This window comes from Vulpes lagopus, chromosome 5, assembly GCF_018345385.1.
Source record: "Vulpes lagopus strain Blue_001 chromosome 5, ASM1834538v1, whole genome shotgun sequence".
In the NCBI taxonomy this organism is placed as follows: Eukaryota; Metazoa; Chordata; class Mammalia; order Carnivora; family Canidae; genus Vulpes; species Vulpes lagopus.
The window spans coordinates 26,111,239-26,228,554 of record NC_054828.1 but is presented as its reverse complement, the minus strand read 5'-3'; the positions used below and the strand labels follow the sequence as shown (position 1 = coordinate 26,228,554).

The 117,316-nt window shown below is 41.7% G+C and overlaps 3 protein-coding genes across 15 annotated transcripts; 1 reads left to right on the top strand and 2 right to left on the bottom strand.

Moving 5' to 3' along the window:
- Positions 1-26,023: 26,023 nt before the first annotated feature.
- CHST10 (carbohydrate sulfotransferase 10) lies at positions 26,024-56,109 on the bottom strand. 6 transcript variants are annotated; one of them, XM_041756730.1, is made up of 9 exons: positions 55,901-56,109; positions 55,568-55,609; positions 53,848-53,933; positions 45,168-45,262; positions 44,489-44,620; positions 37,585-37,676; positions 31,894-32,113; positions 29,352-29,457; positions 26,024-27,874 (listed from the first exon to the last, which is right to left on the bottom strand). In XM_041756730.1, exons 4-9 carry the CDS (start codon positions 45,208-45,210, stop codon positions 27,337-27,339), a joined length of 1,131 nt encoding a protein of 376 aa, XP_041612664.1. In that variant the 5' UTR covers positions 45,211-45,262; positions 53,848-53,933; positions 55,568-55,609; positions 55,901-56,109; the 3' UTR covers positions 26,024-27,336. The 6 variants fall into 6 exon arrangements, with proteins under 6 accessions (XP_041612664.1, XP_041612661.1, XP_041612665.1 ...); XM_041756727.1 differs by having other exon boundaries at positions 55,568-55,606; XM_041756731.1 differs by lacking the exon at positions 53,848-53,933.
- Positions 56,110-56,308: 199 nt separating this feature from the next.
- On the top strand, positions 56,309-108,396 carry NMS (neuromedin S). 8 transcript variants are annotated; one of them, XM_041754237.1, is made up of 12 exons: positions 56,326-56,446; positions 56,611-56,739; positions 94,503-94,849; positions 97,474-97,529; positions 97,832-97,870; positions 101,294-101,317; positions 101,410-101,463; positions 103,555-103,632; positions 105,583-105,618; positions 106,225-106,266; positions 107,322-107,371; positions 108,288-108,396. In XM_041754237.1, exons 3-11 carry the CDS (start codon positions 94,774-94,776, stop codon positions 107,358-107,360), a joined length of 444 nt encoding a protein of 147 aa, XP_041610171.1. In that variant the 5' UTR covers positions 56,326-56,446; positions 56,611-56,739; positions 94,503-94,773; the 3' UTR covers positions 107,361-107,371; positions 108,288-108,396. The 8 variants fall into 8 exon arrangements, with proteins under 8 accessions (XP_041610175.1, XP_041610172.1, XP_041610171.1 ...); XM_041754238.1 differs by lacking the exon at positions 56,611-56,739 and having other exon boundaries at positions 56,323-56,446; XM_041754240.1 differs by lacking the exon at positions 97,832-97,870.
- Positions 70,448-71,035, bottom strand: LOC121490505 (ADP-ribosylation factor 1-like). The gene has a single exon (XM_041754236.1). The coding sequence runs from the start codon at positions 70,991-70,993 to the stop codon at positions 70,448-70,450; it is 546 nt and encodes a 181-aa protein (XP_041610170.1). The 5' UTR covers positions 70,994-71,035.
- Positions 108,397-117,316: the final 8,920 nt, after the last annotated feature.

Genomic DNA, 117,316 nt, shown 5'->3' with positions numbered 1-117,316 from the left:
GATTTGCTCAGCACTTTTACTCTCCATTACTCTGTCTTCCAGGTCATTAATTCTCTGCTTCATCTAGCCTTCAATCAAGTGTATTTTTAATTTCATTTATTATGTTCTTTATATTTGATGAGTTCTTTGTTATCTCATCGTAAAGGGTCTCACTGATGTCCTCCACTCTTTTCTCAAGTCCAGTGAGTATCTTTATGATCATTACTTTAAAATCTCTATCAGGTGTAGCACCTGGGTGGCTCAATTGATTAAGCATCTGCCTTCAGCCCAGGTCATGATCCCAGGTCTTGGGATTGAGCCCTGCATCAGGCTCCCTGCTCAGAGGGGAGTCTGCTTCTACATCTCTCTCTGCCTGCCACTCCCCCTCCTTGTGTGCTCTCTCTCTGCAAATAAACAAATAAATAAAATCTTTTTAAAAAATAAAATCTATTAGTCATATTACTTATATTCTTTTTACTTTGGTCTATTGCTGTGGTTTGGTTCTAGTCTTTCACTGGGGAGATACTCCTCAGTCTCCCAATTTTGTCTAACTCTGTGTCTGTGTATATTAGAAAAGTCAGCTACATATTTTGCTCTTGAAAGTAATGACCTTGGGAAGAAAAGGTCCTGTAATGCCCTGCAGTGTGGTGTCCCCTGTTCCCTAGGACCTGGTGCTTCACAGAGTGACTCCTATGTGTGTTGCCTATGCCCTGCTATTTAGTCCTGGCCACTTTTTCCTTTGAGTCCAGTTGTCTGCAGAGGCTGTCTTTGCCTGTGGTGAGCAAGCAGTGCTTGGTCTCTGGCCAAGTGGAGTACATTTTAACAAGGTCTGTGCTGGTCTGCTTGCAAAATGAGATCTGCCACCACTGCCACTGGAAACTTGGCCATGTAAAAAGTTGCATGTGGGAAAACAGAGTGCTGGCAAGTTTTTGCTGTTCTTCTTGGGGTAGGGGCCCTGCGGCACCAGGACTGAGGCAAGCATGACTAGGGAGGGGGGATCTGCTGAAACATTGTGGGGAGCTTTGGTGTAAGCAAGTTAGGTAGGGAGTGCTGGTGCCACACTGGTTCCCACAGGTGGTACTGTGTTTATGCTGGTCAGAGGAAGGAGATGGTACCTGCCAGTTCTTTTTTTCCTGGGGTTCTCCTCATGATTCTTGCCTCTCTGGGCCATGCTCTGAGATGAGTAAACACTCTCCCTCTCTTCTGCCCATGACAGTTTCAAACTGCTTCTTCCCTGCTATATCTCTGTTGTTTACCATGCTGTCTCCTGAAGGGTGGGGTCTCAGCTTCTTAATGTCCTTCAGGCTCTCCCAGAGCCAAGCCCTCCAATTTTTAAAATTCCAGGCTTTAAATCCTGCTGGTTCTAAGAACTCATGAGATTGGCCTCACTCAGTTTTCAAAACCAAATGTTATAGGGATTCATTTTCCCAGTACAGAAAATGAATCCCTAGTGTTGATAGTCTGTTTTTTGCCCTTCTCCATGCCACCTGCCCCCGTCCCACCATGGACAGCCATGTTCCATTTCAGTCCCAAACCATGTCTTCACTCTTCCTACCTTTCTTTTATGTGGCCTTCTCTATTTTTGTTGTGGAGTTCTTGGTCTGCCAGGCTTCAGATAATTTGGGAGGTTATTTTTGCTGATGTGAATGTTATCTAGTTGTGCCTGTGGGACAAGGTGAGTTTAGGGTCCTCCTATTCTACCATCTTTCCAGCCTCTCCCCTCCCCCCACCCAATAGTCTCAGAGATTGTTTTTAATCTCAATAAAGTCCATGTGGGATAAAGAAGCTGTGGTCTATGTATACAATGGAATATTACTCAGCCATTAGAAATGACAAATACCCACCAGGAACTGGAGGGTATCATGCTGAGTGAACTAAGTCAATCGGAGAAGGACAAACATTATATGGTCTCATTCATTTGGGGAATATAAAAAATAGTGAAAGGGAATAAAGGGGAAGGGAGAGAAAATGAGTGGGAAATATCAGAGAGGGTGATGGAACATGAGAGACTCCTAACTCTGGGAAACAAACAAGGGGTAGTGGAAGGGGAGATGGACGGGGGGTGGGGGTGACTGGGTGAAGGGCACTGAGGGGGGCACTTGATGGGATGAGCACTGGGTGTTATATTATATGTTGGAAATCAAACTCCAATAAAAAAACATACAAAAAAAAGTGTGTGTGTGTGTGTGTGTGTGAATGTTATACCAGAGGTTACCCAAACCTACATGCAGAAGAACAGATTTCTGGAAATAATTATGTAAAATGGCATTTTAATACATAGCTTAGTTTAAAAATATACTACATAAATAAATAAATTTGTGACAATAACAGAAAAAAAGAAAGTCCATTTAGTTCTTTATATGTTTTTCATTTCTATCTTTACTATATTAATATTTTCTTTTAAACAACATAAACAGAATTATAGTAGCCATTTTAATGTACTTCTCTGTCAATTCCATCATTTCTATCATTTCTGGATCTGTTTCTATTGTCTAATTTTTCTCTTAGTTATGGGTCACATTTTTCTGTTTCCTGGCTTCTCTGGTAATTCTTAATTGGATGCTGGAAATTATAATTTTTTTTTGGTAAGTATCTGGACTTAAAAAAATTTTTTTTAAGATTTATTTATTCATGAGAGACACAGAGAGAGGCAGACAGAGACACAGGCAGGGGGAGAAGCAGGCTCACTGAGGGGAGCCTGATGCAGGACTCAATCCCAGAACCTGGGATTACAACCTGAGCCAAAGGCAGATGCTCAACCACTGAGCCACCCAGGCATCCCTGGATTTTTGTTTGTTCTCAAATGTGTAGGGCATTTTTCTGGTAGGTTATTTTCAGCTTCTTTTGATGTTTCTTTTAAGCTTTGTTATGATTCATCTGGAGTTGCCTATATTTTAGGGATAGGGCAGCCCACTTCTAAGGTGTGGCTCTATTTGAAGTTTCTAATGAATTCCTTGAATAACAAAGGAGGACTCTTCGGCTAATGGTGAACTTGTATAATTTCTAGGATTGTGTGAATTCTGGGAACCATTCAGCTCATTACTCTCTGACCTTTGCCCTATCTCATGTAGTTTCATCCTGTACACACTATCTTATAATTCAGGAAAGATACAAGGAGACACTCATGCAAATTTCTGTGGCTCTTTGTATCTTTTATTTTGTTACCCCTTTCTCTCTTGTACTCTGCCCCACAACTTCCAGTGGCCTGTACTCCTATCTGTCTCCTAAAGTCCATGAGCATTCTGTTCTGTTTGGGATTCCCTTCCCTGCTCCATGATTCAAACTGTGCCTCCAAATAAAGAGTTGGAGTAGATTGTTAGAGTATCATGGGGATAAATATATATAATTTTTGCATGCATAGAATAATAGAGAATAAACCGTCCCATATCCACAATATTTACTACTGAAACAGAAATGATCCCTCTGCTCTTTAAGGATCTAAGTTTATCTCAGCTTAAACTTAATCTGATAAATAAATGAAGTAAGTTCATGGAAGGAAACTACTTAAACAAACAGCTTTTCTTCCCCCCGGCATCCCAGAAAAAGCCAAAAAAAAAGAAACTGATATTTTAAAGTTTTCTTCAGGATCTTCACTAAGATTAATTTAAAACTATTCTGGTGTACTCTATGAATGGTAAGAGAAATGACAATGCAGGCAACATGATGAAAAGATGACTAGCCTGGGAATAAAGAAACATGGATTCTAGTTTCAATTATAAACTGTTACTCTGTGATTTGGGGCTTCAATTCCCTTAACTATAAATGAGGTGATGACCAGTGCTCTGTTAAATCCCAAGTTGTTTTCAGGATCAAATAAGCTAGTATCATGGAAATGCTTATAAAGCATAAAGGGTCAAGATAGAAGGATTATCAAAATTAGAATGATCAAGATTATATCATTTCAGAGTAATTTATGGCATCTATAGTGATGTTCCCAATTGGGAGAAGCAAGTCAGATTACACATCATGAACATGGCAGTGGTCAGTAGACTTGACTCCCAGGATCTTAGATACATATAGAGTCTGGGAAGGGTAGTGGGTGAGTACCCCAAGGCCAGATTGCAGGATCCCCTATTTTGTCACGATGGGACCCCTCAGAAGCCAACTTTCAGATATCATTCTATTGAATGTTATCACCTCTGTGCTGTTTTAGGGTCTCCTTTTGTGGATTCACTATTGTTGCAAGCTCTATCCTTCCCAGTTAGTGCTCATGGTCAGTCCCAGTTCTCTCCTGTAACATCCTGGGCTATCTGGGCTTCAGGTTCTCTCAACTGTTGTTTTGTGCCATTCCTGAGCTGCCCACCCATCCAGTTGGCATTCTTTGGGACTGTGACAGTCAGAAATTCTAATTAACTGCTGCCTAATTATCAACCTGATTAAGGACACCTGCTAGGGAGATTGGCCCCTTTGATCCAGGTTTCTGCTGTAGCTGTCACAATTAATTTTTTCCTGGATAATCAAGAGCTGACTATGGCCTTGTTTTTACCATTATGTTTATCTGTAAATTGGCTTCCACTGGGTAATCTGGATAATTGGGAATAGCCTATGCTATAGGGTAGGGCAGGGTGCAGCTTCTCAAACTTTGCTGCTCAGAAGGGGGTCTTCCAACCAGCAGCACTGGCATCACCTGGAGCTATTTCATAATGAAAGATCTCAGGTCTTGCTTCAGATATATTGAATCAGAATGTACATTTTTACCAGAGCTGTAAGTGCTTTGAGTTTGAGCTCTTTTCTAGACCAAGGCATACCCCTCAGAGAACAGTGGGGAGTTGCCAGAGGAACCAGCAAGCATACAAGGACAGCAACTCCCACAGCAGGAAAGGGAGACCAAATGGACAATTATCACATTGGAGGAATTAAGGGAGAGATAGCTATCACCCACATGGAGGGGAAGGCATTGGATCACTCCCGATGCCAGAACCAGAGGATTCTGACTACCTGCAGGGAACGTTCCCTTCATCAGCAGTGGGTTAGTGGCAATTTGAGTGGGGCAGCCCACCTACCCAGGTAAGCCCTAAGACATATTCATATGAATAAACCCTGATTTCTGAATAATTCCAATTTCAAAACAGCAACATTCATCTAACATACTTAAATAAGATCAAAATTGAACAAGACTGTAAAGAATGAAGCAAGGATTTATACCAAAAAGCCAAAAAAAAAAAAAAAAAAAAAAAGAAAAGAAAAGAAAAAAAGCCAAAATCTGGGGACAAGAATACATTAGAGTTAAGTGGCAGTTATATACTCTATTGTTACGTGTTTGTCCTCTTGGTATCAGGGTTAACAGATAAGAAGATGCCATCATAGAAGAATGGTGGAAAGAGGCTGAGATAAGGAATTAGAAAAACCTGGATTTGAATTTTAGTTCCACCTTAATATTTAATAGTTATAAACCTTTAACTTTGCCAACAATCTTTGATAAAATAATAATAATGAGTCTCAGGGGGTGGGGAGTGTTGTGCCAATCAGCCAGGATGGCTGGAAAACACCAACCTCACCTGACACCTGTGTCAGTGCACAGTATGTTATTGATTCTCTCATTCCTTAACACAAAATGATGTTGCTCTTTGCAGGGCACGGGGTTGGTTGTACTCCTGGGCATGAGGAGGCTGCAGGACAAACTCCTCTCTTCTAAAATCAAACATTCTCTTGTAGAAAGGATCCGTTTTCAGGTTTTGGGTGGAGTCCTGGTCAATGCTATCAAGAGTAGGAACCCATCCCAGCCCTTGTACTGGCCAGAAAGATCCAAGACAAAATTGAGAATCATCTCTCCTAGCCAATTTTGAAAAACATGAAACTCCCTTAGTCTTCTTCAGGTACTAATATATTTTCTGCAATTTTGCTTAATATGGAGACTTTGTTTTTTTCATAGCCCAAAGAGAGCTAGGTACATTCCTCTCAATTCTATTTTACAGCTAACCTGATAATATAAAAGGGACTCAGGGTATCCTGATCATAGCAAGTCTCAGCAGAAAATCAGAAAAGAAAAGAAAAAATCTAGCATATGAGGCAGATAGAAAATTTTTATGTATTATTTTTAGTCTTGAGTGAAGTAGAGAGAAAAAAGAAAAAACTGGAAAAAAAAGAGGAATAAAATCACAGAGAGAAGTTCTAATTACAAAAGAAGACTTAAGTAGCAGATTTTATAAACCTAAGGCTGAGCCAAATAAATATTCATTCATGCAGCACATAATGCAACAGTAGTGAGAGCAAGGAAGGTACAGGCCATAAATGAATGAGGCATTAATAAAACATTAAAAGCCTCTTCTCACTGGATAGTCAGTACAAGATGTGCTGAAGCATAAAGACATGCAATTTAATAAATAGTATGGCTAAACACGTGGGTGGAAAAAATGCTCAAATCCATGTAAATCATGCTGAAGATATTGTTAAAAGATTTTATGAAATGCCTTGGGGAAAAATATGCTGATCTATTCACAGATGTTGGTGGGCAATTTTGTACACATTTAGGGTTTGAAATTAGTTTTCCTCGTCTAAATCTTTCACTTTGTTGTTTAAAAAAGGGCTGGGGGAAAAATGCTCAGAAAAAAAGAAAGGTCCACAAAAGAAGGAGGAGGAAGGGGAGGAAGAGGAACTGTGAAAAATACAATTAGGAATTTCCTTCTATTTGAGATAACAAAAGAAAAAGATCTAGAGATCATGGCGAACCTCACACACACAAAAATAAGGCAACATTGTGGTGTACTTAGATGAAAGGTAAGTGTAGTTGTTGCCATGGTTAATAACAGGAATACAGGGATGCCTGGGTGGCTTAGTGGTTAAGCATCTGCCTTTGGCTCAGGTCATGATCTCAGGGTCCTGGGATCGAGTCTCTACTCCCATTTGGGTGCAAGGGCAGAGGGGCCACAGGGATCTGCTGACTGGCAGTGGGAAGATGAGAGAGTGGTCCGCATCTTTAACAAACTCTCCCCTCCAGAAACAAAATGAAACAACTGCTAGTAGTAGATCAGATGAGCATAGTAAGAACTAGGGTTCCCATACTGAAAAATGAGAATCAGGGGAGCCAGATCTCAGGCCATTTGTTGTTACTTTCAACAAAGGAAGAAGACTTTGACCCAAGAATCTAAAAAACTACTCTGGTCCATCCCCACCCGTACACTAGAATCTGTCCCTAAAAGTGCAGGAAAACCTCCTTATTTAAACATTATCAATAACAAAAAGGAATTGTGATTTAATTTTGTATCAAGACATGAATAAAAACAGAGCCTAAAATAATATGAAAGAACTGAAATAAAAAACATGTTGTGTAGTTTAAAATATATGTTTAACTGAAATATTTGGCAATAGTAATAAAAAAGGAGAGAGGGTAGTAAATAAAACTAAAGTAGTATAACACTATTGCCTTGTAAGGGGAAGGATAAAAGTTGTAACTGAATATAGACAATCTCCTTGCAGTCCAAATTAGGTGGTGTAGACTGTTCTCACTCTGCTTCTACCCATTAGGCAACTGTAAACCCTGAAAGTAACACAAGAGATAATCAAAAGAGATATCTCAAATGTGGTAAGAAGACCCACAGGACTAGAGGAACAGCACTGTGGCAGAGTGCCTTACATCTCTGTAACCAATAGAATAAGGTGACCTGGACCTGGCATTTTTTGACTCCTGACCCAGCAGTATCAGGCAGTCCAGATGGGCTATTCTTTCCCCACATCTAATGGGAGTCTATCTAACAACATCAAGTGAGCCAAACACTACCAGCAAAGGGATGGATTTGGAGCCCAGCCAACAATAAACAACCATGGGAAATGTTCTACTTCTCTGCTGGGCTTGAGACTCCCTTCTCTGACCTGAGAGATAGCAGGAAGGCAGGCTGAAAGACCCCTTCTACCTTCTTAGACAGCTGCAGCACCAGATACTCAGGTAAAAATTACCAAGTTTCTGAAAATTCAAGAGTTTTCTGAAAATTAAATTGGCATTGAAACCACAGCCCACAAAAGTAGACCAGAACCTGTATTCTAATTAAACAGGGTGACTCCCTCAGAAATAATAGATTTAATAGGGCCCAGGATCTCCTAACATAACAGAGAAAATGCTGTGGATACAATAAAAGCCCCCCATAATAGAAAGAACAAAGAAAATCTTGGCTTGACTCTCAATCAACTGACACCAACTCTGACATGATTTATAAGGAGGAATTATATGACAAGGATTTTAAAGCAACCTTCATAAAAGTTTTTTAACAATCAATGACAAGTTCTTTTGAAACAAATGAAAAAAATGGAAAATCTCAGCCCTGGAATAGAAGTCTTTGAAAAGAACATTTTGGATATTATAGATCTGAAAAATACAATGGAAAATTCTCAAACTTCTTGTATAGTGTATACTCTAACAGTGTAGATGACAGAAGACAGAATTGATGAATGTGAGGACAGATTAATAGAACTCTCTCAAAACAACAAAGAGAACAGAGAGAACAAACAAAACAACAGAGAGAAAAGTGACTCAGAAGAATGGACAGAGCCCTACAGAATTATTATAAATAATAGAAGGTCTAGCATTGTTATCATTGGAGTCCCAAAAAGAGATAAGAAAGAAAGTGGAACTAAAAGAATACTCAAAGAAATATTCAGTGCACATTTTGTGAAAAATGCAAACTTGCAGATTTAAGAACCATAATGAACCTCAAACAAAATAAACTCAAAGATAATTAAATCAAGATATTTTATATTAGTTTTCTATAGCTGTCATAACAAATTACCACAAATTAAAAACATAACAAGTTTATTACCATATAGTTCTGTAAGTCAGAGATCCATTATAAATTTCATCAGACTAATGTCAAGTTGCCAGCAATACTACATTCCTTGCTGGAGGCTCTGGGGGATAATATGTTTCCATGCCTTTTCCAGATTCTTCCCATGTTTCTTGGCTCCATCTTCAAAACCAGCAATATCACATTTCTCTGTGCCTTCTTCAGTTGTCACATTGCTCTCTGATTATAGCTGGGAAAATTTGGTTTTACTCACCCAGATAATCTTCCCATTTCAGAGACCTTAACCTAATACATGTACAAAGTCCCTTTTACCATGTAGGGTAATATATTCATGGGTAATAGACCTTAGAGCCTGGATGTCTTTGGGACTATTATTCTGCCTACTGCATGCATCATAATTAAGCTTCTGAAAACAAAAGCAAGGAAAAAAATCTTGAAAGCAGTGACAAATGAAGCATTTCCTATGAAGGAACACCAATTAAAATGATAGTGGGTCTCATGTGCCACCATGGAGCCAGCAGAAAGTGGTACATATTTTTCAAGTGATGAAAGAAAAAAGTCAGTTGCAAATTCAATATCCAGTGAGACTATTCCTGAGAAATAAAGGGGAAATAAAGACCTCAGACAAAAGACAACTAAAGGAATTTGTGACTAGCAGATCTACTATCCAAGAACAGAAAATGGCAGAATGTATGAAAAAAAAAATCACTTCAAATTCAATGACATAAGGCACTAAAAGGATATAAAAATATATACTATGAAAACATCAATTAAAAAATAAAAATGTAATAATTAAGATTATTAAAAATATTTATAGTGATATCTACTATTTAATTCTTGATGTTTTGTTGAAATGATTAATATTTACTTATTTTAAATTTAGAATTTAAATTTTTAGACAATAGATTTTATTAATATGTGATAAAGTAGACTGGGAGCAAAGAAAATTTCTAGATACAAAGAGAGGCATTACATAATCATAAAAGAATCAATTCACCAAAAGATATAATTATCCTAAGTGTGTATTAACCGAACAACAGAGCCTTATTGAGCTAAAAAAATAAAAAGAAAAAAACTGACAAATCCACAGTTATAGTTGGGAACTTCAACATCCTCCTTCAGCGACTGACAGAACTACCAGACTCAAAACTTAGCTGAGATAAAGAAAATCTGAACAACACAATCAACCAATGAATCTAATTCATATATATTATGTACTCTACCCAATAACAGCAGAATATACATTTTACCCCCAGTAAAGCCCCAGAGCCTGGTCATAAAATAAATTTCAAAAAACTTAAAGTAAATTGAATCATAAATATATTTTCTGACCACAAGAGATTCAAGGTACAAATTAGTAACTTAAAGAATGGAAAAAGTTGTAAATATGAGGAAATTAAATAATACACTTAGAAAGAAAATTTAAAATGCATATCAAAATATGTGAAAATTTAAAATGCATATCAAAATATGGATGCATTGAAAACAGTTCTGAAAAAACATTTCATAGTACTAAATGGATACCCTAGAAAAGAGTAAAGGTCTCAAATCAGTTATTTGAGTTCTTATCTCAAAAAAAGAAAACAAAAAGACAAAAAAAGAAAGGAAAGAAAAATAACTCCAAGAAAATTATAAGGCAAAAATAAAGATCAGAATGGAAAGTGATGAAATTGAAAATAGAAAAACAGGAGCAAAATCAATGAGACAAAAATGTTTCTTTGAAAAAAGTCATTAACATTAATAAATCTCTTGCAAGACCAACAACAATAAAAAGGAAGACACATCAGAAATTAAATAGGGATTATCCCTACAGATCCTACAGCCATTAAACAGCTAATAAGAGGGTTACACGAAGGGAAATATTACAATAAGGACCTTCAAAAATTATATTCTCCATAAAAGCAAAGAAAAAGCTGGCAAAAATTTATAGAATCAACTTTTTTTTTTTTTTAGAACTTTGGTAAGGCTGCAGGGCAAGATGGCAGAGGAGTAGGGGTCCTCAACTCACCTGGCCCCACCAACTTACCTAGATAACTTTCAAATCATCCTGAACACCTATAAATTCGACCTAAGATTTAAAGAAAGAACAGCCAGAAAGCCATAGAGATAAGGGTTTTCGCTTCTAGCAAGACATATTTTCCACTTCCAGATGCCCTTCAATATATTCAACTTAATTTTGGGAGATATATGAGATATGCTTTTTTTTGTTTTGTTTTGTGTTTTTTTGTTTTCTCTGCCTTATTTTGTTCTACAATAGCAGAATACCTTCTAAAACATGACCAGCATGCACCCAAAACCAAGTGGTATACCATGCTGGTCCATTCTGTGAGTTTATATTATCTCTTCATTCCCATTCTTCCCCCCTCTTTTATCTTGTTTATGTTTTGAAGGTCAATGTTGGGGCTCTTTACAAGTATTTCTGGTTTATATAAATTTGGGACTGAGCATCTTCTAATATACAGAACTTAATATATTCAGAACCAAGAGGATCACCCTCTAGGACCTCTCAGGTAGACTACACTCTCTCTCTACTACAACTTCATCACCACCACCATTTCCCAGTCCCCTCCTTTTTTCTTTTTTTTTTCCCTCCTTACTTTTGCTTTTTCCTCTTCTTTTTTTCTCTTTTCTTTTTTTCCATTCTTCTTTGCAGTTCTTGGCCTTTTATTTTTTACTACTTTGTTTTAAAGTTTTTCACTTTAGTGGTGCTTTTGTTTTATTTTGTTCTGATCTTTGTCTTAATTTTCTGGTCATCAGACCATCAGAATCATCAGAATCATCTAGGGTGAAATTTACTTAGGTCATGGTTGACATTCTTGACTCAGCCCACTTATACAGCCTCTGCACTGAACAAAATGACTAGAAGGAAGAACTCACCATGAAAGAAAGAATCAGAAACAGTACTGTCTGCAACAGAGTTACAGAATTTGGATTACAATTCAATGTCAGAAAGCTAATTCAGAAGCACAATTATAAAGCTACTGGTGGCTCTGGAAAAAAGCACAAAGGATTCAAGAGATTTTTATGACTGCAGAATTTAGATCTAATCAGGCCAAAATTAAAAATCAATTAAATGAGATGCAATCCAAACTGGAGGTCCTAATGATGAGGGTTAATAGGTGGAAGAAAAAGTGAGCAACAAAGAAGACAAGTTGATGGCAAGGAAGGAAGCTGAGGAAGAAAGAGAAAAATAAAAGACCATAAGGAAAGGTTAAGGGAAATAAATGATAGCCTCAGAAGGAAGAATATAACATATAATTTGGGTTCCAGAGAGCACCAAGAGGGCCAGAGGTTCAGAGGGCCAGAAAGCATATTTAAACAAATCATAGCTGAGAACTTCCCTACTTTGGGGAGGGAAACAGATATTCAGATCCAGGAGATAGAGAGGTCCCCCCCAAATCAATACAAACCTTTCAACACCTCGACATTTAATAGTGAAACTTGCAAATTCCAAAGGTAAAAAGAAAATCCTTAAAGCAGTGAGAGACAAGATATTCCTAACTTATATGGGGAGAAATATTAAATTAACAGCAGACCTCTCCACAGAGACCTGGCAGGCCAGAAAGGGCTGTAAGGAATATATTTGGGGTCCTAAATGAGAAGAACATGCAGCCAAGAATACTTTATCCAGCAAGGCTCTCATTCAGAATAGAAGAAGAGATAAAGAGCTTCCAGGATAGGCAGAAACTGAAAGAATTTGTGACCACCAAACCAGCTCTGCAAGAAATATCAAGGAGGACCCTGTAAAAGAAAGAGGGAGCCCAAAGAAATAATCCACAAAACAGGGACTTAATAGGTATTATGATGACACTAAATTCATATCTTTCAAAAGTTACTCTGAACGTGAATGAGCTAAATGCTCCCATCAAAAGACGTAAGATTTCAGACTGGATAAGAAAGCAAGACCCATCTATTTGCTGTCTACAAGAGACTCATTTTAGACTTATGGACACCTCCATCCTGAAAATGAAAGGTTGGAGAACCATTTACCATTCAAATGGTCCTCAAAAGAAAGCTGCGGTAGCAATCCTCATATCAGATAAAGTTTATCTCAAAGGCTGTAGTAGAGATGAAGAGGGACATTATAGCATACTTAAAGGGTCTATCCAACAAGAAGACCCAAAAATCATGAATATTTATGCCCCGAATGTGGGAGCTGCCAAGTATATCAATCAATTAGTAACCAAAGTAAAGACATACTTAGATAATACACTAATAGTAGGAAACTTCAACATGGCACTTTCTGCAAATGACAGATATTATAAGCACATCACCAAAGAATCAAGGGCTTTAAATGATACACTGGGCCAGATGGATTTCACAGATATATACAGAACTTTCCATTTGAATGCAATTGCATACACATTCTTTTCAAGTACGTATGGAACTTTCTCCAGAATAGACCACATACTGGGTCACAAATTAGGTCTCAACCTATACCAAAAGATTGGGATTGTCCCCTATATATTTTCAGACCACAATGCTTTGAAACTAGAACTCAATTACAAGAAGAAATTTGGAAGAAATTCAAACACATGGAGGTTAAAGAGCATCCTACTAAAAGATACATGGGTCAGCCAGGAAATTAGAGAAGAATTAAACAGATTCATGGAAACTAATGAAAATGAAGATACAACTGTTCAAAATCTTTGGGATACAGCAAAAGCGGTCCTAAGAGGGAATACAAGCATCCCTAAAAAAATTGGAAAAAAAACATAAATACACAAACTAACCTCGTACCTAAAGGAACTGGAGAAAGAACAGCAAATAAAACCTACACAAAACAGAAGAAGAGAGATAATAAAGATTCGAGCAGAACTCTATGAAATAAAGACCATAAAAACTGTAGAACAGATCAACAAAACCAGGAATTGGTTCTTTGAAAGAATTAATGAGATAGATAAACGATTAGCCAGCTTTATTACAAAGAAAAGAGAAAAGACTCAAATTAATAAAATCATGAATGAAAGAGGAGAGGTCATAGCCAATACCAAGGAAATACAGAGGATTTTAAAAACATATTATGAGCAGCTATATGCCAGTAAATTAGGCAATCTAAAAGAAATGGATGCATTTCTGGAAAACCACAAACTACCAAAACTGGAACAGGAAGAAATACAAAACCTTAACAGGCCAATAACCAGGGAGGAAATTGCAGCAGTCATCAAAAACCTCTCAAGACATAAAAGTCCAGGGCCAGATGGCTTCCCAGGGGAATTCTATCAAACATTTAAAGAAGAAACAATACCTATTCTACTAAAGCTGTTGCGAAGGACAGAAAGGGATGGAATACTTTCAAACTCGTTTTATGAGGCCAGCATCACCTTAATTCCAAAACCAAAGACCACACCAAAAGGAGAATTATAGACCAATATCCCTGGTGAACACATAAAAAATTCTCAACAAGATACTAACCAATAGGATCCAACAGTACATTAAGAAGATTATTCACCATGACCAAGTGGGATTTATCCCCAGGATGCAAGGTTGGTTCAACACTTGTAAAACATTCAATGTGATAGATCACATCAACAAGAGAAAAAACAAGAACCATATGATCCTCTCAATAGATGCAGAGAAAGCATTTGACAAAATACAGCATCCATTCCTGATCAAAACTCTTCAGAGTGTAGGGATAGCGGAAACATTCCTCAGAATCTTAAAAGCCATCTATGAAAAGCCCACAGCAAATATCACTCTCAATGGGGAAACCCTGGGAGCCTTTCCCCTAAGATCAGGAACACGACAGGGATATCCACTCTCACCACTGCTATTCAACATAGTACTAGAAGCCCTAGCCTCAGCAATCAGACAACAAAAAGAAATAAAAGACTTTCAGATTGGCAAAGAAGAAGTCAAATTCTCCCTCTTTGCAGATGACATGATACTGTACATAGAAAACCCAAATGACTCCACCTCAAGATTGCTAGAGCTCATAGAGAAATTTGGCAGTGTGGCAGGATACAAAATCAATGCCCCCAAATCAGTGGCATTTCTATACACTAACAATGAGACTGAAGAAAGAGAAATTAAGGAGTCAATTCCATCTACAATTGCACCCAAAGCATAAGATACCTAGGAATAAACCTAGCCAAAGAGGTAAAGGATCTATACCATAAAAACTATAGAACACTTCTGAAAAAAATTGAGGAAGACACAAAGAGATGGAAAACTATTCCATGCTCATGGATTGGAAGAATTAATATTGTGAAAATGTCTATGTTACCCAGGGCAATTTCCACGTTTAATGCAATCCCTATCAAAATACCATGGACTTTCTTCAGAGTTGGAACAAATTATCTTAAGATTTGTGTGGAATCAGAAAAGACCCAGAATACCCAGGGGAATATTGAAAAAGAAAATCAGAGCCAGGGCATCACAATGTAGGATTTCAAGTTATACTACAAAGCTGTGATCATCAAGACAGTGTGGTATTGGCACAAAAACAGACACATAGATCAATGGAACAGAATAGAGCCAGAAATGGGCCCTCAACTTTATGGTCAACTAATATTTGACAAAGCAGGAAAGACTAAGGCAGTTGTAGAAAACATTTAGAATCAATTGTTCAACTTCACACCTGCCTGAGGAGGTGGGTGACATTTAGAGAAAACCACAGACTAACTATAAAGCCTAAAGGTAAAAGCTGGTGAATGAGATATCCATCCATAAGGCTTTTTAAAAGCCCATATATATTCCTGGGAATTGAAAAGGCTACACACACGCATAAGGCTGTGCATGTGCTGTGCACATACTCTATTTTGTTCTGTTCAGGCTGCTATAACAAAACCCACTGATGGGGTAGCATAAAATGACAGAAATTTATTGGTTCCATTTCTGGGGGCTAGAAAAGTCTAAGATCAAGGGGCCAATGTGGTTACCTTCTGGTGAGAGCCCTCTCCCTGGTGTATAAGTGGCATCTTCTAGCCACATCCTTATACAGGGGAAGGGCAAGGGATCTGTCTGGAACCTGAAAAGCACTACTTCCATCCTTGATGGTTTTACCTTCATGACTCAAGTAACTCCTAAAGACCCCACCTACTGATACCAGCACATTGGATATTGGAATCTCAACACATGAGTTTGGATTGGGAGCGTATACAAACATTTGGACTGTACCACTCAGAAAAGACCTGAGAAGGCCCTAAGTGTTCATGTTAACTGAACTTGGTGATTCTGTGAAAACAGGAAGGGCAAGCTAAGGCAGAGTTGTCAGGTGCCTATCTAAGTGCTGAAAGTGTGCCCCAACACACAAAGAGCATCTCAGAGAAGACTGGAAGACTCACTGGTTCTCACTGAAATTTCTGTCTAGTTAATCACTAAGCTAACTGAGCAGAGACTTCAGCAGCCACACGTAACAGAAAGTAGTCTTTAGAGAATTATTTCAGAAAAGTTACTGAAAAAACAAACGACAATAACAACAAAAATCCTGGGGAGAGAGGCGAATCTGGTTTCCAGAACTGCCACATTATGTTCTCTAAAATGTCCAATTGCCAACAAGAAATTGTAAGACATGCATAGAAATAAGAAAGTAAAGGCCACACCCGGGGGGAAATAAAGGAATCAATAGTAAATATCCTTGAGGAATCCCGGATGTTGGATTACTAGACAAAGGTTAGCTGTTTCAGAAAACTCAAGGAAACCATGTCTAAAGAACCAAAGGAAAGCATGAGAACAATGCTTCACCAAATAGAGGATATCAAGAGCTAGAAAGTAAACAAACAAAAACAAAACTAAAAACAGAAATTCTGGCATAGGAAAGTACAATAACTTACATGAAAAATTTACTAAGCTGTCCCAACAGTGTACTTGAGTAGACAGAAGAAAAGAATCAGCAAACTTGAAGATAGGTACCCAACTCATCCTACTCCTATTATTATTGTCCTGATACTAAAGCCAGACAAAGACATCACAAGAAAATAGTAGATAACTATCTTGTATGACTATGGATGTAGATATCTACTAAATGAATGTACTAAATACATTGAATATACTAAACACCACCAAATACTGGAAACTTTAAATGGGTTAATGTTATGGTATATGAAATACATCTTAATAAAGCTACTATAAAAAACAGTTCTTTTCACAAAAGCAAACACATGCTTTTCAAACATACGATGAATATTCACAAAAATTTGGCAATTTTCTGTCTACAGAGGAAACCTCAACAAAAATTTCAAAGGTGTTGTCCTACAGTCCAGATGCTGGACTGTGTGTGCGTATATGGACATACTGTGATGACATTGGGAGTCATTGAAAGTACTCAACAAGCAAACAAAATATGAAATTCTAGTAATTACATGTGGTTATATTAAAGGATAAATTAAAACTGTATCTATAATAATAAAAGACCTACAACTCAAAAACTGTGCTGAGAAAAAAAAAATTGGAACCTTAAAGGAAGATTGAACAATTAATAAATTTCACTCAAAACAGATAGGGAAAAACCCAAGAGGATAAGTTAAAGAAAGTAAACTGAAGTAATCATAAAAGGAAAGCAAAATATTGATATAACAGACAAAAAAATAAATGAGTGGAGTTGAACACAGTCAAAAGATTATTTGAGAAGACCAATATATTTGACAAATATTTACAACTATAACCAAGAAAAATAAAGATAGTAATGAAAAACAAAAGGAATTAAAGGAGGCCTGAATACAGATATAGAAAAGATTTTTAAATTGAAATTGATATTACTTCATTAAATTTAAAAATTGGATGAAATAGACATGATTATAGAAATTATCCAAGTTGGCTGAAAGTGGAAAATTTGTATAGGCTGATAACCATAGGAAAAAATGAATTAAAATTCAAAATGCTATTCTCCATACCAAGGGTTTAAGGTACATTTAAGGTACAGTTTAGGTGTAGTTTCTGAAATCTCTGGGGAGCAAATATCTTATACAAACTGTTCCAGAGAACAGATAATAATGGGGAAAATGGAGCTGGTCAACTCACTTATGAACCCAACATCACTCTATGCTCAGATGAAACAAAGAAAGGCAAGAAAATTATCTCTCTTGGTTTCAATCATTGGTTTAAAAATCTTAGCAATCAGGGGCACCTGGGTGGCTCAGTCTCTTACGTGCCCGATTCTTGAGTTTGGCTCAGGTCATGATCTTAGGGTAGTGAGGTCAAGCTGCATGTTGGCCTCTGTGCTGGGTGTGGAGCCTGCTTAAGATTCTCTCTTTCCCTCTCTCCTTCCACCTCTCCTCCCCATGTGCATGCTCTCTCTCTTAAAAAAAAATTAGATAGATAGATAGATAGATACACACACACATATACAGCAGTGATACTTCTTGTTATTGTCATATTCTGTTTGCTGACTTCATTGAGAAAACATGCTAATGCCCACATGAGTAGAACTCTCTACACATAAGAGCTGAATGATGGATGAGGAATTCCTATAGCATAGTGATGTGAAAGCTGGTCAACACGGTTAACATCACCCATCACTGCATTTATATACTGGCCCTTGGCAGATGGATTTTTTTTTTAAGTCAGGCATAGACCTTACAGGCTTCATAGAGTATAAAAATAAACTATGGAAAACATTGCAACCATCTGTGACACAGATGCACAGTGAGCAAGAGAGGGCGTGGATTTCTGTACGAAGTGACCATCCATCATTCTTTAGCTTGGAACTTGTTGCCAAAAGTGGAAACCAGCTCTTAGTGCTAATGGAGTTATTGGCTGAGCAGTAATGAGGCTATTGATTGGACAAAAGCTCTGTGGCCTTTTTCTTCTTTGGAAACTCCCTGAGCCTGAGCATGCACAGCATTACAACAGACATTTCTCTCCACAAATCCTTTCCACAGTGTCCTGGCAAATCTTCTTCACAAAGTAGTCCTTAAATATATAACTCAGTTTCATATACCACCTAGCAATTGGTTTCCGTTCTCCAGAGTCATCTGGTAAAAAAGCAAGCAAGTAGGCTAAGAAGAAATTAAAGACATAAAACAATCATACCTATTCTGCATTGTCTTCATTCATAGCTCTTTCTAAAAGGGCCATGTACCCACTTCTCAGACTCACTCACTACATACCTCTCTGATCTTTACTTATGGCATTAAAAGATTGTATCTACCAGGCCTCTCCAGGGGACTGCATTCACACATGGGTTCCCACCTACATTTTTAAAGCCACCTTCTGTTAATACTGGGAAGGCAAAATCAACAGGATGCTGTGGCTTCCTTGCCTGGGAGGTAATTACCTTAGGTGATATAGGTTGAAGGTCGTCAATGAACCTGCTGTACATGATAACAGGGGAAGCAACACACCAGTCAATGTATGGAACACACAGCTTTTAAAAAAGGAAAACCCGGGATCCCTGGGTGGCGCAGCGGTTTGGCGCCTGCCTTTGGCCCAGGGCGCGATCCTGGAGACCCAGGATCGAATCCCACGTCGGGCTCCCGGTGCATGGAGCCTGCTTCTCCCTCTGCCTGTGTCTCTGACTCTCTCTCTCTCTCTCTCTCTGTGCCTATCATAAATAAATAAATAGAAAAAAAATAAAAACTTTAAAAAAGGAAAACCCCAGTGAGCACATGAAAGTAAAGCATACATTTCATACCTGTTTGCCAAGCCTAGAAGCTGTAGGCTTACTGAAACTACACATAGCTATAAGACTAAAAGGCAATTTTTTTAATCATGAAGAGTATATCAGTATTAGTCTAGTTTATTCTTCACTTCTCGTTTTTTCCCACTGATGATTATTTTTTTTAGTGCAGGAGACAAAAATATTTGTTACCTTAATTTTGCATTTTATTTCTGTAACTCATTGAAGTTTCCTTTTTCTTTAAATAAGAAAACCAATATAATCTCATGTATGAGCTTAAAGAAGTAAATTTTTAGAAATTATGTATGGCATAATTCTAAAATAAGAATTTCTGTATATTTTCTCTTGTGCTTTATCATTATTGAAATATGTCAGATGTCCATTTGTTGCTTGTACTATGCTGAGAATGTACAAATAAAGTTGAACAGATACATGTTTCATCCTTTAGGAATTTTGCAGTTCAGTACAAATGCAGAGACAAATATAAAGATGAGGACAGACATCTACAGATATCACATACATAAATAAAATATTCTGTATCAACAACAACAACAAAAAAGATATGCGGATATGTGTATGTGCACAGATAGGCACATGCATATATATATACAAACACACACACAGAAAGCTTTTTACTGCATATCTTAATTTTATTGGTTGCTGGGCTCTTGTTAAGCAGGAAAGCAGCATTTCTGTAGAATAATAATTAATCTGCAAGTTTGAGCAGCTGTTAAATAGAAAAACTGCTCACAAATGCTACATGCCTAACCATTGTTTGGTTTTAGTTAGCTGGGTTTTGTAGATGTTAATGAGTGTGCAATTCTTGACAGGCATGGAAAAAGTTTTCTTTTTTTTGAAACTCACACCAAAGCCTTGAGGAGTGTCTGTTCAGGCAGAGGCAGGTTAAGCCCTCTTTGGTGGACTGTCAAGTTCTCCACTGCAGGTGAAGACCACCCTCCACAAACAGATCAGCTGCTCTGCGTCCACAGTAGGTCCCCATTCCTTTCAGAACAAGACAGAGAGTTAGCCTGATTGGCTCCAGCTATCACTGGGGCAAGCATGAGTAAAATCAGGGTGGAATTGTACGAAGACCAAAGCAAGGGGTTCCAGATTTAAAACTAACCACTACCAACACCCCCCCCCCCAACAACAAAAACTGCAAGCTTTAGAAGCTTTTACTAAGAATTACCTCCTGATGAGGAAGCTATCCACTGTTTTTTCTACAGCTTACCAATTAAAGAAATAGAAAAGATTTCTATTTCCGTGGCTCAGAGATTTTGAGGGATCCCTCTGTAGACTTGATCTCCTATTCTCTACCTGCTCTTTAGCAGAGAAAAATCTGTCCATGTACCCCCTGGGCCTAATTTCTGTACAGTAGTGTTTTGTACTGTCATCCCTGTAGTTACTGAAAATATCTTAGCTGACTTCCCTGCTTGCCTAAAGGGAACCTAGGGTTAGCAGGGGCTAGAATAGGAAACAGCACCCCCTGGAGGAAGATGGTGAAACTAAGTGGGCAGAGAAACTGCCGGTGAACAATGGTGTGGCCCCTAAAGCCTCGGTACCATTGCAGCTCCTGTTCTTTGATGTCTCCAACTGTGAAACAGGTATTCTCACATCAGTCTTCCTGTTCATCTTCTTATATTTGGTAGTGTATACAATACCATGCAGGTCAGAGGCCCTTGACATTTTCCTCCTAAAGAACCACTTTCGATTTATGCAACATTTTATGTGTTCCCATATTTGGCTATTTTTAAGATCAGTAAGAGATACCATCAATGGGAAAGCCAAAACTGCGAGACATCAGGAAATTCATTAATCATGAGGTTTTATACACACACACACACACACTGGAGGAGGAGGAAACAGTTTGTCCCTTCTTTCTGCTGTTGTGGATTGGAGGTCCTGGGGTTTCCCTGACTTCCTGACTTAGATGGGGTGACCATGCCTTCTATGGGGTGGTCCTTGGCCTGGAAGTCCAGCTTTTGGTCACAATTGTCTTATATTTACTCACCCACTGGAGACTAGATACATCACTACTATTTTTATTATCCTAGTTTCCAGATAATTACTCAGAGCAATATGCTTATGGCTAATTCCTTAATGTTATTCTCTCCATTTTATCTCTTCTATTAGAATATCAATCACAGGGATGCCTGGGTGGCTCAGCAGTTGAGCATCTATCTTCAGCTCAGGCATGATCCTCGGGTTCCGGTATCAGGTCCCATGTTGGGCGCCCTGAATGGAGCCTCCTTCTCCTCCCTCTGCCTATGTCTCTGCCTCTCTGTGTCTCTCATGAATAAATAAATAAAATCTTAAAAAAATAAAGGTTTTAAAAAATAGAATATCAATTATTTTCTTTTTATACCGTTTAGTAGTTGCCCTTGAGTTTGCATTTACATAAATAAATAATCTAAGTCCACCTTGAAACAGCACCATATACTGCTGCAGATGTAGTGTCCAGTCTACAGATGAGCCCTTCAAAGGGATTTTTAATTTGTCACATTGTTGTGGATTTCTAGCATTTTCTTTGGATTTTTCTTAGAGTTTCCATCTCTTGACTTACATTACCCATCTGTTCACTCGTGGTGTCTACTTTTTTCCTTAGAGCCCTCAACATATTAATCAGTTATTTTAAATTCCTTGTTTGATAATTCCAACATTTGTGTCAATATCTAATTCTGGTTCTGATACTCTTCAGATTTTTTTCCTTGTCTTTTAGCAAGCTTTGCAATTTTTTGTTAGACTCCAGCCATAATGTATCAGGTAACAGAAACTGAGGTAAAAGGCCTTTAGTGTGAGGATTTATGTCAATCTGCCAAGGATTTGGGCTGTGTTTAATGTTTATTGTTACTGTAGGCGCCAGAGGTTTTGGCTTCCTCTAGGGTTTCTGCTTCTGTGTCCTCTGCTGTTTTGGCTTCCCTAAGAACTCCTCTTCAGAGTCTGCTCCTTGCTCTTTCCGTTCCTTTAACTGGAACTCAATTATATTTGATTCCTGTTGCTGTGGTGGCAAGGTGTAGAGGAGGGGAAGCATTCTATAATTTTAATGATAAAATCTGTCTTTTGGGCCTGTCCCCGGGCTGCGACGTTCACAGGGGATTCTTGGCATTATTTTTTTTACCCCTGGGGTAAAATAGGAAGGATTGAGGGGGCTGGAATTGGGTAAATGCCCTTCTTATGCAGGATAATGCTCTGGTAGTCCTTTCCCTTAGAAAGTAAGTCTTTCTAATGCAGAATGTTTTGGGCATATCTCAAAATGGTTATCTTTCTCTTCCACCTGCCAGAGCCAGCAGGAGGTATTTCTTGACTCTTCATCATAATAAACTGGTGGGGTTCTCTTGGAGGTAAAACCTTTGAAAATCTGTAAAATTTCCTATGACTGTGGCCTCCAGGAGTTTTTCACTCTCAAGCTAGCCCACACTCAGCACCCAGTGATTTGTCAAAATTACCATCTGAGTGATTCTTACAGTTGATGGCTCCAGAAGTTTTCACTCTAGGTAAAGCAGATCTCAGCTGTGAATCTCTGTATTCACCCTTCTCTACAGATTTCAGGACAGCAGTTTGTCTTGCAACCTCAATTCTCTGGTGAGTACAAGAAAAGGCATTGATTTTCAGGGTTTTTCTTTTTCTTTCACTTTTGTTTTGTTGTTGTAAGAGAAGTGGTAACTTCTAAGCTCTTTCTTTACACATTGGATCTGAAACCAGAAGTTGAGTGGTATAATCTTGCACAGGTTAACATCTCTGAATCCATTTCTCCCTTTATGACATGGAGATAATAAACCTTTTAGGCTTACTTCATGTCATTATTTACATTAAAATGCTTTATAAATGGTAAAGCACTTTAGTTACACAGAGGCTATTACCAATTAGTCAACCATCCCCCACAAATTTGTGGAGTTGTCACCAGGAAATATCTATTAATAATAGCCAGGGACGGGATCCCTGGGTGGCACAGCGGTTTAGCGCCTGCCTTTGGCCCAGGGCGCAATCCTGGAGACCCGGGATCAAATCCCACGTCGGGCTCCCGGTGCATGGAGCCTGCTTCTCCCTCTGCCTGTGTCTCTGCCTCTCTCTCTCTCTATCATAAATAAATAAAAATTTAAAAAAATAATAATAATAGCCAGGGATAACATTTCCTAGCTCCCTTGAAATTGTTCTGTGCCAAAGGAATGAAGTTGTGTCCCAATTCCACAACTGGCCCAAAATAATGTCCCCAGAGCTGATCCAGGCTCTTTACCCTTCTCTTAGAAGCAGAGGGACAAGGCACTGAAATGATGGAACCATATGATGGAAAAATCCCTGCCTACAAGGAACAGACTATTGGGTGTGCAAGAAAATCATTTTACTGTGTTAAGCCACTGAAATCCTGGTGTTTGTTGCAACAGCTAGTGTTTTCCTATCTAATAAAAAAAAAAAAACCTGATACCTTGATACTGAGGCTACTTACATACATGAACTACTAGTGAGGTGCTGAGTGGCAAAAAAAAAAATACTGTAGATAGAAGGATTGAGACTCAGGTCCTACTGTAATGCAATATTGAGTGAAACTGTTACCTGTGATGAGGATGACAAAGAGAAAACAGAGACTGTTTTGTTACAAAAATCGAGTGTTTAAGGATTCCAGACAATAGGAAATAAGACTGAAAAAGACCTGAAGCAAAGGCCCATTATGATTTGTTAGGTAACCAGTGACTCAGCCTTGAGGAAAATGATTATGGACATGATATTCTCATCCAAGTCTTGTTTAAAATGGCTTTCTGATAACTAGTAATTGACAGAAAGATTGACTTGGGGGCAAGGAAGCTAAGACATAATTCCTGCTCCCTACACCTTCCCTGATCTTTCTCTTTACCTGCCACTTTCACCAGGGAGTAAATTTGCCGCCTTGTTCAGCACTTGCCACGTCTCTCCTCTCTTGTGAGCCTGCTGTTCCTGGTTCAGGCCTGGAACCCCACAGCCCTGGTGCAAAGCTTGGAAAATGTACCTTGAACAACTTAAATTTCATCCCAGAGGTGGCAAGGCTTGCTTCCTCTCAAACAGCCACCATCCTTATTACTGCTTTCTCCTAATCCAGGTTTCTGCTGTTTCCTGCTTCTGGAGATTCCAGCTGAACAGGCCATGCTGGGGCTTAGAAGGGGGGAGGCAGGGATTGGCGTCAGGATAGGGTGAGGGGTCGAGTGTGGGGGCTGGGAGACCAACATCCCTGAGAACCTGCTGGGACCCCTCCCTGGTTGGAGGCTTTTCCTCCCATGAACCTGAGCTGGAGCTGGAGAGCCTGCTTGTGGATCTGCAGCATCTCTGTGTACGCTCAGCCACTATGAAAATCAAATTTCATCTTGGCTCTAAACACTTCACTGTGATGGTTTTCAGGGCTTAGACCAATAAAACTAAAACATGTGAGGAGAGAAATCCAATAAGAGAAAGCAATTTAAGATACAAGCCTATTAAGCCAACCTACAATCATTAAACTTTTAAATTTAGGAATTGGCCTCCCTATCTTAAGACCACTTCTGGGAGGCAGAGTGACTACTTGTTCCTTTTAATCCAGGCTTAATGCTACTTCTGAGTTTCCACCTAGACATTTCATGGGGGTTACCCATCTCTTCTTACCCGGAGGCAAAGGCTGTGCTCCCAGGTGGGTGGTGGCACCACTCTGGCCTGACCCCAGCCCACCCATCCCCACAGAAGCAGTGGGGTGAGAGGTGTGGAGGGGGGCAGTGGAGCAGGCTCTGGCCGATTGGGACTGTTCAGGGAGGGAGGTCCTGGGTCCTCGGTGCTGCCAGGAAGGACACCAGAAAAGAAGCGGCCAGGTTTGCTCCAGATTGCTTCTGTAAGGCTCTGCTGTGGACACCTGCCCAGGCCCAGAAGGGAGGCAGTGGGTTCTGGAGGTGGAAGGAAGTCAGATGACCTCAGTGAGGGGGGCGGGGGCTGCACAGTTCCAGGGGACTGGCCATGCAGGGTTAGGACCCTGGTCGGTAGGGATGGTTGTGGGAATGCAGGTTTTGGACACACGGTGGAGTGCTCAGGAGATGTGATGGCAGCCTCCGTTTGTTTGGCAAAATGCTAGGAAAATGAACCAAATGCTAGACAAAAATGACCTAAATCTAAATGCCAGAAGTGTGGTGGGGGGGGCGGTGGTGTGTAAGGAGGGTAGGGGCTGGCACCCCAGGGCCCAGTGTTTTGTTTCCAAAAGAAAATACCTTTTTAAATTAGGACTAAATTGGGCAGCCCAGGTGGCTCAGCGGTTTAGCGCCACCTTCAGCCCAGGGCGTGATCCTGGAGATCGGGGATCAAGTCCCACGTAGGGCTCCCTGCATGGAGCCTTCTTCTCCCTCTGCCTGTGTCTCTGCCTCTCTCTCTCCCCTCTCTGTGTTTCTCATGAATAAATAAAATCTTAAAAAAAATAAATTAGGACTAACTCTAGGGCCTTAAATTCACATGTTATTCACGCTATTATGTTTCAAATAGAAAGGAGGTAATCAGCTCATTAGGTATGTAATGATTTTGACAAGACTTTGCTAAAACTTCACAGAAAAATAACTCATATCACATCTTCTGTGTGTCACCTGAGGATGAAAGGTGACATCGACTGCCCTTCCTCAATGCCAACAGTCATACTTGAGTCTTGCTTCTCCTCCACAGTCCTGTCACCAGCAGCCATCTAAGCAGGCCCGAGCCACCCATCACTGTTGCCAGGCCTTAAGGACCAGGTGTGGCCACAGAGCACCTTCCCTAGAACTGCATGCAGCACATGTCAGGTTTGGCACATATTTTTTATTTTCTTTTACTTTCACATTTACAAATTCAGGAAGCCATTTGGAGAAAGGGGAGGTTGAGGCTGCCTGGAAGAAAAGCTGGGCTCGTGGGTACTGCGCAGAGTCGGGCACTTAGGACTTCTCACAGGGACACCTGGCCTATATCTCAAGAGCCCTCGCTGTCAGGCGCCATCTGAAAGAGCAGCTGTGGCCTGCTCCTTCGTGCCTGGAAGATGCCTCGGCCCAGGATTTTATTGCTGGTGAACTTGATTATCCAACATATAGTCCAGGATGATGGTGTTCTCAGAATCGGGTCCAGTGGCGAGCATGTGGCAGAGATGAATGGAAACTGCCATGTGAACACTGCATTGATTCTGCAGTGCCGGCATGTGGCCCATGGTTGCCTCTGCCGCAGGGGACGGTCCCAGAGATGGGTGTTGTCCCTCCAGATAGGACAAAGAGGTGAACAATAATCAGCATGGACATGCTCAAACCCACCGCAGTGGGAGTGCCAGAACCCAACCAGCTCTCCCTTCCCCCATGCTACGTATCCTGTAAGGTCCCCCACGATGTTCATTTCCTCAGGTGGAAAGAATGTACACTCCCCTCTTTCCTAAGTTGCATCTCTTGGGCTGAGTGAGACAACTGTTCAGCACGCAGTTCAGAAATACAGACTAGAAGTACCAAGGCATGTATCCTGGAAAGATGGACTGCCAAAAAGTACCCTCAGGTCACCTCTGAGTTTCACAGGAACAAAAGAGTCTTAGAAAGAAAGAATGGTTTGCCTCTGTGATGATAGCAGCGCTAAGATGAAAGCCAGATTTGATCCTGTATTAGCCCCATGCGATTTTTGCAGACCATTAGCTTCTCTATCTCTCCTCAAAGTGCCAGGTGCCATTCTTGCAATCCGTTAGTGACGGGCAGGACCACCCACCCTCTAGGGGAGCTGCCAGTGTGTCTGCCTCTTTGACAACCGAGGGAAATGACTCCTACACCATATAATTTCTCCTCCCAGCCTGTCAGACTGCAGATGTCCAGTCCCTTTCACGTTCTGAAGAGAGTAGAATTCTAATAGCATCAACTTGGGAGGAGACCGAGGGGGGACCTGCCAGGGCCCTCAGTGCACCTGATGTCCAAACTAAGTTGTAACGGTCAGGGTCCAGCTTCATTGGCCGAGGCATGCACAGGTCCATGGGAGGCTGCGGAGTCTCCAGAAGGAGTGGAATGAAGGACATGTCATTTCTGTGCTCACGTCTCCCATCTGGTTAGCCTCTGGTCTAAAAGGTATTTGAATTCACATTAGTTCTACACATTAGTTTAGCAAAAAATCTGGCTTCTGATACCCAAAGAGCTTAAAGTCCCCTTCAAAACGTGCATACAGGCGCCGGATGTCTCGTTTGCTGATTCCCAGAAAGTAGCGCTCCACCTTGGTTTTATTATAGACGGTAATGCCCGGAGGGATGGTGGGGTAAGACACCAGGTGGTCTATGCCGGCTTCTTTTAAGATATATGGGGCATCGTCCTCCAGGGTCTCATGGTGACCAATTACACTGTACTTTATTTCGCAGGGTGCGCACAGTTCAACATACGTCACCCAGTGAATGATGTGGTCCCCAAACTGAAGGTCCAGCCACCTGTGGTTTGGATCACCCAGGTACCGTACAAAATCTTCAAATTGGATGCCCCTGGTCTCTGTACGGTTCCTCCTGTATTTCCTAATGATGCCAGGGGCAATCTCGTGCCTGTACCAAGGCTCAAAGCGGGGATTGTGAACAAACTTATCCTTAAAAGCAGAAATCAGTCTTTCGAAGGGATCTCTTACAATAAAAAACTTGAAGTATGTTTTCAAGCTAAGGAAAAAAAATGAAGATAAACAAGCAGTCAGGCTGATGCTCATTGGTGATAACCAGGGAGAGGTGGGACGACGGAAGAGCGTCTGCTAGAGCAGCTGGGCCACTGTGGCTAGAACTTGCCCTCCCATGAGGAGCGAGCTTCGCACATTTCTGAGTCCACCCCCCACCTTCGGAAGCAGACTGTTACTGACCCATTTTACAGTGAGGAAATAAAGACTCAGAACCGTAACTGTCCCAGGCCACGGGACTCTTCATCCAGAGGGCCACTGTGAAGACATCTACTTATCTCAACAGATACTCAAGTATTTCCAAACTTCAAAGGGGTTTAAAAGTCTTGTTCTTGGGCAGAGAACTGATTTAAGGGCAGGAGTGAGGCAGAACAGTGGAGGCCAGAGGAGTTACTTTAGGAAACCTCTATATAAGTTCAATTTACAATTGCCAGGGGAAGGCCACCTAGAGCACGGAGTAGGTAAGAGAAAGTGGGGAGCGAGGCTGCTAGCTCCAGGTGGCAGGAAGGTGGCCGGGGGTAGCTGCCAGTAGTGGCAGGGCTGGTGCAGTGGCAGCAGCGTGATGGCCTGGGATGGTGCTGACAGAACAGTGACATCACCACTGCCGTCATCACGGTGCCCACTCCCCGCCAGAGACCAGATCAGGGCCCTGCGCACCTGGATTTCTCTTCTATCACAGAAGCCCCTATGAGGTCAGTGCTCAAGCGGGCAGCAGGACGGCCCTGACCCAGGAGGCTCTCTGATCCTGCATCTAACACCTGCGTTCTACAGGTTTTGCACAAACCGGGAAGACTAAATAACCAGCACCAGAAAAAATTAGAATCAAATGGCTAAAAAGCAAGGGAGTCAAAGTTCATTTGGTGCCCTTAACAACATTCTGATTTCTTTTAAGCCTTGTTCTGCAGGGTCATTTCATAGTTACTAAAAAGAAGTTTTCAATTTACTAGCTAAGTAATTTTTTAAATGCCGAGTCTCTGCCCTTGCTGTGATCAGTGAGGTCTGATTCTCTTGGCCTGTGTTAGGTTCAGTCCTCTGGGCAGCTACCATGAAAGTTGGGGTAAGGCCTCTGGAAGAAGGTAAAAAACTAGGTGGGGTTCCTCTGTAATCCAAATCCCTTTCCTGTGATCTAAAGGTCATATTCAGTAAGGAGTCCATAAAGCTTAGCAGAACTAAAGGAGAACAAAAAAAAAATTACTCGTTTCTATTAAGAAAATTGTGTAACCTTTGTTTTAATGGACTGCATAAAGGTAAGGGTGGAGGAGATGTTTTGGAATTCTCATGAAGGAATTTTTTTTTTCATGAAGGAATTTAAATGCACTGAACCCTGGGTGTATGCTTGGCTGCCTCTCACCGATGTAAACCAAAAGCCCCCAGTAGTCCTTGGAACAATCTGAAGTGCATGGCAAGGGCAGAACTAAGCCTCGGGTTTTACCAAAATGCCCCTCCCCTTAGGAACCTACTCCTACCGCTTCTGAATTTCCGCATCGCTGAAGGAAGAGAGACGAGGGAGGCCATTCTTCTCATGGTCATGAACCACATTTTCGGGGATCTCTTCAATGGAAGGAAAAGCCCCTGCGGAGGAAACAAGGAAGGGCAGGTTGGCTGCCTCAGTGCTACCCTTCAAGGAAGATGCCTGGTCTCTTAACCTGGGCCCCAAGTTCCCCACAAGCCCATCCACCGAAATCCCAGTTTAGGTATTTGAATTCCAGCTGCTTCTGCCAGCAGGATGAGAGAATGAAGAAAAGCTTCTGGTAATCCATAAGCCAACTAGAGGAAACAGACAAGTCAGGGTGGGTGGGGGAACAGGGGAAGAAACACTGCCAATCCCTACCCCTGGCAATGCACCTAAATTAGGTGAAATCTGACATTTAAAAAAGCTCCCTGCATGCAGAAAGAATTCCTAAAACGAGCCATGCTCCTTCTACTCTGAAATTGGGAGGAAATGCCAGGGGAGCAGGACTATGAAACATACTGCTGGCTGATGCCCCATCAGGGGCCCATCACTCCCAACAGGCTTGTCCCTCCCAGCTCCACATCCCTAAGCCTGCGGTGGTTCCTAGGTAACCTCACCACATCCCAGACTGGCGAGTGGCAAAGCTGATTGGTGCTGGGAAAACCTGGCCAATGCTGTGGGAGCAGGCTGATATATCTGAAGCAGGGGACAAGGAGGACAAAATGTGTCTAAGAAGGCAGGGCAGGAGCAAAGCCACAGTGCCCAGGTTGGGGTTGCTGAATGGAGCCTTGAGTACACCCCACCCTCAGGTTGGTGGACTGGGCAGGTTTTTCTTTCTCTTCTCAACTTAAGACAAATAGAAACAAAGCATCATTACCCACAAAGGTTCTAACCAGGCCTCTGCAAACCTTCCCATCCATCCGTTATATTAATCCTGTCTTGTTGGAGTCTGGCAAAGGAGGATCTCTGTTGGGCCACCTTATACAAGGGCCACTGCCTTGTTTTTTGTCTTTTTTTTTTTTTTTTGCCTTGTTTGATTTATCCCTTTCCCAAGTATGTAAGCACCAGTCCAGAACTCTGCGCTAAGTGCTATGGATGGCCATGAAATGAGCAAGATGAGCAACTGCTCTGAAGAGGATAATGAAAGAACCAGCTCTGAAGATTTATACCTGGACCTGGTCAAGTACCTGTCCTGGTGCAGGTGTCTCTAGGGACAACTGTAGACAGCCACAAGGACCATCCTCTATTTATGGCCTGGCAAACCTGCCCCCATTTTTATTCTGTGCTTGCAAATCGGTGTTTACTTATTTAAAGTGTGATGCTTTATATTGTGGCGGCAGACTTATAAAACTTTTGTGTATTTATTGTTTTAAATTTGATTTGTAACCTCATTCTTTGATGTCAAAAATCCAACATACTGTCAGAGTTCTCAAGAAACACATAAATTATATGAGGCAAGTGTCTCACTTTTCTCCCCCAAACAACCACAAAAAGGTCAAATGAAGCAACCACGAGAAGGCCGATTGACCACCAACTCTAAGAACAGCAGCAAGAGTGGTAGGCTGGAGGAGAGGCCACAGGGCCACCTCTCACAGTGCTCTAAGGGCTGATTCCTGGTCCTGGAGTCACAGTGCTGTCAACTGGAATTACGCTCCTTTTGAAGCTGGATTTAACAGACAGAGCCCATAATTATCTTGGACCAATTCAGGGTAATTGGAGTTTAAACAAACAAACATGGTATCTGAAAAGAGCAGTGAGTAATCAAAACCTGTAGTGTATGAGGTCACTTTCCAATGACCTAATTTGTTCCTAAATAAACATGATTTCCTGAAGCAAGTGGATTCAATTCTCTGAACATGGAGGCTCTGTACAAAATGGGACACTTTCTTTCTTAGCCAAGTGGCACAAAATACTTCATCTGTGGGTGAAAGGGCCCCCACACCCACCCACCTGACAGGGCTCCCCTCCCAGGCCTGGGTACAGGCCCTTCTACTGCAGAGGAGCAGCTGGGAGGGCACTGAGTGTGAGCCTTGACTTATCACCATAGAGCTAGCAACTGCTAAGAGGCAAAGCAATGCCTCTGAAAAGAAGAAAAGAGATCATCCCAGGGTGGTGGGGGATAGGCTGTCTGAGACAGGGATTCCGCTCTGGAAAGTGAGGAGAAATCCTGACCACTGGGGGCGGTGGCTTGAAAACCTCAATATTTAAAACTTTAAACCACCAGCTTTTAAAGTGCAACACCCAGGGTGACTGGATGACAGGCACTAAGGAGGGCACTTGATGGGATGAGCACTGGGTGTTATACTGTATGTTGACTAACTGAATTTAAATAAAATATTAAATAATAATAATAATAATAATAAAGTATAATACCCACAGGGGAAACACAACGGAGAACCGTCTATAAGGTTACCAGCCCTTCCGAGTCGACAGTCCCTGCCTGTGGCTCCTTTGTGCTGTCCCCCTCAGCTTCCCCTGCTCAGGCCACAGGGCCCCCCCAGGCTAACCCTGCACCCGACCATAGACCGCAGGTGGCCACCAGGCACTGCACGCACCATTTAACACGATCAACACTTTCTTCCACTGGGTGTTGCCCACTTTAGGAGTCTGGCAGAAAAGAATCCTGTGCTTGTCACACACAAATATCCGGTCCAGGACAAACTTGGAGATGGCGGTGTGCGAGAGGTTCTTCAGGGCTTCATCCCTGCAGACGTTTCTGATGAGTTCCAGGCGTTCCATATAGACCAGAGGCTGAACCAGCCCTTTCCCAGTCGGCTGCAAGTCACAAGGAGGCAAAAGGGGCATAAGAGCTTCTTGAACAGGAAACAGGGGAGCACACCCCCACCACGGGGCCCACCCAAGGTGCCCTAACCCCTGACCTCATGCAGCACATTAGCAGGTAGAGGGCAACAACCAGAGCCACCTTAGCAAGAGCAGGACTCTGCAGGCATGATTCACCTCCAGAGGCCTGGAATTCACGCTGCATGGATGTGCTGGACCAAAGCTCGGTCAGAGACCTGAGGGTGTTTCTTCACCCTCAGCTTGAACAGACCTGGGAGGAGGTGGCGAGTGGGCTGTCTGCCTGTCACTCTGCTGATGGTGGGCACTATGGCCCACAACATCTCGGACATAGCAGGATACTCTGCATTTGAGCATTTTAGTGCCTCCTTCCTTCTCCCTAGCATTTCCCTCCACCTAATTCTGTGTACGTAGATGGATATGGTAGAGAAGGGCCAGTCATCTACACACGTGCGGATTGTTTCACAGATGCTCTGGTATTACTGGTATTATTGGTGTAATGCTTTACTAATTAAAAAAAACCTACTTTAGGTCATTCAGTAGGGGTTTTAAAAATGCAAGAGCCATTACTCCATCTCCTCCATGACAAGCATGGGGCCAAGCTTCTCTGTAAGGCAGTTTAAGGAGAGGGGAATGGGGTCTGTATAGCAGTGGTGTCAGTCTTTCTGGAAGCGTGGCCACTGTGGGCAAGTGCTGGGGGCACTGGTTTCTGCTGAGTCCTCCCAACAAGTGAGAAAACATGTGAATGTGGGGCAAAGGCTCTGATCCAGAAACCCCCACCTGCCAGGAAAGTGGGTCTGGAAGCAAGCAGAAGTGGGCATGTGGGCTGCCCTGGATGACCCAGGATCACGGGAACCACCGGCATGGCCTCCGGCTGGGTTTCTGAGGTTGGGGTGCAAGCTGCACAAGGGCATTGTTGCTGCTTTTATTCTGTAATGTCTCAAGAGTTTTTGATCACCTCTGAGTTATCTGGAATAGATCTCAATAGTTTTTCCTCTCAAAAGCAGTACAATTTCCAGTCTGTGTGTATCTAGGACACAGGACAGTTCCTCTGTAGACTTCACATATGGAATACTACTTGAGTGTGAATACTGAGTCATCATTCTCCCTACAAAGTCTCAAGCTGGCACTGAACACCGGAGAGAAGTCTGTGGCCCACCCTTCCCACCCCTGCCTCAACTGCCACTCTTTGTAAGCAACCCATTTTTAATACCCAGGTGCTTGTAGGATTTTTTTCTGTAATGTTCCACCACATGAAAAAAATTCATCAGGATAGATCAGTGTGGGTTTCTCCTCTGATTTGCCTCAAAGGCAGGGAGCCCTTTCTACCTGCATTCTCGGTTCAGAAAATGTCTTTTTTCCTCAGGACACTTAGGCAGGGGTGGAGCTCATGTGCGACAGTGGGTGAAAGTTATCTTAGGTTAGGAGGCCTATGTGAGGAGGTGGGCAGGGTTTCTGGATCAGAGTCTTTGCCCCACAGCTCACATGGATTTTCCCACCAGGTGGGAGGGACTCCTTAGAACAGAAACCAGTGCCACTGTGCTCCAGCATTTCTTCACAATGGCTACCACTGCCGTAAGACTGACACCCCTACCAAACAGAACCTATCCCCTCTGCTTACAGGTAGTTTAAGAGGCATAACTCTGTGCTTATCACTCAAGGGATGGAGTCTTATACCATATATTTGTTACATCTCAATGAATGTCTTTTAAAAAAGAAACATACAAAAGTGTTGACAGTGGTTAAAGAAAATTATGGATTGTGATGGCTATAGCTGAGGTCTTTTTCCTTCTAAGGCTGGATATTTTTAAAAAATATACAAAGAGTTTATCTCCTTCATAAAAAACTTGATTTAGAAATATTGGCTGGTGGGGGAGAGCACCTATAAACACTTCTAGAAAGTTCTAGAAAACTGTTCCAAGTTATCTGTGAATGGCATCTGGGTACTTTCTATATTAAAAGGTGGCTCTGTAAAAACAGCACATTTTTGTCTCTCTTCCTTCAGCACAATCATCACTAACTAAAAGCCACAACTCTGCAGAGCCCCCTCTGAATTTCCTTCCAGGGCTCACCTGTCCCTTTCTTACCAGCCATGGGCCCCTTCTCATCTTTCCTTCCTCCCTTTTTCTACAGCAACAGCCAATATTTCCAGCCACTTCCTCAAGTGGCCTCAGGGCCCTTCCACTGCCCAATAAATCAGAGATGAGTCAGTATGGTTGGCAAGGAAAGTGGACACAAAATGGGTTCATTTGGCTTTTCCTCTCAAGAGAAAGTTGACTTAAAAAACAAAGAGATGAAAAAGCTCAAATTCCAAATTATGACACATACTCTTTGGGACAGCTTTAGAACCTAACAGAATATCTATAACAGAAAAGGGCTTTTGTTAACACTTGATTCAAAATCTACTGCTCTGTTACTCGGCAGAGTGAAACATTTGACAAATATTTATCAAGTCTTTACTCTGTGCTTGGATGCGGTTACAGGTGTTCTGTGGAGACACTGGGAAAACCTCAGCTGAGTAACAACGTGTGTGGCAGTTCAGCGACACTCTGTCCTCAGTGACTTATTAATCCCTCCCTGTTCACATCATGGTGGAATGTCTGCCCACAGAGACCTCCTGGCTTTCCAAGAAGCATCCCATAAGGCAGGTCTGAATCAAGAGTCTGTTCCTCTAACCCCACTCCTTTGGCTACCCCTACTTGTGGCCCTTTCCCTCAGCATTTTGAAATGTTTCTGTTGCTGTTTATTGTCTATTCATTCCCTTTAAGTTACCCAGAACTTCTTCCCAAAAGTTCAAACCAGATGGTCCCCTAAATTAACTTTACTGAATGGACCAAAATGCCCTTTTATCTGTTAAAATGCACCAAGATTTTCAGGCAATACATTTAATGGGCAGTTGTAAAACCAGTCCTCCCCTAGGGACTGTATCAGTTACAAAATGGGGGAGAAGGACATAGCCTTCCAGAACACAAGAGAACAAGGACACTGGAAATATTGGGATGATAAACGTTTCCACCCCACCACTCCAGCTCCCTGCTCTTACCTCATGAATCTGCCATAACCAAACTCCCTGACATACCTTCTCAAGTGTTTGACTGAATTTCCTGGGTTTCCCTGGTGAAGGGAAGTGTCTTGGGAATTCCTAACAGCTACTTTCTCAGGTCAAGACATTCTGGAAATGAGAGTGGGCACTTGCAGCCTTACCCAGGTCTGATCCTTTGCAGAGATATCCCTTCCTCCCCAGAAAGGACAAGCATGAGTCTGCCACTCTGGCTCTTGCCTTCTTGCTTCCATAAATGGAGTCTAATTTAATCTCATTCCCTCACTCACCCCAACTCTTGCTCACTTATTGATATGGTCTTTCTCTCTTTTCTCTCACTCTATTCCAACCTGGATCACGGATGACACTCCAGAGCAGTGCATCACAGGGCAGAACCGACCCCCAAACAAGTTTTCTTGAGAAACTGCAGAAAAATCTCCTTCATTTTTAAATTTGCTTTTCCTCAAGCTTAAGCATTATATGTAAAGAAAAACAATTTCCCATTCAATTGTGCTTATGGACTGGCATGGTTTTCTGTTTTCTTCCTTTGCAAATATAATAAACCAATTTCAATGATTAACATTGTTTTCCATTCAAATATTCAGCTATATTATGTACAAAATAAACTTTCTTTTGCAGTTTTTAAAAATTGAAGTGTAAATGAAATACATTATATTAGTTTCAGGTGTATGACATATTGATTCAACAGCTACACAAGATCAACTTTTAAAGATAAGCTACACAACCTGATCACTTTTATAAATCACCTTTCTTTTGGGAGGACAGACGCTGAGTTTAACATCTAATGACTCTGGGTCTCAGAGAATCGTGTCTGACCAGCTGATTCCCACTCCCTTTACCTTGCATTTGAGTTTCATGAGCGTCAAGGGGACAGGGTAGCAAGAAGGGGAAACAGGACATGTAGTTGGAAGTCCCAGCCCACTACTTGCTGCCTCTGACACACAGGCTCCGTTACTGAAGCCTCACACTTTCCAAATGCAAAATGAGAATAAAAATACTTAGAGCTCAGAGGGCTGTTTTTGTAAGACTAAAACCCAGTAAGTCTTCTGTGGACTACAAGGCATGTTCTGCTGCTGTATTTCCAACCACGATTACTCCCCCACAGGGCCTACAGTCTGTGGGAAGGGTGCTCCTCCTTCCCTCAAGAGCACCTCCTGGGATGGTCACTTTTGTTCTTCACGAGCTACTGCGTTGTAGCTGCACCCTTGTCTCAGAGCAGTGTTCCTCTTGTGAAACTCTTACCCCAACTCTGTGTCATTACTGATCTCAACACCTAAACGTTTATTTCCCTTCCTCTTCCCACTCTCCTATTTCCTACAGATTTTTCTGGTTTCCTGGCTCTGTGGTCCATCCACTCTCTTCCCTTGTCCTGGAATGCCTCGACCCAAAAGCAACATTCCAGGCATGCTTCGGGGAGTTCTGCAGACTTCACCAATCAGTGTTCTGCATCTTCTAAACTTGATCCAACAGCACTTCCCTCTGACCAGGTGCACACTTTCTAGACTTTGTTGCGCTCTAATTTGTGCAGTGCAAATCAAGGACAAGAATGTCTCCTTCTCTGCAGCTTAATGCTGGGCTGATAAATGTCTTAGAGTTTGGTCTACCAATTTCATTCCTTTAGACATACCTGCAACCCAAACTTTCCAGACCCAGAATAGAGGTTAGCCAGTGAGAGGGGAATCTCAAGAGTGTGCCCCCTCCTCATCTTGGCTGGGGATTAATTAGGAATTTTTGTATAAAAGGAGCCTGAGGAGAAACACTTGGAGTCAGAATATGCAGGAAGGTGAGCACCAGGTAAGTCAGCAGCCTTGGGCTGTGCCACCAACTCCCATATGATTTGGGATGATTAGCCTTTTCTCTAAATTGTTCTCTCATCCATACCATTCAAAGGTGAGATTAGCTGCTCTTCTATCCAAGAACCCTTCTAAACTTAAAAATTCCATGATTCTAGGTCAGAGACTTCCCCCACTCCCTTGGTTTTCTCCTGATCTAGCTCAACATCCTCCATTCCCCTGGCAAGGCTCCTTCTAAGCTGGTCAGGAACACAATACAATCAACATTTACAGAGGATCCATGATGTACAAAGCAATGTGAAGAACCTAAAAACAGATGTGACTGTGCCACCTCCAAAGAGAAACTAAAAGATGAGTGGAAATGTGCAGAAGTAACAAAAGCCACAACTCTAGAGCAGAATGTGATGAGACAGTGAGAGGAAGCCAGCTGATGTAAGTACAGATAGAGGGGAGGCTAGTCCCATGTGATGGGGATCCCCACGGAGGCCAGAGAGGGTGAGAACAAGACACCACAGCTAAATGAGGAGGAGGCAGCCCTGCCCCTCCACTGACGGCCTCAGAGGAGAGAGTACCCTCCACCTTGCTGTGCTTACCTTCAGTTCCTCAGGAAAGTGTTTCTCTCCAGGCGGCTTCCCTGCATCTGGCACGGCTGTCAGCAACAGGAACTCCTGTTTGGCGCCATATGCTAGGAGACAAAGAGGTTAAGGTGTCTTCTTATGGAAGAACAGAACAGATACACAGATCAGCAGGACAGAACAGAGGCCCCAGAAATAGGCCCACAAAAATATGCCCAACTGACATTTGATAAAGGTGCAAAATCAGTTCAGTGGAAGTCCTTTCAAAAATGGTGGTCTGACAACTAGACCTCTACAGACCAAAAAAAAAAAAAAAAAAAAAGGAAAAAAGAAAGAAAGAAAGAGAATCTTTACCTGAATCTCATACTTTATTCAAGAACAAACTCAAAATGGATCAGCACTTAAATGTAATAAAACTGAGCCACCACTGGGTGGCTCAGCGGTTGAGCATCTGCCTTTCGCTCAGGGCATGATCCTGGGGTCCTGGGATTGAGTCCCACATAGGGCTCCTTGCAGGGAGCCTGCTTCTCCCTCTGCCTATGTCTCTGCTTCTGTGTGTGTGTGTGTGTGTGTGTGTGTGTGTGTGTCTCATGAATAAGTAAATAAAATCTTAAAAAAAAAAACTTTTAAAAAACATTGGAGAAAATCTTTGGAAAAATTGATAAGCTGACTCTCATCAAAATTTAAAGCTTTTACTCTGCAAAAGTCCCTATAAAGAGGATGGAAAGACGAGCCACTTGCTGGGGGAAATTATCTGCAAATCAATATCTGGCAAAGAATACATATCTAGAATATGTAAAGAAATTTCAAAACTCTACAGAAAAGAAAAAATCAATCCAATTAGAAAGCGGGTAAGACACAAACTGACATTTTACCAAAGAGGATCTACAGATGGCAAATAAACACAAGAAAAGATACTCAACATCATTAGCAATCAAGCAAATACAAATGAAAACCACAATGAGATACCACTACACATCTATCAAAATGGCTAAAAGGAAGTAAGGTGAAAACTCCCAAATGCTAATGAGGGTGCAGAAAAACTGAAGAACCTACACGGCTGTGGGAATGAAAAACAGCTTGGAAGTTTCTTTAAAAACTAGGCATTTAACTACCATATGACCTATTAATTGCATTCCTGAGAATTTATCCCAGAGAAATGAAAATTTATATCCATACAAAAACCTAAACACAAATGTTTATAGCAACTTCATTGCTATATTGTAGTAGCCCCAAACTGGAAGAAAACCTAGATGTCCTTCAACAAGTGAATGGATAAACAACAGTGATACATCCATACTATGGAATACTACCCAGCAATAAAAAGGAACAAAGTATTGATACACAAAATAATAGTTGGATGACCATCCAGGAAATTATGTTGAATAAACAAAGCCAAGGCCAAAAGGTCATACACTGTCTATAACATTTTTTAAAAAAAATTACGGAGAGAGAAATAGATTAGTGGTTTCCAAGGAGGGGGTAGAGGCCAGGGGAGGGAGATAGGGAGAGGCAGTTAGGTATGGCTATAAAAGGGCAATCCAGGGTTCCCTGTGGTGATGGAGATGTTCTGCATCTTGACTATCAATGTCAATATTGTGATTGCAACTCTCCACTGTAGTTCTAGAACATGTTACTATTGGGGTACACTGAGTAAATGGTACATAGAACTCTGCATTCTTATTACTACATATGACTCTACAGCGATCTCAAAATTAATGGTGTAATTAAAAAAAACCCAAGTTAGGGTGCCTGGGTGGCTTAGTCAGTTAAGCGCCTGACTCTTGGTTTCAGCTCAGGTTATGATCTCAGACTCGTGAGATCTCAGAGCCATATCAGGCTCTGCACTCAGCGTGGAGTCTGCTTGAGAGTCTCCTCTCCTGCTCCTCCCCCACTCTTTCTCTGAAATAATAAAATCTAAAAAACAAAAATCCAAGTTAGCAGTCAAGTTAGTATTTATACATTAGTTTAAAAATTCATGGATAGTGAGATGAGATGAGACAAATCTTACAAAATGCTAGACCAGAGTAATAATTTCCAAAAAAAAAAAAAAAAAAAAAAAAACTGCTTTGGGAAAATCCTTTGGGTAGAATTTGAAGATAATTTTCAAATTGCTACAATCAAAGAAACATTTACTTTCAAAATTCTCCAAAGCCTAAAAACATAATTAGAAAAAAGGTAACAAAAAAAGCATAAAATCAGCGTAACAAAGCATAAACAAAGGCACATTTTTTTCATTTAAAAAACAATCAAAACCTCATCTTGGGTCATTAATAGCCACACCACACACACCGGACTGGAGCCCCCTACCTGCCCCAAGGCTGGCTGTTACACCTCCCCCCAGGCCCTAGCCAGCCCTGCTGTTAGTATGCACCATGGCCTGCTATCCACCCTACTCAGGGAGGGTAAAACATCTTACAGGTACCTGACAATAATAATAATCCCATCTCCCCATCTGTTACACATCTTTGAGTTCTCCGCCTCCAAAATAAACCTATTTGTCACACACCTTTAGGAATGCCACTAAAGTCTTTTTCCTAGCCTACGTGGGATTTAAAATGCCATCCTAACCAAAGCTGTACACAGAAGCTCTTCTGTACTTGCAACAAGGTCAAAGAGCCCGGGCATCCCTGGGTAGCTCGGTGGTTTGGCGCCTGCCTTCGGCCCAGGGCATGATCCTGGAGACCCAGGATCGAGTCCCACATCGGGCTCCCTGCATGGAGCCTGTTTCTCCCTCTGCCTGTGTCTCTGCCTCTCTCTGTGTCTCTCATGAATGAATAAAATAAAATCTTTAAGAAAAAAAGGTCAAGAGCTCTTTCTATGGTATGAAATGGACAGAGTATCAGCGCCAATAGCCCCCAGAGTTCCTGAATGCACTCTGAGGACCCCAAAAGACCACCCTCTATTCATCCTCCTCTGCTGCAACCTTGTCATCATTGAGCACTCATGCTAACAAGACAATTCACACTCGATGCCTGTCTGGTCACTTTGTGTTCTGATGGCATCTTCAAAGACTAGCGTTGCAATGCTTAGCTCTGTCACAGGTTGAGTGGGTTTTGCAGAATCCTAAGTTTCCTTAATAACATTTTAGATGGGACAATGCATCCTGAATTCTAAACAGCTGACCTGTCAATGAATTTCTGAAGCAACCTGTTTCCCATACTCAGAAGCAGAGAGAACAGGCTTTGGCAGCTATGGAATATCTCATCTCTCAGCCAGTCATTATATTTGGCTCAGATGGTCTCGTTCCCCATCCTGACCCTCAGGAGCAAGCTTCCAGATCCAGGATCAAGCATTTTGAGCCTCGAGGTATGGCCAGGTGCCCCCAGTGTATCAGATAACTTTTGTTACAGGCATCACTATATTTGCAATGCTTTATAAGATGTCTACATTTGCCAAGCAATGTACCACCTTGTTCTTCTACAAGTGATCACATCCATGAATCTCCCTCATCATCCTGTGCACCAGCCCCTCAGTGTCTGTCACCTGCCCCATCACATGCTAGGCAGTAGAAAGGCAAAGATACTCAAAGCATGGGCTCCATCCTTAAGCAGCTGACAGCCAAGCTGAGAGGCTGAGTAGAGGTGAAAGATTGGAAGAGGAAGTCAAAGTGAACTGAGAAGAAAAATCAGTGTCTACACATACACACCAGATTCACAAGGATGTCGTTTTTGATTTCAAGTGTCACCATACCATGCCATCAAATTTCCCAACACTGAATGGGCTTTATGTCCCTGTGACAGAGTCTACTTATAACATCTGAGCCTAGTTCCATAAGACACTGAAGTTTGTTAACTAAGGATGAATCATTGCTACAAATATCTTTATGGCTTCACTGCTGAGCTGAAGACAGACCATAACACAACTTTTTAAACAGTACTTCAAGGTAAATCTGCTCTTCCTATCAGCTTAAGTGGCAGGGAAATCATTAAAAACAGGTAGGTGAGAAGAAAACACACATGCCCAGTGACAGATTGGAACAGAGCTCTGTGTCCCAGAGGTCACAGCCAGAAGGAGCAGCCACACAGACATTGAAGTTACATCAGGCCCCTTGAATGATGAGACCACAGATCTCCCATCTGCTTTACAGGAAGTGGAACCTCATCATATAGGAGACCACTGTGTTGTCAATTATTTCTTTGTGATGATACTACACATTGGGCTTTTGGTTTAAAACCAAAACACTGTGAACATGAGTGAAACAAACTCCAGCATGAGAAAAATCTCTTCCAGTCACATGTTAACAAACCTCTTTCAGTTCCCTGTACAGAGCGCTAAGACTCACCAGGGGGGCTTAAGTGCCTCCCCTAGACAAAGGGAGCCCCCTAAGGCTAAGTGACTAAGCCCACCAAACCACAGCTGTAAAGGGGGCAGGAGATACCCTCTCTGATGGCCTCCTCAGAAGCTGCATGTTTACCTTCTCATGGGTGTCCATCCCTACTCAATCACCCAGGCTAGCAAGACACCCTGCAGGCGAGCTCACTTCCTTCCTTTAGAACTCAGCCCATCTTCGTGATCCCAACCAGGTACTTAGGGACAATTAGAGAAGTTTCTGTGTGCTCAAAAAGGCTAAGTTGTGTTTTGGCCTTGACAACAAAGGGTTCTCACCCCAAGTTACCTGCATGCTGTGGGACTTACCGGTGACCCACCCTGCTTCCCAGAGGTGGGAGAAGGGCAGTGGGGCCAAGCGTGCACCGGATCTAAGGTTCCAACCAGAAGTAGTCCACACCACTGCACTCCCATTCACTAACCACAGCAATCACACTGAACATCCACCAGTGTGAGAAACATTTGGTGAGTAGCACCTAAAGCTACCATAGATCTTTCCTCCAGGTTTAAAATCCTTAGCTTCTCATCCTTCCTTACGGGTTTCTCCTTCTATCCCTTTAACTGTTTGCTCCACACTTTACAAAGCCCTCTAGAGCTTCTACATTTTCCTGAAAAAACTCACCACATCCTAGCTTATCAGATACTACTCAGGAATGAAAAGTTCTTTAGAAGCTATTCTGCCAAAGAATATTATAACTCAAAGGCACACACCTCACTTAATTATTTTTGGTGGAAGTCTCATAAAATATATTCCCTATACTCCTAGTTTTTGAAACAAAATAAATAATAAACAATTTAACCTCATGACTTGCCATTGAAGTGCCTTCCTTACCAGGAGGTGACATTTAAGGGAACCATTAAAATGTGTGGACTTGCTGTACCAACAAATTCATATTCTCAGCAGCTGCAGCTCTTTCTACATTTGCAGGTCTCCAGAGTTGTACTCCTAGAGATTCTAACTCATTTGGTCTCTGGTTGGGCTAACAGGGAAAGGTTTACAAAGTCCTGCAGATAGTTCTAAAGTACCATGGGGATGAGACCCAGTGCTCTCTTAATGAGGGATCTCCATCACAGGTAAGTGTAACTGTTCTGGAGCAGCTAGAGAAACATCTAAATGGTCAAGCTGAGATGACTGTCTCAGATTCCAAAGACTCCCTAAAGTTTCAATGCCTGCTGTTCTGACAGAGGCCCTGGTCCATGGTGTGAGCCCTGAGTATCTGTGATTGTCCATCGTGCTCTGTGATGCTCCTGGCCACCCCATATACCTGCAGTTAACACAGCCTTCCCAAGGCTGTGAAAACCTCCCAGGTTCTCACAAGGGCTCCTGGAAGGTGGGGGTGGTACCTGAAATGACAATCTATCAGGCCTGAGCACAAAGGAGCTAGCTGAGTTACTGAGTGGAAAGCACGGAGCTGAGAATCACCTCTTGGGGCTAATTTCAGGGACTCCCTCTTTGGTCTACACATCTGCCTTCCAGCCTCACTGTTCCTCTATAGACAGGCTGAGAGACGGAGGGGAGAGGGAAGAGAGAGGATGAGTGGGAGCAGGAGGGTTGCCCTTGAGCAGCCCTCAGCCCAGCAGGGGGCTCTCTGGGCTGGAGCGGGATGGTAGTCTGCTGGCCACTTAGAAGGCACATTTCCTGCAGCTGCAGTAAGTGGGGGAAACTGCTGGAATGAATGGATACTCTCCTGATCTCCCCCTTCCTAAGGGCCACCGACCTGCGGGGCATGTGTGAAGGCTTGTACACAGTGAAGATGCTGTGCACACCCATGTTCACAAGCACCCTCTTTATTAGGCAGACATAGGCCAATCTGAAGCTGCTCATGAGCCTTTTCAATATCTCCTGTTTGCCTTGTCTCACTTTGCCATGGAAGGAGTCGCCTTGGGGTTCCAGACCATCAGTGCACCTCCTTACGTACCCAGCATCCTCACAGATCAGAGAGCTTTACTGTACTCAAGTCAATCTTGGAGCTGTCAGACATGTCCATTTTGTAGAAAAAAACCACTAATGCCTCAGTAAGCAAAGGTCAAGGGCATAACTTAAAATAAGTTCTTCTGAATCTGGGTTTGGTGTTCTTTATATGTCTTCATCTGAACACCTCCATCAAGTCAAGAAGAGCTAAAAAGTCCTCAAAGACTACTGGACAGAGTATTTAAATCACCTCCCCTCCAGTGACTGAAGGTGACTTTCAAACGCATGGCTACCAGCACACAGTGCCAGCTAGAACACAGGGATGCTGGTCAATCACGGCAGCATCTCTGGATGACACAGAGTAGGAGACCTACCAAGCCTGGGGCCCAGGAGATAACCTGGCAATGGTATTGCTGGGAAGAGGCCACCCAAGGAGCCCACATAGAAAGTGTGCTCCACTTGCCCCCAGGAGAGATTCAGAGAAGACACCTTTGTCCCTTTCCACCTCCTCTTGTGCACCTCTATAACATGAAGGAACTGGACGCCATGACCTCCAAGGTCACTTCTGGCATTAATGTTCCTCTGATTCTGTTACAAAGGTCATCTATGTATGTACCCAGGAACAATACCACAGCATTATCTGGATTAACTGAAATCCATCCCATGAGGAAGCATACCTACCATCGGGGTCTTTAAAGGTCAATGTGATAAATTTGCTAGCCACCATGAACATGAAAATCACCCAAAAGCATGCGGCCAACAGAAGCCACTGGTGGTGCATGTTGTCAAATGTCAGCCATTCAGTAATTCTTCCTGGAAAACAAAAGTGAAATGCCCCTGATGCTCATAAATAAGTCAATTAAACAAAAGGTAATAAAAAGAACAGGTGATTTTAGTTAACAGCATCAATGCAAATATTTGAAAAAATTTTTCTATTGACACAGAATTTTGACTTAGTATTTAAATTTTATTAATAATATGAAGTTATCAATCTGATAATTCAAACAAATTTAAAACACTCTAAAGGAAAGGAGCCATTTCTGTTTGTTTTTGGAATACATGGTAAGATTTGGCTTTTGCAGATTTGCTTTGTAACTCCCTTCTGGCCCAACCTAACATCAAAACCAGTTGCTGGTACCCAGCAATAGCCTGCATCTGGAAGCAGGTGGGCAGAAGGAAGTCTACCAAGGGTCAGACCTTTGCTGTGGTAATTTGCGGAGGGCAGAAGCCATACTGAGCCAATTACAAGCAGGCCTTGGGTAAAATCTTGACATGCTGACAAGATAGATGTAGCCACACCTACAGAATCTCTAAAATGGTAAAAATGAACACTGGAGCTTTTCTGTCTCCATTCACTTGCCTGTGAGAGTCTGTGCAGAACCTTGGGGGTGGGTGTTTTTCATGCTGTCACTGCCCGAGAGTAACACAGGGCATGTCAATCCTCAACAGGTCATGCTGCAAGGGACACATAAAAAGCGGGGAAGTCACAGTCAATTCTTGGCAAGAGAGAGAAAACAAAAAGTGTGTTTCATTTCACCTTTAACACAGTGCTTCTTCAAGCCAAACCAAACCACTTAAAGAGACCCTGCTGGGCTGGGTTGGTTTCCACTAGCTGACTGAGGCCATCCATCACTCCTGGGCAGCAGGGAGAAATGGTCCTCTCAACAAGGTGCTGATGACTTATGATTTCAGACAGCTTCTGAACACTGGATGGGACAGAGCTCAGTGGGGACCCAGGTAATCTCCACTTTGTCTCAACAACATTTACTTCCTAGAATCTCAATGGAACCAGACATCTGAAACCTGAATTCCCTCCACCAAGTAATTATCCAGCCTATACCTGAATACATCCTGCAATGGGGAGCTTACCACCTTACTTTACTGGGCAGCTTGAGAGCCAAACTCTGCCTTTCTCACACATCAGACCCAGTGTGTTTCCTGGGGTCTTCAAACAAGGTTGCCAGATTAAATAAAATAAAAATGTAGGACATGGGATCCCTGGGTGGCGCAGTGGTTTGGCGCCTGCCTTTGGCCCAGGGCATGATCCTGGAGACCTGGGATCGAATCCCACATCGGGCTCCCGGTGCATGGAGCCTGCTTCTCCCTCTGCCTGTGTCTCTGCCTCTCCCTCTCTCTCTCTTTGACTATCATAAATAAATAAAAATTTTTAAAAAATTAAAAAAAAATGTAGGACACTCAGTTGTAACTGAATTTCAGATAAACAATACAGTAGTGTCCCCTAATCCACCAGGGATACTTTCTAAGACCTCCAGTGGATGCCCCAAACTGCAGAGAGTACTGAACCCTATATATTTTGGGGGTTTTTGGTATACATACATCCCTACAAGAAAGTTTAATTTACAAATTAGGCACAGTAAGAGATTAACAATGATAACTAATAATAAAAGAGAAAAATTATAACAATATGCCATAACAAAAGTTACGTGAATGTACCCTCTCCCTCTCAAAAGATCTTACTGTGCTGTACTTACCCTCCCTGTGATGATATGAGATGGTAAGCTGCCTATGAGATGAGATACAGTGAGGGGAATGACATAGTCACAGAGACACAGTGTTAGGCAACTACTAACCTTCTGACCATTTGTCAGAAGGAGGATCATCTGCTTCTAGACCACGGTTGACCACAGGTAACTGAAACCACCAAAGAGGGGACTACCGTGAAGAACGTTTTAGTAGAAGTATGTCCCAAATATTACATGGGACATACTTACACTATAAAGAGCTATTTTTTGTCTCCTGAGTTTCAAATTTCACTAGGAGTCCTGTATTTTACCCGGCCGCACTGCCTAACATGGGGCATGCCCACCCCTCTCCAGCTGCCTGAAGCCAGCTGGCCTGCCTGAGTTGAGTCTCCATTTCTCCTTCAGTTCTGCTCGACTGAGGGAGAAAGCCTAGATGACTCCACCACTCACAGCTCTGTGACTCAGCAAGTCACTTAACCTCCCTAAGCCTTGGTTTTCCACTCGTGAGACAAGGCTCTCCTCCTTCCAGGGTGGTCATGAGGATTAAAAGGCCTGTAGCTGTCCCCCTGTAAACATAAAGTGATCCTCTCTGATTTTCCAATTTGATCTGCACACAGCCTTCTAAATAGCCAGAAATGAGTGAGACAGCTGCTAGTCTTCCCAAGAGGGGGGAAAGAAAGCTAGACTTATCCCAGGGGACTCAAGTTCCTAATTCTTCTCTTCCAGAGACAACCAAGGTATAGGCTGTGCCCAGAGGCATAGGTCACTGCAGTCCTGAGTCCACTGGCCTTGTCCCTCACAAGACAGTGATACTTAGAGGTGTCCATCCCCATGGGTTCCAGTGGGAGCACTCCACTGGGAAATCGCAACTGCAGGCCTTTTCTAACAGAAGGGCAGAGGGGCAGAAGAACCAGTGAGGGCTACGGAGGGGGTAAAAGGAAAGGAGGTAGGAGATAAGTGACCAGAACAGAGAAACTTTGTTCCCTTATACCAGCTTTCAGGAAGCCTGAGAGGCCCAGAACACTCTGGTTGCTGAGTGGCCTGGGGCTTGCAACCCCACTTTGCTAAGAGAAGTGCTAAAGACAAGTGAATACAGGGATCCCTGGGTGGCGCAGCGGTTTGGCGCCTGCCTTTGGCCCAGGGCATGATCCTGGAGACCCGGGATGGAGTCCCATGTCGGGCTCCTGGTGCATGGAGCCTGCTTCTCCCTCTGCCTTTATCTCTGCCTTGTCTCTGCCTCTCTCTCTATATATATGACTATCATAAATAAATAATAAAAAAAATTAAAAAAAAAAAAAAAAGACAAGTGAATACAGAGGGGAGGCACCTTGAGCTGCTTCCCTCACATGGGCTTTCACTGTAGAGCAAAAGAACCTCCCTGCACTGCTCCTCACTCACAGTGTCCTGCCATGATCAGATGGAGGCTGAAGCTTCTGGCCCCTGGGCACCCTCCTGGGTATCAAGCCGGCACTTGGGAGGGTTTTAGGTTTTATGGCTTAAGAATCTCATCTTTCTAATGGGAGCCAGTTTTCTGAAGGGATCTAATTTGAGTCTGTGGACTAAGTTCACCTCTACATAAAAGTAGGAAGATAATGAATAATCAGCCTTACATGAAAATGAAGGCTTTTCAGGAAGCCAAGGAGCTCAGGGATAGGATCTCTACATCTGGGCTAGGAGAAAAGTGAGACCTGCATTATCCTGAAGCCACGCCTGCCTTCCTAAGTCCTGGATTTTAATTTCAAGCCAGGAATACTTTATTCTTTCACCCCAGGCCTGGGGTCAGGGATGGGCGGGGGGAGGTTAGTCTATTCTCTTCTGGAAAATCTCCCCAATTTTCTCATCTGTAAGATAAAACCACCACTGCACACCTACCAGTGTGTTGTGAGGCCCCCCGTGAGACAGAACCCACTGAAGCACCTTCTCTACAACTTACAATACATCAGCCAATGTCTTCTTCCCAATGGGCAATTTTACTTGAAACACGTTCAACTTCAAAAGGGACTTCAATTAAACCCCCTACTGAACTAGGACATCTAGAGTGCCCTCTCCTGCTGTGAGCCTGGCTGCTACCCTGAGTCAGAAGGGAGATCTGCAAGGCCTCCACAACCCTCTCGTCCCTATCACAGCCCACCTGGACTGGGCAGGGACAACCAAAGACACCTGGGGACCCTGATGAGGGCTGCAGACGTGGGAAGTTTTGTGTGATGCATAAACCCTAGGCCCTGCCAAAAAATGTTCTCTTGAGAAGAGGAGTATAAAGTCGCAGGCCCTAGGCAGCCTGGGTGGCTCAGCGGTTTGGCGCCTGCCTTCAGGCCAAGGCGTGATCCCAGAGACCCAAGATCAAGTCCCATGTCGGGTTCCCTGCATGGAGCCTGCCTCTCCCTCTGCCTGTGTCTCTCCCTCTTTCTCTGTGTCTCTCATGAATAAATGAATAAAATCTTAAAAAAAAAAAAAAAAAAAAAAGATAAAGTTGCAGGCCCTCACCAGTGTCTTGGGTAGAGCTGCCCAGACGAGACTGAGGCCTGACAATGACCCTGTGCCCCGGTGCAGTTGCCCTCGCAGGCCATAGAGCCTGAGAGCGGTCACTGTGAAAGGTGGCTCAGAGGGAGTGCTCGCTGCTGGCCAGCAGACTTCTGTAAATGGGCAGTAAGCAGGGCCTGCTCTCCTGTGCACAGCAGAGGAAAAGTCAGCTCACCTTGACACCCACTCTGTTGGAACCCCCCAAAGCCCCTCTCCAACACTCTGCCTTGTTTCATTTCCTGCATACCTACTACTCGTTCACCAACTGGCCCCCTACTAGAATATAAGTGCCTCTGAGTAGAACAAGGACTAGAATAGTACCCGGCACTCAGTTAGACAACAATCATTATTTGCTGAATGCCTACATCCACCTAGAAACTTACAGGGAAAACTCCGGAGAGCTGAAAGGCACTTCTGAAGGCCCCTCAACCAACCTTCTACCTGAGAGTTTCCGAATTCTTTAAAGCATGAAGCCTCCAATTTCAACCCCAAAGTATTTCTCCAATATCCAGTGAGAGTGCTTATATATATATCTAATACCTGTTACCTAAGAGTAGGAAACAATTAAAAACTACTATGACTTCAGTATTACTTGAAAATAAAATTATAAATTACAGTACTTGACATGCATTTGAATAGATATACAACTTAAATATACTGACTGGGGTGGGGGTTAAGAGATCTCACTAGAGTTCCTGCTTAGTAAAGTGAAGGAAAGGATGGTAAATACTTTTACAGCCGGGAGAAAATGTGGTTAACTGACAAAGTCAACATGTATCTGGATATTCAGTAAATATATCTCTGTCTTCATTGGTTTTTATTTTATTTTAAAAATGATTTAATATTTAAAACATAAAGTACAGAGACTAATAGAACAAAAACAGGTTCTTGGCTCTAATAGTTTTGCTGTACTCACTTAAGTGTTTTTAAAGGAAAGAAGCCCCTGTATGCCCCCGCCTGGCTCTAATCACCCTGCACCCGAGAGCTATTGCTCCATCAGGGGGTTACACCTGTCAGATTCAACTCCTCTGACAGAAGGGGGTTAGGAAGGTAGTCTTCCCTGCACAGAGAAAGGCGGGGCTGGCTGCCGAAGGTGGGAAAGTGTGTTCACCCAAGGCTGACAGGAAAACACTGCATTACATGATGATGCTTTCTAGGGAGGCTCCTGCTGGGCTGAGAAACCCTGGGGTGGAGAGATGCACTATTTTAAGTGCTTACCTTTTTTTTTCATGGTCTATTGTGAAGAAACTCACAAATTACACACAGACTTAAGAAAAAAAAGCTGTCAAGGTGAAAATTTAGATAAACCAGCACTTGTTCTCCAAGTCATGCACTACATGTGCCAACCAGAACCGTAAGACTAAAGCCTGGTCCCTCTCAAATACCCCTCCCCTAGGCCCATTATCTCTACAGCTCATAACATATGACACACAAACATGAGTAGATGTTCATCTGCATATACTTTTAAGGACACAATAACCTAAAGATAATTATTTGCCAAATTCATCATGAAAAGGGATATTCATCCATCCAACAAACCAGAAGCCAGGGATATGACACTGAGTCCCAAACCAAACACAACTGCACAGTTTATGTCCTTATAGAGTCTGCAGTCTAACAGAGAGACACACATGCAACGAAGTCTATCCCACAAGTGGTGTGAGGTGAAGACATGGCTCTATGGGAGGAAAATACAAAAGGATAGAACTTGGGTGGAGAGGTCAGGGACAGCACTTATGTAAGGACGGCCCCAGGGGACCAGCAGGGAATGGAGGCCTGAGGGTAGGCAGGAGCAAGCCAGGGGCCTTTGAAGAACCAAAGGAAACCCCAGTGGCCGGAGTTTCCAGATCAATGTTAGAGATGAGCAAATGCAGCTATGGTCAGAGAATACGGCATCTTAAAGAGCAGTTCGTGGAATTTAGTTTCACCTTGTGAGCAATGAAAAGCCACAGAAGAAGAGTTTTCCACAAGAAGAGGGGCAGCAGTGTCATGACCTGATTTAAATTTTGAAACTATTTCTCCAGCAGCACAGTCAAAAATGTAAAGCACTATCCACTTGGTCATTCTCCAGGCTCAACATCATTTACATAAGTGGCGCAGAAGTGTTCTAACACAGCTAAGTGTTCTGCATCACCACCTAGACCTACCCTCCTAGATGACCACAATGACAACCAGGACCACCACCACCACTGCCATCACACTGCCATCATCATCATCGCCATCAAGGTTGCTAAAACCTAGCACATAAACTAGTAAAGATCCACAATATCTAACAGGTTGGGTTTTCACGGATCCTAAAGACTAGGGGTTCCAGTTAGCCATAGCATGCTTCTGCTTTGAGAGCTCATACATTCTGAATCTAGGTATCTACCTAATGAGGTCTGACTTTATGTTTAGGGCAGTGGTTCCAGCCCTGTGTAACTTTAAAAAAAATATAGCAAGGCCCTGGGCCCCAAGAATGTTGAAGCCAAGAGAACACATATTTCTGGCAATGGATACAGGGCTTGTTTTAAAAGCTCTGCACAGGATTCTAATGAGCAGCCAGTGCTGAGAACTGCTTGTCCAAGTCCCCAGCCCTTCCTGTTAATGCCCACATAAATCCCAGGGTGCCTCCTGTTAAAATGCAGATTCTAGGCATTTTGACATAATAGCCACTTTCCTACCACCTCCTTCTATTATAAGAACAAAAACTAGCAGCAAAAGAATATCTGTCAACTAGCATCCATTGATGCTCTGTAAAAACAGCTTAAAGAGGTTTAATAAGAATCAAAGAACTCCATCACTGTTCCAATTTATTCTTCTTTCCAGCCCTCCTACCTATAAGTAACCAGATTCTGTTGAATTAGGATTTGGTCTGACTTTGGAAAAATTACAATAATTTTCCCCATTTGTTTAAATAAAACGAAAGGCATTCCAAATTCCCTTAGGGCCAGCTCCTTTAAGCCCATCCCACAATCTGGATTGTTTCCTTGAATATACCAATTCTCCATGAGGTTTGCCTCCTGTACGACAATGACACCCTCAAGGCTCATTTTCTGTGTGCACAGAGACTAGAGCCTGAAACAAACAGTCCTTCCTCCATACCTCTGCCAAGGGCCACTGCTCTCCCAGTAGCTCGGTGACAAATGGCCTTTAAAAAGCCTGACATTTTCTGTAATTAACTCTCCTTTGTTCAAGGAGCCAAGACAACTCTCAAGTTGCCTCTTGTAGCTAATGGTGGCAAACCTGAGTGTTCCTCAGGCCCCCTGTGGTAACAGTGTGCTGCCCTGAACTGAGCCCCTGGGTCCCCCGGAGTCAGCATACCCATCTTTAGAGCTTTCCTATTTCCACTCATTAAATGAGACTTTCACTCAGAGATGTCAGGTTCTGAAGCCAAGCCAGAGGGCTGGACTCAGAAAACCCACAAGTCAGACTGGTGGTTAAGGTGGTTTCCCCTCTTATGGGGAAAGCAGGGTTAGGGAAGCAAGAACAGAGCTGAACCTACCAAAAGTCTCAGTCTTTTTTTCCCCCTTCTAATCTAAAAGAAACACAGCACACATTTTATATGTTTGTAATGACTAACAATGGGTTTGGTATTATTACCATCCTCTAGTGCAGATTTTCCCTCCCCTGCATTTTCAAAAAGATGCTTGTAAATCCATTTTGGTCAGCTGCCAGTGGCTTTTCCCTGTGTTTGAGCTATCATCCAAAAGCACAAAACCTTTCTGGGTTTCTGCTGAAGAGCTTGACTCCACCTGCCCTGTTCTACTTTTGCTATACATACTGACTTATTAAAGGTTCTGAAAAGTCCTATGGTAAATAAGTCATTTAACTCTGTTTAAATAGATTCTTTTCCAACTGTCATTCATTCAGCAATATTGATCAAGTGCCCACTCTGAGGCAGGAGTTGTCCTAGGCCCTGGGGATATGGCAACACTCCCTGCTTTCCCAGTGCTTCTAGAGAGGTGGACAAGCCAATAAACAAATCTATGTGATCACACCAAGTGTGTAGGGCCACGGTTAATAACAAAGAAGGGTAAGGGGAATCCTGAGAAGAGACGGAACAGAGTAAGGAAATCCTGCAGCACCCGAGCCAACAGCTTGGTCAGTGTCCCAGTGTCTCAAAAGCAGCAAGGAGACAGCATCCCTCGTGCTGAGTGAGCTAGAGGTCTAGGGAGTGGCCCAGATAAAGAATCCTGTCCACAGTCCTTTACTGAGCTGGAAAGTCCTAGATCCCCACCTTGATCACATACATACTCCAGGGAAAGGACCATGCATCCAATGTTCAGTTTTTAAAACATTCATTCAAAACACAGCCAGGCACTAAAGGAAACTTCACCAAAAAAAGCCTGGTAATGCACAAGCAACTGGTAGCACTGGGGGGGATTCACAGGAAGAAGGGAAACTACGTAGCTAGAGACTGGCGCAACCGGAGGCATTCTACAATCAACGCTTCTGTATCTTTAGATTTTGAACGAAAATGTTATCTAATCAATAAAATTAATAAATTACTATGCAATAAAATACTGCATATAAATGTATTATGTATATCTTTATATATCTTTTATATATTATATATATATGCATATTATATATAAAGTGCCATGATAATGACAGTCATGGGGATTTTTAAATTTATAGGGTTTCTCTCAATCTAAGTTCAGAAATTTCCTCTGTCTACTTGGCCATGATCATTACAATTTACTGTCTTAGAATGATTAATCATCCTTAGTTACAAGAAATGCAAACACACTCCTTACTCTGTCCAGCTGAAGAATGTATCTGAGGTAAAGACAGATTTTCATGAGTAATGATAACACACAGCAAACACCTGCCTGGGGTTATCTACACATCAGGCACTGCTGTCAGTAAGGACCAAACTCACCTAATTCCCAGCCTGGGAAGGTGCTTCTATTATTATATTTAAGAAAACATTTCTAAGTATAAGTGTACATACTCCTATTTAAGAGTTTTAAATCTCCTAAAATCTCCATACAAGCAAGAAAAGAGGCAGTGAGAAGAACGGTAAATGACATGAATCTCAAATAGTGAGCTCACATTCTCCTTAATCTAACTTCTGAGGCCTGGCATCCACGTTTCCTTGCAGTATTTGCTTTGCCTGAGATTCTTGGTTCCTCCTGTCACTGTATAAGATAATTAAAAACAAAAACAATAAGCACCATTAGAAATGATAAGATCAACTTATTTAATACAACTTGGTTTATATTTGGGAAATAGTTAACCACTTTGATTATTCCAGTACAGTTTGCACAACAGGTCTCTTACAGAGGTGGGCTATATTTGGCTTTCCTGGCAAATGAATAAATGTTCTAACTGTGCCAAAACGGGTAGCTGTTTAAAAGACTGTTCCCTGTAACTTCATATGAAAAATAAAATAAGTTTTGTAGCAAAAAAAAAAAAAAATCAAATTCTGTTTTATCTATTTTATATGTTTGACATTGGGTAAAGGATTCCTGTAGAGGATGATGAAATCTTCCAAAGCAAGATGTTCTCTGGGTTTTGCATTTCTTTAGGCTTTAACACCCCGGCAAAATTCTAGCCAAATGACACATCATGAATGAATAACTGGAAACAAGCCGAACTTGTGGAATTAGAGAGATTACAGATTTAATAGAGTTGGCTGGCAAAATAAACATACAACTCATTTAACACATAATGTAGCCCAAACTGCTTGGGATTCATGTAGCACAGTCTAGCCGTGTTTCCTTTTACTCTGAAGAGCTCAATGTTAAAACTAAAAGCAATTTCACATTATGCAGATGGAAAGATTAAGCTTTATGTACTCACATCCAGATTCTTCCAGACCTGTATCAGAAGAAAACAGACTCTTCGTTTCTGCAATCTGAAAGGTCCTGAATTCACCTCTCTCCCGTTTCCATTTCCAGCTCTCTCCCACCTTTTTATCATCTAACCTCAAGCATTTGAACAATGATCTGAATATACCTGCAAACTGCCTGGGATACTTCCTGAGTCTTTCCTTGTTTTGTTTAGTTTTGCAAGCACTCCAGTTTTCATTCCAGCGAAGGAAAGAATTTTTCTCTCAGGTATTACTTTGAGATTCTATTCTTCAGGGTCAAGAGCAAAAAAGATGGAAACATTTTCCTTTCCATCTTGAAATTCCAATTTTGGGCCAAGATGGGCTCATAATTATAATGGTAGAAAAGGGAGAAGACTATTTTCTTTGTGTCTTTTTCTTTTCACCCAGTCACTGAAAATTTCCGAGTGAATAAGTAAGGTCCTGGAGACCAGCAAGCCTGAGCTGCAGGACCGAACCTGAGCTGCCCAGCCTGAACTGAGCTACCTAATTTTCAGAATGTCTGAGGCATTTCTCACCCTGGCAGTCAAAACTGACCATTACCCAACTCTTTATGGCCCAAAGCCTCAGGCTCTGGGTGTTTCAGACCAAAAAAAAAAAAAAAAAAAAAAGCCCTTTATGACAGTCCTCGGGCTTAGCTAACCAGGCAGAGCCTGGCTGCACCGCTTTCTATTCATTGCCCGGCCCTTTCCTGCCTTCAGAGACTTGGAAAAACAAAAACGACAGCTTTTGGAAAACCTGGTTCAATCTTCCCAGCCAGAAGTGCAGAAATTCCTACTTCGTCCTCCAACTTCTGCCCGGCCCCTCGACCGTCCACATGAGGGCGGGGGGCACTCTGCAGCCCCTCGGGCAGGAGGCCTCATTTCCAGCCACCCTCTCCGCTCTCCCCCACCCGGCACACCTCACCGGGCGCTTCGGGAGGGTGCACACGTGCCTTCTCACCTGCCCTCTCCGCAGGCTCCTTGCGCCCAAGCGGAACGTCTTCTTTCGCCGTGCACCAACCGCAAATGCAGATCAGCAGCCAAAGATGAAAGAAGTAAATCAGAGATCACCAAGTATCAATCATCCCGCGGGTCACACCATCCCGCCGCAAGGACGCCGCCGCCTTATTGCATAATTAGCGCGATGAGCGATCTCCGCGCTAATCCCACCAGCCAGAGGTGCTCAAGTCACCCAGACACACCGGGACGGTGCTCACAAAGAAACGCCAGCCCGCCCGGTGCGGGTCGGGGCCGCGGCGCTACGGGACCCACAGCCCGCCCGCCCCCAGCTCACCCTCCGTGGAGCCGGAGCCCGCCGGGGTCCCCGGGCCCCTCCGCGCCGCCGGCGGCGAAGCTCAGCCCGGGCCTCGCGGGCCTGGCCGGGGGCGGAGCGCGCGGGGGCCCCGCGTCCCGGGAGCGCGGGAGGCCCGCCCCGCCCGGAGGCCTCGGCGCCGCCACCGGCGGCCTCCGCGCCGCGGCCCGCCCGGCCCGGGATGTGGCGGCGGCGCGCCGGAAGGAGGAAGCCGGGCGCGCGAGGCCCTCTCCCGGGGGCGAGCCCGCCGCCGCCGCCCGCCGCGGCCCCCGCCCGGCTGCGCGCGCCCCCGCCTGCCCCGCCGCCCGCCCGTGCGCGCCCCCGCCCCCGCGCGCGCCCCCGCCCGCGCGCGCCCCCGCCGCCGTCCCCACGGTGCGCGCGCCTGCCGGGGCCGCGCGGGGAGGCGCGGCGGAGGGGCCCCTGCACCCCGTAGGTCCTTTCGCCTCCCGAACAAACTCCGTCCCAGGAAATTGCACAGAGACGTGCGGCCGAACCTGATGCCGCCAGATCTGCATCCGGAAAAAACAGGTATGATGTTTGAGGACCAAAAAAAAAAAAAAAAGTCCAAACTTGGAAAAATGAAGAAGAAACAAATCCAAGCTTGGAAAAAGGCCCAACCGGTTTTTACCTTCCCAGCATTTTCTGCTGAGCTGAGCCGTCCCAGTAAAAGCTGGGCCTTCTGTTCTTTGCAGACCGCCCCTCTGCTGACAGTCCGGGGGATGCAACTTTGTTGTCGAGGTGCAGGTGATTAATACACAACTGATGGGGCCCGGACAGTTAACTGCCCTATAGAGCTGTGACTTCTTAACCTGCAGAAGTGGGTAAGACGCTGAGGCTGTAGAGCCTGGTAGAGAAGCCAATCCCAAAGCTGTTGGGGGGGTAATTGCCCTGGAAAAGGTAAACTAGCTTTGTTTTGATCTAACCTACAGACGCTGTATCTGTATCTATTTAGCTGTATCTGTTCAGCAGGCGAGGTGGTAGATACTGTGCACACCCGCATTCACCTGCATTGGTAAAACTTGTCAAGCTTTCAAAGAATCACGGTTTTATTGGCCTACCCTGTTGGTTCCCTTCTTAAGGAGTTAAACATAGTATGGATGGGGCTTGCCGTTTCAGAATTTCACCTTTAACACGATTACTAACCATTGTGGCTTAAAGATAGCAAGGTGGTTTACTTGGTCTTTTGGTCACTCATCCTGATATTTAAATTTTTTTTTTTTAATTTATTTATGATAGGCACACAGTGAGAGAGAGAGAGGCGGAGACACAGGCAGAGGGAGAAGCAGGCTCCATGCACCGGGAGCCCGACGTGGGATTCGATCCCGGGTCTCCAGGATCGCGCCCTGGGCCAAAGGCAGGCGCCAAACCGCTGCGCCACCCAGGGATCCCCTGATATTTATTAAACCCTTTCTTTGGGCGCTACGGTTGACACGAGACTGTTGGCTTTCTCCATGAGGATCTGAATGGACACACAGATGTGGGAGACACACAATAAGTAAATTTGGAGCTCAAATGAGAAGTAGAATATAATGCAGGGTTTAAGGGTCCAAGCTCTGGGAATTAAGCGTTGTGGGTTCAAATCTTTACAGCACCACATATAGCTTGTGACACTGTCAAATTATGTTATTGTTCTGTGTCCCGTTTTCCTCATCTTTAAAATAAGGATATGGCTCTATAGAATATTGGAGATAATGCATTTAAAATAGCACAGGGCAGCCCGGGTGGCTCAGCAGTTTAGCACCGCCTTCAGCCCAGGGCCTGATCCTGGGACCTGGGATCGAGTCCTGCGTCAGGCTCCCGGCATGGAGCCTGCTTCTCCCTCTGCCTGTGTCTCTGTCTCTCTCTCTCTCTCTCTGTGTCTATCATGAATAAATAAATAAAATCTTTAAAATAAATAAATAAATAAATAAAATGCATAGCACAATTCTCTTCCAGTAGTAAATATTACAGTAAACATAAACGACTTTCATCATTACCATTTACTTACTGCATTCTCAAGGTGCTGTTCAAATATTTAAAAATATATTTCTTTCTAGGGCATACACATTGGTGACTAAAGTAACTGAGTATTTTTCTTGGGGTATTTCCCGAATTATTCTAGTTCTTCTTTTTGTTTCTATGAATGAACTTCAGGAAAGTATTAATATTTAGTCTTTATAACAGGAGGATAGTTTCTAACGTAGTGGTTCTCAAAGTGTGATCCTTGTACTCCTGGATCTGTAATGTCGAGACTTTTTTTTCCCAGCAATGCTAGGACATTGGTTGTCTTCACTATTTAGACATTTGTTCTGATGGCACAAAAGTAGTGATGGGTAAAATTGATGACACTTAGCATGAATCTAGGCAGTGGAATAAAATGGGATTGGTGGGCATTGCATTTGTCACCATCAAGCATTTGCAATAAAAACAAAAAATGTCACTGAGGAATGTCCTTCATGAAGTAGGCATACCCTTTGGGATGGGATGGGAAGTGCACACAAGACCTCTTGCTGCATAGCCAAGTATGGTGGTTGTCTGGAGGCCAAGCTCTTGGGTGATGGTTTGTGATATTTCTTTTCATGGAACACCATTTTACTTCAAAGGAGAACTGACAGACACACTGTGGTTACACAAACTTGGGTATTTGGCAGACATTTTCTCCAAAATGAATGAAATGAGCCTGTCACTTCAGGGAAACAACTGATGGTATCTGTTGCCAGTGATAAAACGCAGGCTTTTAAGTGAAAATTCAAGCTTTTGGAAAACCTGTATCTGCCACTAGGAGTTTGACAGTATCCCAATATTTAAAGATTTTTCTGATTCAGTCAGTGGTGATATTAACAACCTTTCCTTTCATTCTTTCTTTTTTTTTTTTTTCTTTCTTGGTATATTGTATACTGATAGATTGTGGCCCAATAAGACACATATATTATATATTTGGCCTTTTCCATGGTTCCTGACACACCACTCCAAAAACCTTTGTAATTTCCTGAATGATAAGGGTGAAAGGAGCATCTTTTGTTCTAATTTAGCCTTTGTTTCTGGTTCCTGACACAAAGCTCCTAAATCCTTTAGAATTTCCTGGGTGATAGGAGCATCATTTGTTTTAATGAGGCAACTCTAGCTAGCTTCAGATGGGGACTGGTCACCACAAAGACCAAACCTTGATTAGAAGCCTAGGACTTTAAGCCCCACCTCCCCCAGCCTCTGAGGAGAGCAGAGGGGCTGAAGAGTGAATTAATAACCAATTCTGCTGATGTGATGAAACCTCCATGAAAACACTTAAATGACGGGGGTTGGAGAGCTTCTACATTGGTAAGCTCATTAAGGTGCTGGAAGGGTGGCCATGTAGAAAGGGCATGGAAGCTCTATGCACACAGCCCCCCCATAACTTGCCCTAGGAATATCTTCCATTTGGCTGTTCCTGAGTTGTGTCCTTTATAATAAACCTGTAGTAATAAATAGACTGTTTCTCTTAGTTTTGTGAGCTGTTCTAACATAATCAAAACTGAGGAGAGTGGGGCGGGGCGGGGGGAGGGCTCATGGAACCTATGATTTGTAGCCAAGCCAGACTCAGACAGAAGTATGGGTATCTTGGGGACCCAATATTTTTGAGTGGTGTCTGAAGTGGGAACATCCTTGTGGGACTGAGCCCTTAATCCTGTGGAGTTTGACGTTAACTTCAAGGAGTGTCAGAATAAAATTGAATTGTGAGACATTCAGTTAGTGTCTGGAGAATCAGAGAATTGGTTTTTGGTGTTGGAAAACACCCAGGCTGATGAATTTTAATGTCACAGAGTTTGAAAAGTTCATGACAGGGTTTTAGATTCCACGTTGTACTAAACTTCAAGAAACTACCACTTGCCGAGTTTAAGCTTAGTGTTAAACACCCAAAATTATCTGAAAAGATTATTAAAATACTTCTTCCTTTTCTACTTATCTGCATGAGAAGGATTTTCTTCATATTCTTTGACCAAAATAACATGGCAACAGATTGGATGCAGAAACAAGTATATGAATCCAATTATCTTCTATTAAACAAGACATTAAAAGGATTTGGAAAAAGATAAACAGTGCTAAATTTTTGTAGAAAATATAGTTATTTTTCCTTAAAATAGGTTACTTATGGTACCATATAATGGGAATGTTATTATTTTCAAGTGAATAAATAAATACAGGTTTTAAATTTCTCAGTTTTAATTACTGACTGCCTAAGTTTAGATATCTGGATATCTATCCAGATTAACAAAAGCTCTTTGCATTCCTTGATAATTTTTTAAAGATTTTATTTATTTATTCATGAGAGATACAGAGAGAGAGAGAGAGAGAGAGAGGCAGAGACAAAGGCAGAGGGAGAAGCAGGCTCCAGGCAGAGAGCCCGATGTAGGACTTGATTCCGGGACTCCGGGATCACACCCCAGGCCGAAGGCGGGCACCAAACTGCTGAGCCACCCAGGGATCCCCCTTGATAATTTTTAAGAGAGTAAATGAATCCTTAGGCCAAAAGGTTTGAGAACTGCTGCTCTAAGAGAAACCCAAATTCTTAATGGTAAGAGAAAAATATACTAGATTCTTTCACCTTCCACAACTGCCAACTGTATATCTTTAAAGTCAAGACTGGAGATGATACTATGAAATAATGGAAGTTAACCACTGACCCAAATTATTGCTGTCTATTTGAACCAAACCAGTGGAATAAGCAAATAAATACATCTAGAGAAACCCAGATGTCCTTATGGGGATATGGGTTATATGAAGAGCCATCTTTCTGTGAGTAAGAATTTGCTCGTTCCTCTGATCATCTTTTGGTAGTAGGATTTTACAAGTTTCTCTATAGTACTTCATTTTGGCTTAAGCACAAATGGACTTGGGGTCCTTTGGTGTCAGATACAAGAAATTGACATTGTCTTCCTTGTTACCACTTCCCCATCTCCTCAATATGCCACATGCATTCTCCATGTCAGCCCAGGCAAGAGACAGTTCCCACAATACTGGCTGTCCCCCTCTTGAGCTCTCATCTCAGTCTTGACAGTTGACACCAGCCACTCAAAGGCTTCCTTGGGTTTTGTTTAAACAGCATGTGCTTGGAAATTATTTCTCAGCCACCCTCGACTGTAAAGGCAATGGAAAATTGCATACAGAGAGCGCACATCCAAGGTCCTTTTTCGGAGCCCACTGAAAAATTGCACTTGGCTCCCTTGATGGGTATACAAGGAGAGTCAAAATGAGATTTTTTAAAACAGAGTTGAAATGAGACTTTTCCCAGGTTGAGCCTTTGAGAAAGCTGTAATGGCCACAACCAAGCATCTCTATGTAGTTCTAGAACTGTGAAATGTTCAGTTACTTAGACGGTTCTTCTCAGTAGTTGTAGAAGTAGAGATTATCCAGACCCACACAAGTTGATGTCCCTTTCCAGTTTGTAGATGGCCCTGTAATTCAAAGGGTTTTCATTCATTTATTTGTTTACCAGGAGGCAGTGAAGTGAAATAGGCTGATCCCATGCTCTGACCCTCAGAAAACCTCCAATGAGTTTATTATGGTCTTTATGGGGCTTTGTTTTGTCTTGTTAATAATTTCTCCTAAATTAGCTAAAATATGATAGGGCTTCACATTAGGAAAAATCCACCAATAGGATTTATTTCGTCTTTGAATTCTGAGGCATATTTCAGCCCTACATTTTGATTTGTTTAAAATACATTTTAAGTATTAAAGTGAGGAAAGCCAAAGAGATTGAAGAGTCAAATGCTGAACTCTTGAGATGAGAAGGCACACTTTACTGTCAGGTTAGACTACATTCTCAATGTAGTTGGCCAAAGGATAGAAAATTCTATTGGAAGTAAGGCAGCCACACAGAGTAGGTTTGGGCTATGTGACTAGGCCAATGAGCTGTACACAGAAGTGATCTAAGCCACCCACAGGGCTCACCATTAAGAACATGCCATGTGATTCTGAAGTTCTCTTCCCCTGACATATGCCCTGGAAGGCAGGCACACAAAATAGAAGCAGCTGTGATCCCTCTGTCACCATTCGGAGGAAAGTTGCAGTATCTGAATAGAATAAGATGAGCACAAAATCAGTATTCATTGTCGTAAGCCAAGAATAGCTCAGGGTGTATGCCTTATGTAGCACAGACTATCCTAACATAATATTCTGGTTTAGTGATGAGAATGCTGGACTGAAAGTTAGGAGATTTAGGTTGTGTGGGATTGAACTATAAGAAATTGTTGATAATCATTAATTTTTGATGTTCAAGAATGGCAGTTTCACATGATTCACCTTAATAATTCCACCTCTGTGACCAGCTAGGCATGCAACATTGGATAGTCCACTAATGCCTTCTGTATCTCATTTTTCTCATCTATAAACATCAGCCCTCATAGATATCTATGAAACATTCCACCCAATAACAGCAGAACACACATTTTTCTTAAGGATACACAGAGTAGGGCAGCCCTGGTAGCGCAGCAGTTTAGCGCTGCCTGCAGCCCAGGGCCTGATCCTGGAGACCCGAGATCGAGTCCCACGTTGGGTTCCCTGCATGGAGCCTGCTTCTCCCTCTGCCTGTGTCTCTGCCTCTCTCTCTCTCTCTCTCTCTCTCTCTCTCTCTCTCTCTTGCGCGCGCGCGTTAACCCTGTATCTCTCATGAAGTAAATGAAATAAAAATCTTTAAAAAAAAAAGGATACACAGAGCATTCTCCAGGATGTGTGTGCTAAGCTATAAAACAAGCCTCAATAAATGTAAAAGGGTTGAATTTATACAAAGAAAAATTCTCTAAACACAATGGAATTAAATTAGAATTCAATAATGGGGGAAAATTTGAGAAATACATAAAATACATAAATTAGGTTAAACAACCCAATGGGTCAAAGAAGAAATCAGAAAATACTTTCAAATTAATGAAAATAAAAGCACAGCATACCCAAACTTATGGAGTACACTGAAAGCAGTATTATAGCTATAAATGGGAACATTAAAATGAAGAAAGATCTCAAATTTAACCTAACCTTTCACCTTATGAAACTAGCAAAAGAACAGCAAACTAAACTGAAAGCAAGAAAAAAGGAAGGAAATAATGAATATTAAAATGGAAAGAAATGAAAAAGAAAATAGTAAAACAATGGGGAGAAAAACAAAACAAAAAATATTGTTCTTTGAAAAGATCAACAAAATTGATACACATTTTTCTAGGCTGACCAAGAAAAAAAGAGAGAATAAATAAAGTTACTAAAATCAGGAATGAGAGGGGGAACATTATTACCAAACTTGAAGAAATAAAAAGTTTTATACGTGAATACTTGAACAATTTTATATCAACAAATTGGATAACTTAACATAATGGACAGATTCGTAGAGAGACACAAACTACCTAAAATTGACTCAAGAAGAAAATCTGAGTGGACCCATGACAAGCAAGAGATTGAATTATTAGTTTTAAAACTTCCTACAGGGAAAAATCCAAGCCCCAGTAATTTTACTGTTGAATTCTACATTTAAAGAAGAATTAATATCAATCCTTCATAACTTCTTCCAAAAAATTGAGGAGGATGGAATACATCTCAACTTATTTTGTTAGGCTAGTATTACCCTGATACCAAAACTAGACATAGACATCACAAGAAAACTATAGACCAATATGTCTTATAACTACAGACACACAAATCCTCCACAAAATACAAGCAAACTGAATTCAGCAACATATACAAAGGATTATACACCATGAACAAGTGGGATATATCTCACAATGCAAGATCACCTTAACATCTGAAAGTCAACTAATGTAATACACATGTCAGTAAAGACAAATCACATGACTAACTAGAAGCAGAAGAAAGCATTTGACAAAATTCAAATCCCATTTATTAGAAATGCATGAAATAAATTAGGAATAGGAAGGAATTTCCTTTACCTGATAAGTGGCATCTACAAAACCCCACAGATAGTATCATACTTAATGGTGAAAGACTAAAAGCTTTCCCCTGAGATCAGGAACAAAACAAGATGTCCACTTTTATTGTTTCTACTCAACATTTTACTGAAGGTTTTAGGTAGAACAGTTAGGCAAGAACAAGACAGAAGTATCCATATGGGAAAGCAATAAACAAAGCTATTTCTATTTTAGGTGACATGGTCTTGCATACAGAAAATCCTAAGGATTCTATTAAACTATTAGAACCAATAAATGAGGTGAACAAAGTAACAGTGTACAAGACCAACCTATGAAAATCAATTGTATTTTTATAGACTAGCAATGAACAATCCAAAAATGAAATGAAGAAAACAATACTGTTTATAATAGCATTTAAAGTAATATAATTCTTAGGGATAAATTTAACAAAAAGGGTATAAAACTTATACTCTGAAAGCTATGAACATTTCTGAAAGGAATTAAAGAACACCTAAACAAGTGTAGAGACATCTCATGTTTCTGTATCAGATTTAATACTGTTAAGATGGCAATACTCTCTAAATTGACCTACGGATTCATTGCAATCCTCATCAAAATTCCAGCTGGCTTCTTTGGAGAAATTGCCAACATGACCCTAAAATTTGATGGAAATTCAAGAAACTCAGAGTAGCCAAAACAATCTTGAAAAATAAGATCAAAGTCAGAGGAATCATACTTCTCAAACTTAAAACTTACTACAAAGCTACAGTAATCGAGAGAGTGTCGAACTGGCATAAGAAGAGATAGAAAGATCAATGGAGTAGAATTGAGTGTCCAGAAATAAACCTTCATATTATGGTCAATAGGTTTGTGACAAGGTTGCTAAGACCATTAATGAAATCAGAATTGTCTTTTCTACACAAATGGTGTCAGGATGACTGGATATCCACATGCAAAATAATGGATTTAAACACCTCTGTCCAAAAAAAAATAAATAAATAAACACCTCTGTCATATCATATTAAAAAATTAACTCAAAATGGACCATAGACCTAATTGCAAGAGCTAAAACTAAAAAACAAGCAGAAAAATAGGCATACATTTTTGCAACCTCGAGACAATGGTTTCTTAGATATGTATGACACCACTGCACAAATTCAAAAAAATATATAAGTTGCATTTCATCAAAATTAAAAAAATTTGTGCTTCAAAGGACACTATTACAAAAATGAAAAGACAATCCATAGAATGGGAGAAAACTTTTCCAAATCATGTTTCTGATAAGGGACTGGTATCTAGAATATATATAGAACTTCTACAATTCTAAAACAAAAAGACAAAAAAAAAACTCAATAAAAATGAGCAATGGATCAGAATAGACATTTCTCCGAAAGAGATATGCAAATAGCCAGTAAGCACATGAAAAGATGCTCCACATCATTAATCATTAGGGAAATAAAAATCAAAGTCACGAGGAGATACCACTTTATACCAACTAGAATGGCTAGGATCAAAAAAGACAAAAACAAGGAGTCGTGGAGAAATGCAACACTCATACATTGCTGGTAAGAATGTAAAATGGTGCTGTTGCTTTAGAAGACTCCTTGGTAGTTCCTTAAACGTTAAACATAGTGTTACCATATAACCTAGTAATTTCACTCTGAGGTGTGTACCTGAGAGAAATGAAGACATAAGTGTATCCAAAAACTTGTATGTAAATGTTCACATCACTATTTGTAGTGATGAATGAAAAACCAAAATGTGGCATATCCATACAGTAGAATATGACTTGGGAAAAAAAAGGAATGACATCAATGAACTTTGAAAACATTATGCTAATTGAAAGAAGCCAGATACAAAGAGCCACATACCCTATGATTCCATTTATATGAAATGTTCAAAATAAGCAAATCTGTAGTGACAGAAAGTAAAATAGTGATTGCCTGGGACTGGAGACGAGATTAGGAATTGGGAGTGACTATTCGTAGATATAGGTGATGGAAAATATTCTGAAATCAAATTGTGGTAATTGCTGCTGCACAATTCTGAACATACTAAAAGACCTTGAACTTTAAAAGGATGAGTTTTAGGGTATGTGAATTATATCTCTATAAAAAATTTTGATTAAAAATGGGCAGATGTAGTGATTTTAGAAAAATACCTTCACATATATTGTGGTTCACTTCATTATATGTATCTGTTGAATGGAAGGGAAGGTGGAAAAATGCTCTGCTAATAGGAGATGTGATTCCCAATCTGGCTTTTGTGTAGAATCTGGTAAATCACTTAACTTCTGAGCCCCAATTTTCTTTTTTTTTTTTTAATTATTTATTTTTGATAGTCATACAGAGACAGAGAGAGAGAGAGAGGCAGAGACACAGGCAGAGGGAGAAGCAGGCTCCATGCACCGGGAGCCCGACGTGGGATTCGATCCTGGGTCTCCAGGATCGCGCCCTGGGCCAAAGGCAGGCGCCAAACCACTGCGCCACCCAGGGATCCCTGAGCCCCAATTTTCTAATATGAAGTCAAATATGATACTTTGAATGACTACTGTGTTCCTCTCCAGCACTAATAGCCAATTATTCTATGGGAACTAGATCTGAATCTGTGCAGAGTTGTTGTGGGGGATGTACATTTATATCTGGGTTTAAGTCCTGTAACGAAAATAGCGAAGTGTGGAAGGAAAAATGTCAGAAACGTTCATCTAAGAAGAAAATAATACGGAGAAATAAGGAGAGAGAAAGAAAAAAAGTAAGTGAATTTTGTGTGTGTGTGACATACGGTTACATAATTAACTACTTATCCAGTTGGTTGAAAATATAATTACTACTTTCTTTCCAATCATGGCAAGATGGGACTTACTTTTACATCTCTTACTTATGATAAGGAAACTGCCAATTAAAATAAAGTTACTATTATATTTTTTCATACAAGCAGTGCTGTTCAGAATGCAGCATGGTTGGGCAGCCTGGGTGGCTCAGCAGTTTAGTGCTGCCTTCAGCCCAGGGCCTGATCCTGCAGACCCAGGATCGAGTCCCAAGTCAGGCTCCCTGTGTGGAGCCTGCTTTCCCTCTGCTTGTGTCTCTGCCCCTCTCACTCTCTCTCTGTCTCATGAATAAATAAATAAAATCTTTAAAAAAAAATGTTATCCAGAATGCAGCATGGTAAGTAAGTTACATAGTGCTAGGGTGGCACTTTGAAAAATTGGCCCTCACTTCTGACATTGAGTTCATAAACCATGGGAAAAAGTATCCTTCCCAGATAAGATGTGTTAATAATAAAGCATGAGTAGACTAAGAAGTAACAAATTCCTGAGGTCTTATTACTAAAGATTCTTTTTAGGATTGTTATCAGAAAAGCTCTACATCAGGTGGAATGTTGGAAATTCACCACACATATGCTTTATTTTTGTCACCACCCAAATAATTGTGCAGGTGCATTGATTCTTCAGACCATGAGAGTACTACTTGGTTCCCATCTACTATTGATTCTCAGACCTGGCTGATCATCAGGGAAATCTGTAAAGATAATGCAGATCAGTGGCTCTGTTCCCTAGAGATTCATACTCAATAGGTCCAGGTAAAGCCTGGAGACCCTAATTTTTAAAAGCTCTTCAGAGCCTTGATTAGACAAGTATTCCCAAAGTTGTGAGCAGTCAACTTAGTCCTTAGTACTAAGATGCCACTGACTATAAAACACTCTTGAAAGAGGACTTCAGCTATCTCCATTTTGACCTCAGTCTGTATTTACCAATTGATTAAGTTCTTCTTTCCAGCTTATCTCTTAATTCAGGCAAAAGACCCTACAGGCAAAGCATCCTGTGTTGTGAGGACCCTGAAGGCAAAGAATCCTGTGATGGAAACGAAAACTACCCCTCTAGCAATAGGAACTGCCTCTTGCTAGCAAGACCCCCTGTATTTGACTCCAAGACAGCGATCGACCTGACTTTTATTGCACACCTGCATGTACCACATTTTGCCCACCGCTTTGTCCCACATTTTCCTTATGTGAACGTACAAGTATTTTCAGCACTTTGGAAACAGTCTGAGATGTTAGTCCAATGTCTTCCCAGTGTTGGCGATATATTCCTTCCTTGTTTTGCTGCCAGTCATCTCTCTGCCTTTGGATTTTGTCAGTGGTGAGTGGGCCCAACTTGGTCTGTTTGGGAATCAGGTGCTACTGTGCCCTTATGCCCCAGCTGCACTGTGTTAATTTCTATTTAATTTGGGGACAGAACAGAAACACTACATTAATTGTACTAAAACTCTTTACAAAGTGAAAATAGTAATCATGCATCCATACAATTACATACCTTTCCTTTTACAGCACCACATTCAAAGTTTTAGCCTACATCCTGTTTCCAGTTTTCAGAGGCCATTGATTCCCTGACAGTGATGCACAGCAGTGTGGAAACAAGCTGCCATTATTAACCTATGCTCATATTCTTAATTGCTTGAAAACTCTTAGGATTGAAAACTCTTAGGATTGAGTGCTTCAAAACACATTGAAGAATACTAGTGTTTGACTTGTATTTTACATTTGGTCAAAATCTTTTTTGTTTCCTTTCCCCTTAATTGAATCACGCATGACTGGATGTTCAAAATTTCTTCTTCAAAGTTGGTCAGAGGCTTTTGAGTAGTTCAATGCATTGGAATAGACTATTCCAGTGTATGTGTTGGTTATAATGACCTTATGTAGCTTTGGAAATTCTGTGATTTGAAAGGTTTAATATTTTCCTCTGCCTTGAATTGACTTGTTTTGTATATCCAAAGACCCAGTTTCAATACTGCATCATGGTGGTAAGCCTTTTCTTTGTTAATGAAAATTAGTAACCCAAATTCAAGTTCAAATTCAGCCACATGGGATCCCTGGGTGGCACAGAGGTTTAGCGCCTGCCTTTGGCCCAGGACGCGATCCTGGAGACCCGGGATCGAATCCCACATCGGGCTCCCGGTGCATGGAGCCTGCTTCTCCCTCTGCCTATGTCTCTGCCTCTCTCTCTCTCTCTCTCTCTCTCTCTCTCTGTGTGTGACTATCATAAATTAAAAAAAAAATTTTCAGCCACATTTGGGGCCACCAAAGTAATTGAGATGAAAATGCAGTGAAGAGAGATGCCTTGCCTGTGTGAGACAGTTTATACACGTACAGCTAATGACAACTACATGACCACCTCTTTTTCATTCTGGTGACTGGCAAATTTCTTTTGTTATTAGTTATAAGAGGTAGACATGGGTGTAGGTGATACCCTAGTTCCTAGTAAAAGTTAAGGAGAAGAATGTCTCAAGAGGGGGATACTACTCCCAACTCTCTACTGAGACCACTCTCTTAAAGGCCACAAATAATTCATTTACAGACATTTTTCAGATGCTTACTGTGTGCCAGATATCGCACAAGTGTTGGAGATCCTTGGATGAATAATAATAGTAATAATAGCAAACATTTATATAGTGACTACCCTATGGAAGCACTGTTCTTCAAACTGCACATAACAACCTATTAGTGGGTCACAAAATCAATTTAGTGTTTCACAACCATCATTTATTTTTTTTTAATAGTTAAGAGATTTTATTCTAGTAGCTATAATTACAGTGCTTGTTTGTCGAAATGAAAACTGAAAACAAGTATACAAAACAGTTGATTACTAATCGTGTATTGAAAGTAGTAAGAGGTTCCACGACATCAAATAAACCAGTTCTGAGAACTTCCCCAAGATAAAGTTGAACAGCTCCAGCTTCTTCAGTGTTTATCAATATACTTTATACAAAAGAAAACAATAGAGGTCGTCCTTTTGATGGCAAATCTGACCCTTGCAGGCTGAGGGAGTGAAAGCACATGTAGACAGGGGCTCCTGGGGCTTGGGGCTGAGGCGCTGATATGACTGGCCTGCCTGCCCGCACTCCTGCTGGTGAGACCCCAGGTGGCCCAGAGGAAGCCAGAGTGCCCACACTGCCCCCAGGGAGGCCGGGGTCCCTCTGAGGGGTCTGTGAGCAGTAATACAGCCCCCCAGCCCATCTCCTGGACGGCCGTGTAAGCACAAGTACGAGCACAAACACTAGGGGATACAGGATGACCCGAGACAAGAGCGATCACAGGGACCCTATTGTGACCATGCAGAATGGATCGTGGCTGGTTCTGCCCCAGTCTCACGTTCCCGACGGGAAGTGGCCCACTGGTGGACTGGACTCTGGCTGCCCCTGCAAAACCTACACTAGGCACATATCTCCCTTCTGTGTGTTCAAGTGTTCTCCATTTCTTGTTATTTGTAACAATTTTAAAAATGCACTGAGTTTGGGTTAAAAACCAACCACCAAAATGGATCTCAACATAGACCTAATGCCTCGAGGAGGCGTGCCAGGCTGGTCCCACACAGCGACTCCCGGAGGCCCCGTGTGCCTAAATCCCTTCTCAGTATTGAACGGTGGGTTGATTCTCTTTGTACAATAAAAAAAGCTGAGTAATATTGCATAGGAGTACCAGAAACTGGCTCGTTGGGAACACAAAACTATTTACATTAAATAAAAACCCGGCTGCAGGCTGCGTCTGCACATTTCCAGCGTGGTGAAGCACACTGTGACCGACCGTGGAGACAGCTTCTGGCACTCACACCACAGGAGAGCAAAGCAGGGTGGAAGGAGGGAGTGAGGGCTGGGGGGGGGGGGGGGGCTCACTTCTGGTTCCGGAGCTGATTGGACAGCCAGGCCAGTCCCTCATAGAGCCCATCCCCGCTAGTGGCACAGGTGGCCTGAATGCACCAGTTCCTGTGGCGCAGGGAGTGCAGCCCCAGCTTGTCCGTGATCTCAGCAGCATTCATGGTGTTCAGGAGGTCCTGCTTGTTGGCAAACACCAGCAGGACGGCATCCCTGAGCTCATCCTCTGCCAGCATCCTCATGAGCTCCTCACGGGCCTCGTTCACACGCTCCGGGTCATTGCTGTCAACCACAAAGATGAGACCTCGTGTATTCTGGAGGTAGTGGCGCCACAGAGGCCGGATCTTGTCCTGGCCACCCACATCCCACACGATGAAGCTGGTGTTCTTGTACTCCACGGTCTCCATGTGGAAGCCTATGGTGGGAATGGTGGTCACGATCTCACCCAGCTTTAGTTTGTACAGGATGGTGGTCTTCCCTGCAGCATCCAGACCCACCATGAGAATGCGCATTTCTTTTTTGCCAAAAAGGCCCTTAAAGAGGTTTGCGAAGATATTTCCCATGCTGTAGACTGGTGGGAGCAACACTAGCCAGAGAAATCCTTGGCGGCCCGCGAGGCTACTGCTCTGAGCCAGGCGTTGGTTTTGCTCCCACCTCACAACCATCATTTAAAAGAACAGAGGAGAATTGAAATAATGGAGTAGTTCCCTCATATTAAGATTGTAGGGCTTAGGGCCAGCTGTCCCAAGATGGGCCATTTTGGCATGAACATTATTTTGAGTTAAAAGCAATCAAAACTCAGCAGATTCAGGAAAAGCTCTTTATCTCCCCATCTGCTGCCTGCTAGTACAAGGAAAAGAGCTTTTAACAGAGATTCTTCTTTACCTAAGAAACCTATCTGCATAATAGGGCGCCTGTGTTTTCCAAACGTCTCCTTACTCTTCCTGCTAATGGTGTTCTCCCCTTTGTGTCCTCGGACCCCTACCCCATTATTCAGCTGATGTATGTTTCCTGTTGCCTCATTGTCTTTGGAATTTCCATGTCGCTATTTGATTTCCTCATGTGTACACTATCAAATTTGATTTTTTCCCGTTAATCTGTGTCAAGTCAACTTGATTCTTAGTCCAGGTAGAAGGGTCTTGAAGGGCAGAGGAAATTCTTCCTCCCCAACAACAGTAAGAATTGCTTCATAAAACTTTTATTTCATATACATATGCATCCATACATCTATGCACAATATAAAATGTATTTCCTATTGTTTTGCTCAAAACAGTTTTAAAGCCACTGATCTAGAACATTATTCCCAGGAGCATTAATATGCATTAATTATGGATTCGATTTTTTTTTAATTTTTTTTTTTTTATTTATGATAGACACACACAGAGAGAGAGGCAGAGACACAGGCAGAGGGAGGAGCAGGCTCCATGCACTGGGAGCCCGATGTGGGATTCGATCCCGGGTCTCCAGGATCGCGCCCTGGGCCAAAGGCAGGCACCAAACCGCTGCGCCACCCAGGGATCCCTGGATTCGATTTTTTAAACAGATATAAGGCTATTCAGAATTTTTATTTTCTTTTATGTAAGTTGGTTAGTTGTCTTTTGGTTAGTTGTGTTTTGGGCAGAAATTTTCCATTTCATCTAAGTTTTCAAATTTATTTGCATGAAGTTATTCATAGTATCTTATCTTGTTTTGATATCTGTGGAATCTACATTAATGTATCCCTTTTCATTCCTGATACTGGTCATTTGTATTTTTCTCTTTTCTTGCCCAGTCTTACTAATGCTTACAATTTATTACTAATTTCTAAAAATATATTGAAACTAATTTATTTGATCTTATTGATTTCCTCTGTTGCAGTCTACTTTCTATTTTATTGATTTCTGCTTTTATCTTTTTTCTTATCTTTTTATTTGTTTGCTGTTCCTTTTTTTTTTTTAAAGATTTTATTTATTTATTCATGAGACACAGAGAGAGAGAGAGAGAGAGAGAGAGAGAGGCAGAGGGAGAAGCAGGCTCCATGCAGGGAGCCTGATGTGGGACTTGATCCCGGGACTCCAGAATCACACCCCAGGCTGAAGGCAGGAGCTAAACCACTGAGCCACCCAGGGATCCCTGTTTGCTGTTCCTTTTAAGATAGAAGCTTAGATTATTTATTTTCAACCTTTCTCTTTTTTAAAAAAAAATTTTACATTTAAAGCTGTTAATATCTCTGTAAGTATGGCTTTGATTACATTCTATAAGGTTTGACATGTAAATATTCCAGGTCATAATGAGATAGGGAGATTGAAGAACTCCATAAAAACCTGCTTTTTACTGCGTCTATTCTTGCTAGGACCTGTATCCGCACTTTGCACATACCTCATCTTGCAAATAGTGTATGTCTTCTTTGTAAGGGACAAAGAGTTAATGATTTCTATGGAAAAGATAACATTTAAGGAAGGATCAGGTGAGAATGAGTGGACAAGGCCATCATATGTGTATTCTAGATCACCAGGTTCTAGACATCTCAACACCAAGGCCCCCTGTCTCCAAGAAGTAACACTTGGGCCTCTGTATTTGTTCTAACAAGTTCCTGGATTCCTGAGAGGACATGTACACCAGACTACAATCCCCAATAAAAAGCCCCAGATCCCAAACAAAGATCAGACTCATGCTCTTTTCCTTTCTGAGTCTTCTGGATACTCCATCTATATCTGCCTTCTCTATATATGTTCAAAAAAACTCTACTCTCACTTCCTGTTGGCTCAAGTTTGATTTCCACCCTTTGTGAAGCCAAGGACCCTCTTGGCTGGTCCTGCAGGACCCCATCTGGGTCCCTGGACCTGGCCTGCTGGCGTCAATAACCCAATGCTTGTTCAATTCGATTTGTTCTGTTTAATTTCTTTCATCTTGGGGAGTGTGTCAGCATAATTCTGTGACCATCAGAACAATATTCACACAATTTCCCAAATCATTTTTTACTTAAAATGTATCTAACAAAACATCTTTTGGTATTGAATCTTATGAAATGGCTTTGATCAGGAGAGTGGAGTAACCCAATCGGGTGGAGGCCACTAACACAGGTAGTGAAAGGATTCACCCAAGGCAGAACAAAGGAGATAAAAATTTATTGAATCCACTGCAAGGGAACAGTGGACAGGATAGCCGAGACTGTCAGCCAGAAAGCAGTGGTGGGGGGCTGTAGTTGTGGGAGAGAGCGAAGACATATGGGAACCTATGGAACTTTCTGCTATCACTCAATAAACTTTGCATTACTGGCCACTGTCTGGTCTACCTCTTCATTCTTCGAACAGTATGACCAAGAACCATGGGCACTAATGGAAATCCTGAAACATAGACGTACTTGACTCATGGCACCAATGGGATAAAAACTGGTCCAGTTAATTGCAGTACAAAGTTTTTAGGAAGGAACGGGACTTGGTCTTGATTGTTGAAAGTCAGAAAATTGGCTTCAGAAGACAACATTTTGCAGTCCCTTGATTCAGCAATTCCATATCTAGGAATTTGGTCTAAGGAAATAACTATTTATATGTGTGAAGATTTAACTATAAGGATGTCCATCATAATGTTGCTTAGAATTCTATAAAAACTGCAAATAAGCCTAGATATTCTCAATTAGGTAATAGAAGTTTACTATATTGGAATATGATAAAGCTAAAAATGATGCTTCTGATAAATATATCATGATATAGAAAACATTCATAGTATATTTTAAAAAGAAAAATAATATATATGATGTAATTCAATTTTTTAAAAAGGGCACATGGTATATTATATACTGTATGCATTGATAAAATACCAGAAGAGGTATGTGACGTTGACAGTGGTTACCTCTTGGAGTGGGGATTATAGGTGATTATATTTTCTTTTGGCTTCTCTGCAGTTTAAAATAACTTCTAAAGAAAAGTCCATGCTTCATGTTTGTAATATAGAAAAATAGAAGCTATTGCTTTAGAGCAATTGAGAAATGAATGAATATGGACTCTTGCTGTGAGAATTTCCAGATACCTGACATTGAGTGACATTTTAAAAAGTTTCTTTTTTTCTTTTTTTCTTTGAGAGAGAGAGAGAGAGAGAGAAAGCACACAAGCAAGGGTGAGGAGCAGACAGAGGACAAGCAGACTCTGCACTGAGCATGGAGCCTGATACAGAGCTCAGTCTAATGACCTGAGATCATGACCTGAGCCAAAATCACGAGTCAGGCACTTAAGTGACTAAGCCACTTAGGCACCCCAAGTGTTTAATTCTTTTTGAATTACCTTGTCCGTAGGCATAGATGGGAAGGTGTTTGATGGAATGTTAACCAAGACTATGGTTATGGAAGGTGGAAAAATCTGGCTATTCCCATCAGAGTTCAATCAGAGAAGCACACCAGTAGGAGTGATAGAGAATATGGGTTTTACTACAGGGATTTGGCCTTACACAATTGTGGGAGCTAATTAAACAGCTTACACACAGAGGTTGCCTCTGTATCTGGAGCTGGGCCTGATGTCACTAGGGAAGGCAGTCAGGAAAGAAAGTGCATGAGATGAGAGCAAGGACAAGCTGGAACCTGCAAGGATGAACTAAAATCCATATCAGTCCCTTACTGCCTTCGTTCTTCTTCTTCTTCTTCTTCTTCTTCTTCTTCTTCTTCTTCTTCTTCTTCTTCTTCTTCTTCTTCTTCTTTTTGCCTTCATTCTTCTGACTTCACTGACGACCTGAAGAAGAATCTTGTGCCCATTGTCACAAAGCTAGTGTGCCCCTGGCAGGCGATAGAAAGCCCAGAAGCCTAGGGAGGAATGCAGCTGGGGTTGGAAGAGCTGTGGGTCTGGCTGCTGCCTCACACCAGTCAGGGGGAATCTGCAGTGTCAGTCATGGTCTGCAACCACACCAGACTCTTACAAACCAGGTAGAGATACACAGTTGACCCTTGAACAGCATGAGTTGTTCCACCATCCTATATGGCTCTCCAAACCTCTCTAATATAATAAAAGAAACAGCACTAGCCTCCTTTTTGCTTTGTATCTATAGGGGTAAAGATTAGAAAGACTAGACCTAAAATTATTGTGTGAATGTTAGGATTAATTTGGTATCATCATTTTAAGTTTTATGTTCATTGCTTTCTAACATAGACCTTCCTATAGATGTACCGCTTACTGTTAAGGCAACTGTTAAAATATATAAAATATATAAAATATTTAGATTTGATAGAAAGAAGCTAATGTGTATAAGCCAAGAATAACTCATAAGAGTATGTTGATATTCCTAACAAGCAAATGAACACCTTGAGGTTTTATCCTCAATGGAACACCTTGAGGTTTTATCCTCATTGATAGGAAAACAATGATAGTATGTCTCTTATCTGCGTACTAAAACAATAATTTACAACTCTCTCTTCCACTGAGCTTCTGGTCAACAGCAGGTTATTAGTAGTTTTTTAAAAAAGATTTTATTTATTTATTTATGAAAGACAGAAAGAAAGGCAGAGACACAGGCAGAGGGAGAAGCAGGCTCCATGCAGGGAGCCTGATGTGGGACTCAATCCCAGGACCATGGGATCACTCAACCACTGAAGCACCCAGGCATCCTGGCTATTAGTAGTTAAGTTTGCCTTTTATAGTAATGCTACCCACTAAGCCTAAAAACTACATTGTCATGTGTTGAGTCACTACTGTGTATCATGCCCTGGCCAAATACCTTTAATACATAGTATTTAGTTTTCTCTCTAACTCTGCAAGATAAATATTCATATTTCTATTTTACAGATGAGATGATGAAGCCTCAAAGAAGTTAGGTAATTTCCCCAAGGCTGTGGGGAACTTTCCCCAACTTTCCAAAGTTGTGTAGCTGGAATTTGGACAGTTCTGTATGATGCCCAAACTTTGCCTTTATCTTCAGGACTCAAGTGTGGTCCACACACCGGCAGCACCAGCATCTGCAAGCTATTGGAATCTTGGGTCCTACCCAGATCTACTGGATCAAAATCTAGTTTAACAAGATCAGCAAGTAATCTGCCTTCGTGTTAAAGTTTGAGAAGCACTGTTATGCATACAGTACTATTCTCCACAAAATGGTGTTGGGAGGTCAGATAATTTTATATTCAGTGTTGAAACTCATTATTTGCTAGGCTTGATAGGAAAGTGGCCTGGTTGATTTTCAGTGATTAACCTAAGCTTTCAGAACAGCTTCTATTTCCCCTGTGTGCTCAGAGTAGCATCCCTATCCCACAAATTTATGTTGAGGTTACATGATTGAAGGTTCCACGGACATAAGCAACATGGTGATTGAATTTCCTTTTAGGGAGGTGTCTGTGTTCTTCTTCTTATCTGTTAATATGATGGATTATCTAAGAACTTGCAAATGGAACAGACCACTATAGAAAAAGAATTCATCAAAGAAGATAAAGCACAACTCAAGAAATTATTTAACCCACCATCCCTCCAATCCCAAACTCCTGAGGGTGTTTGCATTTTAAAAGAGGAGCTTGGGAATCAAATGAATCTATAACAGTTGATAATTTGCTGCAGCATACATTTTTTGAGAAGATGGAAACATATTCTTTGTGTCCTTAGCTTTCCTCTTTTAGCTCCAGGCTCCACATTTTAGTGCCATTAGAGCAATAGGATCAGAGATTGGCACTTCTCAAAGTTTAAGAGTAGCCTAAGAGTAGAAGGTCCATTTAGTTTGCTACTGTGGGATAGTCACCAAATGAAGTTATTTTCACATATAACCAACTTTAATACAAAGAGCACATTTCTAACTAGTATCTGTACAATCCTCCAGCCTCTGCCTCCATCTCCCCTTTCTAGCCTCACTTCCTTAGTTTAGCATTTCCTTTTCATCCTGGCTGCACCAGGGGAACCCTCTACTTTGTACTAATTCCAAGGCTTGCTTCTGATTCTCTTTCCACCTGAAATGTCTTCTCTCTTATGTTTCCTCTTGCCCAAAACCTACTCATTCTTCATGCCCAATGTCAGCCATGACACATATCTTTCTTGGTACATGTTAGCTAGAAACTCTAAACCTGAGGCACCTGGGTCAGGTTGTGATCCTGGGGGTCTGGATTGAGTCCTGCATTGGGCTCCCTGCAGGGAGCTGCTTTTTCCCTCTGCCTGTGTCTCTGCCTCTCTGTCTCTCATGAATAAAAAAATAATAATAAAGGAAAAGAAACTCCAAACCCTAAAGGGTTTATTTTCTCTCTAGTGGGACACTTACACTTTCCATCTCCACATAATATTTATCTGAGACTTTCCCTGCCCTGTTAGACTGTATATACCCTGAAAGAAGGATCCTTGTCTTAAGATCTAAGCATCCCCACAAATGCCTCATACAATATCTGTGACATCAGCCCTCAATAAATACTTCTTTCCTTCCTTCCTGGCTGATGATGTTAAACTCCTTTCACCTGTGGGACACCTGGGTGGCTCAGTTGGTTAAGTGTCTGCCATCAGCTCAGATCATGATCCTGGGATGGAGCCCCACATCAGGCTCCCTGTTCAGCAGGGAGCCTGCATCTCCCTCTGCCTGTCGCTCTGCCTACTTCTGCTGTGCTCTCTCTCTGTCACATAAATAAAATCTTTTTCTAAAAACCCCAAGCCTTTCATATGCTTAACTGGATCTGTATACTCTCTTCATTGAAATGACTCTTCAAATCTTTTGTCCATTTTCTAACAGGATATTTTTTATTGTTGAGTTTTGAGTGTTCTATATATATGTTAGATATTTTGTTAGAGTCTCATAGATCCCTGAGGCTCTGCTCTTTTTTTTTTTCTTTTTTTTAAGTCTATTTTCTTTCTGTTGTTCTGATTGGGTAATTTCTATCATTGTATTTTTTCAGTTCACTGATTCCTTTTTCCCCTGCATCCAGTGAGTTTTCAATTTTGGTTATCACATTTTTCAGTTCTGAAATTTCTATTTGCCTTTTATATATATCCTTTATTTCTTTTTTGAGGCTTTCTGTTTCTTTCTTGAGACTCTGTTTTGGTTTTATTTATTTATTTCAGATGTGTTTGTAACTGCTTGTTGAAGCATTTTTATGATAGCTGCTTTAAAATCTTTGTATGATCATCTTAACACCTTTGTCATCTTGGTATTAGGATCTGTTGCCTTTTCTTTTCATTCAGTTGAGGTCTTCCTGGTTCTTAGAATGAAACGGTTTTCAATTGAAACCCAGATATTTTGTATAGTATGTTACAAATCTCTGAATCTTTTAAACTTTTCATTTGACCTGGTTTTTTTTTTTTTTCCTACATTGCTTTGGTAGGAAAAGCAGGAGCACCACCTGTTGCTACCAGATGGGAGGAGAAGTCCAGTTTTCTTCCTTGGACTTCATTGATGTACCAGTGGGGGTGGCTCCTCATTTCTGCTGGACAGGTGTGGGAGTTACGGTCCTCTACTGGTCCTTCACTGATGCTTCCCTGGCTGGGTGAATTAGGAATATTTTGTTACTTCTCCACATGTTGCTTCACTGACACCACAAGATGGGGCAGTGCTGACTCTCTTCTAAGCCTCCTCTGACATCAGTCTAGTGGGGAATGGGAAGAAAGCTCATTCCTGCCAGGTGGAGTGGAAGTCCAAGCTCCTCACATAGTCTCCACTGACACCACAGTCTCCACTGACACCACAGTCTCCACTGACACTACTGACACTGTTGTTACCACCCAATGGAGATAAGTGCTATAGCTCTCTACTCAGTCTTTTCTGACATCACTATGGCAGTAGTGTTGGACATCTTGTTACAGCCTGGCAAGGGTGAAACTCTAGACTCCCCATATAGACTTTGCTTGCAAGGGTGGGGATGGGGCAATAGTATTTTCCTGTGGTATTCTGCTGCAACAGAGTGGATATTTTCCAAAAGTTTTTAGTCTTGCTAGGCTGATGCCCTCTCATTTCTTGGATATAGAGAGCAGGTTTTTGTTGGAGCATTTTTGGTCTGCACTTATTGGCATTTCTGGGTTGCTGGCTTCTCCAGCACCCAGTCCAGAATATTTGAAGCAAAAAGAAAACCCAGACAACTCATTGCCATGTTGTCCCTTGGGTCCTGAGGTCCTCCCTCAGTCTGTCTTTTTCTCTCCAGCTTTTAAAATCCTATATATTTTGCATATAATGTTCATTGTTTTTAGTTGTACTAGTGGGAAGAATAGGAAAAAGTAACTCTGCTTCATCTCTCTCAAATAAGAAGGTGTAACTTCCCGTTTTTCCACTCAACATTGTGTTATTTATTTATCTATCTATTAGAGAGATATCATGAGGAAGGAGATGCAGAGGGAGAGGGAGAAAGAGAATCTTAAGCAGGGTTCACGCCCAGCACAGAGACCCTCATGGGGCTCAATCTCAAAATCATGAGATCATGACCTGAGCCAAAATCAAGAGCCACCCAGGTACCCTGACATTGTGCTTTTTAGATTTACTTATAATAACACACTGAGAATGAATTCATTTACCTAATTAATTCCTGTATAGTATTCCACTATACAACTAAATTTCAGTTTATTTACCTATTCCCCCAATGATGGACATTTATGTTGTTTCCAACATTTTGCTGTAACAGAGCTTCATTGAATATCCTTAAACAGGTCTTCTTGTGCACACGTGAGTTTCTCTGGAGTATATACCTACATGTGGTATTACTGAGACATAGGTGTGTACATTTCAGCTTTACTAAATAGTCACAAATTGCTTGCAAAGCAGTACTAATTTACTCATTTGCCATTTCTTTGCCACACTTAGTATTGTTATACTTTTTGGTTTTTGCCAATCTGACGTGTGTGAAATAGTATTTAATTGTTTTAACTTGTACTTTTCTAATACTGGTCTACTGATCGTTAGCTTTCTTCTTTGAATTGCATGTTCATATCCTTTGTCAAGTCCTGGCTCAGGTCATTACCAGGTAGGTAATATTGAACAAATTATTTAAATTCTTTGCATCCGAGTTTCCTTATCTGTAGAAAGAAAAATGTATAATAAGATTACTTTATAAATGTAGGGTATTAGGATAAAGTGCACTCATACATGTTAACTATTATTAATTCATAATATATATGTTAATTTGTATTTAGATATTAATTCTCATCTGTTCTGTTATAAATATGTTCTCTCTAATCTGGCTTGTCTTTAAACTTAATTTATAATATATATTATCATATAGGAGTTTAACATTTTCATAACATAAATACTTTCTCTAATGATTTATGCTTTCTTATAAAGATTTATTCATTCATTTTAGAGAGAGAAAGAGAGAGAGTGTGCATGGCAGGAGGGGCAGAGAGAGAGGGAAAGCAGGCTTTCCACTGAGCAGAGAGCCCAAAGTGGGGCTCTATCTCCTGACCAGGAAATCCTGACCTGAGTCAAAACCAAAAGTCGGATGATCAACTGAATGAGCCACCCAGACACTTCATCTGCTATTTTTATAAAGAAATCATCTTTCTCTTAAATAATAAAATATTATAACATACTTTCTTCTAGTTGTTTTAAAATTTTTAATTTCACATTTAGATATTTAATCTATCTGGTGTTTGTGTTTATATGGTGTCAGGAAGTATACATCTAATTTTTTTCCATGTAGAAAGCTGACTGAGGCCAGATCACAAGTGCTGGTATAAATAAGAGGACTGGTGAGAATGGTGACCTCACTTAGCTTGGGTTACTTTCTCTCTTATTTGCTACTGAGCCAGTCAATGACCGGGACAAAGGATCATAGGAGGTTAAGGGCATGCTTTTGAAGAAACAGCTCTCCAAAATCTCCTTTGTCTAGTGTCTGAATATTGGAGGGTCTCAGTAGCCTGTGGGGTGAGAAAAGTCCCAGAGGCTGCAGAATCAAGGTGGCCTGCCTTTTATATCATCTCGGAGGTTGAAAGGGCTTTGTTGGGAGGGAATGTCACATCAACACTTAAGGACGACCCTGTGATCTCATGAAGATATTGGTACAACTCATATCTTCTATTCTAATTGGGCCTCCTTGAGATTTCAGTGCCATGAGACAACACACAACTCCATTTACTGACCAGTCCTTCCCCATGATTGGTAACATCTCCCACATCAAATACCCCTAAAAGCCAGTGTTTCTCTGTGAATACAATAGCTAATATAATCATTTATGTAAAACAGACAACTTCAAATGTTAGCATCTTGATTTTGGTTTGTGGATTCTAAATGTCCAAAGTCTAAATGCTTCAGAGCTGAAGTGAAAGAAAACGAAATCCTCATTTTCCTTTGGATGACACGTTCCAGTTTTTAAAGATTCATAACACAATCCAGAGCCTTTTATACAGATGCCTAATGGTATGGCATGGGCTTGGGACTTGGAGTTGTGCCTTCTGATAAATACAGTGGTATCAGATATAGCTGGGTAATTATAATTGCAATAATCCACAGTAGGGAACTAAGTCAGCCCATGAATTGGTCAGCAAACTCTCCACAAAGAAAATTATTAGCATGAGAAGTGCAGGAATAAATGTGTGGGTATAGTCCAGTTTAATTTCCTGTGAACTGATTGCTTCCTTGGTAGCAGTCAGTATATGTGCCTCAATGCCTTCTGGGAAGCATGCTGCTATGGTGTCATGATGGATATTAAAAACACAGAATCCTGAGGAAGAATATTGCTACATGGTATTAAAATATGGCTCTGGTATGAAAAAAAATAAGCTTGTGACATCTGACTAATAGGGAGATGGAGCATAGTGAGAATCATTCATAGTGGGTCATAAAATGAAAAGGCCAGGATGCCCACTGAGCAGAGCAGCCAGCAATACTCGGGTGTTGTTTGCATACTGCTTCCCTAAATGACAAATTGCAGTCATCAAAGGCTTCTCAAAACTTTCCATTCACCAGGGCTGCTTAGGCAAGTGCACAAATGATATTTTTACATGTACAGATGGCCGTGCACAGATCATATGGGCGCCAGCAGCTGTGATGGGACCGGGCTGTGGCACGGATCACCCAAGACATTCCACATGGCTTCTGGGGAATTCTCTATTACTTATTTTGGGCATAAGATTTATTTTTGTAAGAGTTTTTCAAGAACCAATATACATATAACTTTGCATGTCCTGAGCATTTCTATGGTGTTGGAGAATGGAGAGTCCAGGATCATGCCGGCTAGAGATAGAAGGCAGAAAGAGCCCAAAATGGGCTGAGAATGAGCACTTGAGCAAAAAAGAGAAAATGCCTAGTTCTGCTGAACTGAGATTCTCAACCTAGAGTCTGAACCCATAGGCAATTGTTCTCAAACTCAGACTGGTGCAGAATCCTCCGGATTTGTTTAAAATCCAGTTTGTTTGCAATGCAGATTCCTATGCCCCACAACCAGTGATTCAGATTCAGAGTCTGGAATGGGACCCACAAACCTGTGCACCCCAGGTATTTCTGAAATGTATGGTCTGGGGACTATATTCAGAGGAAACCCTTTACTGCTGGTGGGTAATTGTTTGTGGTGGGGGTTCATGAAAAAGGATTATGGAAAAGAGTCATGCTCCTGAACCCCCAAAACAGTATGAAAACTTGAGCATCCATATGTGCCTGGGCATTTTTCAAAGATGAAAATCCATACCTTTCCTCACATATTCAGAAGGATCCATGTCCCCTCAGAAGTTACAAACCGTGACAGCATACAGTTTCCACGAAGCTAATGATCAGATCTCTATTTCTACAGAAGGTATTTAACTTCTCTCCACCTCCAACCTCAGATAACTCACCCAGACCCATCTAGCATCTCAGAATTATGAACATACTTGGCCTAACAGAGTTCTGGTCAGAGAGAATGGCCGGGTCTCTGTGACTCTGTTGTCACTATTGGGAAAGTGCTCAAAGAGACATCCTACTGAGATGGATAAGCAGCTTGTCTCTGCAAACAAAGATAGCAGTGCAATTCTGTGCACCAAACAGTCTTGCTAATGGCTCCCAAAGATAGCCTGAGGAGCATGGAGTTCCCCCAGGTGCTGGTTTTCCTCAGTCAAGGCCTGAGAAAGGACCCTTAGAGTCAAAGGTCTGATTAGAAGGTCTTTCTAGTCCTCTGGCTCTGTTCCAGAGCCCCCTCCACAGCTCCTTGAGCTTCCAGAACCTTCCTCTCACGGTGGGCTGAAGAACAGTAACAGTAACACAGGGCATCCATATTGACCATGCTAACCTTAACTCTGCCCTTGGATATTTTTTTCCATTTACCACATGACTTCTCAAGCATTTACTATTAATTTGCATGAATTATTCTTTCAAACTCTATTTAAACAAGATAAAAGATTCATAGAGTTTAATTTTATTATTATTATGTTCTTACTTTTGCATGAATGAGAGATGAGAGAAGTGTCCATAACCCTCTCCTGACTTAGGAGACTCACCAATATGTATGCCTTTCAGGAAAACATGTCTCAAATGGAACATGACTCGAGCCACATGTTTTTATTTTTTATTTTTTTATTTTTTAAAGATTTTATTTATTTATTCATGAGAGACACAGATTGAGAGAGAGAGAGGCAGAGACACAGGCAGAGGAAGAAGCAGGCTCCATGCAGGGAGCCCGATGTGGGACTCGATCCCGGGTCTCCAGGATCATGCCCTGGGCTGAAGGCGGGCACCAAACCACTAAGCCACCCAGGGATTCCTGCCACATGTTTTTAAACAAGACCAATGAGCATTACCACCTTTGTGGAAGCTATGGTTACATCCACAAGCCGTAGCAACAATCTCCAAAATTCAGATGTTTTATTACTCCTGAGTTAGAAATAACATTAACGAGCATAGGTAAAGACGTCAAAGAATATTTCTTTGTGTTTTTGTTTTGTTTCATGTAGAAGATCTATTTTCTTCTTGACTAGCTGAGATTTCTCTCACCTGCAGTTAGAAGGATCTGTCATTTCAAGACTTTGATTTTCTTTACTTAGCACTATGAAAAATAATGCAGACCTGCTTTGTTGATATATTTAAAAAACAATAGAGCAGGAAAAAGCAAAAAGAGAATTTGACAAGTGGAGTGTGAGGTCTAGCAGCTAGCTTACCCTTTCTAGCTCACTGCTTCTTCCCACCAGGCTCCAACTAGGTAACATGGCCTCGTCTTTACACAGAAAGCAGAAGTTCCCCATCATGTGACCTGGTCAAATTCCTTCCTACCACCTCCAGATCTCTCTGTGTCTTTGCCTTCCTCCCTCCTGTTTCAGGGGTAGAAGACTCATCTCTCCTCTTGGGTTATGATTATTTCCCTCTCGATTATTCCATGACTTTGACTCCTCAGTTTCCTTTCGCTTCTCGGTCTCCCCTACTTCCTCTCCTCTGCCTGTCTGCATGCTCACGTCTCCCTCACCCTTCATTTATTATAAAGCCTCCCTGGTTCCCAAGCCCTCCACCTCCTGTCCTTCCTGAAAGGCTGGTCTGTATCTGCTTCCTCTGCACACCCTCAGCCCAGCCCCTATTGACACTGCTCACCAGTGACACCCTAACCGCTCCCCTCCTGCAGGGCGCTTTCCCTGACGATGGCTTCTTGGCTTCTGCTCAAGCCCTGATGTTTGCCAGGGTCTCATGTTCCTTCACTCCCTTCATATTCCCAGAGCGATCGCGTTTTATCTGGTGACATCAGCCACCACACACGTGCTCCTGATGATTAAATCTACACACATGACTTCAGTTTCCTTCTTAAGCATGAGCCACTCATCTCCAGCTACGTCCTGGACACCTCCATTTGCGTCCTCCACAGGCATATGTCCCACACATCAACCCACTGTTTTCTCTCATTCCCAGTCTCTGTGAAGATGGCCACTCTCTGTTCTGGCGTCATAGGCCTAACCCTTTGGAGGCCTCTCCTGCTCCTTCCTTTCCTTTAGCCTCCAGATAATCATCCCCAATTCTTGTGGATTCTCCAGTTAAAATGTCTGAGTCCACCCCCTCCTTTCCGTTCCTGCTGACACTACCTTGGGACTGGTCCTCACTATTTTTCACTTGCAGATGCTTCCTGATAGATTTCCATTTTAGGTCTCACCTCTCGCCTAAGCTTCTCTCTATAGCCACAGCTGGGGGAGATCCCAACACCCCCTGCTTTTAATCTTTCATGACTTCCTGAAACACAATACATCCCACACCTGAAATGGCATATCGGGCTCTCCAGTACAGCATTTCCATGTCTCTAACCAGTGTGATCCTCTCCCTCTCGCTTCCCTTCCCTATCAGAAGTGAGGCCAAGTTCTAACATCAGAGGTACCCAGCTGGTGGCAGGCACTCCCTTTGCAGATGGGGAGAGTGAGCTTATAAAAACGACACCATTCATTTCCTACACTCTCTCCAAGTCTGCAGCCTGACAACCTGTTTCCATTTCACTCATCTTTCTGTTTCCCTTAACATCTTTGTCATTGTCAAAGGAACCTTCCAAAAGATGCCACAACTATCTCTCCTCCCATTCCAGCTATTAGCCACGCTTTTGTCAAAGCCTCTGGAAACACCAAACCTCACTTTTACCTAATGTTTTCCCACCAATGTATCTTTCATATGGCTAATCCCCCTCCACTGCCTGCCAAACTCACTTGGTCTTCAAAACCCCTGTTGAAGCCAGCTCCACTGTAGAGTCTTCCCTGCTTCCCCTGCAATGGATGCCCTTCTTTCATGCTCTCATAGAGAATTATTGATGTGTTTGCCTTTCCTGCTACACCGGGACCTCCTTGAGTTTCTTACTCATCTTCCTATCCTTGGTGCCTGGCATCTAGTTAGAGTTCCCCAAATGTATAAAGAAATGAATGAGTGAACGAGTGAATGACTACCATTGTTCCAGGTGCCATGGGCAGACAGGGCAGTGGAATTAACTAATAAATGGTGAGGTTTGGAGGAGGAGACACTGTTTCCAGTTGCTCCATGTTCCAAGCAAGAGTCATCCTTTCTTTCCTGTTCTGGTCATCCTCCCCTCCCCTTCAGCTCCTGAATCATCAGGCTAGAAGGACTTGTGTGCCTGCCTGCCCACAGCAAATTGACTCATCGCACCCACCCACCCCAGTCACCTGTCCCGAAGGCACTAGAGTCAGTACCTAGTCAGTATCAGATCTGGTCTGATCTCCTGAGGCTGTCCTGGGGTGGGTGAGCTGTTTGTTTATATTTTCTTATGTTCATTTATTTTAATTGGCTGCCATGAAACTCCTCCTTCTTTTTGAAATTTGTCCTTATATAGAACTCCACTGGACATAAGCCATTGTCTTTTCTATTGATTGCCATTCCTATCTACTCTTTATTGCTTGCTCAATTTACTTTGCTCTTTATTGCTTGCTCAATTTACTTTGCTCAAAATATGATTTTCATCTATACTCTTCCATTAGTCTCTATTTCCAAACACTGGCAATTTACTCTTCTCTGTTAAATGTTTCCCATTTCATACCTCTGAACCTTCACCTATGTGTGTGCTAGAGATCCTTTCTTGCTTCGCTCCTGTGCCTACACTTCAAATAGAGCTATTATATTCTCATTTCATCCTAGTTTCTGCCTGCCTAGACGTGATTCTTGATCTTTCATCCTTTCAAGCCGTGAGAGCTTTCCTCTCCATTTATTCATCCAATGCATATTGAGTGTTGAGTCACATAGTTTTTGTATGGAATTAGCACCCAACTAGAGAGAGAAAAAAAAGGAAATCACTCTAGTTATCTTAAACAGGAATTTAATTTAGTGACTTGGTTACAAAAGTACTGGAAGGAGTAGAATGGCTAAAGTTAAAAACAAACCATCTCAAGTGTTGACAAGAATGTGGAGCAACTGGAATTCTCATGTACTGCTGGTGAGAATGTAAAACTACCCTATAATCCAGTCATTCCCAGATTAGGTATTTCCCCAAGGGAAATGAAAGCAGATTTCATACACAGACTTGTACACAAGTGACCTAGCAGCTTTATTTGTAACAGCTCAAAACTGGAAACAAATGTCCATCAAAAGGTGAATGAAGGGGCGCCTTGGTGGCTCAGTCTGTTGAGTGTCTAACTCTTGATTTCGTCTCAGGTCATGATCCCAGGGTCATGAGATCAAGGTCCAGGTGGGCTCTGTGCTGAGCATGGAGCCTGATTAAGATTTTCTCTCTCCCTCTGACCCCCTTTCTGCACATATGTACTCGTTCTCTGTTTAAAAAAAAAAATTGGTGAATGAAAACACAAACTGTGATACATATATACAATAGAATATTCTTCAGCAACAAAAAAGGAATGAATGATTAAAATATGCAACAAGGGTCAGTTTAATTATGCTAATTAAAAGAATTTAAATTAAGGAAAAGGAAATACATACTGTATGATTCTATTTATATAAAATACTAGAAAATGCAAGCTATGATGACAGAAGGCAGATCTGTGGTGGGGGAAGAAGAGGGAGAGATTACAAAAGAGTATGAGAAACTTTTGGAGCATGGGAAATAACAAGTTATTTTTACTGTGATGATGGTATCACAGCATATACTTACATTAAAGTTTATCAGATTATGTAGTTTAAATACATTTGATATATTTCAACAAAGCTGTAAACAAATAATCTCAAAAGGATTCTGGAATTGAAAAGTGGTGACATTACCCAGAGATTAGCAACTGCATAAAGCCCCTGTCTACCTCTAGGATTGGAGGAACATAAGGAAAAATGGTATTCCCAGAGCCCATGTTCCTTGGCCACTAAGACTAATGGGGTCTCTACTAAAACTGCTCTTTCAACTACCACCTCTACTTCTCTCCAGGAAGCCAGGAGCACACATTCTCATTACACCTGGGGAGTGTGAAGTCATGTGTAAGTGCTGCTGCTTGTGGAGTGCCCGTGGAGCCCAGGAGAGCTGCCTCTGCTGGAGGCATCACCAAAAGCAGAAAAGAAAAAATGGCTCTCCTTTCCATCTTCCAAACTCTTCCCATCCTCCTCTCCTATTGACAGAAGCTAACAGGAAGCTGGCTGAGAGGAGTGTTGACTTTGTAGCTTTCTAGCTCTTCATGATCAGAGGGGAATAAGGAAAGGCATTTATGGAGCTGAAGGCCAATGGACAAGTAACTAGCCCAACTATCTAATATATCACTCTTGGCAAAGGAAAATACATAGTAAGTAAAGCCACAGTTCTTACTGCCATGGATTTTGTCTATTAGCATATGCTGGTTCCCCTGAGGTTACACGCTCTCCCATCCCCTGCCTCCACTAAGTAGCTCACCATAAGCGCAGATGTAAAGGCCAAGAGAAAAGTACAGGCTACAAGCACAGAAGGTGGGAAGAAAAGAGAGGGTGTATTCAGGTGAGTGGAGACAGTGTTAGTAGATGTGGGAGGATGGCCTTTTCTGTCACCAAACAGCTTTTTGGGGGTTTAATAGCCAGCCTCTCAAATAAACCTGTCACTACTTTCTGTGAAATCCTGCTAGGAATAGAAGCCCTCAAACATTAATCCTTGTACCTGCATCTCAATTTGCTGTAGACTCAGAGGGCTCTTGAAGGACCCTCTGGATGCCACTGAAGAACTCAGAAAGTTACGCTTTGAACACAGGAACATATAATCAATTTTGAAATTACATTTTTTATATCCTATAAAGTCCAGTTCCTTAAAAGCCTGCTGAGTTTTTTCATAATAACCATTTACAAAGTGGGAGCTAAGTTGATGTGGAAAGGGGGAGGAATTTTTAGTGTAATTCTCAGCATTCGTTTCTGCTTCAGATGGTGTGGGAGCTCCACATGGTGAGTTCATATATTTTTTAAAAAGATATCTCATTAAATTGGCTTGGCACTGACAAATCCACTGGTCACAACCTCTTCAATAATGTCTAACAAAGGAAACACTTTGGAAAAATAAATGTAATGAAATAAAGAAAGAAGTTGCTTTTTCATATATGTAAGTTCAGATGTTTAAATATGAACCCATATACTCACAATAGTGTTTGGAGTTTATTACATTTTTAAGATTTAATTTTACTTATACAGGTAATTTACAATCAGCCAATGGGATCATTAAAAAGTATAGATAACGTAAAAGGTTTTTATGACCCCCTCACAATCTTGTTTCTCTAGAACCACTGCTATTTGTGTGTTTGTGTCATATCCCAACCCTTTTTCTTTGCATTACCTACATATGCACTCATAGAATTGCGTCTGCTATTTTGAAAAAAATTATCCTGAAGTGGAAATCTGTAGATTGCAAAATTGGCTGTATACTTTTCAGCTACTTTTATTGAAAGAGGGAGTTTATTTTCCCACCCCTTGATTCCAGCTTGCCTTGTGACTTGCTTTGACTGTTCTAATGCAGAAGGGATGTTGTGCCAGTCCCAAACCTAGAGGCCTCATCGCTTTTACTCTCACTGCCCTGGAACTTTGAAACCAGCATGGGAACAATTCTGGACTAGCCATCTGGAGACTGAGACCACATGGAAAGAGGTCCCAGGCACCCCAGTCTATTTACCAGATGAATGTAAATGTGTAAGTGATTAGTTGAGCCCAGCCCAAACCATAAGAATCACCCAGTTGAGTCCAGCCTGAATTACTGACCTGCATTTTAAGTTAAATAAATGGTTGTTTTTAAACAACTAAGTGTGAGGATGGGTTTTATTATGAGCAGAAGCAAACTGATACTAGACCATATAGTACGTAATTCTATAACTTTTTTTCTTTACGTTACAAAGAATTTGACTTGTCAATACATAAAGATCCATCTTCTTCTTTTTAAGAGTTGTATACATTTCTATATTATGGATAATCTACAGTTTAATATTTTCTCAGTCAGACATTTAGGTTGTGCCTGCCTACCTCCTTCCTTCTCTCTGTCCCCCCATTTTTTTTCTATATTTTAAGCATCTCTATAGTTGTTTTATACTTACCTTACTCTGCCTTTTCTCTGCTAATATTGGTTATCTTTTTCATAGACATTTTTAAAAATATAATAAAATGTATCAGTCTTTTTCTTAATGGCCTCCCTACTCTAAATTTTGCTCAAGAGCAATTTTCCAATCAAATATATACTCTATTTCTTTCTAATACAGAATTTTATGTGAGTGTCTATGTGTATATGTGGGTGTGTTAGGCTTAATTCATGAATCTTCTGAAATTCATTTGAATTTATAGTGTGAAATAGGGGATTTTTTTGTCAACTGGATAGCCAATTGTTCTAAATGCCATTTAGAGTAGTTCATCATTTTGCATTGATTTGAAATACCACCTTTACGTTGTATGTAAATAATCTGCTTCAAGACTCTATTCCATTAATCTATTTATTTGCCTGTTGCCAGATCAGTAGCAAAATTACTACTACAATGTAACAATTACTGCTGCCTTCTAGTAGTTTTGACATTGGCAAAATATCTTTCTTTTTTTCAAAAATGTCTTGAATATTCTTCAATATTCTCTCAAAATAATTTCAGAATCAGCTTTAAAATTCCATGAAAAAAGTCATTTCAGAATTTTAATAAGGCTGACATTAACTTTATAATCTGCCATCCATTGAACTTTTAACAAACGCTGACTCCTGTTGTCAGTGATCATGATATGCCTTTCCTGTTTTTTTTTAAAGATTTAATGTATTTATTTGAGAGAGACAGACTGAGAGGGAGCACAAGAAGGAGGAGAGGCAGAGGGAGAAGGTGAAGCAGACTCCCTGCTGAGCAGGGAGCCCAACACGGGGCTCAGTCTCAGGACTTTGAGATCATGACCTGAGCTGAAGGCAGACACTTAACTGACTGAGCCACCCAGGCACCCCATGATATGCCTTTTCCCTTATTCATATATTTCTTATGTCCTTCAGTAATGTTTTACAGTTTTCTTTTTTAATATATTGCATACTTATTATTTGGTTTAGTCCTCAGAATGACATTTTTTAAAGCCATTTACATTTTAAAATACATTTTAAATTTTATTTTTGCTCATGTTTGAGAAAATTATTCCTGAAAATTTTCTTTAAATTTTAGCATTTTGGTAAGCTGAATTATAATAATTTGTCATTTGATTCCTTTGGATTTTCTGGGTAGATAATCATATCATTTAAAACCATGAGAGTTTTGGGGCTCCTTGGTGGCTCAGTGGTTGAGCACCTGCCTTTGGCTCAGGTGGTAATCCTAGAGGTACCAGGGTTGAGTACCACATCAGGTTCCGTACTCAGGGGGGAACATATTTCTCCTTCTGTCTATGTCTCTGTCTCTCTCTCTCTCTGTGTCTCTCAAGAATAAATAAATAAAATCTTAAAAAAAAAAACCCATGAGACTTTAACTTTTATTTTACCTTTAATTTCATTATTTTACTTCTTCTTCTTTTTTTTTTTTTCCTGGTACTGAATTGGCTAAAACCCCCTGTGTGTTCGTATTCGTCAGCTCAGGCTATCATAACTGAAGACTACAGTCTGGGTGGCTTAAACAACAAAAATGTATTTTCTCACAGTTTGGAGTCTGGAAGTCCAAGATGAAGGTGCCAAAAAGATCATTTCCAATGGGACCTCATTCGTCAACTTGCAGGCAGTGACTTCTCACTGTGTCCTCTCCTGGCCCTTTCTTTGTGTGCACTAAGAGAGAGAGTTCTGGTGTCACTTCCTTTTCTTCTAAAGCTACCGGCCCTCAAAGATTAGGCCTCTATCCTTATGCTTCATTTAACCTTAATTATCTCCTTAAAGGCCAAATCTCCAAATATAGTTACACAGGGGATCAGGGCTTCAACATATTTCATTTCTGGGATATCAACATAATCGCATTTCTGCATTAGCATTAAAAACTATTATTTTGGGATCCCTGGGTGGCGCAGCGGTTTGGCGCCTGCCTTTGGCCCAGGGCGCGATCCTGGAGACCCGGGATCGAATCCCACATCGGGCTCCCGGTGCATGGAGCCTGCTTCTCCCTCTGCCTGTGTCTCTGCCTCTCTCTCTCTCTCTCTCTCTCTCTCTCTCTCTCTGTGACTATCATAAAATAAAAAAATAAAATAAAATTTAAAAAAACTATTATTTTAGGGGCAACTGGCTGGCTAAGTTGGTAAGGCATGTAACTTGATCTTGGGGTTGTGAGTTAAGCCCCACGTTGGATGTAAAGGTCACTTAGAAATAAAATTGTTGAAAAAAATAATGGTTTCAAAAATGTTTTATTTTCTGTTCTGAATATCTGAGAAATAATGAGTGTACAATGTACAGAAGAAGCAAAATCAATTTGGTAGAAATCAGAGTTATCACATAGGTTTACTTGAAAAATATGTTTGTACTTAGAGTACCTAGTTCATGGTAGAGAGAAACCAACTGTTTAAAAAATACCTATTGATTGACAGTAGAACTGCCACAAACCTTTGCTATTATATGTGCGTTGTGTTTAAAATGTCCATAAATAAGGATGTTTAATACCATATAGATAGATGGTTTATGTTCAAAAAGCAATCATTCATTTTTTCCTAGTCGTTCCATAAAGACTTGGAGCTGGACAATGGGTGCATTTCAATAAAAAGGCATCATCTCTTCCTGCTGCCTGAAGACCTTAGATTATTCTTCCTGTACTAAAGTGGTACATACTGTAACAAATAGAAATCTCTATTTCTTGCTATCTCACGGAAGTAGACAAAATATTATGGCTATACAGTAGCTTATAATTCCCACCGTCTTATGACTTAGAATTTTTTAGCAAAATACATTTTAAGTCATAAATAGTCCATTCTGACCCACACCCACCCAAAATTATTCTTAAAACTTTCATTCATTGAAAACAATGATATAAGATGACTTAGATAAAGGATTAACCTGTTTTAAGCACATTATAAACATTCAGAAATTGTTAGTTACCTGCTAACCCTTAAGAGCAAAAATTAAAGATATGCATAATGAAAAAAGATATTTATTTGCTATATGCTTTATATAGGTTACACTTTCTGCAAGACAACAAACTTCATTCTTTCTCCTTCCTTCTATCCCATATCCAATCTCAAGTAGGCTCTTTAAAAATTTTTTATTATTGCAGTATAGTTGACATACTATTATATTAGTGTCAGGTGTATAACATAGTGATTTGACAACTTTATACCTTACACCATGTTCACCATGGTACCATCTGTCATCATATGACGTTACAATATTATTCACTATATTCCTTATGCTATACTTTTCATCCTGTGACTTATTTATTTTATAATTGGAAGTTTGTATTGTAAGATTAATTCTCTTTACCTGTTTCTACCATTCCTTCACCCTCCTCCCTTGTGGCAACCACCAGTTTGTTCTCTATATTTATGAATCTGTCTCTTTCTGGGTTTTATTATGGCTGTTGTTGTTTGCTTGCTTTTTTGTTTTATAGATTTCACGAATAAGTGAAATCATATGTTATTTGTCTTTGTCTGATTTATTTCACTTAGCATGATACCTTATTGTTAAAATATCAATACTATGCAAAGTGGTCTACAGATTGACTGACTTTCCTATCAAGGAGGATCTTTTTATTGGTGGGATGAGCACTGGTGTTATACTATATGTTGGCAAATGGAACTCCAATAAAAAAAATACCAAAAAAGGAGGATCTTTTTATAAAAAAATGAACACATTGACTAAAATTCCACACTTTTACAGACATGAATGGGCTCAGATACCCTTGAGTCTAAATCCCTGCTCTGTATTCTTTAAGGCTTGGTGACCTTGGCAAGTTCCTTATTCTCTCTCATCCTTGATTTTCCCGTTCACTAAATTGGGATAATAATACATTCCTTATGGGTTTTCTATGAGAACTACATGAAATAATCTATGTGAAATTCTAAGTAGGATCTCAGTAGATGAAACATTATTATCATAATTATTATTATTAAACATTGTCATATTTTCTTGCATTCTGATTTAATTTGAAATACTTGTTCATAGAAATGAGTCTGGAGAAAACTTAAGGAGTCTAATTTCCAACCATGATTTTTAAAAAATCTACTTGAACTTTTGAGTTTCTTGTAATATTATATTCAGGACTCCAAATTTTGTTCTTAGATGCACCAAAGGCTATAAAACATCTTTTGTTAATGGTGGAAAATAAACAGCTTCTTAGGAAATAAAACTTCGTCATGCAAGAGTATATAGATTTATGTCCAGTTCTTTGATTAAAAAAAAGAGAAAAAGCCTTTCTAGAGTTAGAAACGTTTCTCAAACCACTATAGAATAACCATTATGACTCTCTACTTTTCATTTTTATTGCTGGATTGAAAAAGATGACTGTCTACAATGCCTGCACCAGGAGGATATTATTCTACAAATAAGGGCCCAGCGTGACATTTATGAGAAAGCCAGGGTCCTTCTGTGCAAAACTGATTGGTGCTCAGCCAATGGGCTCCAGGGCATTGCAAATAAAACCACCTTCTCCACCGGGCCCATTCAGATGCAGGATAGTTTGTTGCTTCTGCCTGTGGAACTTTAGGAAATGCTCAACTCCTGTCCTAGCAAAATACATCTGTGGCCAGCTAAGTGAAACCAGCTTTGAAGATGAAACACCTTCTTCCTCAATTCCCTTCCATCTTGGCCATCTATTGCTTCTGCATGCTACAGATTCCCTCTTCAGGTAAGGGGACCCCTTCATCAGATCCCAACTAGCCTGAGCTCTAAGGAAGACTGAGACAGACCTTGATCCTTCACGGTGGTTCTGGTTTCTGGAGGGAGTCAAGCTATATCCCCTCACCTACCCTATTTACCCTTTTGAAATGGCTTCCCATTTGTCTCTAACCTTGAGAGGGTGGACAGAACCAGATGCCATAGCCTTTCACCAAAGGAGGCAACTTTCCCTTGTGGAACTCTCTTTAAACAGCTGCTGACTCAGGGCTGTCCTAAAGGTGTGCTTCTAAAACTGTGAGGGATGAGTTGGGGACCCCAATGTCTTAGTAATCTGTACTCCAGGAATTCTGCAGAGAGGAGAACAGAGGTGGTAAAACTGGGTTTTACAGACCCAAAGACTGAGGATTGAGGGGCAGTTGGAGAGGGAGCACACAAAGGAAAAAAAGGAATATTTTCATAGCTTTTCTGTAGTCTCCCAGGAGGGAGGATCCCAGACAAACCTGTGGACGCCCCAATCTTTTTGGGCTTGGGTGCTGTCCGAGGTGCTGACTGGATAGGGTTGTTGCTTTCCTAACTTCTGAGAACCAGTGCCTTTGCAGGGAACCAGGGGTGGGGTATGGGATCAGTAGTCAGAATGCATTACCCATTTCAAGGTAATTCACCAAATTATGCAAGGAAGCATGTGGTGGAAACTCTGATTGAAAACAGGGACTATTTCAAAATTTCAGATTTTTCCATTAGAATTTTGATTTAGGGAGTATAGAAAATCTTTGAAAGTATATTCAAACAGAAAATATATTTCAAACAGTATGTTTGTTTCGCTATGTTCCATAGTGTAATCACAAAACCTAGGCATTGCAGGGAACCTTGGAAGTCATCTCGTTTAATCTTTTATGGAGAGTAGGGAATCTATGATTTCTCTAATTACTTTCAGTGACACCCAACTCACTACCAGCCTAAGGGAGCCAGTAGCTTCCTCTTCTGGGCTCCAATAGAATCTGTTTGTATTATGTTTTGGGGAATTTATTATTATTTCCTATCCGTCTGTATATTTATATACACCTCCCTATTTCCTATTTGATTTTATGTTTCCTGAGGGTGGGTCCCTATGCTCTTTATTGTATTGTTTTGTTTTTTAAAGATTTTATTTATTTATTCATGAGACACACACACACACACACACACACACACACACACACACACACAGGCAGAGACACAGGCAGAGGGAGAAGCAGGCTCCATGCAGGGAGCCTGAGGTGGGACCGGATCTCGGGTCCCCAGGATCACGCCCTGGGCTGAAGGCGGCGCTAAACCGCTGAGCCCCACCCCCCCACCCCCGGGCTGCCCTATCATTGTACTGTTAACACAGAATCTCTCGAGAAATCCTTATAGGATTGGTTTAAATTACTTTGCATCTTTGAGTGTCTCCAATCAGCAAAAATTTCTTTACACTAAATTAAAATCTGATCACATGTGCCTTCTAACTATTAGCCCTAGTTCTATCCTTTGGGAATACAGAATAAGATTAATATCTCTTATGATAGTTCCCAAAATAATTGAAGGCAGTTAGCATACACTTCTTAATTTTCCTTTTTGCCAAAGAAAACTATTCTGTTTCTCTAACTCTACCACATATTCTATCATTCTAGTAGGATTACTACTCAGGGCTTGGACACTATTTCTATAAAGCACAAGATTGTCCTAGCTTTTCTCGGCTCATACAGAGGTTACAGGAAGCAAAATATCACTCAATATTTTAAAAATATATATATATTACTTTTGAGCCAGATATTCCCTGTCCCACATTTTAAAAATCTAAGTTCAGGGATGCCTGGGTGGCTCAGCAGTTGAGTGTCTGCCTTTGGCTAGGGCGTGATCCTGGGGTCTGGGGATTCAGTCCCACATCGGGCTCCCTGGGAGGAGCTTGCGTCTCCCTCTGCCTATGTCTCTGTGTCTCTCTGTGTCTCTCATGAATACATAAATAAAATCTTAAAAATAAAATAAAAAAAATAAAATAAAAATAAAATAAATCATAAAAATAAAATCTTAGTAAAAAATCTAAGTTCAGGGTTTTACATTAATCCCATTTAACTTCATCTATCCAATTGATTCCTTCAATTGCCATATTAGCTATCCTCCCAAGTGTTGTATCACACACAAATGAGATGCAGATTTCATTTAGACCAGATAAAGGTTAATTTGGCATAGGGTGCAGCTGCGTGCTGGCAACAACCTTGCCCAGAACCTACTCCTATAGAGACGAGCATCTGTATTGCTCAAAAGTTCCAAGAGTAATTCTGATGTACATACTTTCTTGACAACATTTCCTGATATTCTATTTTCTTAAGTTCCATCAAAATACACATTATGTCATCACCTAGATATCTTTTCCCTCTTTCTTAGTTACTCTTACAATGGTCACTCCTGAATAAAGAAACACTCTGTTTTTAATTAATTTTGGTACAAATCTCACATTTACTGTTAGTAGGCAGAAGTGTGTTTTCTTTGTAAATCCTTTTTAAAAAAAACTGTATTTCTAGAATCTTTGTATGTTTTTCATGGTAAAGATTTAAAAGTCAATGCTATGACCTTTATTTCCCCTCTAATTAATATTTTTATGATTTCTCACAATAGGATCTCCTCGACCTCTAGCTGATCCCCCAGATGGCTTGGATATCATGCAGCTTGAGGTACGCTGCTGTTCAGTAATGTGAGATTTTTATTTAGTCTTGGCCTTGAAAATATCATGTGGATAGTGTTCACTTGAAACTATTTTAAGATCAGATTCTTGGCTGCAGCAGGAACTCATGTTGCCATTTTCATGGCCTCATTTAAAGCATCACGAGAGTTGTGTTGAAATTCACTGCCACTGTGTGAGAAGATAATGGAAGGTTCATAAATGGGACAACTTTAGTATTTTACATATGTTTTAATAGATTGCTATTGACTAATTTGTACCGATCTTTGATTCATTGTTCATATTTTTCTTTAGCGACTGGCATATTGGGCCACTCTTTCTAAGCAACCTAAGGTAAAAAAATATATATACATATAATAATTCATTTATTTTTATTTTTTTAAAGATTTATTTATTTATTTGAGAGAGAGAGAGAGAGAGTAAGCACAGCAGGGGGAGGGGCAGAGGGAGAAAATCTCAAGTAGACTCCTGGCTGAGTCTGACATGCAGCTCAATATCACAATTCTAGGATCATGACTTGAACTGAAATCAAGAGTGGGGCACTTGGTTGCAGAAGGGAAGGAGTGTGGGGACATGGGGTGACTGGGTGACAGGCACTAAGGAGGGCACTTGATGGGGATGAGCACTGAGTGTTATATGTTAGCAAATTGAATTTAAATTTAAAAAAGGGGAAAAAAAGAGTGGGGCACTTAACTGACTGAGCCACCCAGGCACCCCCATATAAGAATTCTTTTAATTATAACAATGCACATGGTTATACCATAATTGATATCTGTAACAAGCACACTTTTTTGCCACCTGCAGGAGAAATCTGTGTATATGGTTAAGCACATGGTAAGAAGGTAGTTGTAGGAAATAACAAGTGAATCTCTCAAAATAAAATACCATGGAATATTGGTCATTCATGTATATTCTTACAATTATAATAATATATATGTATTATATATATGTAATTATAATTACATTAATTATGTATGTTATGAGATATCATGACATATGTTACACATTGATATAGTATGATATGATAATTCTTCAAAACAATAGATCTCAGGTGAAGAACCTAACAGTGATAGTCACCACAACGGATATGTTTCAGTGGATACAAAGTAAATATTGATTCAATCAAAAGTGCAGGATGGTGGTGTTAGGGTGGAGCCCATGATTCTAAAGCATAAACTGAATGTTTTCACCTTGAACCATATCTTTTCTTCCTCCTTCCCCTCCCCCAAGCCACAGCATACCTCATCTTGGTGAACTTCTTATTATTCTCCTAATACCCAGACTCATATCTGCACAGGTTTTTCCTCAGCCAAAAATGCCTTTGCAGCTCAGATTCTAAAACCTGGGTTCAAAACCTAATCTACTTAACTTTGGCAAAATTCTTAATCTCTCTATGTCTGTTTCCTCATCTGTAATATGGGAATAATAGTTATACTAGCCTCATAATGTTGTTGTGAAGATTGAGTGCTTGAATCTTTGAAGGGTTTTCAACAGTGTCTAGAACACAGTAAATGACAGCACCTAAGTGCCACCTGCTAGCATTGTCCCTGATGCAACTAATGGCCATTATTGAAAACTCAAACATTACTTTCTCTCTTTTATTTTTTAAAATTTATTTGAGAGAGAGCAAGAGAGCACAAGCAGGGGAGTGGCAGAGGAAAAGGGAGAAGCACACTGCCTGCTGAGTGGGAAGCCCAATATGGGGTTCAATCTCAGGACCCTGGGATCATGACCTGAGTCAAAGGTAGACCCTTAACAGACTGAGCCGTACAGGTGCCACTGCTTTCTCTCTTAAACTTCATAAATATATCATGCCTATTTCTCCTTATTTTCAGTTTATCCTTATGCACATGTTTGAAGACAATTGCCATTTCTTATCTTTAGAACTAATCTTTACAGCCTTGCTATCCAGAGCAAAAATTCAGGGTGAAAATCCAAAGTTTTCCATTTCCTTGCCACTGTTTCTTCACTTCACACAGAATGGGCTTCTCTATCCCTCACATAAAGGCTGTAGGGATGTCCCCTACATAGGCAGAAGTGGAAGTGTGGCTGTCACATGTGCTACCTATAGCCTTAAATTGGTTTGTGGGCTTCCCCAAGTGCAAAGGCCCACCTGGAATGAATTTCCATCCACTTCCTCCACTTTCCCAAAGCTGATCCTTTCATCATTTCCAGTCGTAGAACAGCAAGAGATTATTCAGTGAACAAAACTCTCAATATCTTAAATCTATTAATAGAGACACTGTAGCTCTTCCTGGTCTTGCTGCTGCATTAATAAAGGACCTTTGGCATGTCACTCCCTCTCCTGGGGCTCTGGTTCCCTCAACTATCTCATGTCCAGATGATCTACCTGGGTTCTAAGTCCTCTTCCAGTTCTGGTCTCCAGAAAAGCCAGATCTGGGTCTCTGCGGGACTTTCGTCTTTAAGCATTTCAGAAAGCAGAGTTACATCCTACAAATAATGACTCCTGCAGAAAGTCTTCTTGTTTTGTGCTTCTGGTGGGATCAGAAGTTCATACAGGAAAGGGGACAATGAATTCTTGGGAACACAGTTCTACTATTCATCCCTTCAAACAAATATATCTACTGAGAGCACACCACGTGTTAGGTGCTAAATGTGCAATGGTGATCAAAACAGAGAAAACTACTTGCTCTCATGAAACTGAAGTTCTAGTTGGGGACATAAATAATAAATTAGATAGTCAAGAACATTTTGAAATACATTTTTTTTCTGTAAAAAGTTCTAGTTGGGGACATAAATAATAAATTAGACAGTTAAGTACATTTGGAAATACATTTTTTTTTCTGTAAAAAGAAAAAATTGAAGCAAGGAAGGTGCAGATGAAATGTTGAGAGTGGTGTTTGAGCACCAGGAAAAGCATCTTCATATTTCTCGTTGTTTTTTGGCTTGAAACCTAACAGCATTAAGCTGATTAGTGTGGTACACAAAAACAATTATTTGACTAATTAGTGTCCAGAAAACACACATACACTCACACATACATAACGAGTGGGGTATGTGTGCATGTGTGTGTATGTAGAATACATAAGTATGGGTGGCTTCCCATGCAGAAACCCTTCACAGTTGGTAGGATGATGTAATTGTGTCAACAGCAACAAATTATAAGTGTTATTAACAACTTTCATTTCTGTCTCGATTGAAGTTTGAGCCGATTCAAAGAGGTTTCAAGGTGATTGAGATGAGAATGATCAATCTTAGCCAGATCAGCATATTTAAAATATTCACAGTAATCATCTTAAGCAATACAAAATGCACACATAGAAACCTGATTTATTGTTTTGTAAGACATCTTCTTCACAGCAAGATATCGGAGTAGAATATGCTTAGTATACAACTAAGCCTGTCATTCATGCAAGGATTTAGAAATGAAAAGTTGGACTTTCTGCAAAAAGAGTGGAGATTTATGTAGAAAGCTTTTGGGGGAAAACGAGTTTGGTCAATTTGAATCAACTCTAAAAAACTGAATTCTAGAGTATATTCAGCAACAAATTAAAAATTGCAATCATTAATTTTATTCCAAGTCTTAGATGGTTATCTCGGGATGGATTAGGGTATTGCTTCTATGTACTACAGAATATGTTTTTCTCCCTAAGATTGGAAAGGTGAAACGAGAGTCAACCTTAAAATAATTATGTATTACTGGGAACTTGTTTTTTTTTGTAAGACCCTTCATCAACTATAGTTGCCTGCTCCAATTAAATTCCATGTATCTTACCCTCACAATTCTCTTTCTAGGATAATCAAGACATATACAAAAGGGTGAGTACTGCCTAGCGTGGTAACACAGGCATGCAACTTTCATGTTTATAGCAAGTGACACTTGTACTAAAATAAACTTTTTTATTATTCAGTTTTTATTTCACTACTCCAGAACTCAGGAGCCGACACATCCAGTTAAAAGTGGGGTCAGTACTTTACCATTCTCATCTTTCTGTAAAAGTGACTCTCCTCTGCTTGCCTTTTATCTTATCCAAATTAGTATGTGTAGATAAGTAGAAAAGCACGGGGCTTGCAGACGTTGTCTGTGTAATAGCTTTCTAAGGGCTTTTTCCTGGAGCTTCAGAGATTCTTCTTTCCCTGTCTGGGCTACGGCTGGTGGGAGGCTGAGAGATCGAAAAGGTTAGATAGTATATTATAGAAAAGGAAAAAATAAGTGAGGAGAGTTTTTTATTATGCACTTTAACCGATGTTTGAAAAAGACCTGATAAAACTGAGCTCAATTTACATTTATTATACTACCTTTTTAAATTAAATTTAATTTTTTAAAGATTTTATTTATTCATGAGAGACACAGAGAGAGAGTCAGAGACACAGGCAGAGGGAGAAGCAGGCTCCTCCCCAGACCCAGGATCACACTCTGAGCTGAAGGCAGATGTTTAACCACTGAGCCACCCAGGCATCCCTCCTTTTTTATTTTAAGAAGAGTTTTGTGAAACATAAAGTGCTGTGTCCTTAGTAGTGATCCATAGAGGAGCACCTTCTATAACCATCACTATGTATATGTGCTAAGGAGATAACATGCATCACCCCTAACTTTGTTATTTTAAACTTGAAATACCCTCAGAAGCAGGTTGTGTAAGTGAATTTCTGCAGGGTATGATTTGAGGAATATTAGGAAGGTCAGAGTATAAAATTTTTAATTCAGTGGCTCTGTTACAGTAACTGAAATTCTACCATTAGTAAGTCATTTATATAATCAAGGCTTTTCAAGTCTTCAAGAACATCCTTTTAAAGAAAAAATAGTAAAAAAAAAAAAAAAAAGAAAAGAAAAGAAAAAATAGTGAAGTGTTTTTTTTCCCTAAGAGGTAAAAACTCATCAGTAGCATAGATTTAGGAATGAGGATCAGGTGAGGATGGGGATAGTATCAGGAAGGCAAGGGGCTTTTAATTGTTTGTCTCTTTTTTCCTCAGTTTCCCTCTTTGGCATCAACTTGTCTTCTATGTCACTCACTCGTTCTTCCACCTTGTTAACCCTCGTCGTTAGGACTTCTAGTTTGGATTGCATCTCATTCAACTGATTTTTGATTTCTGCCTGATTAGATCTAAATTCTGCAGTCATGAAGTCTCTTGAGTCCTTTATGGTTTTTTCTAGAGCCACCAGTAGCTGTATAATAGTGCTTCTGAATTGGCTTTCTGACATTGAATTGTAATCCAGATTTTGTAACTCTGTGGGAGAGAGGACTGTTTCTGATTCTTTCTTTTGAGGTGAGGTTTTCCTTCTAGTCATTTTGCTCAGTGCAGAGTGGCCAAAAACAAGTTGTATTGGGAAAAGGAGAAAAAGAGAGGAGAGAAAGAAGGAAAGAAAAGAGAAAAAGAAAAAAGAAAAAAGGAAGAAAAAAAAAGAAGAAAAAGAGAAAGAAAAAGAAAGAAAGGGAAAAAAAGGGGGGTGGGGGAAGCAAACAGAAATCAAAAAGCAAAAAAAAAAAAAAAAAGAAAAGAAACACGGGGGAGTATCTTGTTTCTGTATACTTTAAGTCCCTTGACTTTCCCTGGAACTGGTCCGTCTAGCTGGTCTTCTGGGGGAGGGGCCTGTTGTGCTGATTTTCAGGTGTTAGCACTTGGGGGAATATCAAATTTTCAGGTGTTAGCACTTGCAGGAATATCAAATGCACTAGGAAGTGGGGATTAAGGTGCTGTCCTTCCACCTCCCCCCGCCAAGACTAGGAGAGCACACTTGGGGCGCAAAAGGATCTGCGTGGGCTTGCTTCTTTGGGACAGTGCACTCCTCCCCAGAAGGACAGAACGCTTGGGGATAAGGCACATAAAAGTCTGATTTACCCTAAGGGAATACTTGTAAGTGTTGTGTAGGAATTTTAACCTGCTGTAAGGGCAAGCAGTTCTTTATTGAAAACACAAAATTTCAAGCCTAGGTGTGGATGTGAATTTTATCCGGGGTACTAAACCCATCTGTAAGGGAGGGCGTGGAGAGGACAGGTAGCCTGGGCTGCGTCCTGGCGAGGCCAGCCTCCGACCCCCCCCCCCCCCATCTGTTGCAGTTCCCTCCTGTGCACCCCTTGATGCGCCTGGCCGCGCAGCTCGCCAACCGCAGGATGAGAAGATTTCTGCAACCGCCCGTAGGTGTTCTCCTCCCTTAACCGCGGTGACTGCAGGTGGTCTCTGGGGGGCAGGGAGCAGGGGAGCGGGAAAGGGAGGGCTGACTTGCAGGCTCTCTTTGAATCTCAGCCTCCACCTTGGGAAGGAGAACAGGCCTTACCTTATGCCACAGTCCCCTACCCTGAACCCCACAGAATGGCTGCAGGGCCCGGGGAGCCCCCTTAGGGCAGAGATGGCCTCTTCTCTTCCGCTCTCATCTTCCAAGTTTCCTGACACTTTCCCTGACCCTTCCTCTTCCGATGGACATTTGCCTTGGTGACCCCCTGGGCTTCCCCTTGTGGCTCCGCCTGGCCTTTTGTCCTATCTCAGAACTTTATTTCTTTAAAAATAGCTTTTTTTGTTTGTTTGGTTGGTTGGTTGGTTTGGTTTGGTTTGAAGCTTTGAAATTACCAGCTTCAGTAATAGGTATAGTTGTTCAAAATCCTAATTGAAGTTTTATTACATGGTAGCCAAAATAAAAGAATAATGTTGTGCCCAAGATTGCGAATCCGAGAAACCACCAAGGAGCCGACACCGGTGCAAGCGCACGAGGGTTTATTTGCAAGCTGGAGTTTGGGTCCAAGTATACCTGACACAGAGGAGCAGGGACTTGGACCCTGAAGTGGGTTACAGCTGGGTTTTTTAATGGGCTGGTCTAGGGGATTTTCAGAAGAGGTGGAGGAATTTCTCAAGTTCTGTTTACTATTCTGATATGGGGCTTTCAAGGGCATTGAGCTCTGTTCTCATTCTAATATGGGACTTTCTACCATGGGCATGGGCTCTGTTGTCTTTCTGATATGGGATTCCCTGCCGAGGACATTCTGCAGTTTTTCTTTTTTTTTTCTTTCTTTCTTTTTTTTTTTCATTCTGCAGTTTTTCCTGTAAAGTTCAGCTCTTATTCCCAGGGCCCTAAGATGGCTGTACTTGTGCTAATGCTAAACTTGAGGGTGGAATGGCCTTAAATTCTCTCAGCCTCCACAATTACATGGTAGCCAAAATAAAAAAATAAAATAAAAAGAATATTCCTTTTGAATACTGAAACTCATCCCAGTTTGCCCCGGACTTTCCTGGTTTTAGCTCTGAAAAATCCCAAGACCCCTCAGGAAGCTGCTCAGTTCCTAGAAAGCAGGTGGGTCGTCGTAAGTGTAGACAGCAGTTTGTCTTGTCTGATTCACTGCACAGCCTTCCGGATTGAGTCCGATCTATTGTTATGCTAGACTCATAAGCAAAGACAAGCTGGAGAAGCTGCCATGGCTTATCCTTGGATGGGGGTCAATTTCAAGGTGATACTGTTGGGAAGAACAAGCCGATTTAACCTTGTCTTGGACATAAATGGTACCTCAATCAAGAAAACACGGCTGCCTTCCTGAACAGGAGATTATAATCGGCTACGTGGTTAGCCCTTCCCCTGAACTACTTTTTTGCTCCTGATTTCTGGCTACCTGAGGATGGAGCTGTGGAGGCTGAAAAAAGTAAGGCCATTCCACCTCAAGTTTAGCATTAGCACAAGTACAGCCATCTTAGGCCCCTGTGAATAAGAGCTGAACTTTATAGGAAAAACTGCAGAATGTCCTTGACAGGGAATCCCATATCAGATCTTAAGAAAGCCCCCCCCGTTTCCCCCATATTGGAATGAGAAAAAAAATTCCTCTACCTCTTCTGAAAATCCCCTAGACCAGCCCATAAAAAACCGAGCTGTAACCCACTTGGGGGTCCAAGCCCCTGCTCTTCTGTGTGGAGTATACTTGGACCCAAGCTCAAGCTTGTAAATAACCCCTCGTGTACTTGCATCGGTGTCGACTCCTTTGTGGTTTCTCGGATTCTCAATCTTGGGCACAACAGAGCCAAGGAGGTACAGGGTCACAGCCTAATGACTGCAACCCTGGGGGGTGTGGTTCCTGTTAAATAACCTGCACCTCATTCCCTCACAGGATTCGAGGACTGCTGCAGTGGATTTCACCAAGAAGGTGTGTAAGCCCTTTCGAGAACCCACACCTCCTGAAGATCTGCAGGAGAAGCCTAGGAAGTGCTTGGAGCTGGGCAATCTTGTAGCCCCTCTAGATCACTTCTGGAAAGAACTGGTCCCACAATATTGCCCCTGAAAATCGGAGGCCGAGAGTTTAATTTCAGGTTTTTCTGAGCTTGTTCCGAGGCAGAAAGGAATCATGGGGCAATGCTGCTGGCTGACTATATTTCATCTCCAGTCTTGTAGATGAGTCACCTGGAACCATCTGTTCCTGAGGATTTGCTTTATGTGGCTCAGGGGCCTGCATGCCAGTTGTACAAACTTGGGGAGAGGTAAACTGCAAGTGGCACAACCCCATCCATATACCAGTTCTTCTCCATGTTGACCATGAATCATAGATACCTGGGGACTTGGTTAAAATTCAGATGGCTGGGCCCCAGCTCCAGATAGCTGGTAGAGACCTGAGGATTTCCATTTCTAACAAAGTCTCAGGTGTCATTGATGCTTTTGGTCTGGGGACCACACTTTGAAAACTGTTGTCATAGGCATTTTCAGAAGACCTTAGGCACAAAGTGGTTGCATAATGGTTTGTGTTTTTATGTTGTAGGATCACACTGCCACCTGGGGACGACCATTTTTCCTTTTCAAGGTATAGCATTTCTTTTTCTCTGTTTTTAACTCGGACTCCCTCCTGCCACCCAATTATGGATTCCTGCAGAATGAGCACAGCCCAGCACCCTATGGCAAGCTAGTGAATAATTATGGGGACTCTCTCACCCTTTCCTTAGGAGAGACCTTCAAAGTCTCCTCCTATAAACTTGATGTTTAGAAAAGAAAAGGTACAGAAAGACATAGGCTGAGAGAACCAGGGCTCCGGGAGCATGGGTAGGAGGTGGGAGTGCTGCTGATGGACAGACATGGGAGCCAACCAGAATTGGGGTCTGTGTCCCTGTGTCCAGGTTCCGTGCTCCCAAATAGCATAGGCACTGTTCTCTCCTTCCCTGGGGTCCCAGAGCCCCTTGCGAAGGTCACAGAGTCAGAAACTGTCTTAGTTTGTGGTCTGCCACTCACTAGCTCTGCTTCTTCCCCTAGATCCTCAAGTGTTTGCATCAAAAAAATCGGACTCTGAATCAGACAGATTCATGCCCCTCAAACTGTACTCTGTGGGTCACTGGTGCCAAGAGGTTACTCTGCAAAGATCAGACAAGATGGGAAAACACTGCACCCAACACTCTCAAAAGTTTACAGCACATATCAGCATGCCCTGCAGGAAACAACCTGTTTTTCTCAGCTTTCTTATATAGTTCCCAACTTGTTTGACCATAGAGGCCCTGTATGACCTATTGGTGGTCATTCTCTAGAAGGTACTTTGAGGAACAATGGGTCTCCACAATGTCTTTAGGGTGAGAAGTCCTGTGATAAATGGTTTGAAGACCATTCTGCTACATAAATAGAGCCTGGAGTGGGGGAGCAGTGGGGTAGAGGACAGTGTCAGGGCTGTAGGAGCAGCAAGGGTCCTGGAGCACTGGCCTGGTAGCCCTGGGCTAGGGCTGACCAGGTGAACTCCCAGGGAGGCTGCTGACATTTCAGTTAGGAAAACGAAGTCTTAGGGTCAGTTGAGGAAGGATCCAAGGCCTGGAAACAGGTTCTAGGCAGTTTTGTCTCAGTATCTGTAAGCTGCTCCTTTTTTTTTTTCTCCCCCAGCCAAGGAATGGAAGAAACACTGAAGATAACACCCTGTAGGGAAGTCCAAGGTCAGCCCCATTGCTACTGTTCTCCTCCAAGTAAATGTTGTGTCTGACTTGGGGGGTGGTGAGAGGCAGCCAGAGGGGTGGCAGTTCAAAAAAGAGGGGAGCCACGTAGAACCTCTGAGGGTCCTCCACCCCCTCCCTCCCTTCCCTACTCTCCACACCACAGAGACCCCACTGCAGCCTGGTAGAAACAGGCTGTCCCAAGCACACAAGGCAGCCTTCGCCTCCGTGCTGGCCCTTTGCAGGTATGTTGTCTCTAGCAGTACCTGCGAGGCAGTGAGGGCCACATGTGGCCCAGCTGATCCTCGGGACTTCTCACCTGACCCTTCCAAGGAGGGTGAAGCCGCCCTAGCAGGCTTGGCAGGGGAAGGGGGGTACCTTATAGTGGGAACATCTCTGAGTACAGCAGACGTAGCCAGGCAAGGCTACTCCCTCCATTCTACAGTGAGCTGAGACCCAGAGTTTAAATCTCAGGAGATTCCTTGGTCTTCGGGCCCATGGAAGTGAAGTCCACGTACGAGGGCAGCTCTGGGCCTCCTCTGTCTCTCATGATGGTGTGGTCCTGGGGTCATTGAGGTGGCTGTCCTTTGGAGGTGTCCCAGCCTCCCTTCTGGAGCCTGATCTGACCTGCCAGGGCCTGGGCAGGCCAAGGGTGCCTGAGAAAGCTGTCCAGATGCTGCGAAACAGGACTCCCCAGGTGAAAGGAGAGGAAGAGGTTCCCTGAGGCCACAGCATTGACACAGACCGAATGGTCTAATTAGATGCTGCAAAAATGAATAAGTACCGATTTGGGGGCATTTGTGACTTATCAAATTGAGGAGTAATTTAAAAATATGCTGTACAATAACATGCCCATAGGCCTCGTCTTGATTCTGGTAATGATTTGATCCAAGCAGTGCATTTTTCTTCTCTTTTTCAGAGTTCTGTGGCAAAGAGAAACTGGATCAGATAAAGAAATCGAGCAATTATCTTGAACAAATGTCAACTTTCTTTCTGTGAACAATAAAAGATAATTCTCTTGCTCTATACTCACTAGAATATGCAATTGTATAAAAAATAAAGGAGCATGGACACAATATTTTCATTTCTTATTGGGAAGCTTTAGCGGAGGGATTAGATGTATTTTAAAAATAATACTCTCTATTTTTTTTTAATGTTCTGTGTTTGGGATTGTTTAAGCATACCCCAAATATCTTGTTATTATCAAGAATTGAGAGCTTGGGGCTAGGGATAGACTGTCTTCCTGTTCTGGCTCATCTTTTAGCTGGGGCACTGTGGGCTGGTCACTTCCCATCCCTGTGCCTTATTCTCCTCCACAGTAAAATGGGATTGGTAATAATAGTACCTTCACACAATTTTTGTGAGGACTGCAGAGACCACCTACGTAAAGGCTTAGCATGGTGGTACCTAGAGAGCATGCAATGGGTGTTGGCTCTAATTACACCTCAAAGATGATTCTCATGACACAAATAGTACCAGAACGACTTGCCCTAGACAGCTTCTTCTATCTTGCTGACCAGGGACTTGAGGTTACAGCACTAAGTTAACATATAACAATTCCAGACTTCTCAGGAAACCATGAGGCTTAGGCATTTTACTTTCTCAGGCTCCTCCTCTGTAAACAGTATTTGACTTCCAGACCTCCCAAGATCATTCAAAGGAGTAGATGATGCAGAAGATGGGCAGTGACACAAGGAGGGACCCTAGTGATACATGCAGCGAATCTAAGCTGCATTGAAACACTCTCCTTTTAAGCTTCTCATGAAATTTAAAAGTCCTCCTTTTAAAATATAATGTAGATGTCACATTTTAGGATTAGTTTTTATTTTTAGCATTTATAAGCTCTTGTAATAAGTCTCAAGCCTATTCTCTCAAATAAGATATTTTAAGACCCCTCAGTAGATCTTACCACACAGAGATAAGTCAAGCAAACCTGACTCCACATGACATTTTGCTGAGCACAGGCTGCAGAGGGATCAAGGCACTGGTCTGAGACCCTGCAGTAGGTAAGAAACAGGGCAGGTTTGGCCTCCTGGTGTATATCCCAGGTCCTGGGAGCACAGGGAGTGTGGACTTGACCTCACAGCTCCGTGACAGGGTGGGCAGAGCACAGTGTTCATGAACAATGTTCCAGTACAAGTCTGTAGGAACAGTCTCAACATTTTGAAGTGACCAAGGATGACTGTTTCCACCCCAAAGTCCTGGAATCCTCTTTGTTAAACCAGTGATTATCATTTCCACTCTAATGGAGGATCATACACTTGGCGTGGACCTGCGGCAGGCCAGTCTGCAGGACAATGGTTATGAGAGTGAGGGGTGGGCAAAGAGGGCCACTGCTTCTAAGGAACACTGTTTGAGCTAAAAGCTCTTCCTTTGCCAAGCCAGTCTCTGATGATGGGGAGGTAGAGACAGACTCTGAAATCTCAGACATCACCTCACTCCTTTCCCGTACAGCAATGACCAGTGATGCGCCACCAGTGCCAATAAATTCAGAGAGGAAAGCAGACTATGATTTACAGCTTCAGCTTCCACACTGTGACACCTGGTTCTCCCTACGTACAGTGCTGGGCTATTTTTAGCCTGGTGTCCTATGAGAAGGAGCCTTACATTATCACTCTAACCAGGTGTCACATCAAATAAGTCCGAGTCCTAGGCCCAATGTTGGTCTCTAGAGGGAGGCTGCCTGCCTTCATAACCCTCGTGGTCACTTTATAGGAAGAGGCCATGCCTCAGGCCATTGCCCAGGCCGCTGGGGGCCTCAGGAAGGTCAGAGGTCTGAGGCTAGCAGAACAGAACTTGAAAGGAACTCTCAGAACCTTAAAGGGGGCAGAGGCCTTGCTGATCATTCACCCCCACCTTCTTGTGGGCTTCAGAGGAAAGCAGCCCACAGAAGCCAAGTGACTTTCTCATGGCCACAAGGCTACTGGCAAGCATGTCCAGAACAGAACTCACATCTTTCAATTAAAGCCTAATTGCTTTTTTCACCCTAACTTTATTATCTCGTATCAGTTTTCTAGGATCGCCGTAACAAATTTTCTCAAGCTTATTGACTTCAAGCAATAGAAATGTATTCTTGGGGTGCTTGGGTGGCTCAGTAGGTTAAGCATCTGCCTTCAGCTCAGGTCATGATCTTGGGTCCTGGGATCAAGCCCTACATCAGTCTCCCTGCTCATTGGGGAGCCCGCTTCTTCATCTCCCCTCTGCCCATCCCTCCTAGGTGCTCTCTCTCTCTCATAAATAATAAATAAATAAATAAATAAATAAATAAATAAATAAATAAATAAATAAATAAATAAATAAAATATTTAAAATAAATGTATTCTCTTATAGTTCTGGAGGCCAAAGTCCAGAATAATGGTATCATTAGGGCCATGCTCCCTCTGAAGACCTTAGTGGAGAATCCTTCCCCACCTCTTCTCTCCTCTGGTTGGCTCCAGATATTTCTCCTGGTTGTACAGCATCACTCAATTCTCTACCTCTGTCCTCATGTGGCCTCTCCTCTTTGTCTAGTGCCTTTCTATTCTCTTTCAAAGATACTCTTTAAACACTGATATTGACACACACTTCCTTACTCTTTTTTCTCCAATCACATTTACATTACTTCTTTCCACTGCAATCTATATATCTCCCATATTATTTTGTCTGTCTGGTATGCATTATGGATGTTTTCTTCTGACTACCACCTTCCAGTTTGCTAAATCTCTATTCAGCTGTGTCTCTTATGTTATTAAAATGACCAGCTGAGTTCCTAATTTTGGTTATTATGTTTTTCACCTCCAGAATTTCTATTTGCTAATTTCATTATTTTCTAGCTTTCTAATTGAAATTCTCAATCTTACCATTTTTCTCCTTTAACATAGTAAGTATAGATATTTTTAGGGTCTTTCTGATGAGTAAATTGCTTAGATTCCCTTGATGTCTATTTCACTGTTTGTTATTTATCTCAATTTTTGCTTATTATTCACCCTACCTCTTAGTTCTTTGGGGCCCTAATGAAATAGCTGAGAGTTTTTCATGAGCTCCCCCATTGTACACTCAAGACTCCAGTTTTTGTCCCCTGGTCCTTAAAGGATGACAAAGACTGCTGCCCAGTTTTTCAGTTTCAAAGCTGCCCTTCTGAAACCTTCAGCAATTCATATAAGAAATACACTAGCCCCCAAGGCTTATTTGATCTTTCTGCGTTTACACCTTAATCAGATCTTGACCTTTTAATTCTTAACTGCCACATTATCTTCCCTGATACCCACTTACCAGAGAAAGTCTTCAAAGTCCGAGAGGACACAGATATGAGTGTTCATGTGGTTTCTTAAAGCAAAAGAGTTGGAAAGAACCCAGATGTCTATTAACAGGAGAAAAAATAAAAATTATAATATTCATATAGATGACATTTAGATAGCAACAAAAATGAATGAATCACTTGCATAAAGTTAGAAGAGTCTTAAAATCATGATGATGAGTGAAATAAGCAAGATGCTTTTTATAACAAGACAACATTTATGTAAGTTGAATACTATGGTGAGAACAAATACCAAATTTAGAAGACCAGTGATTCCTGAGGGTAGGAAGACTGGCACAAACCAGGAGGGCCACAGTGGGCTTCTATTGCATTGGTAATCTTTATGTTAGGTATTAATATTGTAAAAGGTAATAATCAGTAAATGAATTTATGTGGAAGCACAGAGAAGGAAGGGATTGTTTGGGTCCAGGAAAATCAAAGAGAGAGGTGGTTCTTGAATTGGTTCTTGAAGCATCTGTAGGATTTTTATAGATGGCAATGGAAAAGAGCATCCCTGATAGAAAGAATAACAAATAAAGATGGGAAAGTGAGAAGATTCAGGACATGTTCAAGGGACCACAAGTAGCAGGATGGTATCTTCCTGCTTTGGCATCCCAGCCCCCACACACATGTACGACCTTCCTGTTAAGCTAGATATCACTTGCTGAAACTAGGGTGAAGTGAGATTTCAAGCAACTGGGAGATCAGGCTATGGCTCATGTTGAGGTACTATGACAAGCCATAGTTGAGTTATATGGGTGGTGTGTATGGCCTGACAGCCAGACTGCCTGGGTTCAAATTCTACTTTTGCCTCTCACTTTTTGTGTAATCTTGGCCCATTATCTCACCATTCTGTGCCTGTTTCCTTACATTAATGTGATCACAATAATAGAACCTATCCTGTATGGTTGTTCTGAGTTTTTTGTTGTTGTTGTTGTTGTTGTTGTTCTGAGTATTAAATGAGTTAATACTTGTAAAGAATTTAGAACAGTGCTTGATATCTTATAGGAATTCTATTGGTATTTGTTATTTTCATTGTTATTACAGCATGAGTAAAGGAGATTGTCTGAGGCCTGATGCCAGGGAAGTCACCCTGACTGGGCTCTAAAACCTCTTTCTCTCTCCTACATTAAATTAGTGATTAGCCTTTGCGTATCCTATAGATTTCTCCTTTCTGAATTAAAAAAATATATATTATAACTGAACTCAGTTAAGGGCTCAGCTCTGTCATTGGCTATTCCCTGTGTAATGTCTTCTTACAATCTTGGATAATTTATTTAACTTCTCAAAGCCTTAGTTTATTCATCTGTAAAGTGGGACAAATAATAGAATCTACTATATAATAGTGTTATGATTAAACATAAGAATGAATGTAAGGTCTCAGTAAGTGTGGTGCACACACAATTTACAAACACATATCTACATACCAATGTTATATCATAGGTACTGTGCAATGAGTTTCCATTTATGGAGACCTGAGTTAGTTACATTTCCTGAATCTGTACTCTTTTGGGCTTTATGGTGGATATTTTACATTAATCTTCACAGTCCTAAAAAGTAGTGTATTAGTGAAATGCTAGTTACTGCCTCAGAAAAATCTTATATTCTTGCTGGCTTAATCCAGTAGAATTTCATTTACAACTCTTAGATAGTGCACTGCAAATGTTCCTTATTATTGGACTCTTCAGGTTTCTCTCCCATGATAGGTGCTGTCTAGAATGAGCGGAAGGGTCTCCAGGCCTATTCAGTGGGTGGATGGGGAAAGATAAGAGGCTCTCAGGAGGGAGGATTTTTATGGACCAGACCACTCCTTTTAGTAGAACTCTGTCATATGATCATGCCTGACTGGAAAGGAGACTGGAAATGTAACCTAGCTTAGTGGCCTAGAAGAAGGAGTGGCAGATTTGGCAAACAACTGGTTAGTTTCTGCTATAGTAAAAGCATTATCTTTAAGGCATGAGAAAACTGATACTCAGATATTAAATACTTGCCCAAGATCTTTCATTAAATGGCAGAATCAGAATTCAAACCCAGGTGTAACTGGCTTCAATATCTATAGCTCATGACTCACCGTTGCTGGCTGACTCACCATTGCCTCTCTGTCCCCCAGCATTAGCCCTTGGCTGGGTGCAGGAGTGGATGGCTTTAGGTTAGAGTGTTGAGTTGTACATGAAGTTACAAGCTATAATCACTGCTACCTCAGCCCTTGACTTGCTAGATAGAGATGATGTGCCTAGTGCAAGAATGGAGTGAAGCAAGAGTTCACTGCAGCCAAGTAATTCCAGGGCCATGTCTGATTAGGGGCTGAGGGAGGGATCTGGATGAACTGGGTGAGGTTGAGCAGGGACCTCCCTACCTCTGCTTGGGCTCTCAAGTTCTTTCCTAATTCAAGATGTTTAGACACTCTGGCTTTTTAAAGTATTTTTCTTGTGTATCTCAGTCCCTGTAAGAAACAGATGTGCCTGGTCCAAACAAATCCCTTCAGAGAGTTGGAAAAATTCCACTTCTGGACAATTTTATTTTTTGTTCAATTCTCTGATATCTTTGCTGACTCTTGGCATTTCAGTTTAATATTAAAGCCATCAATTTGCCTCAAGAGATTAAGTCACAATCAATAGAAACCTTGAAGGAGAAGGTAATAGGACTTACATTATTTATGTTCTTAGTCTTTGTCTTCCAGACATTGGCAAAATGGAACTTATGAAATTGCTGTAATAAAGCAGAGCCCAGGAGAAGAGGCTTTCAGTGCAAAGCAGCTACAGGGATGCTGGAGCACTGGGCAGTCGGCAGCAGACTATATGGCTGCAGACCCAGAAAGAGAGGTGGTCAAAGGGAAGCATTACCACTTGTTACCAGTTCCCAGGGAAAACTCACCATTGACGTCAAGCAGTGGAAGAAGTGTGAGGAACATTTGTGGGAAGAAAAGTCGCAGGAGAGTAGATTTGATGCTTGATTGGTGCTTAAGCAATGGATAGCCCTGTAAAATTTACTTTTTTTTTTTTAAATCAGGGGATAAGGACCACTCCCACTGAACTAGAAAACAAAGAGATCTTTGGGTATTGAGACTTATATTACTTAGAGTGAAAGACCCAACAATATTGTGATTTAAAGAACAAGTAAGGTTTTTTCCCAGCTAACAGTCCCAATGTGGATGACCCAGATCTGTGGAGCAGCTCTGTGCCATGAGCCATTCAGAGATACGGGGCCCGAAAATCACTGCCCCACTATACTGTGCATTGTCAGAGCTGAGTTGCCACCAGTCTGTGCTCCAGCTTGGTGAGGTGTTAAGGCCACTTCCCTCCCTTGGAGATAAATCAACAACAGGGCCACACTTGGGGGATGTAATCTGTACCTGGGTGGCCATGTTCCACTACAGCCCTGCTGCCTTAGAAGAAGAGAAGAAAGGTGCCTGGTGGGTCACTACAGACTAACACAGGACTCAATGTTGAGGAAGAAGAAGCAATTCTTTCAGCAAAGTACTAATGCTGTGATATGTGATGGGGAGGAGGATGTCAATAGTACAAAAGCCTGTCATGGGCTGGTAGAACATCTACCAGCAGGATCCAATGTGCTCTCTTCTCCACCTCATCTGAGTGGAATTTGATGAACTTGACAATTGTCTACCAAAATTGGAGGTCAAGGAGAATACATGGGATTCTGCAGACCAGACCACCCAATAGAGGAAAGAGAGAGGATGTAAAGGGGAAGGGTCAGTGACCCAGTGGCTACAAGAAGGGCTGGATGTATGTAGCTGCCCCAGAAGCAAAGTGAAGGCTGTGTTTGATGAAGAGATACCTGATGAGAGAAAGTAAGCTGGATGGTAAGGAGACTATTCCCCAACATTCCTGTGAATATTCTCTCAAAGGATGAGAAGGCATGACTGGAACCTGAAGTGAAAAACTGTTTGAAATCCTTCTTGATCCTGGGATGCCTGAGTAGCTCAGCAGTTGAGCCTCTGCCTTTGGCTCAGGTCATGATCCCAGGGTCCTAGGGTTGAGTCTTACATTGGGCTCCCTGCAGGGAGCCTGCTTCTCCCTCTGCCTATGTCTCTGCCTCTCTCTATGTGTCTCTCATGAATAAATAAATAAAATCCTAACAAAGAGAAATCCTTCTGGATCCTGAGTAGCTTGTTTAGGGATGGACCAATCTACTCTCTTCTACTGTGTTAGGGGTGGGAGGAACATTTGCAGGGCTATGCTTCTCCAGCTTAGTGAGAAGGTTCTCGACAGGGACTCTGTTGGCCCACACAAGGCAGATTTTCCTTGACATTCTCCTCTAGTAAGTTGTGCTTCACCCTTGAACCACTCATTACTCATAATCCTGACTCAATGTATCTATACCTAGAGTTCCTAATAAAAGCTCAACACACAGTAAGTGCTCAAGAATTGAATTTCTTCGAGACCTTATGGTCTGTTACCAAACAGGGGAAAGGCTTGTAACAATACAAATGGAGGGACTGCAGTTTAATGCAGTTGAGATCACTCCCAGGGATTCAGAGCCACCTCTGGCATCTGCCTGCATCAACCTCAGGACCTTGGACAGGGTATCTGATCTACGGAGGCCTTGAGCACCTGCCCAGGCCAGTCACCGTTAGCTGCTCATGACTGCATCAGTCATCAGGGTCCCTCAAAACAGCCCAACCCAATGGATCCATTCATTACCTACACACATGGTCACTGCACATGCTGCCAGCAGCTACAACTTCACAGAAGAGGAGACAAGCATCACACTGCCCTAGAATTTTCTCCCAGCCATCCTCACATTGCCGCTCTGTTCCCAGGGCCACTGCTCCCTCTGGGATCTTGGACCCTTACACCAGGATAAAAAGCCCTCTTTATCCAATCTCTTCCCGGAATTCTGTACCTCCACTTCGTTTCTCTTCCCTGAGGCTTCCTGGGCGGGGGGTGGGATGGGAGAGACTGCTCAGTGTCCAGCACCAGGTTTTCCAGGATGCCTCCAGGGGAGGTGCTCTTCACTACCTTAAGAATTCCAGACCAAAAATAATAATAATAATAAATAAATAAATTAATTAATTAATTAATTAATTAATTAGATTAAAAAAATAAAAAAGAATTCCAGACCAGTTGTCCTCCATCTTCCTCTAAAACTCAGGACTTCTTGGCAGCTCATTTCTTCTCAGCTCAGTCAGCCCTCCCCTCCTCAATTTTGTCATCTACAGACATCTTGGCTGCGTTTCTCTCTTCCCTCAAGGAATACTGGAATTTGTTCATGGTCTCCTTCCCCACCTCTTGTCCTGTGTCATCCTGATTGGCCTCAAAGCCCTGCAAACATCTGTCTGACACTCCAGACTTGGATTTCTTGATACCCTTATCCACAGAGCTGATAATATTAGATCTTTGTGTGAGGCTATTACAAGAAAAATACCTAATGATAAAGGGAGACAGATGTAAGGTCTCATCTAAAATGTGATGACAAGTCATCATTGACAATTTCAGTCCCCTGGCTTCCTTTCTGTAACCTGGGATCTAAAATTGGTAATAAAGTCAAATAAAACCAACCAACAACAACAAACATCACCACCACCCCCTCCCCCAAATACAGGACCAAGGGACCATTTTCCTTCTATTAAAGCTTCATCATGAAGACCTCCAGGGACAAGCCAACAAAATTGGATTTATCGACATGAGGCAGTGAAGAAGGCACTTCAAAGG

Excerpts from the sequence above, each read along its gene's own strand:
- CHST10 (XM_041756730.1), bottom strand. The coding sequence starts at position 45,210 with ATGAAAAACACCCACCCCCAAGGTTCTGCACAGACTCTCACAG. Across the intron at positions 44,621-45,167 it reads TTCTGCACAGACTCTCACAG|GAAGAATTACTGAATGGCTG; the intron begins GCAAGTGAATGG and ends TTTGTTTTCCAG. Across the intron at positions 32,114-37,584 it reads ACTTTCCTGAGGAACTGAAG|CCGACTGGGAAAGGGCTGGT; the intron begins GTAAGCACAGCA and ends TGTGACTTGCAG.
- LOC121490505 (XM_041754236.1), bottom strand. The coding sequence starts at position 70,993 with ATGGGAAATATCTTCGCAAACCTCTTTAAGGGCCTTTTTGGCAAAAAA.
- NMS (XM_041754238.1), top strand. The coding sequence starts at position 94,774 with ATGAAACACCTTCTTCCTCAATTCCCTTCCATCTTGGCCATCTATTGC. Across the intron at positions 101,318-101,409 it reads ATCAAGACATATACAAAAGG|TTTTTATTTCACTACTCCAG; the intron begins GTGAGTACTGCC and ends TTTATTATTCAG. Across the intron at positions 101,464-103,554 it reads CACATCCAGTTAAAAGTGGG|TTCCCTCCTGTGCACCCCTT; the intron begins GTCAGTACTTTA and ends CATCTGTTGCAG.